Source organism: Diadema setosum, chromosome 6, assembly GCF_964275005.1.
Source record: "Diadema setosum chromosome 6, eeDiaSeto1, whole genome shotgun sequence".
Lineage (NCBI taxonomy): Eukaryota > Metazoa > Echinodermata > Echinoidea > Diadematoida > Diadematidae > Diadema > Diadema setosum.
The window spans coordinates 20294146-20399145 of record NC_092690.1 but is presented as its reverse complement, the minus strand read 5'-3'; the positions used below and the strand labels follow the sequence as shown (position 1 = coordinate 20399145).

The 105000-nt window shown below is 38.2% G+C and overlaps 1 protein-coding gene across 1 annotated transcript; it reads left to right on the top strand.

Annotated features, from left to right (window-relative positions):
- Window positions 1-16717: 16717 nt before the first annotated feature.
- LOC140229626 (double-strand break repair protein MRE11-like) lies at window positions 16718-58446 on the top strand. The gene is made up of 19 exons (XM_072309873.1): window positions 16718-16773; window positions 17625-17769; window positions 19193-19353; window positions 20639-20726; window positions 22090-22231; window positions 22575-22689; window positions 23834-24019; window positions 24901-25066; window positions 25958-26038; window positions 31853-31979; window positions 33080-33183; window positions 35230-35397; window positions 36560-36625; window positions 37578-37755; window positions 39123-39233; window positions 50874-50917; window positions 52699-52766; window positions 54100-54139; window positions 58375-58446. Exons 1-19 carry the CDS (start codon window positions 16718-16720, stop codon window positions 58444-58446), a joined length of 2118 nt encoding a protein of 705 aa, XP_072165974.1.
- Window positions 58447-105000: the final 46554 nt, after the last annotated feature.

Sequence of the window (105000 nt, the reverse complement as noted above, 5' to 3'; positions counted from 1 at the left end):
TCTTATATATATATATATATATATATATATATATATATATATATATATATATATATATATATATATATATATATATACATTGTATATATATATATATACCTTGCATCGATTTTTTCTTTTCATTTTTTCTTCTTTTTCTTCTTTTTTCTTTTCAGGGGGGATAGAGTTTGCGGTTGCTATAGATATAAAACGTGTATTTCATTTTTTTTTTTCATTTTTTCTTTTTTTTTTTTTTGGTCCTAACCGATAGGAAAGTCGTGAGGTGATTACGGCATCGGCTATACCAGATTGTTTGTATTCTATAAAGGGATGGAGACATGTCAAACTTCATAGTTTCATAATTTTTTGTTTTAATTTTCATGTCAGTTTTTGATGAAACTTCTGTGTCATTTGGTTCGTTTGATGTCAGTCTCTGTAATAGAGTCAACGTGAAATTAGGTTTGGAGTATAGCCTTACAAAATAGGCCTTCACTAATCCTCGTAGGAGCAGGAAACACCTGAAAGTCCTCTCGATACCGAAAGAGGGGGGGCATCATTGAATCCTTTTCAATATACATTCTGCATGCTTTCATGTCCATGCAGTCATCATTATCATACTGCCACCATTACCATCGTCGCATGTCATGATTATAAGTTGTACTTATAATGTTATCTGTATATCATTATTATAAACGAAGCCACCATATTCTTATTCTACATTCATAACCTGACTGAATATATACACAATCCAAAGATGAACGAAACTCTTGTGTTGGTCTCGAAATACCGCGATGCCGATTCAAGACACAAATGGAGTTTTTTTTTATTTTTCGTTGAAAAGCAAACAAATAATACTCGAATCATCTTTGAAGTTTGCCGCATGTTTAGATAGTCCATAACGTGTGCATGACTGTAATGATGTGTACTCGTGTTTATAGGCACGTGAACATACGCGTAAAGAAAGAAAGAAAGAGTGTGTTCGAGAGATATTATGTGGGGGGAGGGGAGGAGATAAATAATTACGGCGACGCACCATCTGTTTCCCACATGTTCACAATTCAGCGACACCGCCAGTAAGAATTCAATCGCAATATTGTAATGATTTTGATGAATGCTCGCTTGCTCTACGATTCACTGAACGGTAGAGAGGGAATCACTATGCAGTATAATCGACCTTGGCGTTGGGTTGGTAAGCGGCACCGGCGTTCCTGGGACGTTAATTGCGTCCGCTTTCCCACGGGACGGGGCAGGCAGAACACCACAAGCGACGGTACCAGGATGTGGTCCGGGAACCCAAGCGAAAAATGACGGTGCCAGGGAAGGATATAGAGGAAGGGGGGCGGGGGGGGGGGAGAATGAGAGGAGATGGGTGGACAGGGTGGAAGATTTTCGTTATTCGCTTGCATTGGTGTCGACTGAGATTAGTTTCATCAACAGCCATCCCAGGCGTAATTATGAAGGTTATAGCAAATTTAATGGCTTCCCAACATCGTTTTCAAGTAGCAGGGATATCAGTAGCAATGATATGAATATATTATGCAAATTAGATGATGTAATCATGATATCACCTCTCCGGTCTCCCGACTGTGCTGCACTCTATGATTCAACATATTTCTTCTATGTTTTGTTTTTTTTTTAAGTAGAAGAAATACAAAAAGAAAAACATGTATAGGCCTATTCCGTTTTACCCTGTCAGTACAAATCTCTTGTATTGATTTGAATTCATGATTATACAGTGACCAGCTCGTCTGTCTTGCAGCATGTTTCGGAAGCCCTGCTGTATTGTGGCTTCTAAACGCTGTGTATTCTTCTCTCTTGTCTTGTTCATGTCCCCGATAAATTTCCTATATACCATCCAAAGAATTCCAGGGCAGTTACGAATTAGGCTGATGAGGAAGAGTAAAATCTACGACAGTGAAAATTTGATCAAAATCGGAGAAAACGAGGAAAGTTATGACATTGTGAAGTTTCGCTAATTTCTGCCAAATAATTCTCGTACAATGGAAATGATTATAACGAGTAAGCTGATTATGTCATTACCTTAAATATTTCTATTGGTCGTGTACATAAAATTGACAAAATTCAAATTTTATTCTAACAAAGTGTGTGGAAAATAATGTAATTCCAGGCTGACTATCTTCACATAATTATTATGATGTACAATACATCAGGATTTGAAACAGGGACATAATTGGATTGCTCTTGATTAAAAAAAAGAAAAGAAAGAAAATGAAATTAAAATGACTCTATGTATCCTGAACGACAAATTGTGAAGGGATGACATCATCAATTAACTACTAGTATTTGCATATTCATGTTGACTGTTAAAGAATAGTTTGGTGAAAAATTAAAAAAAAATACAATTTCATAACTTCCTTGAAGCATACAATCTATGAGGAATTAAAAGTTTATTTGATCAAAATCGTTTTTGAAATGGCAGAGATATCCAAAAGCAAAGTAAACCACAGCGGTCCTAATTAGGACCTTTTTTTGTCTAGATATTTTTCTGACGTTTCAAAACTGATTTTCATCACATCGGGCCTAAACTTTGAATTCCTCCTAGAATTATTGTATTTTCTGCTGTAATATTTCATAAGTGGTTTCTGAATATCTCACAAAAAGTTCAAAGGTGAATCTTCACCTCATCTCCGACCTCATCCAATACTATTTACCATCCCTTTCAGATGGAGGGAAAGGGGTAAGAAGAAAGGGGGGGGGGAGAGAAGGGCCCGGGGGGAGAGAGAGTCAGAAGTGAGAATGAAAGCCATAATTTCTACTGTTTTGATAGTGATTTTGTATGGTTTAACCACGGAGCTATTATCTTCATGATTTTTTAACGTGTCAAACATGTCGCCCGCTGCTGGGAACATCAAAGCAGCTTACTGCTTTCGGGTGACTATATAACATAGAAATGACTGTTTTATTGGATGCTCAGTTAACCACACACAGAGGGGGTAATGTCGTATGGACCTATACTTTCACCTCTAGACCGTTGAGGGTTTGAGAGGCTGTATATTTTTGAAATATTTTGTTTTCTGTCTTCAGGAGAACTGCGTGAGTGCCGAGCAACCTTCGCAGTATGACTGCGCCTTATAGAAATTGTGGAAAATATGCGATAATTTCTCGACATAACACCGTAATAAAGCATCCGACAGTGTCGTCCATTGTCCAAAATTACCTTGATATTATTTCCCCCTTTGAACAGAAGTGTGTGGCGAAATTGTCATAGTGGGTCGGTCAAAGAATTGGTTGTAACAGCTATTTTTGTTATTGTTGTTGTTGTTCTTCTTCTTCTTCTTCTTAAGCTATCATGCCCCAAATTTCTAGTGACAGCTGTCTTCCTTTGTAATGTTACAACGGTTACGCCTCTACTGGCCCACAATATTTGCATATCATTCAGACCGAGACAGCTGCTGCACATTCATAAACTTGGTCATTTTTTTTTCTTTTTCTATGAATGTATAACTCAATGGCCCGAATTCACGAAGGTGGTATACCGTTTATTGACACCATGATTTAAACCATGGACAATTTGTATGGAGCCCCAAGTGTCGCATGGCCTATTTCGTTACAAGATCAGTTATTTCGTCGACGGAATGATCATTTATTCCTCAAATATTTGTTCAATAATTGAATCGATTTTGTTAATTTTAGCTAACATTTACATGCACCATTAGTTTGATGCACCTCTTTTTTTTTTAAGGTATCACACCATCACCTGGGGCCCATTTCATAAAAGATGTCATAGGATGGCAACTCTTGCTGGAATGGCAACTTCCAATAGCAACAGCCAATCAGGAAGCTGGATTCTTGTTGTTACTATGACAATTGCCATTCCAGCAAGAGTTGCTATCATATCAACTTTCTATGAAATGGGGCCCAGAAGAAGATAACTTTATATTCTGCTACCATTGGTAAGTATAACATTTTAACACGTTTCATAACCTTCAACAAAGTGAAAATAATTGTAATCAAGATTCATTTTCTTTGACAGCGGAAGGAAATTCTGTCGTCGTCGTCGTCGTCGTTATTGTTGTTGTTGTTGTTGTTGTTGTTGTTGTTGTTGTTGTTGTTGTTGTTGTTGTTGTTGTTGTTGTTGTTGTTGTTGTTGTTGTACAGTGTGTTGTACAGGGCCTTTGTTTGTTTGTTTTTATTTAAGACGAAGAATTTGTCCATGACATTATCAAATCTAAAGAGACCGCATTATATTTTTCATTCCAAATTTTTTTATGATTATACCTCCTTTGCCAAGGACAATTTTATCGACCTTCGTGCAGAACGAAAAGCCGACTCGTGTTACCTTGGAAACGTGGTCGGTTTGAAAAAGCACCAGTGGATGTCTTTGTTTTCCCCAGCGGTGTTGACATGCCCAGCGCGCCGAGAGTGTGGTCGCAGGAATCGCAGCGGGCGCTCTTTAGGGGGCTTCAACCCCCAAATTGTTTCGGTGATGTCGCCGAAAAAGAAAAAGAAGACGAAGGTGATGAGTACCCGTTAGTTCACAGCCAGGGGCAGGCCGAAAAATCACGGTCGAGTGTCAGTGGTGGAGGTTGTTTCTTGCAAGTGATGCATGTTTTTTTTTTTTTTCTTCTTCTTCTTCTTCTTCTTCTTCTTCTTCTTCTTCTTCTTCTTCTCTTTGGCTTTTGGAAGGTGCTTTTGTCTTTTTTTTTGTGGGCGTTCAGTGATTGCTCGGTGAGGGGCCATTAAAGCAGTTATGAGCAATGAATTTCTTTCGTTTTGTGCTGCATGCTTTCCCGTCACTATAAATACACGGATTATGTTTTCAGTGATTCCGTTGTTTTGTTATTTTTTCTGCTCAGTAGGCCTACACAGACAGCAAATACGTCTACTAGTCAGATACCAAGATTGAATCGACCTTTTAATAAGCAGCCTAAATGTTTTGCAGGCAACGTGTGATGGATATTGCAACAACTTTCACTCTCGCCTTGATCAATCGTATAAAATTTCGCGCAGATTTTCGTTTTGATTTTCCTGACTCAACTTTATGTACATGTATGTATCTGTTGATATGCACAATACATAATACATTGTATCATCGTGCAATAATAATTGGTTGTTTATCAAACCATTCAATTAGATGATTTTTTAGTACACTATCAATATACCATATTTGATATGAAAAAAAAAAAACATGTTTCATATCATGGCAGTTGTTGTTATCATCATCAAATTTTATATTTACTCATTATTCACTTGTAAGAGTATTAATTTTATTCTTTGATAATGACAATTCTTATTATATAATATCACTATTATTACTGTCATCACATTTATATTTTTTATTCATACAGACTAAAATCTGTTTCTTAATGATAATGATTATTACTTAGTATCTTTATTATCAGAATCATCATCACTATTATGTATTTGTTTATTCATAATAGTAATCTATTTATTTATCTGTATATCATTCTGTTTTCTGGCTACTCTGTTCCTCTGGTGTTGTAGGAATATACAGAATATACATCACTGAAATTTGTTTTTAAACACATGCAAGCAGCAAAACAAACAGCAGCACCATCATGAACAACAAAAACAACAACAACAACAACAAAAGAAATCATGGATTCTTAGATACATGCCAGCACTGTGGTATAATGATATTATCATCACAAGGCCAAAAACGCTATTACAAATTGGAAAACATCTCCGAGCTCGCTGTCAGCATATTTACAACGCGAAGTTCATTATGTAGGTCTTGAAAGAATATGACAAATTTACGAACATTAGACGCAAATTCACGGAATTTACCGTTTACACTACGTTTGATTGCACAAGCCAGCGATACTTCTTATTGAAAATGATTCAATTGCTTATCGAAAATCAGACTGCGTTGTTGGGCAAAGTACTGCAAAGATCTCTCTCTCTCCCCCTCCCCTCCTCTTCCTCTCTTTACCTATATACATATCTATCTCTATCCCACACATGATGATCACTCACATCACACTATAGCCTGATGTAGGTCGATCAGTCTCTTTCGCACTGCCAATCAACCGAATACATCAATCAATGTCGTACAGATGCAGCAATCAATCAAGCCCTCACTCGTATCCACTTTTCTGCGCTCGAGAGTTTGATCAATCTCCTTTCGCGCTATCTGCTTGCACTTTGGCGTTAAACACCATGACGCTATTAAATAGGCATGCTTCATATTATTAATACGTGTACTTAACGGATTGTCAATTTTGGGCCGTGCCACCCCCCCCCCCATCTTTCTCTCCCTCTCTTTTGATCCCCACTTTCCTTTTCTTTCTGTCTCGAGTTTTGCGAGATCATATCCTTGCCTTTCGCCTAAATTATTATTTTTTGTTTTCGCTCTGGGAGTGGAAATGTTTATGCCTACAAAAATCCATCCCAATTTGTTGCTTCTTGTTCACAAGATGATGTTGCGTTCCTTTATCCAAGTCAAAGTGTTTGTTTATTACACTCCGTCATTCCATTCCATCAACTGGAGATACAACTTTCTTGCCCCAGTATGCTTGGGATCTATTATACTAGTAGGAGCGGATTTGATTCCAGTGATAGGCGTATAATAACAAAGCGCTTTGATCAAGAAGTGGTATAAAATACTACGACATGCATTTGCTGTTGTTGTTATTTTTCCCATTTTGATTATAATGAACAGATAGCTAAATTATGTAGCCTGTATTATACAATAATATAATTGGTATAATCATTGTTATTGTTATTGCTATTGCTGTTATAAACATTGTTATCATCTTCACCCCCACCCCACCACCACGCTCATCATCTTCATCATCATCATCATCATCATTATCATCATCATCATCATCATCATCATCATCATTATGACTTGTCAAAAGGAGCGTTCCTGTCCCCATGTAGCTGGTTTGGTAATCATCATGGCAGGTATGTTTTTGAAAGTCACCCTGTGCAGTGGCGTATCTAGGGGGGGGGGGGGGGGCAAGGGGGGCACGTGCCCCGGGCGCCACTCCTTGGGGGCGCAAAAAAACGAAAAAAAAAAAAAAAAACGAAGAAGAAGAAGAAAAAAAAGGGGAAAAAAACATTCCATGTTCTGTGAGCTGAAATACAAAAATTTTCGGCTCGCTCGCTGCGCTCGCTCGCCAAACTTTATATAAAAAAGAAGGTAAGAACAAAACGTGATGATGACAAAATGACAGTGTCTATTGTGTTCACACATGTCATTTTATATTTAGCAGGCAAAATGTTTCACGGAGCAGCGGCTGCAATTTCGTTCTGAAGCGATCGCCAATTGGATCAAAAGAAGGCGCCAACGGTTTCGAACATACGGGGGGGGGGGGGGGGGGGCGCAAAAAAACCCCGAATCAAACAAGATAACAACAAAACGTAATGATGACGCGGAAATATACAAATTTCGGCTCACTCGCTAGTACTAATTTAGAGCATTTTTTTCAAGTCCTCATTTTTTTTTCAAGTACGTCAACTCCACTGGCTGCCAGTCAAAGCAAGAATATCCTTCAAGCTTCTCCTACTGGTCTACAAAGTAGTCAACAAAAGAGCTCCAGAGTACATTGGGGAGTGTCTGGTACGACACTCTCACTCTAGGCGCACTCGTCTTTCATCATCCGTTACCTTTACTCAGCCACACACGAAAAAACCAGCCGGAGATGCAGCTTTCTCTTCTTCTGCTCCTAGGCTGTGGAATAAGCTCCCTCCTCTTCTCAAATCTTCACCCACACTTGATCATTTCAAGCAAAACTTGAAGACTTGTTTATTTTGATGTCCCTGTATGTGCACTGGACTTATACTGTCACTGCCTGGTATTTTGTATATATTTTATCTCCTATATGGCGACCAGGGATGACATGTCATAGCGCTTTGCATCCAGTTGAAAAGGCGCTCTATAAATGTCTACTATTATTATTATTAAATCGTTATCTATAAGGCCGTCACTATATCTTGATTAGAATTGTAAGATTTAATAAGCAGAAAATGACAAGAGTTTCATGATTTGTAAGCTGAAATACAAAAATTTTCGGCTCGCTCGCTGCGCTCGCTCTCCAAAATTTGTATTATAAAAGAGAAGAAGATAAGAACAAAACGTGACGATGACGCGGACAAAATGATAATGTCTATTGTGTTCACTCATGTAATTTTATATTTAGCAGGAAAAATGTTACACGGAGCAGCGACTGCAATTTCATTCGTTCTGAAGCGATCGCCGATTGGATCAAAAGAGGACGGTTTCGAACATACGGGGGAGGGGGGCGCAAAAAAAAAAATCAAAAAAGATAAGAAAAAAACGTAATTGTGACGCAGAAATATACAAATTTCGGCTCACTCGCCCGTACTAATTTAGAGTATTTTTTCAAGTCCTCAGTTTGTTGGTATAAATCGTTATCTATAAGGTCGTCACTATAATTGTGAGATTTAATAAGCAAAAAATGACAAGAATTCCATGTTTTGTAAGCTGAAATACAAAAATTTTCGGCTCGCTCGCTGCGCTCGCTCGCTAGAATTTATATATAAAAAAAAGATAAGAACAATACGTGATGATGACGAGGACATATACAAATCTCAGCTCACTCGCGCGCACTAATAATTTTTAAAGTATTTTTTAAAGTCCTCAGTTTTTTTGGTATAAACCATTATCTATAAGGCCGTCACTATATCTTGATTAGAATTGTAAGATTTGGTAAGCAAAAAATGACAAGAATTCCATGTTTTGTAAGCTGAAATACAAAATTTTTCGGCTCGCTCGCTGCGCTCGCTCGCCCAAATCTATCAAAATTCATTACATTTAAATCACCCTCAAAAGATCCCTTTTAAGTGCTTGAAAAAGCATCATGTGGACTTTGTTTAAAGTCCCTACCGGGATGGTGGTGGGGTTGAACACCTTTTCAGAAATTAGGGGCGCAATTTTCGTGCTTGCCCCGGGCGCCGTTTTCCCTAGATACGCCACTGACCCTGTGAAAGCAACTTTCAGGTCAAGGATATCTTGACGAAGACTATAAAATTGCTGTAACCCATCAGTATACGTGCAAAAGAGTATTTCCATGTAACAGCGTATTCAAGACCAATTATAACTTCTCTGATTGAACAAGAGCTGTATTTCAGTGTTCTTTGGTCGTGATTTTCCCCCACAAACCGACAAGAATACAATTTAGATCACATTGCTCTTGATGCGAGTCATCGGCACTTTACTAAGGATTTCTTCTTCTTTTTTTTTTTTCTGGAATCAGATGCTACTTTGAACTAGCTCTCGAATCAATCACTTATGATTGTAATAGGAGATGAATCATGGGGCCCTAAGAACATCCCGTATGAGAAAGAAGATCTCGTCGTTAGTGTGTTATAATGAACAGCTACAACAACAGTAGCAACAATAAAACTACACCATATACAAAATTGTATTACCGGGGCTCGGACGGAGAAATTTCCAGGCACGCGCAACACACACTGCCCGAGCATCACTTGACGCGTAACCTTAACAAAAGTTCACAAAAAAGACGCCCCTGGATCAACGAAGAGAAAGGATCCCCCCCCCCCCCTTCCCCGCGCCTCGATCCCTCGCTACACAGTACACTGCTGCTTGCCGTTGTTTGATAATTATTTTACAGAGTTCATGTACTACTAAAATGGGACTAACCGATCTGCATTTTCTCATAACTGTCTTCGCGTCACGGGAATTTGAACAAGATGTGGGGAGAAGACTTGTGAAGAGTTATCAAGGTCGAGGGACACAACTCGTCATTTTGTTGTTTGCTTGTTTATTTATTTCCTGAAAGCGCGACAAAATATAGCAGGAATGACATCGTAAATATCCACAATGAAAACTTGCTCGTGGATTATCGAAGGTTAGGCAAGGTTTGCGGAATTGTGAAGACTCAACAACGCTCGGTATCATGAAGACCTTAATGTGCCCCTGGCCATATCTCTGTACATCGTATCTCTTTCCCCCTAAATGTTCGGCCCATGTGTTTCGTATTCCGCGTGTCGATGCGTGGAAAGATACACATCAATCAATATTAATGTTTCGGAGCCACAGAGCGCTACAATATAATGCATTCAAATTATATGGATCTTTCTCCGAAGGGGGAGGGGGAGCGGGGATGGGACATTTTAGTATGCTATCCATAGCATACAGTAGGCCTATACCTAAAGAATGAATACTGTAGTTGGAATCTGTTTGCATATTCTTCAATTTAGTTTATTGCAGATTTTATTTCTGTTGAATTTTATTTCTGCATTCCATTTTCAATGCCGTATAGCATAATTTAACAAATCTCATGTTATACATAATTTATCTTTAAATCATAGGTAATGTTTGTGGCAACCAGACAGCTTCCATGAAGGTTCACCGGACATAGGCTTAGCAACAACTGATAGTGTAAACTATAGAGATTCCAACTATTAGAAAGGTATTTTAGGGGCACATGAAATTGAACAAACATGATATCAATACATGGAGTTATATTCATGCGATGACGCTATCATGGATGACAGCTCCAAATCACAAGTTAACTTTGAGGACAGCGTCGTTTACGAACCCAACGTTACTGTGAACCCAGCTATAGTGGAGGCCTAAATCGATATGTTATAACTTGCGATTATGACTCATGCTACAACAATGTACATTGTTGACATGACGTATAGTTATTTTGTATAAGGGCGTGTCCCAATACAAGCTGTGCTCTAGGATGCCACGCCTCCTACAATGAACCTGCACCTGCTGTTAGAATGTCTAAATACCTTATTCATTGTCATGATTGTTTACAATATAATTATGATGATGAATGCCACTTGGATAAAACATATAAGAATGAAATAGACAACAGTCAATGTAAAAATCAAGTGAAACTACTCACCAGTATCTTGACCGACTGATGAAACGCGTGACACCTTTCATCTTGTTCTTGAATTGTTTTCTTTTCAGTTAAAAATTTGAAACTGGATGGAGAAGGGGAATGATGAAGAGAAAGATAAAGGAAAGGACCTCCACGATGATGGTAACGATTGAAAATATCTTTTAACGAAGAAACAGTGGCAGTGGTTCGAGTCAACCGGTGTAACTACTTGGCCTGAGGAAGTCCACAGGAGTGGACAAAAGCTGGCCAACAAAATTACTTAAAGTGATCGTATAGTTCTGGTTGAGACCTAATTTCAGGTTTCTAACATTTTTTGGTGAGATAATGAGAAATCTCTCATGAAATATGAAAGAGCATGTAATTCTATGAGGAATTCAACGTTTATTTGATGAAAATTGATTTTGAAATGGCTGAGATAACCAAAAAAGAGTGATTCTAAGAAAGTGTGGGACCCACACTTTATTACGATTGCTTTGTTTTTTACTTTGTTTTTGGATGCTTTAGTAATTCCAAACCCGATTTTCATCAAATAAACTTTGAATTCCTCTTAAAATGGTATGTTCTGTACTACATTATAGGTGTTTTCTTGGTATCTTGCAAAAAGTTTAAAGCCCAATTCTCATCTCCACCAATACTGTACTATCCCTTTAAGTTTGGTAGAAGCCTTATTTAGCGTGTTTATATCCAAAATCCCAGCCTTTTCGTCAGAAAAAAAAGTTATAGAATGATCATTAATTCGTAATACGATAACTTCGACAGAGGTCAAACCACACATTATTATAACCGAGGCAGTACTATGTCGTGCATATTAGTCACTGATGCATATTTGTTATGTATCTCAAGAAATTGTCGTAGCTGGCGTACTACCACTTATCAACTTGGGGAAAAAAATTGCAGTTCACCTCCAGAGAGTTACTATAGTAGCTTTGTTATGCCAGCTGCAGACTTCAACAAGAATATCAAAACAGTCACGCAACTCTTAAGAAGGATGTTTAATACAGGCAAACAGGAGAGGAGAAAACTGCAAAATAAGACGTTTTATTTTAAGTTGTCTCATTGCGAGGACATAATATATTCATTTTTGTTCAAATGTCGTCAAAGTTTCGTGAGGATTTTGAAATATGAAACTTTATGTTCTCGTGAAACATGTAGCTATTTTTCTTTTCATCGTTTGACCTAAAAGGATTAAATAATTTGCCTTCGACATGCTTAGATTTACTCCCCATTTGAATTTTAAAGTCATTCAAAAAGATGTTTATTTTTGTTTCATTTTCCATCCGAAAAGATGGCTGGCTTGCCCGTTTTCAGCCACACTACATTATGGCTTTCAAAGGGGTCCATGGATGCGAGGCGAAACCACTTCACCGGATTATATAACATTGCTCTTTGCGATAAATGAATAAATGAATAAAGCGGGATCTTTCACACTCATGAGTTGTGATTCTCTTACCATCTAGTGACAAATATATGCACAATCGAGCTGTGGGTTTTAAGTCACGTGATACATTTCCGTCCAATCAATTTGTGCAGCGGGCGGTTCGAAAGACGATTTTTGTGCTGTGTGCATACGATACTCACCTTGCACACAAATAGCATAGCACAATGCAGGATGTTCGTGCTGTGTATCCTACATGTACCTGTATTTTTGCTTCTTACTACGTATATGATAAGGGATGAATTACACACAACGTTACTTAGGCTCGGGAATCGAACCCGGGTCTTTTGGATCTGGAGGCAGAGGCGCTAACGACTGAGCCAAATCAGCGACTATCTTGCCGTTTTGTGATATGAGTTGAATTTATTCAAATTCATGAAATTCTTTCATCGAGATGTTTTTCATCGCAACTGATTAACAAGTTGCCCTACATCGACGTAAATAAGCACTGAAACAGTTATTGTATGTAATGTATAGAATTGTAAATAGGACCATGCCACAAATTGTATGTAATTTATTTCCATTTAAACAGACTACTTACATATTGAGAAAAGGAATAATGAAACTAGATGTTCCACACCCGTGAACTAATTTTAAGTAGTGTAACATATCGAGGCGCTAAACTATGGAATAATTTATCAGATGATGTAAAGCGAAGTGTATCTTTTTTTATGTTTAAAAATAAGGTGGATAAATTATATACGTAGTAATTGTTTGCATCGAACTGTAACATTGTGCATCAATCATTTTTTTTCAGTATCTTATTTCTCATTTTCTTCATGTAATATGAATGATTCTGTATGATTTGTTTTTGTGTGTTTTTTGTTGTTCTTTTTTAACGTTTCCTATACTATGTATAATGTTGTATTTTGTAATTGAGTATATAAATATAAGAACGACCCAAGTCCATGGAAGACCATTTCGAGTAAACTAAAAAAAAAAAAAAAAAAAAAAAAAAACTTCATATCTTTTTTATTTGTCCAATAATATTCTATTTAACTGTGATGGGAAGGCAACATTGTATATAAAAATTAGAACATAATAATTAACATTTACAGTAATTGTGGAGAGGCCATTTTGTGTGGTGGACTTGGGCCGTTCTTTGATTCATATATAATATTCTGCTATAGAGATGAGAAAAGGATGAGAGAGGGCGCTACTATATGAATGTAAGAATGACCCAAGTCCTTCATTCTTACATTAATATAAGATTTAACTCATTCTTTTCAGGCACTTCCGGGGGTAATTAGGATTTATCATTCATACATAAAATGAGTCTATGCATAAGCTACAATTTCCCATGTTGAACTGAATTTGGCAAAAAATTGGACTTGGGTTGTTTTTATATTCAGGTCTTCAATTGTATGATTTTTACTTCGCGGACTCACAGAAGAACAGCCATTGGCTGAAGTGAGTGACCCGTGGTGAAATAAAATAAACTCAACTCAACTGAATTGATCAGTGTTTTCAATAGTAGCCATGATAAAAAAACAAACAAACAAACAAACAAAAAAAAAAACATGGGCGTACGTACTCGAGCAGGATTCGAACTTACGACCTCCTGATCTCTGGACACCAGGCGTCATCTCCACTAGACCACCGAGCTTTCGCCTAACAGCAAGTGTTGGTTCTAATCCTTATAGCATGCAACGGTTAATGCTTAATCATTGACAATTTGTAGTTATACACAGAATGGGAGAAATTACTGATCCTATGAAAACTCAAAACGACTGATGGGGAATCATTGGTGAAAAAAATCCCCAATCTCGGCATTCTTTATTATTATTTTAACTATATTAATCTTAAGGAAAGTAAAGCGTTATTCGCAATTTTTATTTAGTCTTTTATGACTAAAATTGATAAATGCACAAGCTAAACACAACTCATTTATCTGACGAATTCTGTTCACAATTTCCTCATTGTCAAAATAATATAGTTTTGAAATAACATTTTTCAAGGCACTACGTTAAAATTCATATTTTCTTTTGAATATTGAATATTTATATTATATTTGAATATAATCACTTCTATCTTCATTTTGTAGTACGTGGTAGTAGTAGCAGTTATTTTATATTAAATATTTCGTGAATATGAAGAGTCGAATTATTTTCTTTGTTTTTCAGCAGCTGCAGTAGTTGCAGTAGCAGTTGATAAAAACGGATAATACTAGAGTACCCTTATCCAATAAACCGATACATTTTTACAGCATACAAATGCATACAGGTTTTTTCATTTGATTTGTAACTCTTCGTATTATAATGTTTTCATTTCATTTAGGTATAAGTTTACATCGGGGAAAGCTTAAAAAACAGAAAGTCCAGTAAGTTGTTGTTCATAATTTGCAACTTGTTCCTCTCCCTCCCCGTTTTCGAATATGATAAAACTGACAAAATAAAACAAAAATTACAAATTATGATGTTATATCAGTGGCACTGAAAATATTTGTTCATGACTTACATGTAGATATCTTATAATGTGTGGTCCAGTGTGGGACAACTAATTTTGTTCTCAGCAACCATGGCCAGAAGAGAAAACTGCTGCGTGATTCACCCTTACCTTGTAAGAACGCAGCGGGCGGTTTCCATTTCTCCCGATAAAAATACAGTAGAAACGTGGGAAACCCAAATCAGACTGGGAGAAACACAAGCATTTGTCCACGAAGTGAGTACGTTTTGGCACTTACCGATATTCCAAATTAGTGACATATATGCTCTAAATTATATTTGCCATACGTCTCTTTAGTAGTGTATCTAGATTGGATCATCATGTTAAACGATCTTAGATGACGAGTGGTTGTTATTGAAAGGTTTGCTTGTGCGAGGGAGGGAAGTGCGGGTGAAGTTATGACAGTCCCATGTATTGATGTTTGTGTATGACGTGCATGACTTGGTTTACCATTTGGATACATAAAGGTGTAGGCCTAGATGTATATGTAGAGCGACAGTCTACTTACTTGCTTGGATACTTGGTTGATTAGCCCTCTATTCCCGTGGGAAGGGCTCTCAGTCTATTCTTGAAGGATGCCACAGTGGATGCAGACACAACATGCTCTGGGAGGGAGTTCCACGGCTTGACCACTCTATTTACCTTAGAGTTAGGGCTTAGTTAGTAGAGTAGACGCTAGGAAGTGGCCGGCAAGTTGGGTTTTGTAGCGTATTAGTTATAGCGTCTATGTGACTATGATAAAGCTTGTAAGAGTGACCTCTTAGTCTTAGTGTTTGGGCCAGGATGGGGTAGAGAAGAAAATATCTGATTTGGTTTTATAATGGCCATTTAGAAACTTGTAGGTATAAGATCAGTCTTGACTCTTCTCCTGAAGAGGTTCCAGTCTGATTTTGTCGCTATAGAAACTAGTACATAAAAACGTAAGCATCTTGTCTGCACCTTCTCTCTAAATTAGAGAGAAGGAGTCTAATGCTTCAATGTCTTTCTTTGTAAAAGGACTCCAAACTGAGCATGTATATTCCAATGCTGGTCTCACTATAGATTGGTAAAATGTGGTGACTTTAACTTCACGGCATCCTGTAAAATAGCATCGAAACACGGCAGTCTTCTGATTTGCCTTTATCAGTGTTTGTGGCTATCTGTTGGATATGATGATGATGAAGTCTTGTATAGCGCCGGTATCCGCCAAGTCAGGCGCTCATGACGCCTATAAATGAGGATGTTGTTTACAGTAACACCCAAATCTTTTTGGCCAGTCACTTCTTGGAGGTAAATGCCATTAAGGGAGTACTGGTAAGCTGAAACTGCATGTGTGTGCATAACCTCTATCGAAGAGTTTAGACTGTTAACATTGAGTGTTTACTTTCTATCATCCAATGTATCAATGTCTAGCAAGACCAGATGAGCAGTGTAACCTATTTAATATTTGAGCAATACTAAGGCTGTAGCTGCTAAATATTTGCAACATTCATAATCATATTAACTGACTAAATCTTGCTAGATGTAATGAACCGAACCATCTAACTCTAGATTTCTAATTCATCGATAATTGGAAGTAGTTAAATTACAAATTTTAATATCCAATTAATGTGAGGGCAAAAGAGTGTCTTTCTATGCACCACAGCATGGGTGTCTTGATCTTGAAGTTCATGGAGCTCGCCTGTCACCATGCACACTGCACTTGCATCAAGTGAATGGAGTGGTCACTTAGACCACAATTATGCTGATTTGTAATAATGGATGACTGATCTTTCCTCGAGAAGCAAGTGTGACACATTTATTAATCACGTCACTTACGATCTAGGCAATGTCTAGTATCCATGCTGTAAAAGGATTATGATCAAATATGATGACAAAGTTTGCTCTTCTTATGACACTCTTTTCATTAGTTTTTGTCTGTTCTTGTTCCATTTTCAAATGCAAAGTGATTTTTGTTTTGATTTTTCTAGACGGATCTACAGTAGAACTCTACTGTAGATGTTGAATTTAGTCCGAGTCTAGTCAAGAAAGCAGTCGATAGTGCTCAGCCATGTCGTACACCTTCAGTGAGGACAGTGACAAAGATGTAGAACCTGTGGAAGTTGGGTAAGTCAAAATATGGTTTGGTGTTATCTAGCTTTATTTTTTCACTCTATTTCTTTGCCAGTATTTTCATGAGATCAAACTTTTCTTACATTTAAGCCAGTTGTGGTAATGCATTGCTGTGTACTGTAGTTGCAAAATCATGCAAAGTCTCAATTATTGCTATATTTATTCCTGATCAACATTTTAAAAGATTGTATTAAAAGTTTCAGATGTTTCCAATTTGCAAAATTTGGAAAAAGTTTGGCAAGTTCAACCTAGTGTTTGAGCAAATAAAGAATTCAACCCTCCTGTGCATATCTCATGTGATGAGATGAAGAAGAGAGTGCACAAAAATGTCTCCAATTTAAGGTCAATACCAAGAATCTGTGACACATTGCATGATGGGAGCAACAGGTAACCCCTTTATATGCTCAGGCACTAAGCTTTACTTTGCAAAGCTTTTTCATCAGCATTCACTACTGGTAATCAATACAAACTTGACCTAATTGCAGATTAGCAAGCCCACTCAGGTGTAGCAATGTGTCTCAGTCCAACAGGAAGTCCATGGTGACACAATGGGGATTAGAAGGATTCTAAAGGTAATCTATATTCATCAACAGTTAGTTTCTAGACATCAGTGCCAATCTGTGAAGAAAGCACTCTGGAACTGCTTGCACAAGGTGCAAACAAAGCACAGTGAAGGTGAATTGATTGCTCCTGAGAATAAATTGTACCATGTATTGCATCTGTTGGAAATTGTGAATTTCAGAGGCAGTGGGTCTACTCTACATTCAGGCAAGAAGCAGATCAAGATTGCCATGTATAAAGGCCACCACTGTACCTTACACCTTCCTCTTCTTCCGTTTTCCCAGGAATGCAGACGAGGATGACGAGAACACGATAAAGATCCTGGTGGCCACCGACTGCCATGTGGGGTACATGGAGAAGGACCCCATCCGCGACAAGGATTCCATCAACTCTTTCGAAGAGATCCTCCAGTTGGCCAGGAAGCATGAGGTATGACATCTGAGAGTAAAGTTCCCATTCTGCAGCAGTATCAACCCCTTGGCTTTTCTAAGTATTTCCCCTTCTGTTGTAGTTCGGTCAGCTTTAACCTCTTGAGGACGAACTGATTTATTTACATACATTCATTTTGCATAGACACCTGCCTGAGTATACTCAGGACTAGTCTTCAATGTCTTAAAGACCCGGTAGTGTGGGGGAGCATGGATGGTCCGATGGAAGTGATCTTCGATTGCTGCCAACCGGGTACAGTTGAATGCCATGAATAGCGCCCATCAGTGAATATGTGCAGCGAAGCGTACACTCATCAGTAGCAGTCAACCTCAGACAAGATTCTTCAGTTGTGTGTGTGCTTACATATAGATCAGTGACAGAGCTGTATACAGTACATTGTTTACGGGAATTCTCAAATATATCCTAGACAGGCTAGCCTTCCCACTCTGTGATATCCCCATGCTACTGGGCATTTAAGTCGTTATGTGTCTGAGCACATTACAAACTTTACTGAAATAGAATTAACTCATGATGTGTGGGTGTAACTATACAACAATCCCAGTCAAAGGGTTACTTGATGCTCCTTTAAATTGTAAATTATGTTTCATATGTATTTGTTGCCAGTCATCTTTACTACAATGCATCTTGACAAATCAGCAAAGAAAAGAACCCACGAACATACTTTTTATCCGAACAACACACTACAAAAGCTTAGGAAAATTACTTTCTTCTTTGCTTGCATGATTATGCAGATTTTGCTGCACAGTTCTGATGTTTCAACACAGTTTAGTATGTTTTTCTGTGTGGGAGTTGCCTCAGAAACTACAAAAGGTTGAGATGTTTCAACACAGTTTAGTATGTTTTTCTGTGCGGGAGTTGCCTCAGAAACTACAAAAGGTTGGGATATCAAACAAATCTTCCTTATTTCCACTTTATTGAACACTGTCTTTTCCACAACTTCTGTGTGGAAAATGTTATGGAAAGTTGAACAACTCACCATCATTGGGGCTACTTGTTTCGTAGCAGGTTTGTGTCTAGGATGTTTTACAAGAACCGTTGACCAGCTTATATACTTGACCGAGGGATGGACTTCATGTGAAAATTGATGGTTTTGTTCAATAACATGAATGCTCAGGTCTGGCTTGGCAATTCATGCAGTTCATAAGCACTGAAATTGATAATTCAGCCAGGTGATTAGTGATCTTCAAAAAATACATTCATCAACTCCACAAAATTCAAAGAACAGAATTCTGCACACTAAGACTAGATGTAGAACAGCGGTATTTTGCTTTTAAGGTACAAATTTCTCCAATGAGTACTGCAATAGTGAAATAGCCAGTCTTCTGTGGGTCATTCATGTCAATAAAATGTACTTGACCTTACCAAAAACTGAAAATATATCACTGTGTGCATCAATTTCTAGGTGGACATGGTACTCCTTGGGGGTGACCTCTTCCATGAGAACAAGCCCTCTCGTAAGGCGCTCCACGGAGTTATGACCTTGTTGCGTAAATATTGCATGGGAGACCGACCTGTCCAGTTGGAGTTCCTCAGTGACCAGAGCGTCAACTTTGCTGCCAGTCCGTAAGGCATCAAGTGATAGAACTTTCGTAGAGATCTTAGAAATGTCATAAAGATCATTTCATTCCTTTCCACAGGAAGTTGTATAAGACTTCTTTCCTTCCTTGCCCTATGTTTTCAGGTTGTCCGTCCTTCCGTCCGTCCGTCCATCCGTAATCAATTTTGGGGGCAGGGTAACTAAAAAACCGTTTGAGGTATCCCATTGAAACTTGGCATGCATATGTATGAGTAGGCAAAGTTGTGCCTATCAACTTTTAGGTGCACATGCTCAAGGTCAAAGGTCAAAAAGGTCAAGGTCAAATGCTCAAAATTTCACTATTTCCACCATATCTATGTAATACATTCAGGTATTTTCTCGAGACTTACTGTACTACCCAATAAAGATTCTCTAGAGAGAGTTTCGGGCTGTGAGGTCAAAGGTCAGAGGTCAAAGGTCAAGTGAATATGTTAGAATTTCTCTTTTTTCCTCATATCTCGGCAGTGGTTCAAGATTTCTTCGTGGAACTTGGTACATATGTGACTGGCTACAACAAAAGGATCCAAAAGTTGGGAGAGTAAAATTTTCTGAAAATTGCATGACATTGTTCCCTTACTCTTCTACTTTAATTTCATATATAGCACAACTCATAAAAGTACTTGGTTGCGGAGATATCAATGATTTTATTGATGCATGTCAAGTGGTCGAGGAAATAAGAGTTTCGAGAAAAACGCCTTCTAAGTTTTCCTTCCGACGCTATCACAATTAAGGGGAGGCAAGAGAGTTTTCATCGCTTGACAATAGAGGGCATGCTCCTAGCGACCTCCGCGATGTTCATTCAAGCTTAGTACCAGCGGTCTACGCACGACCAATCAGGATGCCTTGCACTGACCAATAAGATCACATCCTCGTTGCTAGGGGCAGAGTCTAGCTGCAGCGCTAAATCCAAATCTTTGGATACGTTTCTGTTACGTTGAAAGTTGGAAAATCATGGCCCAGAAAAACGCTGATTTCTTGCCCTGCCTTTAATAATTTAGCTTCGAAATTTTGGCAGATGATAGACAAAACACTAGACTACAAAATTATGCCAAAAACAGAAATCCGATTGTTTTGACCAAATTTTGATGATGTGACTTCAAACTCGATTTTCTCGGCTCAGCCGTCAGCAACTTTAGGATCCTTTTGTTCTAGCGGGTCACATATATGTACTGACTGGCAGTGATTATCTTGGGAATTTCGGGGTCATGACACAGTTACAGTATTTTATTTCAAAACCCTAACCCATGTCCTGTTTGCTCTGAATCTCTTAAGGTTTCCCAATGTAAACTATGAGGACCCAAATCTGAACATAGACATGCCGGTTTTCTCCATCCACGGTAACCATGATGACCCAGCAGGAGTGAGTGTTTGAATGTTGGCTGTGATACTGGAAAGCCAGAAATGTTTGCATGTTGTATGACACATTTGCTAATTTCGCGAGGGGCCGAGATTCATGAAAGAAAAATGCATGTGAGAGTTCTTATCTACACAAAGCACTGAATGCAAGTGGCATGTCTTGAAAGTATCATGCCGCAAAAAGGCCATCTGCTCCAATCTGCGAAAGTTTTGTGCTTCAAATGTTTCTTGTTACACATTATGTGTAGGTTAGCTATGGCCAGTCTTGGTTGATATATAATGTTTTGGATTTTGATCTCTTCGTCTGCAATTTTGTACTTGGGCAGTACAGTCATGATCCCAATAGAATACTAGTTGACCGTCTCTGTCATTCATTCAGATTCTATGCAATTTTTGTTGGTTAATTTTTCTATTATTATTATTAATTTTTGTACAAAAGAGTGCTGTAATAACCTCAAACCTTGCCCAACTTTAACTTCGACATTAATGAAGCTTGTTACAGTGGAGTTTTTAATTCCCCCCTTGCATTTGAATGCTTCATCTCAAGTAGAGGTTACTGCATGTAAGCTTCAAAACCAAATATTTCTAAAACTGCATTTATCTTGATGTTAGCTTTCTCATTGTTCCTGTAACGAGTATTTGGTATTAAGAGTGTAATTACATTCCATGTTAAAAAGGACATATTAGACGTCTTCACATCAGCCTGATTAAAACCTAAGCTCAAGATTTTTTTTTTTTTTAAATGATCACAAATGAACACGTTATTTCATATCCTATTCACGTCAGCCCTAAGAGAATTAGCCCCATTTTTTCTTTTTTTCTTTTTTAGCTAATCTGATAGCTTAGCATGTGCAAACAGTCTTGGTAGAGCATGTGCCTTTTAGAAATTACCTGTCATCAGGTTATCAAAAACCAAGCCCCTGATTCTGAAAATAGCACGCTATTTCAAAACATTGGGCTGATGTGAAAACGCTTTATGAGACACAGAGTTGTAGTGGGCAATGTCAAGGACAGTGCCTGAACATAATTTTATCACTATTATTATAATTATTATAATTATTATAATTATTATTATTATCTATTTATTTTTTATTTTTTGCATTGCAGTGAAAGAACATTCTAAATATTCATGGGAACTTGCTAACATAAAAGCAGGTTGGATTACTTAAAAATGTGATGTCTAGCTTGACAACTTTTTTGTTGTGACTGTATGATATTTGGCATCATTCGAATTATCACTAAGTGCGAACTGGTACTTGGGGGACCAAATATTAAAACTGATATACAATATTTGAATACACTGTACATACTTTGAGTATTAAGCCAGCATATTGATACATGTGTTGTTACTCCATAATGATCGATAGCATGGAAACCTTTGCTCTCTGGATATGCTGAGTGTGTCGGGCCTGATTAACTACTTTGGGAAGTGCACGTCAGTGGAGTCTGTGGACATATCACCTATCTTGTTGCAGAAGGGCACAACTAAACTTGCCATATTTGGCCTGGGTAAGTTGTAGATCAAATACATCTGTTTTTATGCTATTTGTATTCACAAACTTGTATCATAGATACCATATGTTATTGGAAAATTATCAAAACATATCACAGATGAATGCTCTTCTAAGAAATAAAGACAGATAAAGTCTGTCTAACTCGTAAAAGAAGAACGAAATAATTCAGATGTAATTTTTGGTTAATTGCACAAGCATTTACTGTGAAAAGATAAGCTAGAAACACATGTTTGATAGATTAAAGGCATTCAGTCTTTGTCAACTTTTGCTGCTGGTATGCAGTGCAACTCCAGTGATAAATTTTGCCTCCCTTGGCAACGTACTCTTCTCTCATGCAGGGTCGATCCGAGATGAGCGCTTACATCGCATGTTTCTCCAGAAAAAGATCTCGATGCTGAGACCAAAACAAGACAGGGAGGCCTGGTTTAATCTGTTTGTCATCCACCAAAACAGGTAGGCATTTTGTTGTTCATTTCGTGGACGTGGGATTCAGTCCGAACCATCTAGTCCTCCTCCTCCTCTTTCTTCTCCTCTGCCTTCTCCTCCTCCCTTTCCTCCGTCTCTCTCCTGTCTATCTTCCTACTATTTCTCCCTTTCCTGCACCTTCTCATCCTTTTCCTCCTCCTCCTCTTCCTCCTCCACCATCCCTCTTCATCTGCCTCCTCCATTCTCCCCTTTCTTCCTCCTTTTCATCTTCCTCATCCTCCCCCCTCCATCTCCTTGCTTTCTATCTTCCTGTTCTTCTTCCGTCTCCTGTTCCTCCTCCCCCTTCCCTGTCCTCCCTTCTCTCCTCTTCCACGTTCTTCTCCTCCTTATTCCCTCCTCTATCTCTCTTCCTTCTATCTCCCTGCTCTTCTGCCAGCTCCATCTCTTGCTCTTCCTTTCCCTATCCTCTCTCTCCTCCTCCTCGTCCTCCTCTTCCTTGTTCTCCTCCTTACTCTCTCCTCTATATTTCTTCCTTCTACATTGTATATCACTGCTCTTCTGCTAGCTCCATCTCCTGCTCCTCCTTTTCCTGTCCTCCTTCCTCCCTCCCTCCTCCTTTCTTCACCCTCCTCACTTCCTGCTTCTCTCTCCTCCTCTCCTGCTCTCCTCCCCCTCTACCATCCTCATCCATCTCCTCATCCCACTCCTCCTCCCACACCTTCTCTTCCTTGTCTCTCAATCTCTTTTTCTCCTGATCTCATCTCCTTACTGTTCAGAGTGCCCTCACAAAGATCTTGCATAGTCAGAAAGGGAAATCTGTCTTAACCCACTGAGGATGGACTTGTTTTGCTATAACGCCTTTCCCATAGATACCTGCCCAAGTTTTCTCAGGACTTGTTTATACCTGGTTAATCATGGAGACAAAGAATCTAGTTAACACATGAAGGATTTAAACAGGAAAAAAAAAAATTGGTCCAGCAGGCTATTTTAGATATGTTAAGTATTCCCTCTCAATTCCAAATCATTTGTTTGAGTGCAAACTCCTTTGTTTGTTCTTGTTTTCCTGTTACAAAAGAAACCATTATTTTGACAGTCTTTTGCATTATAAAGGAAAGGTGATTTTTCCAACATTTGTCAATATTCATTATCATTCTTATCATTTCCATAACAGGGCCAAGCATGGTGAACACAATTACATCCCAGAGCAGTTCCTAGATGATTTCATTGACCTTGTGATCTGGGGTCATGAGCACGAGTGTCTCATAGAGCCAAAATGGAACGCCTCGCAGAACTTTTTTGTCAGCCAGCCGGGCAGCAGCATCGCGACTTCACTGTCTCCTGGGGAGGCAGTCCCCAAGTAGGTTTTTGTTGCTTTAGCTTTGTAAATGTTGATTTTTGTTAAGGCTGTCATGCTTAGTGGCAGAGTTGCATCGCATGACAACATTGAAATCAAACCGACCAACAGATAAACATAGCTTTTTCAAAACTCAGGCTTGGAATCAAGCTACTGTCAACTATACAAGCGATTGAAGCATACAGCTCTAATAGATTGATTTGAAACATCATAGTGACATATTGTCGCTGGGGTGACAAGACCTTGTATCTGCAATTTTGGTGAAAATGACTTTTTTTGCATTTATTGTCAAATAATCGGTTAAGTGATGTCCTGTCCGAATCCTAGCTGTCTTACCCCAAAAATGAAGCCACCATGGCAAGTCAAAGGAATGGCTGTCCCATTCGGTATAGTGCTTTATCCGCCATGTTTTTTGGCTCTCCTGAACATTTGACATTTTGTAGATATGAAGTCTTGTCGCCCCAGCGACGATATGTCAAGTAAAAAACTGAACTAGAAATGACACATCCTTAGACCTTGAAATTTGGAAAAGAGGTATTGAAAATGTCAAACATTAATTCCTCCCCCCCCCCCCCAAAAAAAATAGTACATTTCTTATATTTATTTCAAAACGCCTCATTCAGCATTAGTCTCTGTTACTTTATCAGGGTAACTAATGATAGGTTTTACCTGTGTAACTTACTTGACTCATGATATATGATAGGTCACATATGATTCTGGTACATATTTGAATATGGCAAACAAGTATACATGCCGAAGTGATGAACAGAGATGACAAATCCTGTCAAATGTACAAAATAAATGGAAGGTAATCGCATGATCGTAACAATGACAAAGTGATGATAACGACATTGACTATACTGTATGTGGGCTTTTGCCTCCAGGCATGTCGGCTTGTTGCGAGTGCGAGGAAAGGCGATGAAATGTACCAAGTTGCGACTGGAGACGGTCAGGCCGTTTTATCTGGAGGACATCGTCCTACAAGACACTTCCATCGATCCCAACAGCGCAAAGACAGCGGAACAGGTGTTGGCGTACTGTATTGAAAAGGTATGAAAAAGCACGATCAAACGTGTTTTGTTAGAGATGCGTAGACCCAGTTCAGCGGACTCGTGGAAATGGGTCTAAGCGTAAGCGCTAAAGAGGACTCCTTGCGTAGGTGTCTGTAGGAAACTTGCGCAACGCCCTTCTGCGTACACATTTGACTAAGCCACTGGGTCTATGTGCCTTTAACCTCTGACACACAAAAGCCAACCTTCATTGCATGGATAGGAAAAACAACATTTTTTTCCTTTTTTTTTCAGATGAGGAGCTAATCTCAGCATTGATTAATTAAATGTTCTAAATCTTTGCAGATGAATTTGACCTTTATGCAAATTACTAACTTTCAGGTGAATTGAGTCTGAGTTCATGTTCTGAGAGTTGTAATTTCCACTCTCTCTCTCTCTCTCTCTTTATGTCTCTCTGTGCTGCAGATTTCACATTTAATGTGATAAAGACCAAGGTAGTTGACAGTTTGAAGCACTCAGTTTTCATTGGTTTGTACAGTTCCTAGCACTACAAGGAAATGCATACTTGGGACTGAGGGTTGTGTGAGTAATTGTTCACCCTGACATGATTCTTACAAAGTGATCTGTGTGCATTCGGTCATAGACACAAATAGGAAAATACTCTGACAAAAAAAAAAGGGTTTATGAATTCCTCCAGGCAAGCAGTGCATAAAAGAAGTCCAAATACTTGTGGAGACATATTTATGTGGGTATTACTCAAACAAATTAAGTGATCTTTGTTTCCTTTGTTGAGCCAGTGTGCATTCAGTCGTACGTAACAAACACTGTTGGAAATGCTTCAGATAATGTGTGAGAACATATATCTTGTTTTCATTTGCTCTGGCAAACAATAACATAAAGGAATAATGAATAATACCATGTCTGGTTGCAGGTTGAGATGTTAATACAGAAGGCAGCTGATGAACACACAAGCAATCCCAAGCAACCCGAGCTTCCTCTTATCAGATTACGGGTACGTGCACCACACATGGTCCATCTATATTTCTGAATGGTTTCTAATTAGAGTGCAGATACATGTATTCAAATTCATGAAATTCTTCCATCGAGATGTTTACATTGCAACGGATTGACAAATTGCCCTACATCGACGTAAATAAGCACTGAATTGATCAGTATTTAAGTAGTAGCCATGATAAAAAAACACATGAATTTGAATAATTACGCAGTACCCGCTGCATGCTATAAGGAGTAGAACCAACACTTGCTGTCGGGCGAAAGCTCGGTGGTCAAGTGGAGATGACCCCTGTCCAGTGATTACTGGAGGTCATAGGTTCGAATCCTACTCGAGTATGTACGCCCATGATTTTTTTTTTTTTTTACTACTAAAACACTGATCAATTCAGTGCTTATTTATGTCGATGTAGGGCAATTTGTCAATCAGTTGCAATAGATACATGTTTCCAGGTTAGCATGCCTGTACAGTGATGGGGCGATCGTTAACTGGTCGTTAACATTAGACTGCACATTACTTGAATATGAGACCATTCTGAAGCAAACAATTTTCACACAACAATAGATATGTAATGTAATCTTAAATGAATCCCACAAGGATTGGAACAATCATCCCCCAGCATTCCCACTGATTCCCACTGATCAGTTAATAGCCATCCCCTTTAAAAGGATATTCTACCGGCAGATATTTTCCACACCATAAGAACAGGCAATAAACAACAAAAATATGTGTGTATCTCATTTTGCATAGCTTCAGTTTTCTTGAAATCCTGAAGCTTGCTTAGCTTGCCTGTCTTTATGCCGATTTATGAATTCAAATCAAATTCCTGTCACATGGAGATAGGATTTTGAATGATTCAGTATCAGACTCCCTTGGCTAAAAACAAACAAACAAACAAACCTAAACAAAACAAAACAAAAAATCACAAGGTATGTCAGCATTTGTTGGCAGACCAATACAAGTCCTGTTGGTGATTTTCCATAATATTGTAAATATTAATTTTCCTAGTCCCACCATTGGCTTTTGATCATTCTGATTATTTCATTGTGAAAGAATGGAGACTTGGACCCCGTTTACAGTGCGAGGCTCGGCCGCGGCCGAGCCGCGGCCGAGCCCAGCCCCGCTTCAGTGTAAACGCGCAAAAGGCCAAATGCGAGGCCAAAATTGGCCTCGCATTTGGCCTCGCTCTGGAGGTGGTCTCGGCCGCGGCCGAGCCGCGGCCGAGCCCGGCCTCTTCTTGGTGTAAACCAAAGACGCATAATAAATAAGACACGAAAGTGCGCGCTAATCCTGTACAAAACAAATGGACAGCGCGCGGTCTTCAAGCGTATACGCACATCACCTGAGACGCGCTGCCTTGACGCTTGATAAACAACAGCAGCGGCTTCAGGGACAGCGCGTCTCAGGCTAGGCGATGTGTGTCTTTGCCTGAGACGCGCTGTCTTTGCAGATGTTGTTGTTGTTTATCAAGCGTTTTTGATTGTGAGATCATGTTGTTGCCAAATTTTTACCTCCACGAAATAATCCTTATTACTCTAAAATCTCGTTCTTCAAAATTATCTCCTTCATCGAAAAAAAGCTACGACTATAATTTTTAAATCTTTTTAAGATGACAAGAATACCACTACCTTTGGAAATGAATGATGTTTCTAGGTGTACTGAGTTTGTACTTAGCTCTCTTTTGTATCGTCATGTAGGGTAGCCATTTTGTGTCCATCTTTATCGCGCGCCTTCGTATCTTATATCTCTATTATCTTTGGTGTAAACGCAAACTGGGCCAAATGCGCGGCCAATTGCGCGGCCAATTTTAGTCTGGCTTCCAAACCCTCTGCCTGTATCTTTCGCTATTCAGGATATTAACCCCCTCAACGTCGAAAACTAGTATAGTTTAAGGTGGTTTTGTCCTGCAAAGGATTTTTTTCCTTCAGCAAAGGCCTTTGCCCGAATGGCGACTTCGTCGCCACGGAATTCATTTGGCAAAGGGTCTGAAAACCAGACAATACCAAATTGCGTTTGTTTACAAGCAGAGCGCCACTACGACAAAATATTGAAAGGTTTGAATCAAAAGCGCGGCCGAGCCCAGCAGTGTAAACGGACAAAATTGCGAGGCTCGGCCGCGCAATTGAGGCCGGACTCGGCCGCGGCCGAGCCGCGGCCGAGCCCGGCCCCGCACTGTAAACGGGGTCTTGTTATGAGATATTGGATACCTGAGATAAGTTTTCTCACCTTCTAGAACTTGTTTATGTTATTAATTGTGTGTGTGTGTGTGTGTGTGTGTGTGTGTGTGTGTGTGTATGTGTGTGTGTGTGTGTAATAGTCAGTGTGCAGTATGTTATCTTTTCTTTTTGAAACTGATGTTTATTTAAAGCCTGCATCATTGAGCCCAAAATTAACATTGAAAAACAGGTGGTCAGCAAATGCCGCCTTTTGTTTGACCTGTGTTTGTGGATTGTATGGTGTGTCAAGCATTGTTATTTTCAGGTGCTGTTTGTTGATGCCACAAAGCCCTGTCATTGAGGCTGAAAGAAACATCTTATATCAGGTGTTCAGAAAATGCCTTCTTTTGTTTGACTGTGTTGTTTAGTACTCCCTGACACATTCCAATGTCTATTCAAAGGTGGTGTTTATGTAAGGTTTTGCAAGCTGTTGTGGCATTGAACCTGAAATTAACAATTAAAGACAGGTGTCCAGCAAATGCCTTCTATTGTTAAATCTCTCTATTGTGTGCTACAAACACTTTAGCAGAGCAATCAAAGCAAGCATGCACACAGCAGTGCTCGTAAGTAGTCCATGGGCCAAGACCCGAAAAATGGGTTGTTGGTACCACCTGAGGTGGCAAAACCTTTTTGGTGTCATTTTGTTTGTCGGGCATAGATATGCTTATCAAGCTATGATAGCATTTCCAAATGAGTAGCTTAGTCGTAATTAATGATTTTTAAACCAATTTGGTCTCGTTTTTATATCCCTATACTTCTGAATCGAAATTAACCACTATACAAAGAAGAGCACTGTCTTCTGTATATTCACAGGTGTTCTGTTGTAAACGCGGTGCGCTTAGTCTTTATTCAAGGCAGCGAAGGGAATATCCAAAGGGTTATGATGTCCACAGCTGTCACGCGGTGCGCTTAGTCTTTATCTAGACCAATGTACCGTTATCATATCTAAAGTTCCTCATAAAAGGGATTATCTATACTGTTTTTATACTACCCTCTCAACAAATACATCAGTTTTAAACAAAAATCACTCTGTTCATTTACAATATTATTCATTGTAATAAAAGCGTGTAAATTAAATCTGTTCGACTGGACTTACTTGTAAAAATCACGGAGAAAACAGTTTCGTGACTCGTCCGAGTCACTTCTTCAGCTCTGTCTGGCTGGCGAGCATTCACCCGTGGAGGGTGAATGGGCGATGTTACTGCCTTTATTGTCTGTAAGTCGAGAAAATCCAACGGATTTTCAGCTTCTACCGAATTCCTGTATATTTCAAGCCGACTAACACTCTTCGACAGAGACTAGTTCATCCTAAAGACAAAATCCCAAAACACAAACGGAACAATGTAATTTACAGGATAAAGTGTCAGGGAAAAGACTGCAAAGAAAACTACATCGGTGAAACCAAACAACCTCTCCACAAACGTCTCTACCAACATCGTAGATCCAGCTCAGCTGGGAACGAGTCAGCCGTGTTCACCCGCCTGAAGAACACGGGGCACCATTTTGAGGACAAAGAGGTCGATATCATTGACAAGGAAACCAGATGGTTTGAAAGAGGAGTCCGTGAAGCTGTGTATGTGAATGCGGAAAATCCTTCACTCAACAGGGGAGGGGGACTCCGACACAACCTTTCACCAACATACAAGTCGGTGATCCGAAAAATTCCTCGACGTACAGACAATAAAGGCAGTAACATCGCCCATTCACCCTCCACGGGTGAATGCTCGCCAGCCAGACAGAGCTGAAGAAGTGACTCGGACGAGTCACGAAACTGTTTTCTCCGTGATTTTCACAAGTAAGTCCAGTCGAAAAGATTTAATTTACACGCTTTTAGCATATTACCTGGATGAATCAAAATCTACATCGATATATTCATTATAATGTTTTGTAGTGTACAGGTACATTGTTTTTGCATTATCTTTTATTGTTGGATGGAAATAAAGCGACATCGGCGTGGTGTTAGCGTTTTCACGGTAGCGTTTTCACCGGAAAATGATAGATAATTGAAAAATACGGTAAAATTCATGAGGAATTGCTTTTTTTGTTGTTGTCGTTCTGAGATAAAAGGATATACACTGTATCATAAGCTTTGGACATTCCCTTCGCCGTCTAGAATAAAGACTAAGCGCTGTGGACATCATAACCTTTGGATATTCCCTTCGCTGCCTTGAATAAAGACTAAGCGCACCGCGTTTACAACAGAACACCTGTGAATATACAGAAGACAGTGCTCTTCTTTGTATAGCGGTTAGTTTCGATTCAGAAGTATAGGGATATAACAACGAGACCAAATTGGTTAAAAATTCATTTATTATGACTAAGCTACTCATTTGGAAATGCTATCATAGCTTGATAAGCATATCTATGCCCGACACACAAAATGACACCAAAAAGGTTTTGCCACCTCAGGTGGTACCAATATCTGGCCTGGCCCATGGACTAAAGTCAGTCATCTCATTGCACGTGGAACACACTGCCCTCTGTAGCTGGATATGAAGGGCATTCAGTAAGAATGACCCACACAGTGTACATTATTTGAAACAGTCAGTGATAGCAGAGGGTGTTATGGACTGTTTTTAAAGTTCTAAGTGTGGGTAGTTCTCCCAATGCCCAAACAAAATGATGTGATTTGTTTAATGAAATGATGAAGCAGATCCTTGTTGTTTGATGAAGCACCCTCATCTCAAAGTTTGGGCTCCACATTAGCATTGGCCCAGTGGCCCATGGCCACTCAAAATTGATGTTGGGCCACCAAATTTCCAGAACAGTCATTATTCTGTACTTATGAATTGTCAAAAGCAAAACTATGTGTTAGGCAAAATGTTTGCTCTCAACCATCATTTGATTTTGATCTCCATCATTCTATAATACTGACTTTAAAAAAATACACCAATGTATGTGACAGTTAATTCATTGTCCAAATTTTGCACTACTGGTAATTGAAGGTTATGGTAGAACCAGGCATTGAGGATAGAAGAAAAAGTTGACTGGTGTTTAAAAACAGGTTTCTGCTTGCATTCACTGTATTTACCCAAATGATGATATTCAATACAAAGGTAGCTGCCAATCTGCGGAATGTGAAATGTTTTGGAAAACAGATATTTTTACAGATCAATCTTTTGTTCCAAACAAATGTTCCTAGTAATCCATCTTTTGTTTTGAACAGGTGTATGTAGAAGTGCACCTTTTGTTCAAACAGGTGTGTGTAGGAATCTGTCTTTTGTTTATTACAGGTGCATATAAAAATCCATCTATTGTTTAAAACAGATGTTTAGAGTAATCTATCTCATATTTTGGTGTCATTAATGCAAAGTTGGTACATATGTTGTATGTGTGGCATGTAAAGTTGTTTACTAATGTTATTTTCAAATCATTATGGATCTGAGTCACTTGGTAATAGAGTTCAGCACTTACGACCTAATTTTTGGCAAGTCTTTCCATGACGAAGTTAAGATTTTCAGGTCATGCCCCAAAAAGTCAACAATTTAAAGGAATTTCTTTTGCTCTTTACCGCAAAACAAAGGATGTTGCCATATGTCAAATGCATCAAACACAAAGAAGGTTCTCAGATGAATACTTTTCTGCCCAATCTCACAAGATTGACCACAGCGGGGGCTTTGAAGCCTTCAACATCAACCGGTTTGGGCAGAACTTTGTGGGTCGCGTGGCCAACACCAAGGACATTGTCAGATTCCATAAGCGGAGGCTAATGACCAAGCGTGAAGGTGAGAGAGCAAGTTAATGGCCTAGAGATGCTCATTGTATGATACCTGGTGCCAACATGATAGGCTGATGTGCCACATTTTGGTATTTGTATTTGTTTGTTTGTTTGTTTTATTTCCATCATCAGCATAAATACATTTCCATCATAAACATACATTACATTTGTAATACTGCAGAGATTGATTGGTAGAAAGATAAATACAGTCAAACCTGTCTATAGCGACCACCAGTCCATAGCGGTCACCAGCCATATGCGACCACTAAACACAATTCCCCCAAGAGAAAAGCCATGTTAGCAATCCTGTCTATAGCGGCCACCTGCTGTATGCGACCACTAAACATGATCCTCCCAAAAGAAAGCCATGTTATCGACCATGTCTATAGCGGCCACCTGTCTACAACAGCAATGTTTTTGTCTTCCTTGGGTGGCTGCTATAGACAGGTTTGACTGTAAAAGGATGAATAATATGGGGAGAGAGAATAATACAACATTATTTACACAAAGCTATTGTGTAATACTTAGAAGTAAACCAGGGCTCAACACTAACGGTGGTCCGGGGCCACCAAAAACGCACGTCGGGCCGCTAAAAGTTCAGAAATGAAGAATTTGGTGGCCTGATCGGGCCACCAAAAAAGGTCGGATGTTTGCCTTTGGGCCACCAAAAATAAAAGTTAGTGTGGAGCCCTGAGTAAACATTAGCTGATTGTTGATAGACAAGTAAATGTAACAATGAAAAATAAATGCTTATTTAGATCACCTGTTGAAATGGCAGTTCCGAGTAAACTGTATAAACATGCATGATATATAGAATAAAAGTGCTTTCCTTATTAAGTAATCATAATATCTCCATCTTCTTTGATAAGTCTATTAATGTTGAGAGGAGTTTAAGTTTGTGAGATGTACACCTACTTTCTTGATTATGACATCAAGGATTATATTGACGGATGAAGTAAATACCTCAATATCTATCATGAACTCAGCGATTTGAGGATTGCAAATTCATGAGCAATTTAATTTTGCAAAATTACAAAATTAATGGACAAATTATGAGAGGAAGTGCTTTCACAAATTGGCAACACCTCATCATCCCCTGACCTCCAGACACCAAGCCAGGAGAAGATCTGGATGAATACCTGAAACCAGAGGCTCTGGAGACAGAGAGAGTAGAGGACCTTGTCAGGAAGTACTTCTCCGAGACGGACGAGGTGGGTGCAAGGGATTCTGGGATGCGTTTGCTCAAAACATTGGGAAATTTGCACAATCCCCAAATGATGTTCTGTATAGTTATGCCATTTTTAGTTTTGTGAAATCGGCGAGTCGAGTGCTAATCGCAAATTTAAAAAAATTCTAAATTATGCACTCTGAACCTGACAAGAATATGATGTGCAGCCAGACATTACTGTGTTCATTGGTGTAGCCAATGATTGCGAATTTAGCCACTCGTGAAATTGTCGGAAAGTGTCGATTTGTGAAAAATTAGACCCGCTAAATATATGGGGTGTACGGTATTGTTTTTTTCCCCCTTTGCGGTGAAGGAATAAAAAATGAATTCTTTCGGACTTGTGGAGGTCTGTAAAACTTGTAGTGTGGAAAAAGTTAGAATCAATTCACCATATTATTTTTATTTGTACGGAAATTATATGCACAAGTCTTATTTTGTGATCCATTTTGTACTGTCAAAGAATGTATGCACCAACAAATTAGGTTTTGTAGTAAATGTTAAGTCATATTGGTAGCTAGGCTGGAAACAAATCTACCCAAAACTGCCAAACATAAGGTGCACACCTTCTAGTTTCTGGTTTACATGGAGAGCTAGATTACGGAGTTATAATGCAAGTGAGAGATTCATTTTTATGCCTCCGCCAACGAAGTGGCCGGAGGCATTATGTTTTCGGGTCGTCCGTCCGTCCGTATGTCCGTCCCGTTTTGTTTTTCTCAAGAGTTTTTGTTTTTCTCAAGAACCGTGAGGTGGTTTTGCATCAAACTTGGTATGAGGGTATATCCTGGGGGGATGATACTTTATTTCAATTTTAAGATCACGGGGTCAAAGGTCAAAGGTCACAGGTTATTTTGTGAAAAAAAGGTTGAAATTTCATGTTTTTCTCCATATCTCGCAAATGGTTCAAGGTATCTTCATGGAACTTAGTATATATGCATGTACCGATGGGCAGTGATTATCTAGGGAAGTTGGGGGTCATGGGTCAAAGGTCAGGGGGTCAAAGATCAAGGTCAACTCCTCAAAATATCACTACTTTCCTTATATTTATGCAATGCCCGAAGGATTTTTTTTTTAACTTGATGTATCCATGTATAACCCAATATATATTCTGTGGGAAGTTTCTTGCCAAAAGGTCAAAGGTCAAGTGAAAGTGCTAAATTGCACTTCTTCCTCCATATCTCAGAAGTAACTCAAGGTATTATGAAACTTACATATTTATGCATGTTTTACCTAACAGTGATTCTCTTTGGAACTGTGAGGTCAAAGGTCAAAGGTCAGGTTTAGATCATACTATTTTACCATTTGATACTGAAATTATACTTTTTTTCAATACCTTGAAAATTACTCAATGCATAAACTTATAAAAGGGTCAGAAGTCAAGTGAAAATCATCAGTTCCCCCAAATACCTGCACTCTGATGTTTTAATCATTCATCCAATTGAACCTAGTTCTAGGAAAGTGAACATTCAGCACATTTGTGGCAAACCTGTCATTTTAATATTTTGCCAATTGTGTGAAACTCTCATCACACATTGTCAAGACATTGTACTATAGACCTATTAGGAGAACCATGCATTATGGCGGAGGCATACACCAGTCGCTGTAGCGACATTTCTAGTTTTTTTTTTTTTTTGTCTTGGTTCAATATGATAATTACATTTCTATAGCACTCTATACATATTGTTTCACAGCACTATAATGTCAATTAGAAAAGTGTAATGACATTATTGTGGTAGATTTAGTTTCTGAACAAAAAGGAGTATTTTGAGATGTTTCTTGAAAACCGCAAGAGAAGGGGACAGACCGAAGAATCTTAACCCGTTGAGGATGAGTCCAGAGTATACTCGGGCAAGTATCTATGGGAAATGCGTGTTGTAGCAAAATCAATCCGTCCTCAAGGGGTTAAAAGCTCTTTCCAGAGTCTAGGAACACATGCCTGGAAGGCGTTGTCACTGGCTGTGAGATGTGAAAGTGGTGTGGTGTTGACGAGAAAGTTTTGACAGTGCATTTTACGGCTCGCTTCCCGCCCTAGACCAAGCAGCTGGAACTGCTGTCGGAGAAAGGCCTGGGCAAGGCCATCCGTGAGTTTGTGGACAAGGAGGAGCGGGAGGCCATCCAGGCATTGGTCAAGCACCAGCTGGACCAGACCCAGGGTCAACTCAAGTCCAGGAGGGTCACCGAAGAGGCGATTGTTGATGAGGTTTGACCAGGAAATTATATATATATATACATGTATCCATATTTTTTTTTTTTTTTTGGGGGGGGGGGGGTTGCTTGTCAACATCATTCCTATTTCCTTCAAAGCCTCTTGTATACACTTCCACTAACGAAACCAACAGATTCCAAAGAAATAAGACATATGTCCATCTTTACCTGATCTCTTTGAATGTAATTGGGGTGAATGACCCGCTTAAAAGGATACTATCATAACAGCAACTACTTCTACCATGACTACTACTATAACTTTTACTGCTACCACTTTTACTACTACACTGATACTACTACTACTACAGGACACTCCTGTTACAATGAAATGAGTATAACAAAACTTAGTTACAACAAAGGGGATATTCAGGTCCACAAATTATTGTCATTAAAGGGGTATATATAACAAATTTGTTTCCTGATGTCAGCCTTTTAAAGGGACTGTACAGTACTGGTTGAGGTGGGGATTCATGTTTTGAACATTTAAAGTGAGATAATGAAAAGCCTCTTTTGAAATATGAAAGAGCATGTAATTTTAAGAAGGATTCAATGTTTCTTTGATGAAAATTGGTTTTCAAATGGCTGAGATATCAAAAAAAGTGCTAATGATAAAAGGCGACATGCCACAACTTTATTAGGATCTCTTTGTTTCACCTTGTTTTTGGATATCTCAGCCATTTCAAAACCGATTTTCATAGAATAAACTTTTGATACCCCTTAGAACTGCATGCTCTTTGACATCTCATAGAGTGGTTTCTGAATATCTCGCAAAACCTTACAAGCTAAATCCTCACCTTGACCAGAACTGTACACACCCTTTAAAGGCTGTGGTGCAAAATTCCCTTTGATTATAACAAAATTTTGATATAATGAAAGAAAGCTATTATGACTACTACTTCTACTCATACTACTACTACTACTACTACTACTACTACTACTACTACTACTACTACTACTACTACTACTACTACTACTACTACTACTACTACTACTGCTACTACTACTGCTGCTACTACTACTACTGCTACTACTACTACTACTACTTCATCTAGGAATAGATTATTCAGTATGTTGAGGGAATATTCACGTGGTAATACTATTTTCTTGTTTGAAGGCTGTCTCTTTTTATTCCATTCCCACCATTTTTCTCATTTCAGCTGCAGAAAGTAAAAGAGGAGAGAAAGACTCTCTCAGAGGCAGACATCCAGAAAGAAGTGAAACAGGTACGTACGATGACCACACCCTCAACTCTTCTACCCTGGCACCTAGTTTTATTAACCCTTTGAAGACTATGGTGTCTATGGGAAAAATGTGGTACAGACCAATCCGCATTTAAAACCCTGTAACTTATGTCGAGCATAACTGGGGGGGCTTCCAGCATAAGAAGAAAAGTTGATTCAAGGGGCTGTGAAATGAGTGAGATGCTTGATTGCTGTGTCAGTGCATAAAGTACAATGTAGCTATCGGTACACATACTGAAGCCCCCAGTTACGGCTGATTAGACATTAGCATTAAAACCAACACCCAAACCGAATCGGTCAATAGCAATATCAGCTTGTCCTCAACAGGATAAGACACCTTCACACTGTAAATACATGTTGACTTGCGTTGACTTATGATACTGTGATCGTCACTCTTGAGCCCAAAAGAATATTTACAAACTTTTTGTCATCATATGTCATAATTTTACCCACTACTGTATACGCCGAATATTTCGTGAGGTTTTTATTTTCGGGAATTTCGCGAGCGAGGTGCTATTCGCGAAATTAAAGACACACGAAAATATTGACTCTGATCCCACTGTGAATGTGACATATGCGTATACACTCCTCCGTTCATTACAGGTTTCCACGATCGCGAATTTAACCACTCGCGAAATTCCCGATTCGCAAAAATTCAGACTCGCGAAATATATGGCGTATACAGTATTTATTTTTTTTTTTCACAATAATTGGATCTGTCCACAAAAAATTCTGGTTTCTTTTGAGGACATCATCTGTCAATCACTGCTACTTATACTAGTTTGATTAACAAGGGACAGTGGATTGCAACTGCCCCATAAAACGAGCATAACATGCATGTTTCCATATTACTAATATGATGGACAGAATACACTGTATTGGAGCATCGTAGTCCTTCCCTTGCTCTGATTCTAATTATTGGTTGTACATGTAGGCTATCAGCCAGGACAGGTCTCAGAGACCGCAAGCCTACCAGCATGAATTCGAGGATGAACAAGAAAACGGCAGCGATGACCCCGATGATGACAGTGCGCCCTCGCGGCCAGCAACCACCAGAGGGCGTGGCAGGGGGAGAGGGAGAGGGCGGGGCAGAGGATCAGAAAGCTCCAGTGGTGAGGCCCCCCCCCCCCCCACACACACACACACACACTCATTTGCCCTTTAATGTATATGATAGGGCCCCAGCCATGTCAAGCTCTGCTTATTATGATGATTCACTTTTTCTCTTGTTCAGGCAAGATTACAGTATGCATTACAATGGTGTTATTTTGATATATCATGTTATCAGGGGCAGTGTTGATATGAAATTTACAATTCTTGTATTGATTTGTATGTTTTACTAAATCATCTTTTTAAATACATAATACAGGGCTCGACACTAACGGTGGCCCGGTGGCCCGGGGCCACCAAAAATGAAAGTCGGGCCACCAAATTTTAAAAAAGGGCAAATTTGGTGGCCCGCCTCGGGCCACCAAAATTTTTTGAAAAGTATGTCAATGAATTCGTAACTTTTTGCGCCGGAAATTAGCAGTTAAATTTGTTCAAAGGATGGATGAAAACGACTGAATGAATGCCTGAGAGTGAGTGTTGCAAATTTGTTGAAGTTTATTTATGAGTAGATAATTATGTCCAACTTCTAATTCTTACTGTCATAAAACTTAAATATTTGACTCATTAAAAAAAAAAAAAGATTTTTAATGTTTTTTATTGTTTTTTTCGGGACACCAAATTTTTCTCTCGGGCCACCAAAAATTTGAAATTTAGGATTTTGGTGGCCCCATCGGGCCACCAAACAAAAAAGTTAGTGTCGAGCCATGCATAATATCAATTTGTGTATTTGGAAAAAAAAACAACAACCAAATAAAACCAAACCAAAAACAAACAAGCTGAATAAGATTTGACTTTCCTCTGCTGATCATATTGATAAATTCCCTTCTTTGATGGGTTAGGTTTAAGTCAGAATCCTTTAGTAGTTCTTACATTATGTCCACCTGCTCAGTGTTTGATTTTTTTTTTTAGTGGCCATTTACTCTAAGGAATGTGCATTATCATCGCTTTTGGCATTTCTGTGTCAGTCTAACAATCATGTAATTAATCGGCAGTTTGTTAGATTCAGTTATGGTATCATCTCGCATTCTGTTGGCTACAGAGAATATTGTATTTGAAGCAGACTAATCAGCATCATTGTGCAGCTGTTTTATGATCATGGAATGAATGTGGTAAAATGGCCTCTCATTATAAAGAGGACAGATGTAACAAAACTCTCCTATTAACAAGGTGATTTTTGCAGGTCCCTGCTCTTTCTATTTCCTTGTTTTTGTACCCTCATATAGTGAGAAATCTGATATAACGAGGTAATTATCAAAATCTTTAGATCCTCATTTTAATGCAGTTCCCTTTTATTTGTATTCAAGACTAACCTGCTGATTTCATCAATTGTCTTTTATTTTTCTGAACTTTTTGACTGCATGACCTACAGGAAGAGGAAGCAGAGGTGGGAGAGGTGGAAGAGGTCAAAGTTCAAGGGGTGGAAGGTCAGGTTCTACAAAGCAGAGCCTGTTAATGTCCTCCTTTTCAAATACATCGACATGTAAGTCTATTTCATATGGAGACACAACATTTGTTCCTGCGACAATTGTTCCAGTCTTATTTTCTCGGAAGAGCTTTGGGTAAGGGTTGAAGTTGTGATACGGTTTTAGGTTTAGGTTGATATGTTGTTGTTGTTATTTTAAAGATCGAAAGAAGAGAGAGAGAGAGAAATGGGGCCCTATACAAATAATTTGCCCCAGACAGCACTTATAACATAAAACAAACATTATAGATCTTTAAGAGATATAAACAAGAATATTAAATGCATACCAAGTCTCCTCGAGGGAGCTCATATCGTCTCCACGAGGGAGCTCATATTGTCTCCACAAAGGAGCTCATAAAGTCTCCACGAGGGAGCTCATATTGTCTCCATAAAGGAGCTCATTACGTCTCCACGAGGGAGCTCATATGATATTGATGAATACCTCATATTATTCTTCAGACAAACTCAAATAACTACACAATACACGTGCGCGTGTACCGCACACTAACTCATCCACGTGCACACACTCAACCACATACACACACCTTCAACCACGCACAGACACATCCGTATCATGGTTCAACCCAAAATAATGTACAGTATTTAAATAGAGCACACACACAATGATATGTTTTTTACAAAATAGATAAAATTACTATAACTGTATCATTGTTTCGAAAGAAAGAAGAAGAAGAAAAAAAATATATATACAGTGTTTATATCAAGGAGCTCTAAGGCGTTGATACAGAAAAATATTTGCATATACAGAAAAATATTTGCAGTGTTTATATCAAGGAGCTCTAAGGTGTTGATACAGAAAAATATTTGCAGCAAACAACGGAGAAATATGATACAGATATAATCCTGGAATCAAAGACGTATGAGTATACCTGCGGGCTTCAAGCCCCCAAAAATAAAAAAGTACAATTTAGTGCCAGAAAGTGGGAGTCATAATAATCTTCAAAATAAATTCAAACCACAGATTCAGAGTATTAATTAGGTGCAGGCGACTCATACGAAAGGGGATTAACAAATATTTTTAAGTTGTTCTCACCACAAAAATGATGAAAGGTGTATCATTTATAAAATTACACTATAGGTATATGAACGAAAGGATCCCCTGTTCTTGCTAGGGAAACGCACGCAAGGAACGTAAGACAATATACATGTATATATTTTATATAATAGAGACCCATTGAGGGAGATGCCGGGATCTGCAGCAGCGAGTGACTCCCCAAACCCGCTTGCTGCAGATTCCGGCACCTATAGGCGAGGTGGACGGATGGAGGCCTCGACGTGACGGCTGACCAATTCAAAGGTGGGCTTGTTGTCGGAGGGGACCGGAGAGCGATGTCCGCTGCGAATGTCGTGAAGGTCTATTACGCTGAGGATAGGGGAGATTGAAAGTCCTTCCCCTGTGTACTGGGAAGGGGAAAACGAGACTAAATAAAACATAAGTGAGATTTATCACAATCAAGCATGAAAAAAACAAACAAACAAACAAACAAACAAAAACAAAACAAACACAAAAACCCACATATCATTGATAAGCAGATATATGCCAACATAACGTGTGTATAGGCAACTCGCAATTATTTATGAAGATGTATGATACATGTACATACCTCTTCAAATGCATTCCACAGCAACGTGGGAGACATTATCAATAAACAAGTAATTGATAATACCAATGATGCATAATAACATATAATACGACGACTCACAAAATATCTTGAAATCTACGTTTGCAAAATGATAAAGTACATGTACATTCTGCAAGACTTTGCAAAGTCCATGCTACAGCAAAGTTATGCAATCTTAAATACTGTGATATTTGTTGGTTTCCTTGACATAGGCAATAACTGCGTCCAGAGCTTTGTGATTTGCGAGTAAATCAGAGATGTTTAGTGATTGCTTATGGATAGCACGCATGAGATTTGTACGTTGATTTGTGTGTTGTTTGCAGTGTAATAGATAATGTTCCACGGTTTCCAGTGCATTGCATATTGAGCAAAGACCAGTGGGATGCTTACGGATAATATGATAAAAAGTTGCTAATCCGGCTCTGCCCATGCGGAGTCGGTGAGTTATTATTTCATCACGTCTATTCAGACTTTCAAAAGTGAAGGTGTTTGAGGCACAGGGTTGGATGTTGAAAAGATGGCGTCCTTTCTTAGACGAGCGCCATAACGCGTTCCAAGCGTCAAGACACCTATGTTTAATTACATGTCGTATATCATCAACACTTAGAGGAACACTGATTGTAATATTCTTACGTAAACTTTGTTTGGCAAGATAATCGGCTTTTTCGTTGCCCGCTAGACCACAGTGAGCTGGTACTCATGCTGAAGTGATGTCACACCCATTCATTACAAGATTTGAGCATTTAAGAAGGACTTCATTGGGAAGGTCAAGGATATTTGAGGTGTGGTTATTCAAAAGTGTCAAGGCACTGAGAGAATCTGAGAAAATAACAGCTCTGAGAGGGGGAGAGGATTCCAGCCATGATAGGGCAAGAAGAATTGCTACCAGTTCTGTACGACAAATTGAGATGGGTGAAACCCTTTCACTTATTTCATGACGATAGTGAGGTACGTAAATTCCAATGCCAGAACAGTTAGTGGAGGGATCATGGGAACCGTCAGTGTAAATTGTCAGGTGGTTTGAATATGTGGTCTTTATGGTTTGAAGAGCAGTTTGATGTTGCGCTGAAGGGAGGGCGGTCTTGGGACATGAGCTGTGAAGAGAGAAGTCAATATTGGGATGTTCAATGGACCAAGGGGGAATGGGATAAACATGCATCAGTTGCAGCTTTAGGAAAGTGTCCGTAAGCGGCTTTACTCGGAGAGCGAAAGGAAGTTTGTTTTGTGGCCATTTATTCGAAGAGTATTGCCAGCAGTTGACAATGGCTTTTCGGACGGGGTGAAGTGGGGACAGTGTGTATATGTAGGCGCAGTAATTGAAGGCGGCCCTTTCACGGCGTATATGGAGTGGTGGTTCGTTACATTCTACTTGAAGTGCATGCAGGGCGGTGGATGGTAGCGCGCCGGTGCATATTCGAAGGGCATGGCCCTGTACTGTATCTAGTTTGCTTGAAAGGAGCGGGGATAAAGAACCATAGATTTCACAGGCGTAGTCGAGATGAGGGCGAACTAGAGACCGGTAGTGTAAGAGAAGGATTTGTGTATCGGCGCCCCAGTTTGAACCGGTTAGGGAACGGAGGAGGTTTAACCGTTTGTTGCATTTCATTAAGATGTCTTGAACATGAGGGGACCATGACAAGGAGTAATCAAGGGTAACCCCTAGGTATTTATGAGAAGGGACGACTTCAAGCGGAGCGTTCTGGAGACGAATGCAGAAACCTGTGGGAGAAACTGGGCGAGAGTGAAATATAACCACTTTAGACTTATTAGTAGACAGAGAGAGTCCATACTGTGTCATCCAATCAGAGATGCTATTCACATCGGACTGGAGTTTTGTATTGATGTGACGAAGACTGGTAGAAGAATGCCATAAAGCGATGTCGTCAGCATACATAGACACGTTTGATGCACAATAATGTATAATTTCATCAATAAACAAATTGAATAATAGAGGACTAATGACGCTACCTTGCGGGAGGCCAGCTTGGCATGTACGAATGTCTGAAAGTGTGGAGTTTATTTGCACCTGAAAAGTTCGTGAGTCCAGAAAACTTTGTACCCAGCTTAGAAATCGGCCTCGAAGTCCCACTGAGTATAGTCTGGAAAGCAGTACCTGATGATTAATAGAGTCTAAGGCTTGACAAATGTCAAGAAAGATAGCGACCGTATATCCTTTACTGAATAGGGATTTCCTTACTTCGGATTCTAAGCAAAGGAGATTATTGAGAATTCTACGATGTCGGAGGAAAGCTGACTGATGGGAAGAAATTAAATCATATTTATCAATAATGTAAGAGAGTCTACGGACAATCATACGTTCCATGAGTTTACATACAATAGGTGTGAGAGAAATTGGGCGGTAGGAGCTGATGGAGTGTTTGTCCTTGCCAGGCTTTAGTATGGGCTTGATAATGGAGTGTTTCCATTGGGGCGGGATCACAGACGTTTCCCAACTCATGTTAATAATCTCTAACAGAGAGCAAAACATATTGTCATTTAAATGGCTTAACAACTGTTTGTTGATTCCATCGCCCCCAGGGGCTGAGTTTTTGGAAGCTTTGATCGCCATTTCGAGCTCTTTGGGAGTGAAAGGAGCGTTGAGAGGAGAATCATTGTCATGTATATAGGATGGGGGTTGGGAAGTAGGGAGAGGGAGAGTGGGAGTTAAAGAAGGCTTTTGAGAGAAAGCAACTGCCATAGCATTGGCGATACAGTGGGCGTCATGAGTATAAGTATTGTTTAAAAGTATGGGTGGGAAGGTACTCCTGGTGTTATTGTTAGACAATAGTTTTACTTTGCACCATACATCTGAGAGTGGGGAAAAACGGTTCAAAGAGTTGCAAAAAGTAGTGAAATGAGAACGTTTGGCTGATATAATGGTGCGCCTGGCTGCAGCATTGAATTGTAGATAAGTGATTAAGTCATCGTAAAGATATGACTTATCAAGCTTGCGTTTGGCACGATGACGGTCGCGGACAGCTCTCGAACAGGCCGCCGACCACCAGGGAAGAGGTGGGCGACAGGTCGGGGTCTGGAGGGGAATAGAAGCATTAGCAGCTTGGGTAATACATTGTAGAAAAAGATCATACAAATCGTAAATATTTGCTGGACGGGAGCTGTGTGAATGATGTAACAATTCTAGTTCACGCTGAAATAATTCCCAATTGGCTCTTCGAAAAGCCCAACGGGGCGGAAGATTGTCATGATTTTGAGAGGAAGCGCTAGGTATGGAAAGTCGCTTTAATGGCAAAGTAAAATGAACACTGCAATATATAAGGTAATGATCACTCCCGAGGGAAAACGGGGATACCGACCAGTTACAGTGGGGGGCTAATGACGGAGGAACAAGAGTGAGGTCAATTGATGTGGAAGATCCTCTAGCAATGTCAAAGCGTGTTGCTGAGGAATCGTTAAGCATAACAATATCGTGATCATTGCAAAATTCAAATATGACTTTTCCGTTGAGGTCCATAGTGGTTCCTCCCCATGCAGGATGGTGGGCGTTAAAATCTCCTCCAATGACATAGTATGGCAGGCAGTCGACTGTAAGTGAAAGTAAATCTTGTGTGGACAATCTTTTTATGGGATTGTAAAAATTTATCACAGTGACAGAAACATTTCTATACAGAATATTGACTTTTAAGCCCTCTAGGTGAGGGAAATAATGAACATTGCTGAAATTTACGTCTTGATGAATAAAAATTGCACAGCCACCTCCACGTGATGAGACGCGATTGCGCCACAGAGCAGTATACTTAGGAATGGAGAAATTTGTGTCATCGTGACACCAGGTCTCTTGCACGAGGATAACATGTGGGGGAGAAGGGGAAGAGTAGATGTGTTGAGTCAGCTCCGCGCCATTAGAGGGGAGCCCTCTGGCGTTCCACTGCCAAATAGTGAGGTTCAGATCCATTATTGGTTCTGGTGTAGGAGTTCGAATATCTTTTCCTGGGAAACGACCACATCGAAGCAAGTGTTTGCAGATTGAACAACTAACATGATTCTCTTGTGGTCAGAATCAGCCGCATGAAGATTGTTGATAACTGTGCTCACAAAGGAGACTAGTTTTTCTACTAGGAGAATGGATGTTGTAGGAGGGAGTTGCCGTTTGTTAGTTTGAGTGGAGGCCGTATTTGTATCTGTGGGGACTGGGAGGCTTCTGTGAACCTGGGCCCTGTCAGTAGCCTGTTGGGGTTGAGTAAATGCATGGGTCACATTCACAGTGGTAGGATGGGAGCGAGAAGTAGTGATGGAGGAGGTGGTAGGGTTGGACTTGGAGTTATGAATGGGAGCAGGTATGGTGGATTGAGGAGGAGAATCGGGCATATGAGGACCTGGGAGATGTTGCGGGTCAGATTGATCTGGGTTAGAATTCATAGCCTGGGTGTTGGATTGGGTAACCTGTAGTTTTTTGGCAGCTTCAGCGTAGGAAACATGATTCAAAGTGGAGTAATTTTGCACTTTACGTGCAAGTTTGAACTTTGGGCAACCTGCGTATGCCGCGCTATGGGGGCCCCCGCATCGCAGACATTTTGGATTGGATTTGGACGGGCAAGAAGAGAGATCATGGTTTTCTCCACACCTTACACAACGCTGTTTAGATCTACATGTATCTTTTGTGTGACCAAACCTCTGGCAGTGAAAACAGCGAGAAACAGGGGGAACATATACACTTACTGGGAAAGTTTCGTAGCCAATGCACACTGATTCTGGAAGTGAGGGGCAGTCGAAAGAGAGAACAAGTACATTGGTTGGGGTGGGACCATCGTTTGATCGCTTTGAGATGCGCTTAACTTCGGTCACATCCTGGCCCGCCAGCGCCTCCTTGATGTCTTGTTCCGTTAACTCGGGCGAGACGCGTTTGATGACACCTTTTAGAACAGGAGAGAATGACTTGTCGTTAGTGACACGAATTGGGGTTTTGCAGAATTCATTCAGTTCCATAAGAGTACGAACCTGTTTAGGATTGAAACATTTGATAGTGAAGGATTTTTGTTTGCGTTGGACTTGAGACACTTTTCCTACTAGCTTGTTTATTTCACGTGCGATCTGGATGGGGTTGATGAGAGTAATGTTTTTGACTGTGCCAATGATAGTTACATGCGGGTTGAAGGGAGGACGGGTGGGTGTGTGAAACAGATCAGATTCGTCATCGGAGTAGGGTTGGGAATTCGGTCGTTGTCTTTTTCGTGATACTTCAGTAAAGCCAGTGTCGCGGCTAGGAATCGGAGTGGGGTCAGGTTCTATCTCTGAGAGGTTGTTGGGGTTTTCTTCGGAGTCATTAGCGGGAACAATGAGGGGAGGGACGTCCTGAATTCCAGACATGGCCGCCATTGTGACGGCCATGTAGGGAGAGGATCGAGTGGGGATAAACAATAGAGTGGGGCAGGGGGAGAGGCGAAGTGAATAAAAGGGAAAAGGAGGACTAAAGGCGCACCGGACCGAATACGAAGAAAAGGAAAAAACCAGGCAATGACAAGAGAGACCAAGTGATAAGGAACTCTAAAGAAAGTCTGAGGCCTCTCAGTTATAAAGTAAATAGGTCGGATAGTATAGAACAAAGGGAATTACAAAAGAGAACGCGTGTATAGAGGAGGTGAGAAACAAAATGGCAGCTACATGTAGCTACACACTATAGCTTTGGCAACGTGCAGCGACCGAACACTGCAGTTTACACAAGTATACACAGAATCAGATGTATTTTGACACCTGGGTGTAAATACACAGTGGATATATAATAACACAGTAACAGACAGATAATACTTTCCTTTCACAAATAAACTACAGGTGAAGTCAATCAAAGATATAGATATATGGATAATACTAATGGTGGATACTATAACTCAAAACAGAGGAAAATAGGCCTACACATCTAAGACAAAAAGAAAGATAATAATTAGACAATATACTGTTCGCTACAATGAATGATAAATGATCTTACGAAGTATATAACATCAACACAACAAAGTAGTAAAGTAAGTGATAACATGTATAAATCACGGTAACTCAAACTGTATAGGGCGGAAGCTAAAGAGCAGCGGACGTGCACTCACTGCGACGGACTGTGCAAAGCAGTGCTTGACTGCCGTGAGTCGAACAACTTACGATGATATGCGTTGTCCTTTGGGTTCAGATCCGCAGTCAAATTTCAAAACAAGTTCAGCAGAAATGTGTCACATAAGGATCAAATAAATGAAAAACAGGCTCACTCATATGATCAAGAAGAACAAACAATATTAATCAAAGCTGAAAGGCAGAAAATAGATGCAAAATTCGGTTAATAGTACAAGTAGAACAGCGAGAGCACCACGGCACGTCCGCACCCTTCGACCTGCAAGAATAGACTGATAGAATAGACTGATATGAGGATTAGGATTACAGTTAGGGTTATGTTTGTGAGTAGAATTTACATGTATGTTTGGCTTAGCATGCAGATATTTCATGAGAGCAATGGTCACAGGAGCAAATGTCATGGAACCAGTTCCATGCACGCTAAGCCAAACATAAATTCTACCCACAAACATAACCCTAACCCTAACCCTAATCCTTACATCAAACTAAACCTAGAACCCTATCACAACCCTAAATCTAATACCTGGGAGAAAATAACACCGGAGCAATTCAGTCGTGATTTGGCAAAAAGGTGTATGTCTGCCGTTTTACAGCGACTACAAAGCCGAGAAAATCGACTTTAAAGTTTTGGCAGTTTCCTTGACCGTAGAAGCCACCTAAACTGTGCAACGCTCAGGGATTCAATTCCATGATTTAGTATACACTTCAAATTTCATTTCCTGATAATTTTCTTGCATCTAACTTTAAAGAATACTTCAGAATTAGCACTTTTAGCATGTTTAGAGACATACACCTTTTTGCCAAATCACGTTTACAGGGACTGCGACCTACGCTATTTTGGCAAAAAGGTGTATCTTCACATACACCGTAAGAAATCATGCATTTAACTTGGCAAAAAGGTGTATGTATAGAGATACACCTTTTTGCCAAATCACGTTTACAGGGACTGTGACCCACGCTATTTTGGCAAAAAGGTGTATCTTCACATACACCGTAAGAAATCATGCATTTGACTTGGCAAAAAGGTGTATGCAGAGAGATACACCTTTTTGCCAAATCACGTTTACAGGGACTGCAACCCACGCTATTTTGGCAAAAAGGTGTATCTTCTCATGCACCGTGAGAAATCGTGCATTTAAGTTGGCAAAAAGGTGTATGTATAGAGATACGCCTTTTTGCCAAATTAAACGATAACAAAATATACCAGAGATTTTGTAGGGAGAATTGTGTATGTGAGACCATTTCTAATCAAATGTTAACTCTTGACAATCTTTACTTCATTATTACAAAAAGATTTTAAAAATAACAATAAAGAAAAATATCAGGATGCACAACTTGTTCATCAAACATAGAAAAATGTGCGCAAAATTACAACTCACCCTAGAGTCTGAATATTAACAAAACATGGTCTCATGGAGATGCATGGTTGAGGATTACAGCTGAAGAATTTTTCTTCTTCCTTCTCCTCCCTTTTTTCAAAAACTTCTACTTCCAATGAGATGATTCATTATATTTTTAGCTTTGTGCCCCTTTTTTCGACAAAAGGTTCGTTTGTTTTCTCTACTGAATGCTTTAGCAAACAAAAAGGCAGTTGTTTGCACATCATGTATCTGTTCTTAAAAACGCAGTTATCATGCTGCTCCCAATTTTTGCAATAAATTCAATAAATGTGAAAATTCAGGTAGGATCATTTAACTGTTTGCATCCACTGAGCACTTTGAACAGTACATCCAAGTATCATTTCCAGACAGGGACACATCTTTCTCTAGACCTTTGTGTGTAACTGCCACTAAATGTCTGTTAGGTAACAGCCCCATACGCATAGCGTAATGGGTAGCCGATCTTACAGTCACACAGCACACCATTACACTATGTACAGGCTTCTACATGCACTGCACAGCACGGACAGTGCAGGGATCACTGTCATTTTGAAGCGTAGAGAACTCTCATCCCACAGCCACACTTGCCGGAAAAGCTGTCATTTCAACAGAAATGCTAGATTTTACGAATCTGTGCATCTAATGGCATAGAAGTGGCCATAGAAGTCTAGGACAAACGTTAGATCTGAACTTCTAGATATTAGGTTCTATCTACTCACCGACTAGCAACAAGGAGAAACTTCTGCAGTGCAACGGGCTGCCAGTTTGAGTCAGGAGCATGGCCCGCCACCGCACCGACCGGTGAAACGGTACACATACATGCCAGCAGCACGTATAACAGAGTATATAATATACACAGAGTATAAAAGATACACCTTTCTGCCTTATCATACTTCGCAACTATAATTCATGATTCATTCGGCAGATGGATGTATCTAAAGATACACCTATCTGCCAAATCTTTAAGCTCTCCCCAGCGTGCACGGTTAGAGGTGTATCTAGAGATACACCCTTTTGCCAAATCATGTAGTTCTCTATCCTGGTACGTCATTGTACGTCAAGGGTGTATGTAAAGATACACCCTTTTGCCTAATCAAAAGCAGGAAAATTGATAAAATAATACAGAGATAGCCCCAAATATCTCGGAAACAAAGGATCGATGACTTATGAAAGTTGGTCACATGAAAATTTCGGCATCGAAAACCCCCCAAATGGTAAAAACCAAAAACATGATATTTTTCAGACATACACCTTTTTGCCAAATCACGACCGAATTGTCGCAGGAGCACATATCGTGTCACCCATAGAACCATTTCTTATCTCTCTCTATAGGCATAACCCCATATGTGTGTTGGGTACATACTTTCTTAGCTATATCATCATGTCAAGCTTTTTCTTGCCTTTTTTTAGGCCCCATAAACTTGACCTTTGACATTAGACATCCCACTCAGGCTTTAATAAAAATATATAGATCCAACATGAAGGCCATATTGATACAATAGGGATAATGGAGATACTGATACCATGGTCAATTTGAATTCCAGACATTTGTGCCATAGAGCAAAGAGCTCCTGTGAAAAGAGTGCTCTGGCAGATGTGCAAATTGGTGAATAACCCGCAGTACGTGTGAAGTGTGATTAAGTATAATGTATACAAGATTGAATGTTATGGGTGTTTTTTGTTTTTGTTTTTGTTTTGTTTTGTTTTGTTTTGTTTGTTTGTTTGTTTGTTTGTTTGTTTGTTTGTTTGTTGTTGTTTTTGTTTTTTTTTTTTTGGGGGGGGGGCGATGTGTGTAGGCTGAGGGCAAAGGTAGCATAATCCATTATGCATATGAGTTGAGCACCCAGGGTGGTATAGTATTCATATATGGCTAATTTTTGCATGTTTGACCAACATCCATTATCATGGCATCAGTACTGATTGTATGCTGATGATAAAAAACCTCCTCATTCAGGAGATACAGAAGATCATTTCACCATAAATAAAGGAAACAAAATTTGCTAGTGAGGTTTAAAAATAAAAATTCATCACTGCTTTTGAACTTGTCTTTTTAAAGGGGAAGGCTAGTAACTGATCAGTGGGAATCAGTGGAAATGCTGGGAGATGATTGTTCCAATCCTTATGGGATTCATTCAAGAGTTCATTGTATATCTATTGTTGTGTGAAAATGATTTGCTTCAGAACGGTCTCATATTCAAGACGTATGTAATGTGCAGATTAATGCCCCATCACTGACCAGGGACGCTAACCTGGAAGCATTAAACTGCACATTACTTGAATATGAGACCATTCTGAAGCAAATCATTTTCACACAACAATAGATATACAATGAACTCTTGAATGAATCCCATAAGGATTGGAACAATCATCTCCTATCCCAGCATTTCCACTGATTCCCACTGATCAGTTACTAGCCTTCCCCTTTAAATGTTCCACTGCACATGTACATTGTATATAATAAATTTGTATACATGTATAAGTAGTGATTTGAATGATGCATTAGATACAGTGTAATGTGCCATTTTGTGTGCCTAGTTTTTTGTTTATTTTCTTCTCTCCTTCAGCATCAAGCTTCTCTAAATCCAAACCAGCTACTCTAACTTTTGAGGTAAGTATGAGCCTGTCGGGCAGGGTTACATTTGGTTGGTTTTCCATTACATTTAGGAAAACCCAATAGTTTCTGCTAATGTCATTCTTTCTAATTTTGTGTTTTTTGTTTTTCTTGTTTCTTCACATACCAGAGAATGATTAAAAGGCTTTAATGCTTTGCTTGCCATGGTGGAAACCCCCTGTGTGCCACGTTATTCTGAGACACGAAGGTAGTCATGCTTTGAGAAAGAATTCTGTTTTTCCAATCTATATAACGTCTACAAATTTCTGTTAAGATGGACATAATAGTGAGCAAAGTTGAAGAGGAATGCCAAGCTTCGCTTTGATACAAATTGTATGACAAATCTATTTCTGTTTTTTCTCTTGAATGACCAGTTGCTACATTACTGTAAAGGCATGACTTTTGCACATGAAACCGTGACAGAAACTTAGAATTTACATGCAAAACTAGTTGGGAACACCGATTGATAGTCAATCACCACATAGAATGCAAGCTGTATGTAAAAGGAACAAAAGCGAGAAAAGCTTTCATTGTACCGCGGGATTAGGCAATTTATCGATCAGTTTTAAGGGGATTTGTGCGTTTGAGCAGTATATACGAAGTTGGCGCGCCGTTGACTGAGTGGGACGTGCGAACTTGGCACATAAAGAGTTAAATTGGAAGTAGGGAGCACTCACTTTTTATACATTTCTGAGAAGTGAATAAAGAAAATATTTCGTCCGGAAATTTCTCCAAGCTTGGACTGGCTCTACAATAAGTAATATTCCCACTTTTCAATTATGTCGTGACTGTATAGTCAAGGGGTGTGGTGTGTAGGCCAGATAAGCTTTCTTCTTCCAACAAGTGAACACCTTTCTGCAAAACTATTCCCTGTCCTATCCCACCTACAATGCCCCTGAACCTCTGTAGTATACAATGCAATATGATACAATATATGTACAATTTTACATATCACATAGTATAAACCTGTATCACAATGCTTCACAAAATGATAGTATCAAACTTACATTAATGGGATGGGAAAATAAGTGAGAAATACAAAAGTGTACATAATTGATCAATCGATGAGTGAAAAGGAAAGTCTTCAAGGATTACTGATGATGCTAAGATTAATGATTAAAGAGAAGAGAGAGTGAAAGGAAAAAAAAATAGAAATTATTATTATTTATTTTTTTTTTTTTTTGCCTCCACTGGGATATTTATTATTCTACATCAAACATATATTCATCTGAAAACATACGTGTAATATATCATAATATTTCAAATAAAATACTTTGAAAAGCAGACAATGAAATATCGTGACTCAGACAATAGAAATTATTATGATATCTTTAGTACCAAATATAGCATACAATAGAAATCTGTATGGAAAGATATTAACAGTAAAAAAAAATGCATATTGACCATATTGACCATATAGCATATTGACCATATAGCATGTCAGACTGGGCCCATCAATCTGTGGCTGAAAATTCTGGTTGGCCCTTGCCAGATTCCTTGGCCCGTTGAATAAAACTTTACCATTAATGGTAACTCTTACTCTGTTCTTGATGTTAACCATCGGTGATTTCTTGGCTTTGGTTGGCTGTGGGAATTATGTTGCCTCAGTAGTTACGATTGATTGCAGAGTTAACACTTAATTGTTAGTTACCATAGTTTTATGCAATGAGTCCCTTGTAAATCATCTGTAATACAATGTTTCAAATCTTTATATTCAGTGAATTTGTATGAAAATTAACAAAAATATGATTCCATTTCTCCTCCCATGTTCTCTGCAGGATGATGATGATGATGATTATGATCTGGAAGTGGTGGAAACATCGTCTCGTTCAAGAAAGAGAGCAACGTATGTTGTCCTGGGGTGGATAGATATAGTAATCAATACAAGCGACTCCCATTATAACGAAGTCCTCGTGACTGGCAGTTTTCTTTTGCTGTATTTAAATTTTCTTATAGCCAAACAATAAATGTTATAAAGATGATAATTCTGGGACCTGAATTTTGACTTTGCTGTAAGGAGAATTTTGTTATAACCATGTTCTTTATAACGGGAGTGCACATTATACGCAATTATATGCTGGCTTGTGCAATGTGTGCAATGAGCTTGTGTCTGTGTATACATGAAAAGATGAGCATGTATGTCTGTCTGTATATCTGTATGTATGTAATTATGTATGCATGAATGTTTGCATGTTATGTATATTTGTATGTATGAATTGAGGATCATATGTATGTATGTGAGTTTATATGTGTGTTTGTTTACTGTTCCTAGGTTGTAGCTATGTCTTTACCATGGCCGGCGGAGCGTTTTCAAAAGTGTGGGGGCCCACTTCCGAGTTTCATGAGCTAACAAGCAAAAAAAAAAAAGGTCCTCAGCTCATCTCTCCCCTTCCATTTCCGGGTTTCTTCAGCTGACAAGGAAAAAAAAAAGGACTTCAGTGGAAATATTTAGTGCCAACTTACGTACTTTCGGGTTACAAAAAGTGTGGGGGCCCAAAGTGATGACACCTTATGTATTCCTTTGTATGGTGCACAAAAAGTTTGGGGGCCCGAGCCCCCACGGTTCCGCCGGCCATGTTTACCAGTATGAGTAAAACTTACCAACTACTTCATCTTTAATATTAAATGCACTGTTTTCTGTGGTACCTTAATAAAAAAATTAAAAAAACATTAAAAAAAGATTGGAACTTTGCTGATTATCCTGATGATGATGTTCCGATTAATTTAAAGATCTTCCATCGTACAAAAGTTGTAATAATTATGCTGTCCCTCCCAAGATAGTTATTGATGGTGTCACCATGCTCATAAACCATGTAGTAGTACTCTGTACTTTATTCGATTCTAGTAGCAGGTCTACTGTCTATGGAATATGCTGAATGTGTTAAATCTGGTCCTGCACAGGTTTCTGCTTAAAAAAAAAAAAGATATTGATTTTTATTCCAGCCATATTTGTAATTCCTTTTCATGGCTTCATATCTACACAATATCTGAGACTCTGGTCCACGTAGAACCATGCAGCATAGATGTTTAAAACTTGAAACACAGTTACACAGTGTCAGAATGGTTTACAGCTGTAGGGATGGAATATGTATGTTCCACACTGTAGCTTGTCGTGGACTAGGAAAGTTATGTGCCATTATTGGTTATGTTGCATTATCCCATTTTCTCCACTTTTACAGGAAAGCAAGAGAGCAATCCATCATCATCAGTGACTCAGAGGTAAAGATGTTGACATATTTTGTTAAGGAATTAAATATTAAGTTAAAGAATTCTTGCGTTGAATCTTTATTGCAACTGATTGACAAATTGCCCTCCACAATTTCACTGTCACTGTGATGATTCTTTAGGTGTCTTCTAAAACCACTGAACGAATCAAATTATGTCCATGCACAGGCTCCCAGCTGACCACATTTAAAGGACAAGTTCACCTTCACAGACATGTGGGTTGAGTTAATGCAACTATATTAGTAGAACACATCAGTGAGAGTTTGAGGAAAATTGGACAATCCGCTCAAAAGTTATGAATTTTTTAAGTTTCTGCTCAGTCACAGCAGGATGAGAAGACTACTATAGCTTGTGATGTCACATGTGTACAACGATATAAAGAAAGAATAAAGAAAATTCAACATATTTTCACTTTTCTCGCATAACAAAAGAACACTTGACTTCTCTCTTTCAGAAGGCAGGGGGAATAATATTACAATAACGTACATCAGTAACAAGTCAAAGAAATGCACACTTTATTCAAAAAGTAAAGTTTTGTCAAATTCTCTTTTTATTTTCCTTATATCGTTGTACTCATGTGATATCATACACTGTGGTAGTCTTCTCATCCAGCAGTGACTGCGCAGATACTTTAAAAATTCACAACTTTTGAATGGATTGTCCGATTTTCCCCAAATTTTCACTGATGTGTTCTACTAATATTGTTACCTTCACTCAATCCACATGTATATGAAGGTGAACTTGTCCTTTGTATGTTCATCACTCATTCCTTGTATAATGTATCGCAAATGGTAAAAAAAAAAGACAACCCCAGAGTATAAGTGAGAAACTGTTTCCCTACAAAGAATGCATCGCTTCATTTTTGATTTGCAGATTTAGATCTTGGTTCAGAAACTCTTGGTGATTCCAGGGTGCTTTTTTGTGTCTATCTGATGGATTGTTGTCTGCATGCATGTCCCAAAGTTGTGGGAAAAAGGTTTCGCATACTGTAGACCAAACACATAATGTGCTTTGAACAATGTGTCAAAGGCAGTCTGAAAGGTATTCCCAGGGTAGGATAGTACCAAGTGGTCAACGATGACATAATATTGGTCTATGTTATCCTTCGGATGTCCTTTGGCCAACAAGTAGAGCTGCATCTGCTTTTACTTTCCCTCTTCAAGATAGTGATCAAGGCTAGTATCAGACTGAAAAGCCAGGAAGCATTGAAACTATTTACAAATAAAAACTACACAAATTTGACTGTGACCTTTAATCTGATCCCAAAATGTAGTTAGTACGACTCAGTCATACACAGGCTTACCACGTTTTATTCACATTATGATGAATAGTTTTCAAGTTATCATGCTCATGGACTGATGGACTACTCAACACTGTAACGGCTCCGGCACCACTGTTTGGCAGAGGCTTAAAAAAGGGCTCTTATCCCATTTTAAAGATCACTATAATTTCACAATACCAACTCACTCATACCTAATTTTTTTTTTTTTAAAGAAGCTTTTAAATCTAACACTTTTCTCAAAATCGCGGGCGTACATAATTGGGTTGGGTTCGAGCAACGATCTCCTGATTGTTACACGGGCGTAAAATCCACTAGACTACCAAGCTTCCATCCAGCAACCACCGCTGGTTTTTGTCCCTTACAGCAGTGGGTACTATGCATTTATTCAGGTTGATGAATTCCTGCATCAAATTGTTTTCATTGTTACTGCTCTATCAATCACCAACTACAAGTTGTACTGCTGTAGAATAAAAAGTAGAAGAAAGCAGGTGAAATTGATATTTGGTCATCAATTATTTAGGCTCAGAACAGCTATGAAGAATTTGGTTTTCGTTTTGACTGTTACACCTCTGTCATATTAAGTAGCTGAAGGGCTACCCAGTGGTGATGATGATGATCCACAGCACTTGTATAGTGCCATATACAGTGTATCTGTTATAGAAACATTCAAAGGCGTGGACTCCTCCAAGAGAGTGAGCAATTGAATGCCCGGTGAAAAATGTGAGTTTTGAGTTGAGGCTTTGAAGTGATCCAGTTTGTCAATTTCACGGAGAAAGGATGGGAGGGAGTTCCACAGGCGAGGAGCGATAGAGGAAAATGCCCGGTCTCCATATCCCTTGAGATGTGTAATGGGCATTTGGAGAGTAAGGCCAGATGAACGAAGGCCAGGGCGAGGCTGCCGTCACTCGATTAGGGAAGACAGGTATCCTGGGTCCAGACCATGAATGGCCTTGAAAGTGAGCAGTAAGATCTTGAAATCAATTCTGTTCCTCATGGGAAGCCAATGCAGCTCAGCCAGGATAGGGGTGATGTGATCATACTTCCTTAGCCAAGTGAGCAAACATATGCCACTGCATTCTGTACTGCTTGAAGTCTGTCCAAGGTTGCAGATGAAAGGCCAGCTGGAAGACATGTTACTGAAATCCAGTCTTGATGTTATGAGTGAAAGGATGAGGCTTTCTGCTGCTGTTCTCATGTGACCTCAATAAAAAACATTGGTGACCTCTGAACGATATGCAGATTGCATCAATGGCTGTCTTGTTGCTATGTTGGGCAAGTCTTAGAGATACAACAAACTAGCTTTGTCTAGTCACAGAAATCCTTTCTGAATGATGTATGCATGATTTTTGCACTCAAAATGAAATACACGTAGATGCTCAAAAGGATCAAGCTCCAAATCCTGCTCATTGTACAAATGTGAAGAGAGCCCTCTCTTGTCATTATCATGCCAGGGCAAAGAACTTTTGCTCTCTGATATTACACTGTATATATTTTGCATGTCACAACATAGCTATGTGTTCAGTTGCAAAGTCAGTTTGTGTGGATGGGTTTAAGTAATACAGCATCAGAGTGAGGTACATGCATTGCAGAAGGCAATATGCATAAACATTGGCCATGACATTATGTGTGTAGTATCATTTTAACCTGCCTGGTATATGTTAAACAAAGTGTCTGTAATACATGTACATTAACGTCATTGGTTGGGGATTCTTGAGTTTGTCATATTGACCCAGCATACTTTTAGTTCTTTTGTCATTTAACCTGTTGAGGACGAGTCACGAGTATAGTAAGGCAGGTGTCTATGGGAAATGTGTGTTGTAGTAAAATCAGTCCATCCTCAACGGGTTAAAACCTCACATAAATACAACTCCGTTGATACAATCATGATGTGTATAGCATTAAACATTTTGACCTGTCTGGTACATGTTAAAATGTCTGTAATACATTAGAGTCACTTGTTTGGGATTCTTGAGTTTTATCATATTGACCTGGCATACTTTTAGTCCTTGTGCCATTTAAAACCTCACATAGATACAATACCTTGATACAGTCATGATGTGTATAGCATTTAACCTGCCTAGTACATGTTAAAGTGTCTTTAATATATTAAGACACTGGTTGGAGATTCTTGAGTTTACCATATTAACCTGGCATACTTTCAGTCCTTTTGTCATTTAAAACCTCACATAGACGCAGCACCCTGATATAACCATGGAGTGTCAACTTCATCTACTGAAGTCATGGCTGGAGCTTGTAGACATTTGTGAGAAATTCATGTGCAGCTTCTGTAAAAAAAAAAAAAGAAGAAAAAATAAAAGAAAAGAAACAAAAACAAAGCAACTGACACTACCAGCACAATAATACAATTGTACATTTATGCTCTCTGGGTTGTATTGCTTTCTTCTGGTGTTATTCCCCACAACATGTAATCTATCATATGCAAATGTAATCTAAGTAACTTCCTTCGTGCACTTGCCAAAGTAATGACATAAAAATGTACAGTTCTCTTCATGACACTGTAGAGTTCACTCTTAACCATACCATAAACATTAATCTTGAAAGTGTAATTGAATACCTGCTGTATTCATCAAAATGAAAAATGCAGTGTAAACAGTAATGTAATTCATCCATGCACAGACAGACAAACTTTTTAAAGGCGTTTATTCTTTTCCATTTAAATGATAGTGTAAGGACAGTAATCTCACACACATTCACACATACATAGACACACATAAAAATGGGTGCTTGGGTTTCAAATATTTTTTAGAGTTCAGATGTTCTGAATGTGCTCAGGGCTTTAATGCTGTCCAAATCATAAGATGTAGTAAGATTACTACTGCTGAGAAACAGAAAGGCGTTAAGCCCCACTAAGTCATCAAGAAATGCTAAGGCCCTTGTGCTTCTAAAGCCATGTTGTTCCTTCTGTGTTATCTTATCTCCCACACAGGACGATGATCCCTTCTCTATGCAGAGCTCGGGCAGGAGTCAGCAGAAGACAAAGCGTGGGAGATGGAACTAGTTTCTCACCAGTCGCCATGCAGTCACCTTGGGACCCTCCCCCACTGAGAAAGGATATGTTGCAATCTCCAGGTGGCTAGGGGAAAAATAAGAGGAAGATTGGGTTGACTCCACACAGCATCATTGATCTTTCACTGGATGGAAAATGTAAACTCTCCCCTTCCCCCCCCCCCCCATGTCTCTGTTTCAGAATGGCAAGTTGACTTGAAATGCGTTTATACCGACAAGATGAGGCGTGCTTTTGCTAAAAATGGATGTGGAGCGCTGAGAGTGAAATGCTTAGTGGATATAATATTATGCTCTTATGCACCCATGTCTGAGTGCTGCTGGAGAAGACGATATCATGTGTCCCCCATCTGTTGACAAGCTTGCATTCAGTAGATTCAACATCGTCATGGACGTTACCAAATTACCATGGTGATTGAGATAGAATGGCAACCCATATTTCCCCTTTTTCTTCCTTTTGAGTTTTCATAATCAAAGAATGATTTCTACCTGACCTCTGAGTTGAAGCAACAAAAGGAAATCACCCCCAAAGTCTTCCCATCTCTGTTCAACAAGTAATAAGATTGTCATGGCTGTCTTGTTGTCTTACTGTGATTGCTATAATATCACTTGGATTGCCTCTTCTGTTTTAGGATGTGTTCATGCTTGTCTTACTGTGATTGCCATATTCACTTGGATTGCCTCTTCTGATTTAGGATGTGTTCATGCTTAGCACCAGAGACCTTTCTGACATGGGTCAGAATTGTCTTTAAAAGAAACAAACAACAACAGACTTTTGCTCAGCATGAATTGGGCGCGAAGCGTCTGCCTGTGCAACTGCTACGCAAGTGAACATTTATGCTCTTCTTGAAACTTTCAGTGTTATCAATGGAGTGTATATGTTAAGGTGTACAGCACTCGGTGAAATGCTGCAGAGGTCTACTTTGAACGTCAATTTGAGCACGAGACAATGATAAGGTGCCATGCACTTAAACCCTGATGGAAAACTGGCAACCAGAGTGAGTCCTTCATTCACAAGGAAAGGATTAGGTGTCGAGGTGTTGTGGAACTACACTGTACTTTTCATGTTAAAGGGATAGTATAGTATTGGTGGAGATGGCGATTGGGCTTTTAACTTTTTGTGAGATACCAAGAAACCACTTGTGGAATAGTACAAAGCATACCATTTTAAGAGGAATTCAAAGTTTATTTGATGAAAATCGGTTTTGGGATGGCTCAGTCATACAAAAACAAAGTAAAACAAAGTGATCCCAATAAAAGGTGAGTCCTACCTTTTATTAGAATAGCTCTTTTTTGGATATCTCAGCCATTTCAAAACCAATTTTCATCATATAAAGGTTGAATTTCTTTGCAATTTCATGCTCTTTCTTATTTCATGAGATTTTCTAATTATCTCATCAAAAAGTGTTATAAACCTGAAGTTAGGTCTCAACCAAAACTGTATGACCCCTTTAATGAACATTTTCTCAAAGGGAGAGGTATTGAATGTGCAAAAGCCCCATATCATTTTGCTGGTTTGGTTTCTTTTAGCTTCATGGAAAAGCCTCTGACTTGAGAAAAACTGAGCTTTCTTTCACAAGTATTCTGAGCATCAGTGAATAACAGTGTATGATGGTGATGATAATGATGATGATGATGATGATGATGATGATGATGATGATGATGATGATGATGATGATGGTGATATATTGATGGTGATAATAATGATGATATGATGATGATGTTGATGATGAAAATGATGATGATGATGATGGTGATAATAATGATGATGATGATGATGATGATGGTGATAATAATGATGATGATATGATGATGATGTTGTTGATGATGAAAATGATGATGATGATGATGATTATCACTATTTACTGAAGGTGCCATTTCAGCTTACTGAACCTGTTATGACAGTGATGTAATTGGACGAGATTATTCGTCATGAATTTCCTTTCCACAAAATGCTGGCAGGGAGTGAAGCTTTAAACATGTGTTGGTAGTGAGTTCAAGTTAATGGGTCAATGTCTCCCTTTAACCCAAAGTGGAATGATCCGAGTTCACAAGCGTATTGGGTCACGTGACTTCATACATCAGGCCGCGATGAGACGAGTTTCAGCCCGAGATCACGTCCGATGATTCTTTGCAAATAATTAGGGCATCATATTGTTCATGCTACCAGGCACTGTGGTTCCATGCTGTTACAAGTTACTTGTGAAATTTTACATTCATCACGGTGATAATCAAAAATGCCCACGGTGATCGGTGTGCTGCGCGATGGTTGCTTTGATTGCTCTATCATGTACAAAAGTTGTAGGTATGACTACTGTCTTCATAACAGGCCCCGTATCACTCAAATTGGCGTGGCTGTAATCAGAGTCTTATACAGGAATTTTTATTATGTGTGTAATTCGCATATTTCTTGCATGATGCGATGTCTGTAGTTGTCAGTCAATATTTCATTAGCACGTTGCATGGCGCGATACATATACATTGTAGCATATTTTATTGCCCGTCGTCTTCATCCACGGCTAGATATAGCAATGAATACAGTTGGTCATAGAGTCTTATTGTCAAGGTTAGGATGTGAAAACTGCATCCACGCGCTTGTTGTTATTGTACATGTATCTCAAATCTGCAGTATCGGAAGTGCAGAAGACTTCTGGCGGGCAAGGAGTTTCATGGCTTATAATAGCTGCAACATTGTAGATTCACGGCGCTGGATTGGCTGATCTTGTTGTCGATTTGATATAGCGGTATTCTGTGCTTAGGAAAAATAGGAAAAACAAACAGACAAACAAAGAATCAAAACAAACAAACGGAGCCCTTACGGTACCTTCGTCACGCTCTCCTTTTTAAGATGGTGATGGTGCTTATTAGCTGCCGTTGGATATGTATGATGCGTAGCTACAAAATTCTTTTGTCAGGTGGGATACGCTTTGACAAGAGAATGATATCTGATCATGAAAAATGTAAGATAATAATGTTGTAGAGGCAGACGTGATGTTTTCATGATTGTTATCGTATGTGGTGTGGTATGGTTGCTGTCTGCACTGAGCAACATTCTGTCCCTGTTTGGAACAGTAAGTTGCGGAACTCATAAACGTGTTTATGTGTTTGTTTGGGTGTATGTGTGTGTGTGTGTGTGTGTGTGTGTGTATGTGTGTGTGTGTGTGTGTGAATGTGTATGTTTTTAAGCAATCGTTAGGCTACATAGGCCTATTGCTACTGAATTTCTCTCTTCCCCTCTCGCCTATACGTAAAGACTTGTACGCCCAATATAAGCCATATCTGCCCATCCGTTATCCAGTACTTGTCCTGCGTTTTGTCTTAAAATAGTATAAAACAAGCTGCTGTTGTTTCTACCAGAAGAGCTAATTTGAATGAAAATCAATTATAGGTATAAATACATTTCGCTTCATTCACGTGACTGGTGGATGGTGTACATGTATTTGGTAATAAACTTTCGATGACCTCGCAAAGTACAAATCAAATCGAAACAAAGCAACAAATGCACGAAAAATTGTGGTGGCTACAATTTACGAGCTTCTGTACATACCAGCATAATAAATTACAAGTGCATTCAAATTAATTACAATTTGTAACTGTACCATGTCATGTTATTCTATCTTTTGATTTGTCTGTGTGCGTGTGTTATTGCCCAACAACATTATACACATGATGGCTGGCAGGGGAAGGAAATATACATGTATTATTATGTTACATGTGAATGGTATGACATGCTAATGAGGTTCGTGATTATTATCTGCAAGAAATAGCATTTCATTGGTAGAGTTTGGAATATTATACTGTGTTACTTTTTTTATCACACCACATTTTAAAAGGCAAAAGTCATCATATGTCGTTCATTCTATGTGTTTGTCAACGTATTCTGACCAAAGATTACTTAACCCGTTGAGGGTGAGTCCTCGAATATACTTGGGCAGGTGTCTATGGGAAATGCGCGTTGTAGCTATATCGGCCCGCCCTCAACGGGTCAAGCAACGTCATAGAAACTGATCATGACCCTCTGTGTCTGTCAGGCACCCAGAAGATTTGAGATTTATACCTCGGCTTTCTGAAATCGCATTTCTACACGCGTCGTGTTTTCCGCATTTTGTTCAGAGCGAACATATCACCGTTCTATCGTGTAGAATCATTTGTTCTTGTGTAAAATGAGGACATTAATACATGTGACATTCAGACCATGGGTGAGCATCCCAATTTGTTCTTACTATCAGGGTGACATTTATCTATGATTGTGTTTTAAAGGGTCCGTATAGTTTTGGTTGAGACCAAACTTCATGTTTCTAACATTTTTTGGTGAGATAATGGGATGAAAGAACATGTAATTCTAAGTGTAATTTAAGTTCATTTGATGAAAATTGGTTTTAGAGAAAAAGAAAGAAAAAAAAAAGAAAAAAGAGCAATCCTAATAAAAGGTGGGACTCACCTTTTATGACGATCGCTATTTATACCCCCGCCAAACGAAGTTTGAAGGGGGTATATAGGAATCAGCGGACGGTCGGTCGGGCGGTCGGTCGGGCGGTCGGTCCGTTGCAAATCTTGCGTCGCGAACTACTTCCTCAGTTTTCAACCGATTCCCATAAAACTTGGCACAGATGTGTGCCTTGGGTTGTAGATGTGCAAGACGTATTTTTTGACAGTACCCAAAAGTACGTTGCTATGGTAACGGCATATTATGGGCAAAAATGGGTACAAATCTTGCGTCGCGAACTACTTCCTCAGTTTTCAACCGATTCCCATAAAACTTGGCACAGATGTGTGCCTTGGGTTGTAGATGTGCAAGACGTATTTTTTGACAGTACCCAAAAGTACGTTGCCATGGTAACGGCATATTATGGGCAAAAACGGGTACAAATCTTGCGTCGCGAACTACTTCCTCAGTTTTCAACCGATTCCCATAAAACTTGGCACAGATGTGTGCCTTGGGTTGTAGATGTGCAAGACGTATTTTTTGACAGTACCTAAAAGTACGTTGCCATGGTAACGGTATATTATGGGCAAAAATGGGTACAAATCTTGCGTCGCAAACTCCTCCCACAGTTTTTGATCAATTTTTATGAAATTAGGTACAGATGTTCATCTGAATATGTTAATGTGCAAGACACATATTTCTGCAGTGGCAAAAAGTGCGTTGCCATGGTAACGGCATGTTATTGGTAAAATATAGGGCAAAATGCTTCATGGCAAAACTGCTTCATCAGTGTTCTTCCAATTCTCATGGAATTCATATTGAATGTTTGTCTTAGGATATAGGTCAGCATGACACATTTCTTGACAGTGACAAAAAGTATGTTGCCTTGGTAACAGCTCACATATTATGAGCCAAAATGATGGAAAATTTTGTGTTGCAAACTACTTCCTCAGTTTTTGCCCAATTTCCATGAAACTTGGTACAGATGTGTGCCTTTGGTTGTAGATGTGCAAGACGCATTTTTCGACAGTACCCGAAAGTACGTTGCCATGGTAACGGCATATTAATGGCAGAAGATCAAAGAAAGATCTTGCGGATTTAACTACTTCCTCAGTTTTTTGACCAAAGCTTATCAAATGTTGTTTTGACCAAAGCTTATGAAATGTTGTTTGGCGGGGGTATAACCAGTCGCTGTAGCGACATTTCTAGTTTAACTTTGTTTTTGGATGTCTCAGGAATTCCAAAACCGTTTTTTATCAAATAAACTTTGAATTCCTCTTAGAATGGTATGCTTTGTACGTACTATTTCATATGTGGTTTCTTGGTATCTCGCAAAAGGTTGAAAGCCCAGTCCTCATCTCCACTAAAACAATTACTATGCCATCCATTTAACCCATAACGGATGATACGTTTTGCTACGCGTACACAGAATTCTCTGCTTTTGTATGGATCCATTTAAAATGCATTCCCGTTATAACGAAGTCCTCGAAATGAATAAATATATTCTTCGTACCGTCAATCCGAGGTAAAATTGATGCCTTTCATCATCAGGTGATTTGCCGAATAGAAACTAAATTTGTTTATGGAAAATTAGAATGGGTAGAAAAGATTTCCAAAAACATGATTCTACAAAGCGCTGAAGATGTGCTACTCGTATGTTTTGTGACGCATTGCAGAAACGATGTAAATTACACGTTGTAACACCTGTTTTGACCAAAGAGAACGTGCCAAAATCGTCAAATTTCCAACAGCCGAAGAAAGGTCGGAGCGTGACACGTGCGGTAATTTTCATCATGTGCGACGTGTTTCACAGTATCAACTCTCGCCACTTTCTACAAACAATTTTGCGAAAACTGTTGTCTAGCCGAGGAACATCATACATGTAGAAATCTCAACGGGGGCAGATACGAGGAGGTATGCTCTGTAATTTTGTATGAGATTGTGACGTAATATTTCTCTGTACATTGCCATGTATCAAATAAAGTAAAAATTAAATGCTTTTTATGAGGCTTTGCAAAGAATTTATTTTTTCAATGGTACTCTGTTTCCTTCTAAATTCACCCTTAATTCGATGGATGGACATGCACATGTATGTAAAATGCTTTTACGTAGCATGTCGAAGTGGCGATACCTACATGTGTTAGTGTGTGTGTGTGTGTGTGTGTGTGTGCGTGTGTGCGCGTGTTTGTGTGTGCTCTATAGGAGATCGAACAAAGTATTGTCAAAGCATAATTTCCAGAAACTTAACAAATTTCTTCACACTCATGGAATTCTTGCGTCGAGTTGTTTTCTTGCAACTGATTGACAAATTGCCGTACATCGACATATCACTCAATTATTTAGTGTCTAATGGAATCCATGATAAAAAATAATGGGCAGAAAACGTTCCGGCACGATACGGTTGTACATCCTTGGATCAGGAGGTCGTGGGGTCGAATCCTGCCCGAGTACGTATGCCCATTATTTTTCTATCGTGGCTTCTACTAAACATAGATTTACTTGCTTATTTACGTCGATGTAGGGCAATGTGTGAATCATTTGCAATAATAGTATAAACTTCGTTTGATCGAAATCAGTCACCAAAAATGTCAGAGACACCACACAGAAAACTTGGAATAATTTTGGATTTTGAATGGACTCTTAACATAGCTTCTTCCACTGTTTGTATCTGATTTTGAATTAGACTTGTTTTGTTTTTTTCTGACATCGTACAAGGAATCATAGCTGTTACGCACTGCTTGGAGAAGATTAATCTCAAGGGGAAGTTGTGCGATGTGATTGTATATATTATTTCTTATTTCTCGTTACCTCTGTGCAGCTGCGCATCGCTTTCTGAATGACCGACACTTCATTATCATAACTGAAAACATCGAGTGTTAGATATGAAGAACCACTCTGGTCTTCACTTCTTGCACTACCAAAAAGGAATATTAAGCAACACAATACGTGTCGGGGAGGAGGGGCGGTATATTTCTTGTGCCACTTCCGGATTACATCAGCTGACTAGCAAAAAAAAAAAAACAAAAAAAAAACAAAAGCAAAAGCAAAAACAAACACACACACACACAAGCCTCCCGTGCATTTTTTTTTTTTCGTTTCTCGTGCAAGTTCCGGTTTTCATCGGCTGATTAGCCCCCCCCCCAAAAAAAAAAAAAAAAAAAACAACAACCAAAAACAAACAAACAAACAAACAAAAACACACTTTTTTTTCTTTCTATTTATATGAGAAGGATTAAAGGGGGCGGTGTCTACATAGTTATGTCAGGAAAGATAGAGACAAGAAAGGGAAGATGAAATGACGAATCCATGCAAATTTGCAACATCACAGACCCTTAATTGGCTTCCCCCTTTCACTGGGCTCTTTCACTACCCTCATTCTCTTCATAATCATCAAAATTAGTCTCCGAGCTCGCTTTCGAGGTCGCAGTGATACGTACACTCGCTAGCAAGCATTTTTAGTCTGCCATATGTCAATGTGCCATTGAAGTGTTTTTTACAACCTTTTTTTTATGTTGTGCACAAAGACAAATTTGTTACCGTTGCATCCTCAATCATTTATCATTTTGTAAGTTTGTATTTTGCTGTTTCGTTGCAATGCGGAACACAGAGATTATGTATTAAAAACAAAACAAAACAAAACAAAACAAAACTGTAGGCCCTACACCAATTACGAAAAAGAAACAACATGACTCACCGTTATTACACTTAACCATATTCACACGAAAGTTTCACTTGTAATGACAATTTGATGTGGAATAACTTCTTATTACTTTTTTTTTATGATAGCATGTGACATCTTTCGAGTGATCTGTTGCATGCTATGTCAATTTACAAATTGCTTCGTAATGATGATTTTAAAAAAAATCTGGAACACAGTTTTATGAAAAAAAAAGGAACAAAATGATAACTTCGCATTTGTTTCATTATCCCAAAGTATATCAAGTATGTGTAGCAATTATTGCTCTTTCGGAAGATATAATAACTACACAGTGTCTTGGTTAACACATTTTACACGTTTTGGGTCCCCACGTAATATCTGGCGTTGCGGCATTTAAAACACAAAACAGCTTGTAAAATGTCATAGAAACCACAAAAAAGGATTATCAGATTAAGCTGAAGTTTTGCAGCATCTGTATGCAAATTCTCTTCATGATCGATAGCAATACCATTATCCTTTCAAAAGGGCAAAAATAAATAAAGTGAAGAGTGTGTAAAGAGATAATTATACAGTATAACAAAATTAACTAGAAATGTCGCTAAGGCGACTGGTATGCCTACGCCATAATGCATGATTCTCCTAATAGGTCTATATAGTACGTGTGGACAATGTGTGATTACATTTTCACAAAATTGGCAAAATATTAAAATAACAAGTTTGTCACAAATGTGTTGAATGTTCACCTTCCTTGACCTAGGTTTAATTTGATGAATAGGAGAGCATGTATTTTGGAATTTAAGGACATTAAAGGACAAGTTCACCTTCATTAACATAAGGATTGAGAGAATGTAGCAATATTAGTAGAATACATCATTGAAAGTTTGAGGAAAATCGGACAATCCGTTCAAAAGTTATGAATTTTTGAAGTTTTTGTGCAGTCACCGCTGGATCAGAAGACTACTGCAGTGTATGATGTCACATGCGTACAACAATATAAGGAAAATATAAAGAGAATTTCACAAAATTTCATCTTTTGAAAAAAGTACACATTCCCTTGACTCGTTACTGACATATGTTATGGGTAACATTATTCCCATTGCCTTTAGAAAGAGGCAAGTCAAGTGCTCTTTTATTATGCGAAAAAGTGAAAATATGTTTAATTTTCTTTACATTTTCTTTATACTGTTGTACTCATAATAACACGAGCCTTAGTAGTTTCCTCATCCAGCGGTTCCAACACAAAAGTTAAAAAAAAAATCATAACTTTTGCACCGATTGTCCAATTTTCCTCAAACTTTCACTGATGTGTTCTACTAATATTGCTGCATTCTCTTAATCCTTATGTTAATGAAGGTGAACTTGACTTTGACCCTTTCATAAGTTTATGCACTGAGTAATTTTCAAGGTATGGAGAAAAAGTGCACTTTCTGTATTGAAAAGTGCATTGTTACCATTTTCATCTGGCCTTTGACCCTAAAATTCATAGGATAATCACTGTCAGGCAGAACATGCATATATGTAGTAAGTTTCAAGATAACTTGAGCAACTTTCGAGATATGGGGGAAAAAGTTAGTTCAGGCAAAAGAAAAAAGAAAGTTTCCAGAGAATCTCTATTAGGTTATACATAAATACACCAAGTGTAAAAAAAATAAAATAATAATAATCTTGCTGGCATTGCATAAATATGAGGGAAATAGTAAAACTTTGAAGTGTTGCCCTTGACCTTTGACCCCTGACCTTTGACCCCATAAACCCTAAATTCTCTAGATAATCAATGCAAGTCAGTACATGTATATATGCTATGTTCCATGAAGATACCGTGAACAATTTCCAAGGTACGGAGAAAAAAGTGAAGTTTTAATATTTTTCTTGACCTTTTGACCTTTGACCTCATGACCCCAAACTTTCACTAGAGAATCTTAATTGGGTAATACATGTATACACTAAGTTTCAAGAAAATATCTTCAGACGTTGCATAGATATGGTGGAAATAGTGAAATTTTACGTATTTGACCTTGACCTTTTGACCTTTGACCTCGAGCATGTGCACCCAAAAGTTGACAGGCACAACTTCACCCCCTAATACACATACGTGCCAAGTTTCATTAGGATACCTCAAAAGGTTTTTTAGTTACGCTGTCCACAAAATTCGGACGGACGGAAGGACGGACGGACGGACAACCCGAAAACATAATGCCTCCGGCACCACTTCGTGGCGGAGGCATAAAAAGGGCACCCTATACGTACGTACGGACATTATTCTCGAGGAAAACGTTATAGAAAAGACTGCAAAACACGATGACCATTGTATATTTCTTCTATGATCTGTAACTAAAACTGGGTTAACAAGGAACTAAAAACTATATAAAAATCTACCCCCCCCAAAAAAAAACAAACAAAAAACAAAAACAAAAAACAAACTCGCTAGACTGACCCATTTTGCCTATTTTGAGTTCTCACATAAACACGACGCCTTCGGCATTTTGTTGATTACCTGATGTACGGTCGCATATGATTTTGGATATATAACGGATTTGTTTCCTGATGTCAGCCTTTTCAAAGAATATAGATAATCAAATGTCATGTCCATGCACCCAAATAATATTGATATCAATGTTTATATTTCTCTTTTTTTTTTCCTACACAGGAAGAATTGCCTTGGCTCTGACTTTAAGACTGGTAACTTTTCAAAATCCTCACTGAACTTTTACGTTGATTGTCGGTGGTTGAACTTCAAGAAAATGTTTTCTCTTTGAAAGTACATTTTCTTTAGCAGGAAGTTCGCCTTCCGATTTCCGTGGCTTCCTAATGGAATAAGTTCCGTTGAACGAGATGTACATTGTTGTTGTTTTGTTTTTGAAGGTCAATTTGTCTGCTACTCTTTGGGTACTTGCCAGTTACTGCCTGCAACCCACTGCTCAGCAATACTTTGCTAAAAAAAAATGCAACCTCAAACAAAATCATATTGGGAAACGAAAGGGGGAAACTAAGAATTTTCTGTGAACTCAAACTTCAAATGACAAAGGAATTGATATGTAAGGGCACAAAGATGATTATATGAACAGAATAGCTTTATTTCATTCATTCAATTTAGTAGTTTGTGATTCATGGGACAAATTCAAGAGCCAAATATCATTTACAAGTTTCCTAATTTGAGAAATCATTCAAATTCCTCCCATTTTAGTTAATATTGCCTTCTTCTGTCATTTCATTTGAATTTGGATTTGTCAGAGAATTTTTCATTTTCCTCCATTACTTTCGGCCTTTATTGATTTTTTTTTATATTATTAAGATCATGCGTTTATTTTTGCAACTGAATTCATGTTGTTTATTGTGATTAATTTGTCATTGTTCTTATGGTTACATGGAAGAGCATTTACACATGAATAACAACTTGTTCATTTTTGCAATTCTTACATTTGTGCCTTGGAAGAAAAAAACAAAGGTGTTCACTCATGCGTAAAGGTCCCCCTTTTATTGACTTACCAAGTTGATACACCCAATTAAATTACCTTTTATATGGTGTATAATACATTAACCTTTACCCAAACATTCTATGAGAAATATGAACTTGAAAAAAAGTGTTAACTTTCTTTTTTTGATGAGTGTACAATGGTGTAGTACATGTATTAATAATTATGTATAGGCCTTCATAGGCAATCATAACCTCCACTACACTCCCCCGAGGACACGGCCATTACAGTATGTCGCTTTTGACAATTTTTTTTTTTTTTTTACTTCTTAACTGTCGCAAATGATATTGTGATTGTGATGCATCATCAAAAAAAAGCCATTTAATTTGTGTGTGTGTTTTGTTGTTCTTTGGGTTTTTTGTTTGATATGAAATAGTCACATGAATATGATTTGATTTGATTCGATTTGATTTATTCTGTGTATGCCTTTTTTTTTTCTGTCAAATACATCACTTTTCTGCAATTTCATTACATTGTACAAATTAACTGTCAAAGAGTAGCATGAATATTTTCAAAAATTATCATAATTTTAATTAATTACATACATCTGTATTACAACTACGTGAGTTACATCTTAATTTGCATACGGAACGATTGCCAAGAATAAACACAAAGGTTGATTGTGTGGCAACCGGTAACGAATAACATAACAATGAAGAAAAACAAGGAGGTCCAACATAATGGAATAAGGGTTAGAGAGAAGAAGAAGAAGAAGAAGAAGAAGAAGAAGAAGAAGAAGAAGAAGAAGAAGAAGAAGAAGAAGAAAAAGAAAAAGAAGGGATGGGGAGGGGATGATAAAAACATCCTTGCCAGATCAACTCGAGATATTTATATACCTAAACACAAACATATTATACATGCACATAATTATACTCATAAGTTACAGTGATGTATTCACATATTTATAGTATTGCTTTTGTAATATAAAAATTGCGTTGTAGTCACATTGAAAGAGAGAGAAGAAAAAGGAAACAAAACAATCATTTACAAAGCATAACATTCTATTATGTTAATCGCCTTTGCAGGGCACAGAGGACCATGATTTGCGCGACATAACATGAATAATGAACAACAGAGAAAATATGATTCCCAGTTTAGATCAGAGAAGCACAGTATACTGCAGATGCATCCGCAAGTAAGAAATATACATAATAGATATAGTGATGAATAAAGAATGAGTCATGAAGGGTTTCTACGTAACGTATCACTGGTACTGTGAGTTTTTTTTTTTTTTGATGAATAAACAGACTTGATGTTACGTAACTCAAGTGGAAGTTTATTCGAAATATATGGGCCAGCATGTCGTACGGCTTTGCGTGCTGAGAGTGTTTGGGGTTATAAGTTTCTGCGTTCACCTGGAACATGATTATCTATACATGAAGAGGGTAATAAATGAGTATGAAAGAGGAACATCAAAAGTGCATTAAGGTGTGGATATCATTTACCTTTAAGGTCTGAAAACAGAAGAAAATGGGATCTGTGTGATTATTGTAACCAGCATTTGCACATTTTTGGGGGCAATTTTAGTATGGTATTGGCAGATACCAAGTTTGCCCATATCATTTTACAATAGACGTACGGTAGAATGAGTGCATTATAAAGCATAATCAAAATATCCAAAGATAAACAATGTTTGAGTTTACCTAGTATTCCAACATTTCGAGCAATAGGAGATGGAATATTATATCACATGATCATTCCAACTAAGAGTCTCATTGATTACATTAAATTCCAAGGAATTCAGTGGATGTTGTCCTTTCAAGAGGAACATCCATAAAAAACACCCGATCATTATTACTTCCAATCAATTTCCTTGCATGTTTAGAATGTGTATAATTCATGTTTGTTGTTGTTGTTGTGAATTCAAAGATAAAATACATATTACCTTTGAACCACTGTGACAATTTTGGTAATTCATTATCTAAAGATCTAATGAGACACTGAAAATCTGAGTTTGAGAAAAATACATTGATGTCATCACCTATACTTGTAACGTTAATGATTAACATAGAGTAAAAAAAAAAAAAAGAACAGTGACCCAAGAATTGATCCTTGCGGCACTCCACATTATCCACTGATCAACAATGTTTCCGAATTACTGAAATAAAAAAAAAAAATGTAAATTGCTTTCGATCATTAACTTGCGACAAGTTTCAGAGCTGTTTTTCTTATACCACATCATAATGTAGCTTTGATAACAAAATAGAATGATCAAGCGTATCAAATGCCTTGCTCAATTAAGTCCATGAAAACCCTGAAAATATGCTTTTGGTCATCTAAGGCATCTGATACTCGCTCATATAATTGCGCAAGTGCAAAGTCAGTCGAATGCGATTTTCTGAACCCATACTAATCAGGATATTGTGTTTGGTTGAAAAATGTTCAGTTTATCTAAATATTTCAGAAAAGATGGGTAACAGAGAAATGGGTCGGTAATAACTCATATTCGAGGTATCATCATTATATACACGCAGGAATAACTTTTTTATTTCTAATCCTAAGTGGAGTAGGAAATACTCCAAATAATAAAGAGAGATGAAGGATATGACAAAGGGGGGGGGGGGTAATAATCGATCATATGATCTGTTTCAGAAAAAACAGTGCTGATTTTATCGTAACCAGCAGAAAGTATTGATTTCAGGCAGTCAGGGGTGATGTTATATGCATAATTTTTGTATAATCAGTAGGCTTGAAGAAAAATTGAAAGGGTTACACAGATTATAAACATATTGACGAAAACTTGTTCCATGACAATAAACTTTCTTAGCCGATTAGGGCAAAAACAAACAAACAAACAAAAACAATTCATTAAAGGCATTACCATGCTAAGCTTTAAATTAATTACCGACATACCTTATTGCAAGGAAAATGTTAAGAAATAAATGAAAGTTAGAAAATAGCAGAAATTGTTTCGGTAAAGTCAGCTTCATGCGCATTTGTCTATTATGATGATGTGCGGGGTATGAAATTTATAAAGTGGATTGTTTCATGTTTCAAGTGCATTGGTGTTTGTTCTCGTCTGTTACTTCTCTTGCATCATGAAAACCATTTTCTCAATTTTGCTCTGAAATCTACTAGTCGAAACCAGCAAATACAGGGATTCAAAACACCATTTAGGGACGCGAGAAGCTGACAACATCCAAATGGAACAATCAAATAATGGAAATTGTCAACAATCACAGTGAATGGGTTTATGTATGTAGTGGCAATGCTTAGCGGGAGAAAACATACTAGTGACGTACCGGCAATTAATGCAAACGTCACGAACAATTTTTTATTGTTTCTATTCCTCAGCGCTACAACCTCATTTTCCAAATTTACACTTCGAAATGACATAATAATTGTCCTGTACAGCAAGAAGTAAATTGCTAGCATGGCTGCTTGGCTGACAAGCATAAGAGCAGAAATCCCGATGTAAAGTTTGCCATCTTTAAGAAGGCACAAAATGGAGTATGCAAAAACGACGAACCAAGCAAAGACAATCGCCAATATCAATCTTTTTGAAGTGACTCTGTGCTCGTGATTCAGTGGGTCCAGACGTATCACAATCAGTCGGTATATAGCAATCCCTAGTGTAGTCAGCGTCGACATAACCGTTGCAGGATTAAAAACTAGAAGTGCAAATTCTTGTAGATGTATGCTTGTCTCATCATTGTTCGACTGATTTGCGCCTGTCCCAGTCAGCTGATTTGTAGATAAGAGAGAGAGAGAGAGAGAGAGAGAGAGAGAGAGAGAGAGAATATAGGTCAAAGGGCATAAAATCTGGCCATTATACTTCTTTACATAAAGACAATTCAAATGAGTATCACAAATACCTTTTGTAGAATAGAATCAGACATTAATAAAAAGCTAGCAAGACAATATTTTGAGACAATTTCAGATATCAAAGTGTATTGTCACGTTGTCCTCAAGAAAAAACAAATTCGATTATAGCTTTTATAAAGAAATTGTCTATTACAGTTTCGTGTTTTTTTTCTGTTGTTTTGAAAATAATTTCCAAAGGGCTCGAAAGGCACTTTCACGTTATTACGTTACAATGCTTGGAGAACACAATCATCATGCTGTATAAGAAGAACATGATTACATGACCCCGGGGGGGGGGGGGTGTTTCATAAAGCTGTTCTTAAAGTTTCGAACGACTTACGAGCGACTGGTGATCAGTTCTTGTGCTGAATTGTTGAAATTCTAATAAGAAAAGTACATCATAACTGATCGCCAGTCGCTCATAAGTTGTTCGTTATTGAGAACAGCTTTACGAAACACCCCCTATTATTGTGTTTGAATATGATTTCTCGAAACTACATCGCTATTTCATGGTGATCGCATTTGGCCCAATGTGTTGATATGATAATCACCATGCACTGAAAAATAAACTCCTACTCATGAGGATATGAGATTCAAAATGGAATGGTCACGTAACAAAATCGCGAATGATATTTCACCTACTTCTAAAGCAGGCAAAAAGTTATCTTTTATCGGATATGTTGTACTTTTGTGTGTAGGAAGACGACGATATTCCATGAAATTATGCATGTTGATTTGTGCTGATATATGATACCCTCAACATCACTTTTGCGGTGAAACGAATATCTAGAAACATATATTTTCTAATTTTTCTTCTATTTTTCTTCAGATTACTTGGATACGTCCACAAAAAAAATCCTTCCAAACCAATATCCTGTTGTGACCTCATCTGCCAATCATTGCTGAAAGTACTGATATGTTTAACAAAAAACACTGGAATGCACCTTCCCCTCGACTCAGCATGACTTGCATGTTTCTGTGATATTAATGTGACTAACAAAAGACATGGCGTTTCAAACCGATATTCTTCATTAATTGGCATGTCCAAAAAACAAACAAACAAACAAACAAACAAACAAACAAACAAAAACATTGATTATATCGTGCTCCAAACTCATTCAATATACTTATTAGTAATGCTATAGTCATGACGTGATTTGATGGGTGATTACACGGGTTATAGTTTCAAAGCTTATAAAAGATTACAGGAGGGGTATTTTTTTACTTCACTTGAAAGAAAAACCAACAACAAAAGTTTGTGGTGACATTCTTACTGAAGACATGAGCACTGCAGAAGAATACGTAGCGCCGGACAAGGCTGCCAGACAGTCAGAGAGGGCCAGATTAAATATGAGAACATTCTGCGTTGTTCGCAAGGATCGACTTGCCAGAATCTCAAACATTGTGAAGAGGTTGATCATGGTAGCTATACAGGAGACGAAAACCACAGTCCATTGTAAAGGTGCACCCATTAATTCATCGTAGTTAGGCCTACCATAACCCACGTAGTCTTTACTACTCCAATTGTACCACGAAATGTTTTCCATCGTGTAAATGCGAGAATGCTTTTGTCGACAGAAACCAAAAAGCTGTTTCGTGTTCGCTTGGCAATGAGTGAATACTGACGTATGACTCGTAATTTTCCACCCTGTATAATCAATACAGAATGAGCGCACCATAACTGCATACCTAGAATAAACTGGAACCGAAACTTCCCAAGTTCATGCTAAGCGGAAAATTAGGTTATACATCTATGTGCCTGGAGCTATAGTTTAACCAATAACAGGCCAGATACGCTTCATCCCGTACTAGGTTTCGCAAACCCTCGCAGACGCCACGCACGTGATATCCTGTAGTTGAAAAAGCACGTGCAGCATTTCGTTTTCAAAATGATATTGATAAATAACTCGCCTATATTCAATTTTCCTTTGGGGGGGGGGGGTAATGAAGGACAGTTGTTATAACAGGGGTCAATAAGTTCATATCAAAAGAGAAAAAGAAATAAAAAAAGTGGCCTCCTACGGTGTTTGTGCGAGAGCGTGCGCTGGTGCGATTTGAGTTAATTAAGCACGTGCAGCCTTTCGTTTTCAGATAATTATGTGTTGAATGCTATACTCTGAATGATTTGATAAAACCTGATCATGTTTAATTTTCTTTTTCTTGGGGGGGGGGACAGTTGTTTAGACAGGAGTTAAACGTGTAATAGAGACAAATTTCCTCTTTAAAATGATAGATAAATTGCCCATGTTTCATTTTCTTTTTTTTTTCTAAGTGGAGAAGAGGGAGGCAATGGAGGACATTTTTTTTTTTGTATGTTAACACATGTTACATGTTACATAAATACCTCGGACTTCTGCTGTTGAGAGTTCGGAAGACTTCTACATTAACCTGCGGAAGATCTGGACACATTTCTATGATATTGTGGGTACTACTCTGTGAATGAAGGAAGAATAGTTAATGGAAAACGCAGATAAACGAATGATTGAAATGAATGTAAAAAATGAGCCATGATTTGGATGCCAGAGGGATAGCGTAGAGTTGGTATCGACTGCAACATATTTAAACATCGATATAAATTTCTATTTTACCACTTTATAGTTACTCTATCAAAAGAAGGAAGACCGTAAGCCTATAGTGCTAGACCGCTGAATCTGCCTTTTGTTCAATGGCTTCTTGCAAACTGTATGGTCGGTAATACGATCGACCCCTTCCCGTGGTAGGTAAAAAAAAAAAAAGAAGAAAGTAAACGAAGGTGAACAGGGTTAAAGAAGAATGTGAATGGCTCGTTGGCGATTTAGCTCAAGCATGATTGTCAACTCGCCCAACGAGTGCAATTTACTACGTTGCCTTTTCCTTGATGTGTGAATAGTTTGGAACCTGACAATGGGTAATGTGTGACTTTTTACCGTATCCATAGTAACGGCTGTGCGTCAACTGCGACTTGAAGAATGATCGCCGTGGATTTTTCGTTGGACCGGTCATTTGTGTTTACATTGGACACGTTTCATACGCATACCTTTATACAAAGATCTTTTAACTGGCCACGTGTTATTACTGTGTATCTTTTTCGTACTGGATGAATTGTATAAAACCTATCGATGCGGGAGTCCGTCAAACTTTCTAGCTGCATTGGAGAATTAAAAAGAAAGAAAGAAAAGAAATAAGATATGGGGAAAAATTGAGCAAATGATCTACTCATCTACGAAGTGCCACCAAGCCCCGAGATAAAACCATACTGGATGTGTTGTTCACAACTCCCGTACATTTATATTTTTCTTCCATGTGAACAAACAATAAGAGAAAATGCTAAGTGAAAATAATTCTATCCCGATACGAGTTTAGATTACAAGGTATCACGCAACTCGATTTTGTAAGCAACGCGAAATAACCTCCTGCCTATTTGTAGTTATCAATAATTAGATATTAAAGGGTATGTACAATTTTGGTTGAGGTGAGGATTTAGCTTTTAACGTTTTGCGAGATATTTAGAAACCACTCCATGAGATGTCAAAGATCATGTAATTCTAAGGGGTATCAAAAGTTTATTTGATGAAAATCGGTTTTGAAATGGCTGAGATATCCAAAAACAAGGTGTGGCCTGTCGCCTTCCATTATCATTACTTTTTATTTTATATCTCAGCCATTTGAAAACCAATTTTCATCAAATAAACGTTGAATCCTTCTTAAAATTACATGCTCTTTCATATTTCATAAGAGGTTTCTCATTATCTCATTTAGGAATGTTATAAACCTGAATCCCACCTCAACCAGTACTGTACAGTCCCTTTAAAATGTTGACATTGTATCGTCATTGCGAGGTACCCGTAATCAGTTCAGATTGTTTAGTGATGCAGTTATTTATCGTTCATGTGTGACTTTGTTTGAATAATCACTCTCCTTTCCGTGGGTATATACGTTTTATTTTATTCATTCATTTATTTCTTTATTCATGTATGTATTTATTCATTTATCTATCTATTTATTCATTTATTTACATATTTATTTATTTATTTATTTATTCATTCATTCAGTCAGTCATTCATTTATTCATCTATTTCATCTACTTATTAAATTATATATCCAGTCATTTATTTATTCATTCCTTTATGATTTTTGTTTTAAGGTAAGAAAAACATTCCATTCAAAATTTGCGTTAACGAGAATTTTATAATATATCTCATCGAGTTAGTGTTATAGGTCAGGTTAAAAATAGGTAGATTTAACAAATTCATTTCATTCGAACCGTAAACGTGACCAACAAGAATATCATGCGGAAAGCGAAACATGGAAAAATGGAAAGCAAATGGAAAGCAATCTTAATGGATATATTATGTATACACGTGTAAAGCAATATCTGCTCCTTGGACCGTTTCATAATATTTATTTCGATTGAAGCTTGGTTTCAAATTGCACACGGCCTTCGGACAATTCCGGGGTATATATGGAGCTGTTGCAAATGCACACTTTCGTATATCGTTTCTATTCATATCAGCGGAGAGCGGATGCTACCATTGAACAAGGCATCCATTCAAATTCTGACTGCTTCGTATATTCTATACACCTGCGTTTCATATTTGGGTAAACAAAGGTATAGCGGTCATATCAATCCAAGGGTGAGGCAGAGAAGTAGGACTCTCGGTCAATCCTCACTGGCATTGACTGGACGTTTTTACATGGAAGAATTCAACGAGCAGGATGACCATTATAATTCCTTTTGGCCCTATAAAACAAAACATTGATAAAATTTGACATTACTTGTGATCATTGGTGACAGAGAGCCACAAACTTGCACTGTAATCCAGTGATACTTAGTAATAATGACTTACCTTAAGCAAATTAATACAGCCCGTGGGAATAGTGGTTATGGAAGACAGGCTAACAGAAACTTCTTTTTTTTTCGCTCTTTATTTAATGTGCTACACAATGATTAACAAGAACAATATTTTGATAAGTTTCTTCGATTCTGTAAGATATCAAAAGAGCACTTCACCTATAGCTCCGACCAGAAGACCTACATATAGTCAGAGAAGAATATATATATATATATATATATATATATATATATATATATATATATATATATATATACATTTCTTTAGAAAAGAACATATTTTTGTGACCCGTCACTAAAATACATCAAGGTAAATGATTAAGTGTATAATGTAATTTGATATGATATAATGTACTGTAGTACATAATATGATATAAATAATATAGGATGTGAGGAATGTAATAATGTATATAGGTACAGGTATTTTATAAACACACACACACACACACACACACACATATATATATATATATATATATATATATATATATATATATATATATATATATATATACATACATGCATACATACATACATACATACATACAATATTAGAAGTTCCCTTTAGATTTTTTATTTCGTTTTACAGCAATGGTTCTAGATTTCAGAGAGGGCTGCTCATCAATTCACATGTATATGTAATGTCAAAGTTCATGTTTTTTGAACGGATTGTCCGATCGTGTGTGTGTGTTAGTGTTTTTGTGTTTGTTTGTTTGTTTGTTTTGTTTATTGAACATTCCCTGAGTGTCTCACCACTGTCTCCGTACCTGTGAAATCCCATGCATATACTATATTGGGGAAAACTGTCCCATAAATAAACAATCACATCCATCTTACCCTCCTTTATTTTAATGATATAAGCAAGGCCCTATTAGATAACCCCAAGCAGTATAAAGTATTATGGAGTATCTTACGTAATGAGATGCTCAGGGAGGATACATCAAAATAGGCAGCAAATTGAGGAGAAAAACGAACACCGCATACATAACAAATAGGAATATCAAATCGCTTATTAGATCATCACCAGCGATGACATAAGAGGTTGTGTCCATTGCGGTCAACTTGACGCCTGTTTTATTTGCTTTACTTATTTACCTATTCTATTGCCTGGTATGATGTAATCGCGCAAAATAACTGGGTGGCTAGAAACATGTCACAACTTTGTTCTGAATCTTGTTCTATCTGTGGAATATTTTCTGTCAATCCATCTGTTGATGTATACGTCACTTTAATCTCATCGCTCTTTTTATTGTGAATCATATTTCTGATATCGGAAATCATATATACTAATAAATTACGCCATTATTTTAATCTAGATCCGTTCTATCAATGCTATGTTTACTATGGATGTCCCAGCAAAATTATGCAAATCTCGTTAAAATGTATTAGTATGAGGCCTGTTAGTAACAATAATATTCTCAGTATTATCATCTATTCATCTACATGTAAGCCTATTACTACTACTGGTACTGGAGGACGTCCAACACAGTAGGCGTTGTTAGTATACCATAGAGAATGCAATTAACACACATTTAGTAGAAGTAACAGTAATACCAGTTTTTATCATCCTTTTAATATACGTTGGTACACTACTCCAAAGACCACTAATATAGTTTGCATGCTAATTGGTGTCACGCAAACTCAAGATTATCAGGAGTTTATCTTGACCTGACGACTAAGAAATTAATGTTCTCGATGATTTACGATAATTTACCAGTGTCTGGAAAATTTCCGTGTCAGATGAAATCAAATATTTAATGTTCAATGTATAAGTATGTGCAATGATATTGTTAGATGAACCGTCAAATTCTATCTATTGTAGCATGATACGCGAGGTCTAGAAGTTCAAAGAACAACGACCAGCAGTCACATGATAACTTGTCATTGGCCAGACGTCGACGTGTCTTGTGTCATTAAAGGTATTATTTATACCATTTGCAGACGAAACAAAAACCTAGCTTTCGTGCTTCAAAATAGTTCTAAAGTGTGGTTTAAGGATAGCACAACCAATGTAAAGATGAAAATTAGTATACTCACTGATAAGTACATTGTTAATTATGAAGAGAAATGTGAAAAATAGCAATTATAAAATTTTTTCTATAATAAACCATGTACAGCTATTGTTTATTGGAAAAAATAATGTTATTTCTTTATCATTTTCAGGCTTTAGTGCGAAATTTTTATAAGGTAGGATGTTTTGCGATACAACTGACCTACACATAATAGTATGCATCATTGTGATTTTCTAAATCACTGCTCATAATGGTACATAGTACCTTGAAATAGCACATTGTGCCTTGCCACTAAATCACTGTTTTATCCACATGCGCACTGCGTGACATTTACTATTCGAGGTACTTGTGCCTATCGCTCAAGAGTTTTTGGCGTTCATGTACGACGTACTTTGTGGGTCTCACGCTTTCATCAAAAGAGCGCCATCTCAGGAGGATTACCCAATCTATGTAACATATCAAATGTGATACGTTACATAGTTTATACGTTTACATTCTAAAAATCCTAGTGTATTGTTCATAGTATCAGCATCGTTATATCAATGAGTAAAATGTACAATAATAGAAGAATTTAAAATGAATATGTTTTATTGGTATAACAAATTGGTGCTGTTGTTGTTTTGTTCCAGTGTTCTACGTCTTACAAGCTTGGCTTTTTTAGTGGAACACTGTTTGTGTTGGAACCTCTGGATGAGGAGACTACTAAGGCTTGTGATGTCATATCAGTACAACAGTATAAAGAAAATGTAAAGAAAATTCAACAGATTATTTGCACTTTTTTTCGCATAATAAAAGAGCACTTGACTTGCCTCTTTCTAAAGGCAATGGGAATAATATTACATGATATTACCCATAACATATCTCAGTAACGATTTAAGGGAATGTGTACTTTTTTCAAAAGATGAAATTTTATGAAATTCTCTTTATATTTTCCTTATATTGTTGTACGCATGTGACATCATACACTGCACTAGTCTTCTCATCCAGCGGTGACTGCACAAAAACTTCAAAAATTCATAACTTTTAAACGGATTGTCCGATTTTCCTCAAACTTTCAATGATGTGTTCTACTTAATATTGCTGCATTCTCTCAATCCTTATGTTAATGAAGGTGAACTTGTCCTTTACAGTGATTAGATAGTGCGGATTCCACTGCGAGGTCAATGATAAAATTATCGTCATTCGTTTCAACCTTCAGAAATTAGGTCAAACCGGAAGGAAATTGGCGGCTCCCCCCCCCCCCCCAAAAAAAAAAAAATCTTGTGGCGTTTTCATTTCATTGAACTCGTAAATGAGATGGTGCAAGCATTCATACTTTTCATTAACGACTTGCAGCTGTTGCAAGGGGTGGGGGTTGTGAAAAACAATATAATAATTATCTATCATACTTTTCTTATGGAGTCAATTTTCAGCCGCACTTGTTTCGACTTATCGCAAACCTGTGAACCATTTTCCTTCCTTCTGCGGATTGAACAAAAGTAGAGATTTACTGGATGGTTATTAGAATCCTTCACTAATGTTGGGATCAACAGCATGTCTATCTAGAATGCATACTACGAGAATGCATCTATAGTTTTTTTTTTTCCAGTAGCTACAGGGTTTTCATTAAAAAAAAAAATATGTAGAGTAAGATTTATTTATCCATTCACACAAATATGCTCATATAGTCATTTAACCAAATGCAATTAAAGTTTGTTTTGACAATTAATCCTCAATAAGAGGTACACTGAACACTGCTGAAAGTTTTGCACGCTAAACATGGTAAGATTGTAAATCAATAGAATAAAAATACCATTGCCTGTCAATTTATGGATAAAAGGTGTAAAGGGATAAACCACAATAAGTTGTTTGAACACTAGTGTCTCCTGTGAGTCAATCCCTAAAAGTACATCACCATACACATAGAATGCCAGTCGGCATTCTTCCAACATGAATCTCGATAGTTACGTGGGTTTGTATGCACCTTGTCGCGGAGCCATTCTTTTTATCGAAAAGCACTGTGCATGTCTTCAAAGACAGGATTAAAACGCAACCATAGAAATAGAATAGAAAAGCGCGTTCATTATATGTGCCGGCCTCCCCTCCCTCCCCCCCCCCAAAAAAAAAATAAATAAAAAAATGTATACATACCTTCCCTTTTAGGACATAATTTCACACCATTCAAAGAAATGTCTTTGTATTGACATAAACATTATCAGAAAACGGATGAGTAATTTCTCAATGGATTGACTACTCTAAACAGGCTGTAGATTTTAAGTTCAACATACACTCACACATTTTTTGGTAGAGACAACACTATGCAGGTTGAAATGTTTTCGCACACCTAACAAACGATGACCTTTCTACTATCCCACAACAAAAGTCACTGGACAAGGGATGAGCAGAAATAGCTTATTTCGGTCTTAAAAGTCTTAACACGGATGGAGGCGGAGGATGAAGGTATAGTGACCTGATTCCTTAAAGGTGGCCTCACACTATGCGGTTTTTTTCTTGCGACTGCTTGCGGTTTCGAGAAGTCGCACGCGGTTCTCGACCGCATGCGACTTCTCGCGACTTGGAGGCGTCCGCAAGCCTTGCGACCTCCTTGCGGCTGCTGTCAAATTTTGAACATGTTCAAAACCTTGCGATCGTCTGCGGTTGCCTCTGCGAACCCTTGCGACCGGCTGGAATTTCGCAAGCCTTGCGGTCGTTGCGCTGACACTATGCGACTCGATGATTGCGATCTGGCAACCGCAACAGATCGCAAGCACTGCGATCGAAAAAAGCGCATTTATAGTGTGAGGCCACCTTAAAACACCCAACCACGGGCACACGCACGCACGCACACACACACACACACACACACACACACGCACACACACACACACACACACACACACACACACACACACACGATGAAGTGAATAAAGAGGGATGGGCCTTTTCACATGTGAAAATGTAGGGCTTTAGTTGGGTATGTATTAACTTGTAGAGCAATATAGTGGGTTTTTTTCTGTCACGTCAGTATCAACTCGCTGATATGTCTATTACTATGCGTAGATATATGCATACGTGTGTGTGTGTGTGTGTGTGTGTGTGCGTGTGTGTGTGTGTGTGTGTGTGTGTGTGTGTGTAGAAGGGGATGCAGCGCACAAAATAAATCTGGAACTTTCCGAAAAAGAAATGGCTTTCGTTCCGGTATCATGACGTTAGTAAATACCTTCTATTCGTGTTCGATAAGGCGTAGCGATGAGCTCATAATATCTCAGACTGCGGGTCTTTTCCCCAATAGTGTTGAAGTCCCAAAGGAAACTGGGAAACAGCGCATGAAATTGGACTAGAATGAGGAGTCTATCAGTTCAACTAGCAAGAACAGAAAAATGAATAATTCAAGAACACCATAAAATCTCTTTTACTCTAATTGCTTGAACTACGTATATATTTCAATTCGTCGACTTTATAGTTCAGTGTGTACATTGGCGGTCGATGCTAAAGCCTCACGGCCTGGTATTGGTAGTAAATATGCACAGTGCCCGTGAATCTAATCCACAGTTAGAAAAAAATATTTGTAAACAATTAAGCAGGTGGAATTTTCGTAGTTTAATATGCTCCGGTTGAGAATTTAAGGAGTGATGACACAATGAGCATACTTTAGTATTACAAGCATGCCATGAAACATCAGTCTCGATAATTTTATTAAAAAGAAAAGAGGCTATACATGGGTTTTGAGACTACTTTTTGGATATAAAATCCACTTGTTTGCTTGTTTGATGTGAAAAATGTTTTGTTTAAGTGTGTAATCTTTACCCTTTTGTTTAGTGTTTGCACAGCCCATACAGAGCGTACCATAATAGTTTGTTCATAATAATGTGCTTCCTACCGTCACATTCATTATAATCTTAATAATCATTTTTGCGCACATTGTAAATATTGAAAGTAATTCCCTCTTCAAGTTATTGCCCTTTGATAGAATAGGAAGCCAAGGAAAAACATGTTGTGGATACAACACCGTAGAGCGGGAAACAAGTACTAGTAGCCTAATTAAGATGACCCCAGCCGACTTCAGCTAAAATACACGCTCTCAATGTCAATGTACATATCACAAGAAGCCAAGAATTAATAAAAAACCAGCGACCTGCCAGCAAAGTTGTAAATAGTGTTACACAATCGTAGGCATCATGGTGTATTGCATAATTTTGCAAGAAAGTACCGGCATTACATAAAAATAACACCAACGTGATCGCTTACTGATTTGTCCGTTATCTGTTTTATGAATTGACATATAAGTTGCCGGTATTCATTTTATACTACTAACACTGACTTTATGCTACAGATATTAGTAGGATCACCTGGCAAGCAGTCACATGACTACCATGGAATATCCAAAGTTGTCAGGTGCTGTGACTTCACGTGGGCTGCACTTTTCATTATTATTATTTTTTTTTTCTACTACAACTTGCACTATATCTCTAGTTGTATTCGAAAACATGATATAGCTTCCTATAGTACCTCAGAGGTTCGATCACGGAATTATGCATGTTTTATGATTTACAATTAAAACACGAGCTGTAGTTTGCGTGTTTCAAATTCAGAATCATTTAAAGGGAAATAATAAGTCCAAACATAAGTAAATTAGTCTGATAGGAAAGAGTAAAATATTACGAGTTCAACGGTATGAATTTGATCAAAATCGAATGAAAAATAAAAAAAAAGTTATGACATTTTGAAGTTTCGCTATTTTGGGGGGAAGCAATTCTTGAACAGTCAATATGAATATGCAAATGGCAAAGTGAGCATTTTTTTTTTCATGAGAATTTTTGTCATTTTTGTATATGATCAATGGAAAATAGTGAGGGTATGACATGGTAAGCTCACACATTTGCAAATTCATACCCACTGTACAAGAACTGTTTTGCAGAAATTAGCAAAACTTCAATATTTCATAACTTCCTTATTTTTCATCCGATTTCAGTCAAATTCTTACCACTGAACTCGTCAAATTTCACTCTTTTTTTACTAGGCTAACTTGTATTTGGACTGCATTTCCTACTTTAAGAATTATCTGAAACAAATCAGAATCATGTTTTCAGGCCTACTAAAAATCTACCTCTTATACGCTCTGTGATGTGATGCTTTGTGCTCATACACACACAACCACACACGCACGCATACAGGCACACACACACACACACATGCCCACGTTTGTATACTTGCCTTAAGTGATTGAAAGGCATAACTTACCATTTGCAGATGAAACAAAAACCCAGCTTTAATGCTCTAAAATAGTTTCAAAATGTGAGTTAGGGATAGAAACAACCAATGTAAAAATTGGATTAGTATAATTAATTAGTATAATTAATGTTTCAAGATTAAACCGTCTAGAGTTATGGTTTATTGAGAAAAATAATGACATCTCCTCATATTCTAAGTTTTATTGCGAAATTTTTACATGACAGGATGTTTTGTGATACAACTGACCTACACATATGCATCATATTTGATATCTCGAACATTATTTTTTAAAGTCACTTCTCCGAATGGTAAACAGTACCTTTAATTGTATTTGAATGGTCATTATATTAGAATAACTTTTTTTTTTTTCATTTTCATGGTATACAGTTTTATTGCTCCTTCCATGAAGATCAGGTTCATTTTGGAATAAATTCTTTCCAGCGAGCCGAAAAATGAAGAACTGAATCTTTCAATTAGCGAGGATAAGTAAACAAATCGTAGAAAGAGGGAATTCATGCGTGGGGAACTCAGTGGGATTCGCAGTAAATGACACGAAACAAATGGATATTCCCAATGTACTCTTTAGAAAAACACAAAACACGCCGTGCAAATCAACCCAGCTTTTATTCTCTGAAAGGAAAGCTGAAGCTTGAAAAACACTCAGGCTTATATATAACGACAATTATATCACAGTGTAAGATTTATTAGGAGGCCATATCAATGGTCAAAAATAATTGCTCATGGATTTAATGGAATGCATTTACCACGCCTTTTGCAAAGGTTCGATGCTCATAGAATAATTCATGGGTCAGTTGTCATGGCCCCCTCTGTGATTTGGCCATATGGAGAACAATGGCAAGTGGAATTCGAGAATAATAACAATGATAATAATGATAATGATAATGGTGAAAATGATAATGATGATGATGATGATGATGATGATAATAATAATAATAATAATAATAATAATAATAATAATAATAATAATAATAATAATGATGATGATGATAATTTATCATAATGACAATAACCATAACAAAAAGAAAGAATCAAACAAGCCCCGAAATAAGAGCCAACAACAAATAATTATTTCCATAGTGAAAGATTTCATAATGTATGAGAATTCATGAAATTCGTAAAAAAAAAAAAGAAAGGAAGAGAAGAAAGTGAATGGCGCGGAATATACACAATACAAATGACCACCTAGATGATGGGTGGTTTACAGGGGACATCCCGCGAGACCGACACCCACGAGTCATACGGCCCACGAGTTCGACATTGAAAAAAAGTCAATGAGTCATATACAACTCATGAGCTTGACACCAGGCAAATCAGGCCCACGAGTTCGACGTTAGGCAAAAAGAAAAAAAAAAAAAAACCCAAGAGTGCACTCGACATTACATCATGTGGCTCATGGGCTCTTTTTGCTTAGTATCGAACTCGTGGGATTTGTTTGCTTTGTGTCGAACTCATGAACCTTGTTCACCTATATAGTGTTGGACTCATCTGACTTTTTTGTGAAGTGTCGAGCTCATGGGCTGCATGACTCGTGGGCTGTATGACTCGTGGGCTGCATGACTCGTGGGTGTCGAAGTCGTGACGTGCATTTTGTATATACCCATGCACATCCCTCACGACACCCGTACCCTTCTAATCTGTAATCCTGGAATGTGGTTCAACACATCACATCCTAATCGGTTAAGCTATTGCTTAGGGTGGGATTTCACGGAGCACGCGAACGATTTGCGAAGGACGCGAATGACAAAATCCAACATTCGGAAAAGTTTTTCTCGGAATGTTTTCCGACAATGAAGCCGAAAACTATTCTTGCACAATTTGTGCGAAGTTTCCACGACGTATGTGCGAATGTCGTGTGTATCATTGCTAAAGTACAGCATGTTACGTACACGAAGAACACGCGACGGAAATGCGAACAACGAAAAGTTGTCAATAATCATGGGAGAAAAATGTACCCAAGGACCAGGTGGAAGCTGTCTTGAGTTGAATTTTTTTTTCTTTCCTCTATTTCTCCTTTCTTTTTCTCTCATTTTTCTATCGTGTGCTTGCCTACATTTTTTTCCTAGGACATATGTCCACTAGAAAGCCTTTGATCTTCTTCTTTTTTTTTTTGCAGTTCCTCCAACACAATATAGTTCAAATGAAATTTTACATACTTTAGATTAATTTTAAGTGTATTCTACGATTTTTTTTTTGTATATCAAACATTTATTTCTCCTTGCTAGTCTTTAATTTCTGTTGTTACTGTAGTTGTTAATAATTGTTTGATGTTTAAATGTATGCTAAGATTTTTATTTGTAGAAAACGTATAGGTCATACATCCCCCAAACATGCACTAAACGTTCGCGGGAATGTCTCAAAAGGTACGCGAACAGTTTGCGATTACGTCGTAAAATGATCGGAAAAACTTCGCAGATTTCGCGTAACATACGCAAGACATTCTCCAAAGTTTCGGAGTCTGTTTGGGGTTTCACGAACATTTTGCGAACATCGCGCGTGTCTTGCGAAGGTCTTGCGCATATGACGAGGCTTTAAAGACACTTTCGAGAACAATTCACGAGCAAATCACGACCAAGTGTGCGGAAAAGGTTCGCAAAAAATTTCAAACTTTTTTGAAATTCTCACCGAAGTAAAAACGACATTCGCGAACAATTGACGACGCTTCCGAACCCTCACGTTCGTTTGGTGATCTTTTGCAGACTAAAATAGGGTGGGATTTCACGGAGCACGCGAACGATTTGCGAAGGACGCGAATGGCAAAATCCAGCATTCGCATTTTGGTCTGCAAAAGATCGCCAAACGAACGTGAGGGTTCGGAAGCGTCGTCAATTGTTCGCGAATGTCGTTTTTACTGCGGCGAGAATTTCAAAAAAGTTTGAAATTTTCTGCGAACCTTTTCCGCCTACTTGGTCGTGATTTGCTCGTGAATTGTTCTCGAAAGTGTCTTTAAAGCCTCGTCATATGCGCAAGACCTTCGCAAGACACGCGCGATGTTCGCAAAATGTTCGTGAAACCCCAAACAGACTCCGAAACTTTGGAGAATGTCTCGCGTATGTTACGCGAAATCTGCGAAGTTTTTCCGATCATTTTACGACGTAATCGCAAACTCTTCGCGTACCTTTTGAGACATTCTCGCGAACGTTTAGCGCACGTTTGGGGATGTATGACATATACGTTTTCTACAAATAAAAATCGTAGCATACACCTAAACATCAAACAATTATCAACAACTATAGTAACAAAAGAAATTAAAGACTAGCAAAGAGAAAGAAATGTTTGATATAAAAAAAAATCGCAGAATACACTTAAAATTAATCTAAAGTATGTAAAATTTCATTTGAAGTATAGAGATTATGTGTTGTAGGAACTGCAAAAAAAAAAAAAGAAATCATATGCTTTACTAGTGGAGATACGTCCTAGGAAAAAAATGTAGGCAAGCACACAATAGAAAAATGAGAGAAAAAGAAAGGAGAAATAGAGGAAAGAAAAAAATTCAACTCAAGACAGCTTCCACCTCTCCTTGGGTACATTTTCTCCCATGATTATTGAAAATTTTTCGTTGTTCGCATTTCCTTCGCGCGTTCTTCGTGTACGTAACATGCTGTACTTTAGCAATGATACACACGACATTCGCACATACGTCGTGGAAACTTCGCACAAATTGCGCAAGAATAGTTTTCGGCTTCATTGTCGGAAAACAATCGGAGAAAAACTTTTCCGAATGTTGGATTTTGTCATTCGCATCCTTCGCAAATCGTTCGCGTGCTCCGTGAAATCCCACCCTATTGGCGTGCCACGCAATAACTTCTTGAGAACTACAACATCTTTTATACGCCTAGAGTTAAACATACAGACCAAGCAATACGCATGTTTAGTAGCCTATAGATACTGTAATGAAGTTAAAGGCGTACGCAAATGTTCTAATAAGTCGATAAAGAAATGTAACTTTATGATCAGTGACCAAACGTCAACCAGAATGAAAATAATTATTTCTGAAATGCGGTATTGCATTAATATCAACTCTGACACGAAAAATATAGGGCCTATCTCATTTTGAAAGCTAAAAATGATTATTTGCACCTAAAGATGCTTATATATTTGTGCATGTGGATGTTTGTCGATGTGCATCAATATAAGATTGCTTTATTCGTGAAGAACACATTTTACGAAGTGATACTACGATTGTACATATGAATATTTTTGTCCTTTACGATCGATACTGTTTTCTTCTCAGATATCTTCTTTTTTCTTCTTGCGAAGTCAAACAAACCTTGAACAGACCTCCGACGGTTTTTCAGAAAAGCGTTCGAAATTAGCCTTCGGCAAACTGTATGACTGGAATGTCGCTCTTTCTTGCTGCTGTCGAGAAAGTGACCACACGATTTCACTGTCCATGCATGTCCCTGTCTCATATTCAGACGTTTTCCCCGTATTCTCAAACTGCTTTTTGCGCACACGCTTAAATGTGTCGGATCCTGATGCAAAAGCACTGTGTGTGTGTAAAAGGTAAAATGGGCCAATACTTTACGAATGAACAAATGTGTATCATGATGGTGTTGGTTTGACCACTATTCAAAGGACGTGCGATTGCGTACGTCCTGCCCATTGATTCATGCACTCTAGCACAATGGATAAGACTCCTGACTCCCATTCGGAGGACCCGAGTTCGGATCTAGTCCATTGCTACCTCCTTAGACAAGATGTGTTTAAACCCCTCATATTCTTCTCGTCCCAGGTGTTTAGATGGATATCTATGGATTATAATAATGGCAGGACCCTCTGGTAGAACTGTGTCAACATTGAAGAGGCTATACATGGATAAAGAAATGTACATATACACACCCAGCAAAAAAAAAAAAACAAAACAAAAAAAAAAAAAAAACAACAACAACAACAACGACAAACAAACCCAAAAACAAAAACGAAAGAAAGACAGAGAGTAAACACTTTTTCAAGTTCATATTTCTCATAGATTATCTATGGTTTATATACCTTGGTAAATATAATCTAATTGGCTTTCAACCTGGTAGGTTAAAGGGAAACTGTACGCATCAGTGAACACATTAAGAGTTTGTTCGCAAAAACCGATAAGTCCATTTTTGGAGATTTTGAAGTACGGTCTCTGTCATAAAGTACAAAATAATACTTTTTAAATGATATATTGGTCACTAGATATCAAGGTATATTTTTTATGTTAGGGTGAAAAGAAGCAAAAATTTCCTTATTATTCTCTTTATTTTTCTTGTTTTTTTTTCCCTTCCACAGGGTTCCTTTATTAAATGATATCATACACACAATACAAAAAGAGATATGTATGTACATGCAGATTTAACACATGATATTCTTGGCCATTCTAAATACAATAAGAACAGCAAACAGTTACAAAAATCAATTATAAATTGCAAATTCTTTACAAAGTGTCAGAAAATTACCTGACAAATCATTTCATAAGAAAACATAATCAGAAACATTTAGTAAAATGTAACCACTTTTTCATAAATTTCTTTTCTTTCAGATTTGTTTTACATATATACTTTTCCATATCATAATAACTTTTTATCGCTGACATGATTTGTTCTTTATTTTTCTTGACCTTAAATCGCATATATCTCTATTTGGCAAATATGGACTTATCGGTTTTTGCGAACAAACTCTTCACAGTTTTCTTTTCCAAGGCTCAAAGGTGAAAATGCAAAATGGACAAGTTTTCATTCATGTGTACGTGTTCTTCTATATCAAAATGTGAACAAAAGACAAATTTAACACAATAAGAAATGGAAATTGATATGCAAAAATCAACCTATGATCTCTACAATGGCTGAACATAGAAGCCCCAAAGCAGGATATGTTTCAAATGATCTAACTGCATTTCAAGTTCAAGTTCAATCATAGTTTATTTCCAATCAAAGAAAAAACAAAACGTAATGCAAAGTATACATATCATAAAATGATATTGTCTACACTTTTACAAAAGGTTCATGTAATATACGAAATAAATTATTTATTGTAAATATTTTGTAAACAAATTACCACGTAGTTTATTGTGTTTACCGTGTACTGTTTCTTGATCATAATGGATTGAGTTCAAAAGTTCAAAAGGGTATTGTTTTGTTTTTTCGTCCAGCACATATAAAAAAGGCACGGTTATAATCATACTGCTATTCGTGGAAATACACATGCGGTTAAAGAACAAGTCCACTTTCATAGACATGTGGATTGAGTGAATGCAGCAATATTAGTAGAACGTATCAGTGAAAGTTTGAGGAAAACCAGACAATCCATTAAAAAGATATGAATTTGGGAAGTTTATGCTTAGTCAGTGCTGGATGAGAAGACTACTACTGATTGTGATGTCATAATTTATTTTAGAATTCATAACTTTTGAACGGATTGTCCGATTTTCCCCAAACTTTTACTGATGTGTTGTACTAATATTGGTGCATTCACTCAAACCACATGTATCATGAAGATGGACTTGTCCTTTAAATCAGAGTGCAGTTTAATTTAACCCGGAAAAGAAGGCCTGAGTAGTGAAACAAAAATGATTTGAAGTTCACGTAGATGGTATAGAATATCGCAGGACGAGGGATGTACCATTAAGATGTTAGAGTTGTATGGATTCATATCTGTCAATAGATCTAATACATTGATTCCACCGAGCATGCATTTCACGATATTAGCGAACGACCGCGCTCGGTATTATGACAACACTGAATGTCACGTGCTGCCAAGAGAACAAACAATACATCTTTTCTATATCTCTCTTTTCTCTCTCTCTCTCTCTCTCTCGCTCTCTCTCCCTCTCTCTGTCGATCTTCTATGTGATATGTCATGCATGATATTTGTATGCAGGCATATACATGTAGGGCCTACGTAAAAACAATCCTAGATAATATTATGTATGCATGAAATTATGTTCTTATGTATATCGGCCTAAGTATATATTTTTATGTCTATCAATACGTATATAGAAATATACGAGTATATATACACGTAATATTCATATAAATATCTATCACGTTTCCACGTATGCACACACACACACACGCACACACACACACACACACACACACACACATATATATATATATATGTCCTCGTATATATGTATATTTAATACATGTACACACAAATCTCATATATTCTAATATTTTATAAATCCTTGTCATGAGGAAAAATAAAAATAAAAAGAGCTGAAAGCAGAACAAAATACTGACTGGAGTTAAATTGCGGCTTAGTGGATCAAGCACTTGACCATTTAAATAGGAGGACTCTGGGTTTGATTTTCGCTCCGTGCTTCCATGGAAAAGAAGAAGAAGAAGAAAAAAAAAACTAATCTGTAAAAGCTGTTCGTAATGACAAAGATATGTGATCCTATTTATGGATACCTGGAGAAAACTGGCGCCACACATACGGAGGATGTAAAGTGCTTATTTCCATAGTTATGAACTGGACTAACTAACTAAATATCAAGGACCTGTAATGTTGTCAAGTAGCACTATACAGTAAAATAGCAACACAATACTGATAAAGCGACACAATTTGTTTTTGTTTGCTAGAACCTCACCTGAGTAATGGTCATTTTCGTGCTGCATGTTTGTCGATGATAGTGATTGTCTGGAAGAAAGGTAAAATCTTTTATGAATTTCATAATTTGGCCTCAAGCCATCTCACATCACGTGAAATAAAATGCCTCATTTTATAGGTAGCAAGAGAAGCCCTATTTAGAACAGCTCAGTTGTTTGTAGGGTATATAACATTTAATATTTCATTATGTTCTAAAATCATGGAAAGTATTATCGCAAGAGTAACCAATAAGGGTACGAATGAACGACTTGTGTCGTACACTCTAAACAGCAAATACATGCTAAAGCTTTCTTGTGCAACAGCCAAACACAAGAGGACAAAATGAAATTTAACTTGTAACTGATCATTCTATTTTTGGCGAGTATAATCAATTACAGTGCATTGAAGGTCGTACACAATTCATTGTATACAATGACGTACCTTATTATCATTGCTTACAAATTTATGTAAATGCCTGCTTGCAAGCAAGTATAGAAGAACATCGAGTCTGTTATTGACATGATTGTGTTCCCAAAAGGACTGCAAAAGCCCGACTTAACTTGCCTAAATGGTCGGCCGTCTGATGTAATACATGTATTTTTGCAATCACGTTGGAGGCTGGTCATTCCCGAGGCCATTCAATACAATCAAGAGACCGTGTCGGCTATAACTAAGGACTAAGTGATATGTGCATCACATGTTCTTGCTTCATTTCTCCACATCCTGAAGATTATCAGTCTCTGCAACATGTATCTACCAACAACACATGTGTACATTTCGCATGTATATATGTATGTGCGTGTAAATGTTTGTATGTATGTTTGCATGCATGTGTGTATTATAACATAAACATACGATTAATATACATAATATATAAATGTATATATTCATACGAATATGCACAAGACATTCACAATCTGGTTGAATATGACTCATTGCCTATTGATGTCACAACCATGTCTTTGATGAAATACAAAACAATTACAAAACTTCGAGAATAAAGCCGTCACTTTACATATAAAATTCATGTATAAGCGTTAGTTTACACCACCGGCATAATTTCGGTGGCGCCCTTTTAAAGTTTTAAACACGGATGTAAGCGCTCTCCTTCGTGCGCTCTGCTTTGTTTAAGCTGTTGAAGGCCGTGATTTTTCTCCCAGAAGCAAAAAGGAAAATACATAAAAGGGGATGTCACCGGGCAGAATGGGGAGATAAAAGCAACAAACAACAATCCCTCGCATGATGAAAGAAGTCATCAAACCGTGCGATTTAAACCACAGATCCACGGTTCACACGCCGAAAATACAGGCACGAATTGCATTTTTCATGCGCACCTCGGCGGAACGGAGCTTGTCGTGAAAAAGAAATAGAGAGGAGGAAAAAATACATGAGACTGCGAGAATGTCGCACACTCGCAGGTGAACACACTGTGTGGACTTATTCAGTTACAGCGAAGTGCGGAGTGTGCTCGTATTTCTCGACGGAGGAGCCGAGCAAAAGCCGTGCTGATAGGATTGTGCTTGTGTGTTGGGTCGCCTATGATATATTCCTCTGGTCCTGGGCCAACCAATTCAGGACTTGAGGATAAACAGACCATCGTAAGAGGTGAGAGGAAACCCACGGTGATGTGATCTAGGACCTGGTCCTTTGGTACGGACAGGTGTTTGCGTTGTGAAAGGTATCTGAGGAATTTTCCTTCTTGCTTCGTGTCGAGCGATCCTCGTAAAGGTAAGTGTACGAGCCGATATGAAATATATGAAGCAATGTAAGTAACGATCAACGTCATGTTTGATCATGGAACTTTGACAGTTTCCTATTATTGTGTAATACTACACTGGATCTGGCTGAATACGCTGAAAAACTCTGAATAGAATATCACTCAGCTATACTACATTGTATATCTATGATGGACACAATTTAATTCTAGTCAGTTACTTCGTTATGGGAATAGCACGGACTTATTTTGCAGTCTGTTTCATAATCTACGATGAAATTATATAAAAAAAATATATACTTGTTATAACTAACGGTGGCTTGACTGTACTGAAGAGAGCATCAGCATGGCATCAAGTTATTCCATTGGTATTCATGGAATAACTGTAGCTATAGGACTACGTAAATAACAGCCGTTTGTGTAATGCTGCGTCATTTTGTGAAGCTAAAGTTTGCTCAGATGAGCGTCTAAGTTCTATACGGCCTTCAATCGGCACTATCTTGTGTGCAGGTTTTACGGGCGATAAAAAGAACTTACTTTGCAATATGTCATGGTAGCTGCTTCCAATAGAAGCTCTCATGATAGCCCGGACAGGTTATCGCGACGAAATTATAAATGAACTGACAAAAGAGATAACGATGAAATACTGTCGAGAGTAGGGGCAGGGGCTATGGCTATGGGGTAGGTTTAGGGTGTATGGTTGATATTGGTTTGAAGCAAGGTTTGCTATGTTGAAGAACCGACATTGTATTTCTCCCTGACTTATTAACGATAATAATAGCTTTTTCATGATTATATCATATCGTGGAACATCATATATCTCTCACAACAGTTGGCAAAAAAAAAAAAAAAAACCCACAATAGACTAAAATATGATAACTCTTTAAACAGTTATAGGTCTGTTACATGCGCATGAGCGCATTCGGACAGTGTGTGTTGTCGCCACTCATTATAGATGTCTGCACTTTTTTCAGCTCGGAAGGGGAGTATGAATGTGATAGATTGATGGTTTACATGATAAAGAGATGCGTTCGATGGATGAATAGGATATAGTTTCTATTGATAGGAATGCATGCCGGTCGAAAGGGGACCATCAGACCCTGCCATAACTGCAGCGGGGGCCATCATTTCGCTGCAGTAAAGCCTACTAAATGGCAGGAGGCGATACCAAGGAGATCGCCACTAAAAAGACGATGGAGCAAAGTTATACGCGATAAAGGAATGGAAATCGTTTCAACTGAATGCGAGGAGGGGGAGGGGGGTGGGGAGGGAAGGGAAGATGATGCGTGAGTACCGATAGCCGATTGCAAACTCCATGTGCCCTCAAGTGTGCAGTCTAGATATCTTGTTTATGAACATGACACTGAAAACGACACTAAAATGCGCCTTGTACGAGTAAACGCTGATCATGATAGCTTCTTTTACATTGGAGATCACGATAATATGTTCTTTTACATTGGAGATAAGTGGTTACATATACAGGTGTATCTCTTCCTGGCTCTGGATTAATCATCAATATGTGAAAGCGGAAATTGTAAGGCACTGTTATTATACGTATTACGATCCATGGGTCGTGTTACGTTATTATGACAGTGCAATCGCAAATTAACTTTTCAGAGAAAATGCTGGTAGCAAGGCTATGTACTGTACGAGGCCAAACAGCCACACTCCTTTACAACAATGAAGACGCATGCAGACCAAAGGGGGAAAATCTGATATCGCCTGCAGGGTAGCCAGGCCTATACAGGGCCAGTATAATTGGAAAAGATATATTTCTCTATGTCTTCATATTTTTACATTATATATGATATTTAAACTACGATGTACTTATTGATTTTATTTCTGCTTTTCTTTTCCATCCATATAAGTGCAACACGAAGTCAATGAAACAAGGCTATTGTGTGTTGTTTGAATCTAACAGTTGAAACAGGTGATAAACAATAATGTACGACATCATTCCTTAACAAAGCAAAAGGAATACGAGCAGATGTTATTTCATGCATATATGTACAAACTTTAAGAGTTAAATGTACTTGCCGTTCAAAAAAGAAATAAAGCCACTCTATATAATATAACAGAAATGAAGGACACCGTCATCTTAAAGGGACTGTACAGTACTGGTTGAGGTGGGGATTCATGTTTTGAACATTCCTTAGTGAGATAGTGAAAAGCCTTTTATGAAATATGAAAGAGCATGTAATTTTAAGAAGGATTCAACGTTTATATGATGAAAATTGGTTTTCAATTGGCTGAGATATCCAAAAAAGTGCTAATAATAAAAGGCGACATGCCACAACTTTATTAGGATCTCTTTGTTTCACCTTGTTTTTGGATACCTCAGCCATTTCAAAACCGATTTTCATCAAATAAACTTTTGATACCCCTTAGAATTGCATGCTCTTTGACATCTCATAGAGTGGTTTCTGAATATCTCGCAAAACGTTAAAAGCTAAATCCTCACCTCGACCAGAACTGTACACACCCTTTAAACAAACGCTTTCACTAACTATGGAGAGAAATCAGCGTCATTTTAAGTTGACAATGCCCCCCCCCCCAAAAAAAAAAAAAAAACAAAACAAAACAAAACAAAACAAAAGACAAACACAACAACAAACAAACAACAAAACATCAAATTAACAAACAAATAACATCTACCGAAAACGCAGCCGAGAAAATAATGAGAAAGGCATGACAGTTTTGATTTCAAGTGTTCTCACGAAATATGATATTTGTTAGATTAGTTTCTTGCAACTTGCATGGCATGATTGTCGTTTGCATGTGTAGATTTTTGCTGCGAATTGTTCACAAATCCAAACCATAGAAAATAACAAACAAGCAAAGCACCAAGTCAGGCTGAATTTTGAGTGATTCAGCGATGATTACCTTTTGTAAATGATCTATAGTGGTTGTGTCATACAAAAATGAATTTTCATAACACTTTCACGTATTTGATTCAAAGAGAAGTTGCTTTGCTGTGATATTATGCGATTTGTATGTGAAACGTCTGGACATTACTAAAATTTACTTAGGGTTGAATTGTATTTCACTGCATCTGTTATTTGATTTTAGTTTATTTCTAATTCATGTATTTGTCTTATTTTTTTTTTGGTCAAGTCAAAGTCACCTCGAACAAGAAATTGATTTTCATTTGAGGTATATGCAACCTATGAGACCCATGACACCTATACCTGTATAAGCGATAACCTTTTATCTGCGCCTATCAAAGGGCACGATACACACGCCTTCTGTATTCACCTGTCCTTGCTATAGTAGAAAGCTTCTAAGTACAAACTGTAATGAGTCCCGTGTTACACTTTCCTGATCACCTTCATGTACCGTACCCGCAAGAAGATAAACGTGATACCCTGCCATCAGAAAAGTATGACTTTGAGAGATTACATAAGATGACTGTCTTTTTCTGTACTTGATGGTGCATAACATACTAAAAGTCCACCGATACACCTTGATCACCAAAACTTAAAAGGACTAATCATTGTATTTTTTAACATTCGTTCGGTTGATTCTATAGCAGATTTAGCAGCGTTTAGTGATAAAAAAGTGATCCGCTCTGAATACCACGGACGTGGAAATGGTAGTCCTCAACCATGTTCAGGCAAATGATCGATTGCTGCGTGGCGGGTGCGATATTTTCTCTTTTCATGCGAACCCAGCTGAGGTCCCCGTGAAGTCCACTCGCAAACTGTAGGTAATGACGATTCCCGAAAAGTTGTTTTTCATATCAATTTCTGCTTTGTTTGTGTGTGATCATGAGCAAGTGAGGCGCAAAACGCTGTGAAAATTCGACAATAACTGCCATGACGGAATTTGCACATATTTGTCAGACAATCGCTTGTATGGAACCCCAGTGATTTTTGTTCCACTTCTATTGTAACCTAGCCATGGGTAAAAATGAAATATAATTCCACCCTTTATTCTCTCTTTAATGAAGCTTATGGGGGCCATCAAGGAAACCAGATAATTCCCCGCCTTCTCTGCTACTTTCAGTCTGAGAAGGCGAGAAGCCGAGAATCTTCTCGACTTCTGCGACCAACAAAGTCGAGATGACGAGATCTCGTTTATTGCCTTCTCGCTCTCTCGGCCCCATGCATGACGTCGAGATAACAAGATATCCGATTTCAGCACCCTCTCGCCTTCTTGAGAAATGATCTCGTCTTGTCGGCGACACTCACAACTTTCCATACTGTGTGTGTGCCTGCATGGGAGAAAGCTCCCTCAATTATTCGAGAGTCGGTCCACATATAGCGTCAGCAAGATGGGTTCAATACAATGCCATATCAGTCCATCCTACAGTGTGGACGATGTTTGACTAACAATGACTCATGGGCTTATGGCTTCAGTCACTACTGTATAGTTCATGGGTGCATAAAATGCAACGCAGCACGAGACACTGTATTTCCCACCCATATCCCACAGATATGCACCCCTAGCTGCACACCTCTCCTATAAAGTCTTCGATGGCTATAAAGGACTTAAATACTGATCAGTGCCACGTCTTTGTCAAATCAGCAGTGTTGATATAAAGATTTATTATTATTATTATTATTATTATTATTATTATTATTATTATTATTATTATTACTATTTTAACATGAGAAACAGCGCCTCTGCTATACCACACGAATGGGTGGTAAAACAATGTCACTTTTGGTTCGAAATTCAACTTAGATATCATTCACCAATTTTGATTAGCTTCCTATAACTAGAGTGCGAGAGATTCTGACCTATAATAATTGTTTCGCGGCTGTATAAAGGACGCCAAGTGCTGTGTGCATATACTGAATTCAAAGACTTTCAAAATTTTTCGCATCGCTTCGTAGCCTTCAAATCTGAACAGTTCCCTACACTGCTCAAAACAGTAACAGGGAGAGAATCAAGAACATAAGCTGTTTCTTAATCAATTAGAAACACGTGATCTTTGTCGCGCTGGAATATTTTGTAATCATACGAGCTCGCTATCCATAGATCCCTAAACCCGGCGTATATGTTTTAGATCCACACATCAAGGCACGTCTGTATGGTCATGAAGAGGGAGAAGCGTCTCTAAGCGTATAAGACTCGATACTTCTAAAGCGAAGAACCGCAGGTTATAAAGCTCAACCAGTTCGAAAGTTATGGACAATAATGTTTATCCAAAATGTCCCCATTCGAAGGAGTTGTAAATACAGGTTCCAATGCTGGAATAATGACGGCATGGAAGGGTAGAGCGTATTTGTGTGGCGATGAACTGGATGAATGAAAACCTCACAATAATCATTTATCCTCATCGTTATGATCGGTATCATGATTATTATTATTATTATTACTTTTTTTACCTTGTGCGCGTGTGTGTGTGGTCTTCGATGTACCTGATGAGTCCAATGCAATCTAAATTTCACCTGTTTGCGGACAATACTAACTCTTATCCACGTTGGTAACGCGCTAACAGATGTACAGTGCACTCTGGTTTATCGCTGGAAAGTTAATTGAAAAAGAAAAAGAAGAAAACAAAACAAAACCAGCAGAACCTCTGTTGCAGGTAGTCGTATAATTTAAACATGAATGTTTGACCCGCATTTATACTCCTTTGAAAAAAAAAAAATGATCGCGACATAAGAGCCTGCAACGATATCATGTTCGTACATACCATAAGTCTAACGTGAAAGATTATTGGACGGCAATTGAAATACGAGCTACATTTCTTTAGTAGTGGTGAACAAAACGATAATGATATAGCCATCACACTTTGTCAGTAACAGAGTGTGTTCGTGTACGTGAGAGATTAAGGGACATGAAGAGTTACAAAGACACATTTAATTATATACCTATAATGACCACTTACAGACATGTACTGTGGAGAACACAAATTATTTCATAGGTTTCGCCAATGAGATGGTTAACCTGAAGAACAGAAAGAACAAAGCAGCGTATACCACATTGGTTATATGAGAATAATAGTAGAAGGACTCATTGTAATTGTTTAGCATTTTGAGCAGCTTTTACTTAACTCTCCATTTATACGACACCATAGGATCAAAGTAGCTTACTCAGTTTTCTTAGGTATTTAAGTTAATTATAGCACCTAGTCAGTAACAAAATAAAACGCATTTCGTTCTGGTTGCAAGTCTTGCGGCACGATTTTGAGTGGCTCGGTGGTTTTTATGTGCCAATCCGGTTGTAAGAGAAAGGCGGGTGTAAATATGAAGGTGGGCAGTGTTGTAGCTTTTTTTTTTTTTTTTTTTTTTTAGTAACTAGGACATATTTTGCTAGCACTTCTGCCACTTCTTGCATACCTTTGCACCATGGGGCAGCGTTGTAGATGACCCCAATGAAAGTATGCCTTGGTAATGTTACTGAGATATTTTCTCGAGTACCAGCACTTCAATGGCTCACCGAGGATGTATGTTTAACACTTGACATCGTGTTTGTATCGGTATGAGAAAAAACAATCAAATCTGCCACGACAATAGCCAGTTAGAAGGTTAGAAAGAGGGTTACATTTCTTGGATAGTGTCGCATATGATAAAAAGTATACATACTTAATATCGTACTTGAATCTGAGAAAGCATTGGAGACTATAAAGCGTTTTGTTATTGAAATACAAAAAAAAAAAAAAAAATCTACCTTTCGATCCCGTTCCGACGCGTCACGTTACTGTTGAATTTGCAGTGTAGGGCAAACTAATGGAAGCAAAATTAATGTGACATTTGTATATGGATGTGTAATACAAAATAAATCGCTGCATTTTAAACATTTTTTTTTTCTTCGCTCCATGTTGATACGTGCTTATTAGGGGGCTTGTCCGGTAATTGATCACAACACCCTTCTTATAGTAATACATGGTATTAAAGTAATCCAAGATCGGCCATAAAGAAAACCTGACAGGTTTTGTGTGACATATCTCGATGGTACTAGGTGTTTCAAAAAACATTTCCCACTTTTGATCATTAATAGTTCAAAAACTATTCATCCGATAAAACTGTCATTGATATAAATAATAGCTGAATAGTGTACAATTTGGTTGGAGGTGATTTGAATGTGAAAGCATAAATCAGTTTCATTAAATCTAAGATTGATGTTGAAGTAAGGTTTCAGATTTTGGTCAAATTTTAACCCTCTGTACAAAAATTGAACCTTGCGCAGGAACCAATGATGTGTATGTGAGTGTGTGCTGACAATGGCCCTGAACAATGGACATGCCTCAACCACCTGTTGACTAGGCGTCAGTCTCGAGCTCCCAGGCACATGAATGCTTAATCAATAATTCACGTGGATTGCCCGGGCCACTGCTAGTATACAAATGATGCACAGGATAGAGTGTGTTAGTGAAGGTGCGGCGCACTCTCGAGTATTGACAACGGTTGCAAACATGCACTCGGCGTATCACTAACGCCACGAAATAATCCTGTGCATCATTTGTTTTATAAAATGGGTCGAAAACTAACAGCATTATTCACGTACCTTTGTGGGTCAATACCAGTCAGCTACATGTAGCACTCGCTCAAAAGTCAAGATGTCCGAAGATGTTCGTCCCAAACATTTACGCACGTCGCACTCGGAAATCCCGCACATGAGTACTGTACGTACGTATAAGAGTATACGTACGCCATGTGTTACGCACAAGAAAGGCCGCCGGCTGTTGTGGCAGCCCGCGGCCCGAACTAGAAGTTGTTTACAGGATTGACAGCGCGTATAGACCGATTCAAGCGACTGTTCATGGAAGTGCGACGCCATATAAACTGGGGGCCAAACAGGCCGGGTCGGCAAGCGCCCTGCGTGCGTGGCAAGGGTGCCAGCGGCAGCCAGTGCTTTTACCACCCGGCGCCAGCCGGCCAGCTAGCTATCTCTGGCGCTGGCAGCGATCGACGCATCTGGCTTTGTCACAACCAGAGTCTACATTTTTTTTTTTCGCTAGCTAATTAAAAATAAACAAAATCACACAACTTACACCGACTATGAGCGAATGGATAGATGACAAACGGCTGTAGCCAAAACTTGAATTTCAAGGTAAATATCGGTACGATCCGTGAATGTTTGTAGACTATTTCTTTAGCGATGACTTGGGTACTCGCGTGTAAGCCCCGTATATTCACATTTGTGTAAGAGAATAAAAACCGCTGGGGAGAATTGCTAGGCGCAGGCAGACGTCTTGCTAATAAGCCTAGGCTGTTGACAAGTTAACTGATATAATTAAATACAAATAATGAATAAGAATCTTGAGCTAGATATGGCGCAATAAATTGTAAGCTATCAGTTAACTTACCGGTAACCTTTTTAGGGCAGGCTTTTGCCTTTACTCGGGAGTGTCGGGCCCGCAGGGTAGAATCTGTCTAACGTTAGACCTTGTCTAGAAATCTAGGCAAGAGTCCAGACTAGATCTAGACCTATTGACTTCTAGAACCCTACATCCTATATCATTTTCGGTTGTCGATAACTTTAGGCAAGCCTAACTAAGTAAACCAAACGGAATATAAATCTAGGCGTTTCTAGGCCGTATAGGCCCTATGCCTAAACTTAAGTTACGACTACGTCGCCTGATGTCTACAAACTACAACCAAAACTTCTAACCGTTACTGTTTTAGGTCTAAGTAACCTTGCATAACATCACGCCAACGCCTAATATTATAATCTACAAAAGCGATTTTAAATCATACTTTGTTATAATGATTATGAAACGGATGTTTGCCACCATCCATGGTTTAATATTAAGTATCACTTTATCAAATTCACTTTAGTCAAATTCACTTTAGTCAAATTCAGAGTTCCAGGCCAAAATTGAATAGGCCTATGGTCAATTCAGTGCTGAACATTGAAGAAGTGAAAACAATATAAGAATTTAATGCATCTTGAAACATTTATTTAGCTGTAGTGTAGGCTGTAAGATGTTTGTCATAATAATAAAGTCTAGCCAGGAAGTGTATTCTAACTTTGGCAAATACGACACCAAGGATTAAAAAAAAAGAAAAAAAATCAGTGAATTATCAAATTATTTGATCTAAACTTGTCTTCTAAGATGAACAACATATTTTACGAATATGCAGTGATAACCTAATTAAATAGAGAATCTAGTAGACATAGTTTGTTTCGAAATCTCTGCATTTTTATACCGTTGTATTTCACTTAGTAATTGTTTGCCTTAATTTATCATGCGTCAGCGGTGTCTGAATTTCACACACTGCCGTGCAGCTTCCATTTCCATTTTTTCTGTTATTTGTGCACCCAACAACTGCACGATGTGTTTTCCCGATCCTTCCTTTGAAGCTTTCAGAGTAGATCAATATGTCTGAATCACTCAATTTGTCCAAAAGAAAGGCATTAAAAACCGCTGAATGACTTTTCCACAGTGAGTAAACAATCACAATATTAGCGCGGCGCCGGCGGTCGCCGGCCGTGGCGCAGCGGCCGCGCCCGGCGAACTATCCGCGATGGGTACGCTAGGCTGCTGAGCTGCAAGTGCAACTCGCTGGGTAGCTAGCTCGCTGGAAGCCCCCGTTGGCCCCCAGTTATGGCGACCGTTGTAGCGCCGCTAGCGGCGGTAGGTGAATAGGTCATCGAAATTGAATCGGTCTATAGTATACAAATGATGCACAGGATAGAGTGTGTTAGTGAAGGTGCGGCGCGCTCGAGAGTATTGACAATGGTGCGACGTGCACGAGGCGCAGCCGAGTGCATGTTTGCAACCGTTGTCAATACTCGAGAGTGCGCCGCACCTTCACTAACGCCACGAAATAATCCTGTGCATCATTTGTTTTATAAAATGGGTCGAAAACTAACAGCATTATTCACGTACCTTTGTGAGTCAATACCAGTCAGCTACATGTAGCACTCGCTCAAAAGTC

Coding starts and splice junctions, on each gene's coding strand:
- LOC140229626 (XM_072309873.1), top strand. CDS start 16,718: ATGTCGTACACCTTCAGTGAGGACAGTGACAAAGATGTAGAACCTGTG. Junction 24,020..24,900: donor CCTGGGGAGGCAGTCCCCAA/GTAGGTTTTTGT, acceptor TTTTGCCTCCAG/GCATGTCGGCTTGTTGCGAG. Junction 50,918..52,698: donor CAGCTACTCTAACTTTTGAG/GTAAGTATGAGC, acceptor TGTTCTCTGCAG/GATGATGATGATGATGATTA.